At 35.1% G+C, this 144,179-nt stretch overlaps 1 protein-coding gene across 2 annotated transcripts; it reads left to right on the top strand.

Annotated features, from left to right (window-relative positions):
* The first annotated feature begins 61,579 nt into the window (after positions 1-61,579).
* On the top strand, positions 61,580-134,141 carry BCHE (butyrylcholinesterase). Of its 2 annotated transcripts, XR_013175907.1 has the most exons (5): positions 61,580-61,725; positions 67,211-68,735; positions 120,971-121,137; positions 131,272-131,354; positions 133,551-133,662. XR_013175907.1 is itself a non-coding variant. In XM_077160954.1 (4 exons), the coding sequence occupies exons 2-4, from the start codon at positions 67,219-67,221 to the stop codon at positions 133,673-133,675; spliced, it is 1,809 nt and encodes a 602-aa protein (XP_077017069.1). In that variant the 5' UTR covers positions 61,580-61,725; positions 67,211-67,218; the 3' UTR covers positions 133,676-134,141. The 2 variants fall into 2 exon arrangements, 1 of the variants encoding a protein (XP_077017069.1); XM_077160954.1 differs by lacking the exon at positions 131,272-131,354 and having other exon boundaries at positions 133,551-134,141.
* Positions 134,142-144,179: the final 10,038 nt, after the last annotated feature.

Below are 144,179 nucleotides of genomic sequence, written 5' to 3'. Positions count from 1 at the left end.
TTTTGACTGAAAGATACTGATTATGCCACTATCGGAACAGTGTCCTTATACAAATCCAGGCAACAAATAAATCCTAGAGAAGAGAAAAACTGCCCTTTATAATGGATTCAAGATAAACAGATAATCAGATATCAGCAAAAAATCACAGGCACAGGAAAACCCAAAAAGAAGGGTCTCAGTCAAAAGAACAAATTGAAAAATCAGAGGAGACACAGAATCTGAACAATTAATCAAAGATTTTCAAACAGACCTCCTGAATCAATTAAAAGAAATGAAGGAATAATGTGTATAAAAAGGTAAAGGATGTTAAGAAGGTAGTAGGAGAACATAAGGAAGAATTTGAAAGAATACACAGAAAAATCACACACATAATGTAAATAAAACGTCGTGTAGATGAAATTTAAAATATATTGGAAATCCACAATAGCAGATTTGAAAAGGCCGGAGAAAGAATCAGTGATCTAGAGGACAGAACAATCAAATCTGAACAGATAAAAGAATAAAGGGAGAGAAAAAAAATGGAAAATTTTGAACAGCATCTCAGGGAAATGATTGACAACACAAAGCTCAGAAACAGTGGATTATGGATATCGAAGGAGAAGAAAAGGTAAAAGGGCCACGAAGTCTTTTCAAAGAAATAATAACTTGAAATTTCCAAACCCTTACAAATATGCAAATCCAAGAAGCCCAACAAACTCCAAACAGAATAAATTCAAGTAGGAGAAAAATCTGAAAGCAACAAGAGAAAAGTGATTCACCACATACAAGAGAATCCAAATAAAACTAAGTGCTGATTTCTTACCATACACCATGGAGACAAGAAGTTTTATGGTATATTTAAGAAACTGAAAGAGAAAAAAATGTCATTCGAGAACACTCTATCCAGCAAAGCTCTTCTTCAAAAATGAGGGACACTTTAAAATAGTCAAGATAAACAGAAGCTGGGAGAGTTCATTAATAAGAAACTGGCCCTGCAGTAACTAATAAAGGGAGTTCTGGCAGCTAAAAAGGAAACACAGGAAAAAAGAGAGAAAAAGGATTAAAAGACTTATAAAGATAAAAAGGGAGAAAAAATATATCTGACAAATAAAAATCAAAGGATACGATGGTTAAGTAAGAACTGCCTTTACAGTAACAATTTTGCATGTTAACGGACTAAACTTCCCAATCAAAAGACACAGACTGGCAGGATGGATTAAAAAATATGATCAATCTGTATGCTATTTACAAGAGATTCTTTTAGATGCAAAGATATAAATAGGTTGGAAATGAAAAGATATTCCACATAAGCAGTAGCCAAAAAGGGCTGGGTGAAAGTATACTAATATCAGAAAAAAATAGACTTAAAATGGAAAAATGCCATGCTATAAGGAAGGGCACTACATATTAGTAAAAGGAATAATTCACCAAGAAGAAAAAACAATCATAAATGTCTATGCACCTAATCAAGGTACTCTAAAGTACATGAGGCAAACACTGGCAAAACTTAAGGGAGCCATAAACATTTCTCTATTAATAGAGGGAAACTTCAACACACCACTCCCTTCAGAAGATAGGACAAATATACAGAGGATCACCAGAAAGTAGTGAACCGAAATAATATGATAAATGAATTTGGCATAGCAGAAATATATAGATTGCTGCATCCCAAAAGAGCTGAATATACATTCTTCTCAAGTGCTCATGAAAAACTCTCCAAGATAGACCATATACTGGGGCCCAAAACAGGTCATAGTAAATTTAAACAGATTGAAATTATACAAAGTGCATTTTGGGATTATAATAGAACAAAACTGTAAATCAATAGCAAAGAACTGGGAAATATGTAAATATAAGGAGGTTAAACAGGGCACTTTTATTTTTTTTTTTAATTTTTTTATTAATCAAAAAAAAAGAAATGAAATTAACACAACATTTAGAAATCATTCCATTCTACAAATGCACTCAGTAATTCTTAGTATCATCACATAGATGTATGATCATCATTTCTTAGTACATTTGCATTGATTTAGGAAAAGAACTAGCAAAACAGCAGAAAAAGATATAGAATGTTAATATGGAGAAGAGAATTAAAATAATAATACTAATAATATATATAAATATATAAAAAGGAAAAAGAAAAAAAACAAAAACAAAAGATACAAACACACAAACAAACAAACAAAAAACCATATTTCAGGTGCAGCTTCATTCAGTGTTCCAACCTAGTTACATTACACTTAGGTATTATTGTGCTGTCCATTTTTGAGTTTTTGTATCTAGTCCTGTTGCACAGTCTGTATCCCTTCAGCTCCAATTACCCATTATCTTACCCTGTTTCTAACTCCTGCTGGTCTCTGTTACCAATGATATATTCCAAGCTGATTCTCGAATGTCGGTTCACATCAGTGGGACCTTACAGTATTTGTCCTTTAGTTTTGGCTAGACTCACTCAGCATAATGTTCTCTAGGTCCATCCATGTTATTACATGCTTCATAAGTTTAGTCTGTCTTAAAGCTGCATAATATTCCATCGTAGGTATACGCCACAGTTTGTTTAGCCACTCGTCTGTTGATGAACATTTTGGCTGTTTCCATCTCTTTGCAATTGTAGATAATGCTGCTATAAACACTGGTGTGCAAATGTCCGTCTGTGTCTTTGCCCTTAAGTCCCTTGAGTAGATACCTAGCAGTGGTATTGCTGGGTCGTAATCCATTCTGCCATTCTATGTCTTTTGATTGGGAAATTCAGTCCATTAACTTTTAGTATTATTACTGTTTGGATAATATTTTCCTCTACCATTTTGGCTTTTGTATTATATATATCATATCTGATTTTCCTTCTTTCTACACTTTACTCCATACCTCTCTCTTCTGTCTTTTTGTATCTGACTCTAGTGCTCCTTTTAGTATTTCTTGCAGAGCTGGTCTCTTGGTCACAAATTCTCTCAGTGACTTTTTGTCTATAAATGTTTTAATTTCTCCTTCATTTTTGAAGGACAATTTTGCTGGATATAGGAGTCTTGGTTGGCAGTTTTTCTCTTTTAATAATTTAAATATATCATCCCACTGTCTTCTAGCTTCCATGGTTTCTGCTGAGAAATCTACACATAGTCTTATTGGGTTTCCCTTGTATGTGACAGATTGTTTTTCTCTTGCTGCTTTCAAGATCCTCTCTTTCTCTTTGACCTCTGACATTCTAACTAGTAAGTGTCTTGGAGAACGCCTATTTGGGTCTATTCTCTTTGGGGTGCGCTGGACTTCTTGGATCTGCAAATTTAGGTCTTTCATAAGAGTTGGGAAATTTTCAGTGATAATTTCTTCCATTAGTTTTTCTCCTCCTTTTCCCTTCTCTTCTCCTTCTGGGACACCCACAACACGTATATTTGTGCGCTTCATATTGTCATTCAGTTCTCTGATCCCCTGCTCAAGTTTTTCCATTCTTTTCCCTATAGTTTCTGTTTCTTTTTGGAATTCAGATGTTCCATCCTCCAGTTCACTAATTGTAGCTTCTGTCTCTTTAGATCTACCATTGTAGGTATCCATTGTTTTTTTCCATTTTTTCTTCTTTGTCCTTCACTCCCATAAGTTCTGTGATTTGTTTTTTCAGATTTTCTATTTCTTCTTTTTGTTCAGCCCATGTCTTCTTCATGTCCTCCCTCAATTTATTGATTTCGTTTTTGAAGAGGTTTTCCATTTCTGTTCGTATATTCAGCATTAGTTGTCTCAGCTCCTGTATCTCATTTGAACTATTGGTTTGTTCCTTTGACTGGGCCATATCTTCAATTTTCCGAGCGTCATCCATTATTTTCTGCTGGTGTCTGGGCATTTGATCAGATTTCCCTGCGTGTGGGACCCAGCTGGTTGAAAGCTTTTTCTGTGAAATCTCTGGGCTCTGTTTTTCTTTTCCTGCCCAGTAGGTGGCGCTCGTGGCGCTCGTCTGTCTGCACGGCAGTTGGTCCTGGAAACCGCGCATGGAGGCAGGGGTCGTTGGCCGCCGCGGCTTGGGAAAGTGCCGGTCCTAATTGCCCAGCTGGCCCAAAACGCCAAGCGTGACGGGAGGGCCCCGCTATCCAACGTTCCCAGTCAGACCGGGGAGCCACGTGCGTGGAGGGGACCCCAGTTGCCAGCCGCCCCGGCCGGGAAAACGCGCGCCCCTCGGGTATCTCACCGCAGCAGATTCTCCCTGCCCATTCAGCTGTTCCAGAATGGGGTTCGCTGTCTTTTTGGTCTCTGTCGTGACTCCGGGAGCTGTTTCGTATTGTTTCTGTTTCTTTAGTTGCTTTTCTGGAGGAGGAACTAAGACCCGCGCATCTTACTAAGCCGCCATCTTCTCCGGGATTCAAACAGGGCACTTTTAAATGATCAGTGGGACAAAGAAAAATTGCAAGAGAAATCAGTACATCTTGAGATGAATGAAACTGAGTCCACTATAGCCATGTTTATGGGATGCAGCAAAGGCACTGCTGAGAGGGAAATTTATAGTCCTAAACACCTACATTAAAAAGGAGGAAAGAACTAAAACCAATGGCTTAATAGAAAAACTGGAGAAACTATAGAAAAAAAACCACAAACTAATCCCAAAGCAAACAGAAGAAAAGAAACTACAATATAAAACAGTAGAAAGTTTCAATAAAATCAAAAGTTGGTTCTTTGAGAAGATCAATAAAATCATTTAAACCCTTGAACAATTTTTTTAACCAAGACAAAAAGAGAGAAGTTGCAAATAAACTAAATCAGAAAAAATTGGGGGGGGGGCATTATCATGTACCCAAAGATATAACAATGATCATAGGAGATTACTATACACACTGTATGCCAACCAACTAGACAATTTAGATGAAATGGACAGCTTTCTAGAAACACATGAACAACTTACACTGATTCAAGAAGAAATAGCTGGCCTCAGCAAATCAATCACAAGTAAGAAGAATGAAGCAATCATCATAAACCCACCATAAAGAAAAGCCTGTAACTGTATGTCTTCACAGGTGAATTTTGCCACACATTTCAAGAAGCATTTACACTATTTTTGCTCAAACTCTTCCAAAAAATTGAAGAGGGAACCATATCTACCTTATTCGAGGAAGTCAACCTCACCCTAATGCCAAAGCCAGATAAAGATACCATAAGAAAAGAAAGTTTCAGACTAATCTTTCTAATAAATAGAGATGTAAAAATCCTCAACAAAATACTTGCAAATTGAGGGCAGGCCACGGTGGCTCAGCAGGCAAGAATGCTTGCCTGCCATGCCAGAGGACCCGGGTTTGATTCCCGGTGCCTGCCCATGTTAAAAAAAAAAACAAAAAAAAAAAACTTGCAAATTGAATCCAACAACATATTAAAAGAATTATACACCATCATCAAATGGGTTTTATTACAGGTATGCAAGAGTGGTTCAACACAAGAAAATCAATTACTGTAATATACCACATTATAAATGAAAAGGGAAAAACACATGATCATCTCAATTGATGCAGAAAAGATATTTGACCAAAGTCAGCTTCCTTATCTTATGAAAACACATCAAAAAAGTAGAATCAAGAAAAATTCTTCAATATGATAAAAAATATATATGAAAAACCAACAGCAAACATCATACTCAATAGTGAGAAGTTGAAAGCCTTCCCCCTAAGATCAGAAATGAGGCACAGTTGCCCACTGTTACCACTATTATTCAACATTGTATTAAAGTTCTAGTTAGAGCAAGTAAGCAAGAAAAAGAAATAAAAGACATCCAAATTGGAAAGGAAAAAGTAAAACTCTCACTATTTGCAAATGACATGATCCTATATTTTAAAAATCATGAAAAACAGCAAGAAAGCTGCTAAAGCTGTTAAATTCAGCTAAGCGGCAAGATACAAGATAAACATGTAGAAATCAGTGGCATTTCTATACACTACTAATGAACTATCTGAGAAAGTAATCAAGAAAAAAAAATCATTTACAATAGCTACTAAAAGAATCAAGTATCTAACAATAAATTATCCAAGGATGTAAGGAATTTGTATGCAGAAAACTACAAAACTTTGTTAAAAGAAATCAAAGATGACCCAAATTAATGGAAAGAACTTCCATGTTCATGGATTAGAAGGCTATGCATCATTAAGAGGTCAATTCTACGCAAATTGTTGTATTGATCCAATGCAATACTAATCAAAATTCCAACAGACTACTTTGCAGAAATGGAAAAGCTAATTATCAATTGATTTGGAAGGGTAAGAAGCCTCAAAAAGCCAGAAACAGCTTGAAAAAGAAAGAAGTGGGAGGCATCATGCTTCCTGACTTTAAAGCATAATATAAAGCCAAAGTGGTCAAAACAGCATGATCCTGGTATAAAGATAGTCATATTTGATCAATAGAATTGAATTGAGAGCTCAGAAACAGACCCACTGATCTTTGGTCAATTGACTTTTGACAAGGCTCCAAAGTCCACTCACTTCCTTGGGCAGAATAGTCTCTTCAGTAAAATGGGTTGGGAGAATGGGCTATCCATTACCAAGATAGTGAAAGAAGACCCCTATCTCACACCCTATATAGAAATTAACTCAAAGTGGATCAAAGATCTAAATATAAGAAGCAGTACCATAAAACTCCTAGAAGAAAATGTAGGGGAACATCTTCAAGATCTAGTAATAAGAGGTAGTTTCTTAGACCTTACATCCAAAGCATAACAATGAAAGAAAAATCTAGCTGAATGGGACCCCTTCAAAAGTGAATAGTTCAGTGCTTTGAGGACTTTGTCAAAAGGGTGAAAAGGCAACCAACTCAATGGAAGAAAAGATTTGGAAACCACATAGCTGATAATGTTTTGATATTCAGAATATGTAAAGAAATCCTACAACTCAACAGTAAAAACACAAACCGCCCAATTAAAAAATAAGCAAAAGACAAGAATAGACATCTTTCTAAAGAGGAAACACAGATGGCTAAAACATACATGAAAAGATGCTCAGCTTCATCAGCTATTATGGAAATGCAAACCAAAACCACAATGAGGTATCTCCACCTACTAGAATGGCTGCTATTAAATAGACAGAAACTAAAAGTATTTGAGAGGATGTGGAGAAATTGGCACACTTATTCACTGCTGATGGGAATGTAAAATGATACTGCAGCTATGGAGGATGGTTTGGCAGTTCCTAAGGAAACCAAATATAGAATTACCTTACAATCTGGCAATTTTACTGCTCAAGATACCCGGAAGCTCTGAAAGAAGGGATACAAACAGATATTTGCACATCAAAGTTTGCAGTGGCATTATTCACAATTTTCAAAAGATGGAACCAACCCAAGTGACCATCAGCAAATTATTAGATCAACAAAAGGTGGTAAATACACAAGATGGAATATTATTCAGCCAAAAAAAGGGAATGAAATCCTGAAGCATGAGACAAGGCTGAACTTTGAGAATATTATATTAAATGAATTAAGTCAGTTATATAATATATAAGCTCATAGACATAAAATATAGAACATATGTTACCAGGATATAGAATGAGGCTACAGAATGGGGAGTGGTTGCTTAACCAGTATGACATTGTGCAGAATATTTACTTATTTTAATTTAAATGTTTGGAAATGGATAGAGGTGATGGCAGCATGTCATTGTGAGAATGATTAACAGTGCTGAATGGTGTGTGATTGTGGTTGAAAGAGAAAGGTTAGAGTCACGTATGTCATGTCAGAAGGAAAGCTGAAGGTTAAAACATGGGAATGTATAACACAATGAATTGTATGGCAGACAATGCCCATGATTAACTGTACAAATATTAAAAAGTTCTTTCATGAACTAGAACAAATATATGACACTATTAAAAGAAGTTAATCATAGAGGGGTATGTGGGGAAAATGCACCTATTGCAAAAAATTAACTATAGATACCAGTAATATTTTAATATTCTTCCATCAACGTAACAAATGTACCATACCAATATTATTGGTCAATAATAAGAGAAGGTTAAGGGACATGGGAGGATTTGAGTTTTCTTTTTACTTTGTATTTCTTTTCTGGCATAATGAAAATATTCTAAAATTGATTGTGGGGAAATATTCACATCTTTGTGATGATAGTGTGAGCAAGTGATTGTACTCTCTAGATGGTTTGTATGTGTATGAATATAAATTAATACAATTGCATTAAAATTGCAATAAAATTATATGACTCACTTATTATAATAAAAAGTATTTTATTCTTTATAAAGAATAAAAAGAAAAAAATGCCTAAAAATACTAAGTTCGGGTAAAGATGTAGAGCAACTGGAACTCTTATATCCTGCTAGTGGGTATGCAAAATGGTATAGCACTTTGGCAGTTTCTTTTGTAAGTTACCACAGTCTTAACATGCAACCCACCAATCTCACTCTTAGGTTTGATCCCAGTGAAATGAAAACTTATGCTCATGCAAAATCCTGTCCATTCATCTTTTTTAATGTTTATTAAGTAATCAGCAGAAACTGGAAACAATCCACAAGTCTCTTAGTAAGACAATGGATAAAAAACTGTGGTACAACTTTACAATAGAATATTGTCATAAAAAAACTATTGTTTTATGAAACAATAACGATACATAATAATTTAATTATGCTAAGTGAAGGAAGTCACATTCAAAAGCCTGCATCCTAAAGATTCCATTTATATGGCATTCTGGAAAATATTAAATCATGTCAATGTTTGCCAAGGACTAGAAGGAGAGAAAGTTTCAACTACAAAGGTGCACATGAGCAATCTGGGGTGTGATGGAATTGTTCCATATGTAGGCTATGGTGGTTATTATACAACCTTATGCATTCTTCAATACTTGCAGAACTTTATATTAAGAGGGCAGAATTTGCTATATGCAAATTATACCTTTGTGACAAAATTAAAAATAAAATGCAAGTAAGGTTCAACTCAAAAAATTATTTTAAAGAGTTGCATCCAAAGAAACAATAGAAAATGAAATAATAAAACAATGGCAAAAATCATTAAAACAATGGAGAAGACATAGAATGTAGAATATTAAAAAAAAAGCTGGATATTTGAGAAGAAAAAGTTAGACAGACTTCTGAACCAAGAAAAATAGATAAAAGATGCACGTAGACAAAATATTGAATGAAAAGGAGGAAAAACTACTGATTCAAGGAAACAATCACATAAGTTTGAAAACCTTAATAAGCTAGCCTTCTGGTTATATCATGTCCCCAAAGATCTTATTCATCCAGATGAAGTAGCAGTACCCCTGAAATACTTGAGGGAAGATCTTCTTGATCAGTGTGCAATGCAGGCTGACATACAATGAGTACAGAATACACTGTATTCATTCTCTTCACCATCAAGTGGTGAATCTATGGCTTCTGGAATCACCTGGCCTGGGAACCTTCTTACCTTAAGCAACCTTCTCAATTCAACTTTCATCCAATACCAATGTTATTATTTCCTTTGCATTCCACAACATGAAAATGATTGGTAAGTACTGCCTTTGGGCATCCTGTCAAAATAATAAAACCCTTTGAGATGACAAAGGCATTTTTTCTTAGTCTAATCAGTAAGAAGTATTTAGTTATATCTACTCTTCAAATCCTGTGCTGAAAATGAGCAGCTTCCTCATAAATACCTCAGGGCATTCTGAATTCAGGACATATTGTGACAATGTATTAATGAATCTATTCACAGTACTATGGTCTGCCCACAGCCATATAATTCTTGATTTTTTTAATGTCCTCCTGTAATGGGGTTGCACAGTGCCTGTGAAACTCAGGAGTTGTGTAGTATATCAATGTGTTTTCTGTGTTCTTACAAATTAGTGATTTCAAAAAGTGCAGTATTTCTCTAAAGGATCAAATACCTTTCAGCCTTATTTATTTGACGTCTGAGGAAAATCTAAGATATGAAAGAAAGCTTTCCATTATTTTTCCCTTTCAAGATGTTCTGAAAATAAAACTTCTCTTGATTTACTTCAGGAAATTTCATTCTTGGAGATGAACAAGGATGGCATCATTTTCCTTTGTTCTACTTTTAATTTCTGAAAGGTTTCTACCTATAGAATGTCAGTGAGAATGACTTCTAATGGTCCAATATTCACATGCTGCCTGAAGTAGGAGCATTTTGCAATGATCTCTATCGTTTTCTATATTAGCCAGCTGTTTGGACATAACAGCAGGAACCACCTCTTCTCAGAGCTGCCACACAGTCTAGAGGAGGTCAGGCTTTCAGATGTGAGTTCATTGACTGATCCAGTCCATAACTGCCATGAAGGATGCTTTCCATAAAATAATTTGAACATGTGGTCATATGCAACTGATTATTTACCAACACTGAACTCCTTAGTGCTTCTGTGTGCATTCCCTCCTGCCATCTTGGCATCCTCAAATCCGGGGACCTAGGATCCCTGGGGCAGTTTCGCAGGTGCTTGCACAGATGGGACCCAGGATCAGTGTAGGTCTGGAACTGTTTTGACATTTTTGACTTGCCCTTGGGTCCCTCTCCACCATTCAAATATCTGCGATAGGTTCTCTCCATATTACTATGCAACATTACCAATAGATAGTTTGCATCAGATCCAGATGACAGCAATGGCAGTAGACTAAAGGACGTAAACATTTTTTTATGCTGGAGCCAAGTGCCAAAACAATAAACTTTCAGTGAGTTATAGAAGAGTACCAATATCCCCTTGGCCCATTTTATATGAAGCTTAAACTAGGCTTTCAATTTTTATTATAATTTATTTTCTACTGCTTGTCAAAGTCTTAGGAGGGGCAATTATTGCAGCTTCTTCAGTCTCTGAAGTGACCAATTACTCTTTCCTCCTTTTCCTTGTTAGAAATTTCAGAATGAGGTAGATTACAAAAAAAAAAAATTCACATTTCATAAATATTTCAAATGAACTCTTGGCTAAGAGTAAAGTCTTTTCTCAGTAGTTCTAAGAAAAAGAAAAAAAAAAGAGAGAAAACATAAATGTGATCTCAGAGAAAGCCATCCCTTTCCATACACTTCTTAATGCCTTTTGTTAGATGCTATCTGGGAACTAAAACTTCTTACACTCTTTTATCCTAGAGGCAACTTTTCAACTCCTCACATTTCTGTCTCTGTGCATCAGTGATCTCTTCTTCCATGGAGACCTCTCATTTCAGCACCTAGTAATAAAAGCGTATTAACCTGAAAAAAGCAGTGAACCCAATGTTCATTCAGGTTTTGACTATAAGCAAGCATTCAATTATCAGCTCAGAATTTACATTCTACAGCTTGGCCATAAATCTGAGAACAAGTGAAAATAAATATAAAAAACTGGTTGCCATTACATTACAACACATGATATGAACAATGACATCACATGATATGTTTGATGTATTGTCACTCATTACCAATGTTTAATGCAATGCAAAACTGCAATAAACTCAGTATATTACACCATGTTTGTTTCAATCCCTGAGTTGCCTCAGATGATTTTTGCACCTCTGATTTTTACTAAATAAACTTGTATCTTTAGCATTATGCTAAAATATTTTATATGTAGTAAGTATACATGATTTCAAAGTGCTCAGGCTCTATGGTTACACTATATTATTAATCGTTATAAACAATTTGTCAATGAAAATGTGTTCAAAGCACTGAGCAGAGTTGGGAATAATATGACAGAGAGTGATTGTCCTCATGATGCTTGTCATCTACAGAGGGACTAATTGCATGTGTGATGTTCAGAAAACATGATCATGTGAGAACATATGCGAGGATTTTCAACCTAATCTGTGGGGTGAGGGAGGACTTTCTGATGAAGTTCAAGAAGCTCAGACATTAAGGCAAAGGAGACATTTCAGAAGTGAAGCTGCAGCATCACCTAGGTTGGCATACTGTAGGCAGAATGGATGGCTTATGCTAAGCCACGGACCAGACTGACAATATGGCACATGAGGTACTGTAGGCAGTTTAGAACATATGCATGCAGAGTGAGGTAACATAGGTCTGGAAAAGAAGTTAAGGCTTGATTTGGAAAACCTTAGAAACTGTATTAAGTAACTGCTATTCTTAAGAGCAATGGGGATTGAGTGGAATATTTTAAGAGAACCGAAAGAGTGGAATTTTTATTTGAAAATAATTTATTGGAACAGGTTATCTGGATGCAGGGAAATCAATTATAAACTGTTTCAGTGGTCAGGACAGAGTTGTGCTGGCTCACAATGGTGACATATGGTTAGAAAGCAGTGTACTTTTTAAGAGGCATTTAAGAGAACCAAGCAAATGAATTTTGTGATTGTTAAATATAGTAGGAGAGGGAATAAAAACCAAAGTTATTTTCAGGGTTGAGAAACTGAGAGAAGGGGGAAATATGTGGGAAAAATGAATAATTAGGTTTTGAATATGCTGAATTTGAGATTTATCAGTTATCCTTTAAGCATATAAAGATAGGACCAATTATATCAGAGTTCCGTGATAGAGGGGTACAATAATTTTTTTTAAGTTCCTTAATTGATTCAAATATGCAAACAGGCTTAAGAACGAGTAATGTAGACCAACAATCTGACTTACGTACTTTGTTTCTCTTTCAATGTTGTTGTGTCTTTTCTTTCTTTGGTGTTGATTGAGGTTCACAAAATCATTGTATCCTGACAGACTATAAGCATTTTTTGATGCCATACATTTTTGCTAGCCGTTCCAATTTAAAATATTCTCCATAACCCAATAGATCAAAAACTGAATGTCACTCATGAACCCAACTACTCAAACAATTTGTTAACTAAGTATTGTGTTTTACCTCATGGCTTGTGCTTGCTTGTCTCTAAATTAGATTAATAAAAAAAAATTCAAGTGCTATAAAATCATCCTTGATTTTAGCACTGGAGAAATAACTAAGAGTCAGATTATTATCCCAGCTGTGTTAATATTTATAGAACATTAATAATGGAATGGACCTCAGAGAGTATACAATCCAAGTCTTTAATTTTCAGACAGGCAAGGCTCTTTAATATAAAGAGGTCGAGAAACTGGATAGTGAGGTTTAGATTTCGTTTTTGATCTAACCTACCCTCAACCATTAAATTCTAGGTGTGTGGCCATAACCATTTAACATCGTTGAATTTCAGTATCCTTGCATCAAAATCAGTCTTGCTGTGAGAATTCAATTATGTAAATTATCTTGTATATGACAGTTTATTCTTCAAAACCCCTTCCCATCAATTTTCACAATGAGTACATTATCATCTACTTTCTAATTTCAAAGACAATAGTATTTGAGATAGATGTTGTTTTCAAGTAGTCACTGTTATTCTTGTATTTCAGTTTGGTTGTCTGTCATGGTTAGGGACAGGTGTCAACTTGGCCAAGTTGTGGTACCTGTTCATCTGATTGGGCAAGCACTGGCCTGTCTGTTGCAATGAGGACATTTCATAGGATTAGGTCATGATCACGTCAGCTACATCCACAGCTGATTCCATTTGTAATCAGCCAAAGGGGAGTGTCTTCTGCAATTAGTGATGCTAAATCCAATCATGGGAAGCCTTTTAAGGAGGACTCAGAGGAGACAGGTTCCATTCCTGCTTTGGCTGGTGAGCCTCTCCTGTGGAGTTCGTCCAGGCCATCCATTGGAGTCATCGGCTTCGCAGCCTGCCCTGTGGATTTTGGACTCTGCGTTCCTACGGTCACATGAGACACTTTCATAAATTTTATATTTTCAAGTGTTCTCTGTTGATTCTGTTTCTCTAGAGAACCCTAACTAATACAGTTGTCCTTGGTTGAAATGAACTAATCACTTGTACATTGATACTATAAGAACTGCTACAAAAGGGGACTTCATAAACTAAATAGAATTCTTCATTTCTTTCTTTTTACCTTCGTGATAATATGAGACATCAATCTTGCAGCAATAGAACAAGCTCTGAATTAGGCTACATGTGTGAAGGACGAAACTATCAATACTAAGCCGAGAAGGAGAATAAATAGTGTCAAAACATAAAAGCGACATAGATTTCTTCCTTTGACTTCAGTTTTCAGCTTGAATATCATCAGTATTTACTCATGTTAATTCATTGTCATGACCCATGAAAATTATATTTATACCTACCTATAGGCATATATATAAATTATAATTAGACATAAATATATTACTTTATATTTGTTGCTGAAATTTCTCTTGAGGGTCATTTAGGTATCTGTCAACCTTTTCATCCTTGACACAACTCTTCCCTTGTAAAACAACTTGGTATAACTTGCTTTGATTTAGTATATTTAGAGTCTGCCATTGAGCTGCAGATGGTAATTTTGTTTTTACATCCAAATTTATGAAATAAACCATACCAGGCAGATATACAAGTAGATATATATGCAGATGCATCCCATCATTTAAATGTTAAATTAGTCTTTTTCAATTTGACTAAAAGCTTCAATATACTTTCCTTACCCTAGCCTATTTAGTATATATTGGGGTGAATGAGGACATCTGCAATGCAAATAATTTAAGTATTCCAAAACATGACTAAAACTAATTACCTAGGATTAACATGAGAAAACATTCTTACCTCAATTCCTTTTGATAAAAGGAAATAGCCCTGTTTTATTTTCCTAGACTATTCAAACAAACAGCATGAAATGGTTGGCTTAAACAATAGGAATATATCAGCTTATGGTTTCGAGGTTAAAAGAAAGTCAAATTCAAAGGCATCGTCTAAGTGAAGCTCTCTCACCAAAGCCTGTGGTATTCTCGTGTTGACGTCCAATGTTCCTTGGTCCTTTGTGTGTCACATGACCACACACATGGTGGCATCTTTTGGCCTCTCTATTCTCCTTGGTTTGTCATTGATTTCAGCATATTATTTCCACGGCTTTCTCTATTTTCTGTCTAATTTCATTCTCTTATTAAAAAAAAAGAAACTCCAGTAATAGAATTAAGAACTATCCTGTTTGAGGTGGGTCACACTTGAACTGAAGCAATCTAATCAAAAGGTTCTACTTACAAAGGGTTCATACGCACAATAATGGATTAAATTTAAGGACGTGTTTCTCTGTGATATGAACAGCTTCAAACCAAAAGTCCCTAATCTTTTTTTCTCTTGAAACCCTCTTGTTTGAATAGAGATACTTTTTAAATACTTATTAAACATATTTCTGAATTTTATCAAGCCACATTTCCAACTTAGTAGGTTGAATACTATAGAGAAAATTGATATTTTTATTATGGTTTAGGTGTCCCCAGTATCTTAGGTCCAATTTTTTTGAACAATTATTAAGGATTAGTATTATCTTTGCAGTTTATTGTTTAGTGAATTTGGCTGAATACAAAATGAGTTATGTAGTTTGGTTTTCAAAAACAAATAATTGCTTTATATTTTCCTTGACTAGTAAATCAATCTTCAAGATAAAGAAAGAAAAATTTACTTAATTGAAAAGTTCTAGATGCTGGGAGTTAAATTATAAAGGTTTTATTCTGAACAAAAATAATTCAAAATATAGCATTATAGAAATGCAATATCATATGATTTTATTAATAATTTACAATTAATAAAAGAATTTATGAGCTAACAGTTTTTTTCCTTCTCATGTAGGTATAATTTGAAATTTCTAACCTATAAAATATTACTGTTACTGTTTTTTAGTCTGCTTAGAGCAAATATCATGAAATGGGTTAGGATAAAACAACTGGAGTTTATTAGCTTACATTTTGAGGCTGAGAAAATATTGAAATCAAGGCAGCATCAAGATGATGGTTTCTTCCTAAAGTCCAGGTGCCAGTGATCCTTCCTCTGCAACACGGCAAAGCACATGGCAGCATCTCCTGGTCTCCCCTTTCTATTCTGTGCTTTGTTTATTTCAGCTTCTTGCTTCTGTTGTTTTCTCTACTCTTCTCTTCTCTTCTCTTCTCTTCTCTTCTCTTCTCTTCTCTCCTGTTCTCTTCTCTTCTCTTTTCTTCTCTCTCTCTCTCTCTCTATTTATCTATATCTATCCCTCTACAATTTTTCTTTTCTTTCTTAAAGGACTCCAGTAATAGAATTAAATCCCATCTGAATGAGTTTGGTTATACATTAACTGAAGTAGCTCACAGGAATGGATTAGATTTAAAAGCATGCTTTTCTGGGCTACATAGACCTTCAAACCACCACATTCCATCTTCTGGGTTCCCAAAGACATATTCTTTCCATATACAAAATATAGTCATTTCATCACAATATCCCCAAAGCCTTAAGCCATTTGAGTAACTATACTAGGTACAAGATTGGTTGATAAGTATGGTCTGTCTTGGGGCACAATTCCACTCAGTCTGTGGCCCTATGAAACCTAGAGAACAATTTATCTGCTTCCAGTATACAATGGAGGGACCATCATAGGTAAACATTCCCATTCCCATTGGGACAAGGTGGAAATAAAACAGGGGTCACAATGCTAAACAATACCAAAATCCTGCAAAGCACACTCTGTTAGATTTCAAGGTCTGAATGTCATCTATGGAATGATGTTTGATCCTCTGGACCTGATGGAGTGAGAGCTCCAATCCTTTCCAATTGCTTATGCAGAGCTCATGCTCTTAGCAAATTCTGGGGTGAAGACTCCACCATTCTTCAAGCATGAAGACAATGGTCATACTCTTCACAATCTCCAGGGTATAGGTTCAACCCTCTCAGAGCACTGAGGTGATGACTGGACTCTCCACAATTCCCAGGGAATATGCACCACTCTCTCTCTGAAGACTGGGGCAGCAGTGCTCTTCCTAAACAATGGGACTGAAGACCCATCCTCTTCAAATTCCAGGGTACTCACCATTTCCACACATATGGATGGGTCCATACTCTTGGCCTGAGAAAGCATCTTTGGTACAGACATCACTTTGCCTGTCTCTGCCATTAACATGGCTTTTCCCTTCAATCTGTCCCTTTTCAGGGACAGATTTTTAGCCCAAGCTGGTATTGTTTTATTCATACAGATCTCACAAAAAGCTTATTGGCTTTACATGTAGTACACATGAGATTCAATACATGAGACAGTAGAACTTTCCACAAATTTCTTCCTGGACAACTGCATCCCCAGTCCTGACTTGCAAGAAAATGGCTGACTGAATCTACATTCAGTTAAACCCTTACATGGAGCACTATTCTTTGGGGATTCACTTTATAGAATCTCAGAATTTTCCAAACCATCAATTACTGGTTTCTTTATTCCCAGAAGTTCTGTTCTTAGTTTATTCTGTTCCTCTCCCATTTTACTATAAGCTGTGAGGAGAAACCATGCTGTACTTTCTCCTCTGCTAAATATTCAAGCTCATTGCTTTCAAATTCTACCTTCTGTCAAACATCAGGATTCAATTTTGCTGCTATGAAACATGTATTATCTCTGCCACTTTAAACTAAGTATCACCTTTCTTCCAGTTTCCCATGACACATTCATCATTTCTAAGGCTTCAAAGTAACTTTGGTATCCATATTTCTACCAACAGTTTCTACAAAGCAATCTAAGCCTTTTCTATCAAACAGCTCACAATTCTTCCAGCCTCTCCCCATTAATCACTTCCAAAGGTATTTGACACATTTTTGGTATTTGTAACAGCGGTATCCCACTCTCTTGGTAACAAAATCTGCTTTAGTTCCCTAAGTTGTTTAAAATAAATACCATGAAATGAATCAGGTCAGTTTAAACAATGGGAAACTATTCGCTTGCAGATTTGAGGCTGAGAAAATATCCAAATCAAGACATCATGAAGGCAATGCTTTCTTCCCAAAGACTGGATGTCAGTTATTCTGGGCTCTTCCATTACACAGCAAAGCATGGCAGCGTCTACTGGTCTCCGCATTCTCTTCCAGGTTCCATTTATTTCAGTTTCCTGTTTCTGTGGTGTTTCCCTCCCTCTCTCTCTCTGTCTCTCTCTCTCTCTCTTTATTCTTTTTATAAAGGACTTTTGTAATAAGACTAAGTCCCATCTTGAATGAGATGGGTCACACCTTAACTGAGTTAGCCTCATCACAAGACTTTACTAACAATAGATTAGATTTAAGAACATGTTTTTTCAAAGTACACACAACTTCAAACCACAACACCATCATTTGGATTTATTAGCAAAGAAATAAAACTAAATTAAGGGCAAATAAAGGTATTCTCTTAATTTTGGCTATTTACATCATTTCTTGAGTCCATACCTCTTTTTGCTAACCTAGATTTTAGGATATGAATTTTTTCCTATTGTCCTAACTTTGGTCTGGAAATCTGATTCCAGCCACATGGAATCATCATCAAGGTTTGTTGATGATTGGAACATCAGATGATTGGAACAACATGGAACATCGGAAGGTTTGTTCCTTCAGCTTAACTCCTCCACATCACATAAATCCCCTACATCAACACTTCTCATCATACAATCAGCAATGCAAGTTCGTTAATAATAATAAAAAAAAGGCCATCAACTTCTGTTTGAAAATGCTAACATAGGAGAATTGACTTCTTGTTGAAATGCATTATTTGTATTTTAAAGTTAGAAAGGAATACTTTCAAACAAAGCATTTAGAAATCCACTCTATAACAAAATTGTACCAATACTCTGATGCAGCACACAGAAAAATGTCTACTGTTCCTGATTCTAATTCTTTCTCTCTTTATATTAAAACACAAATTCCTCTTCCTCATCTAAGAGCAACCTAAGGCTGAATTCTCATTACCTTGGTTCTGAGATACTGAATAATCTCTGTGAGTGCAGGGGGCATGTATATAGTTTCCTCTGCTGTTTCTTTAGTGCCTTGCATGTAGTAGATGATGAATAAGTATATTAAATGATACAATGTATTGCACAGAATAGACTTGAAAAATCAATGCATTCATATTCACATGAGAAAATGCTTTTTAAGACAAATATGCATAAATATTATAAATGGCCTAGTTCTGAGATAATGGCTTATAGAAACCACATACCCTGGCTCTCCCATGGTTTATATATGAAAATGGAAAATCTGTTTTCAAAATATCTCTGCTCAGATCGTTTAAGAGAAGAGGATAAAAACAGCAATACATTTTTATATTAAAAAAAAATTGCCACTCTCAAATCTCTATGCTATGAGACTGTAAACAAAGATAAACTATGACTCTACCTTCTAAGAGCTTATAGTTCAGCTTATAGTTTAGCATAGTTCAGTGCGCACACAAAGGGCCAAAATAAAGCAAGGATTTCAAGAGATGATGTACTGCATACAAGTTACGAAGAAAATGATGGTTTCTAACATTCCAGTGTGATGAGTCTTGCATCCCTGTGAAGATGCAGACATGGCTGCAGAGATATGTAAACAGAGTATCAATTTACAATTAAGGATAATTATTTTTACTTTTGGTAAGCAAAAAATATATGAAGTTTGATGAAAAAAGAAGCAGTGGAATAGACTTTGTAACAGCATATTCTATAGATGCATAAAATCAAGAGTTAATATGTCAATGTTACGTTCATGAACATATAAAGTTCAAGTTCCTAATAATGATTGAGGAATTATGGATTTTTAACATATGGATCATTACTAGTTTCATCTTAGTTGATATGACAATTCCCTTTACACTCTGTAGCAACATTTGGTCTTGTGGGTATTTTTCCCAGAAGGAATAACTAAAATATCTGATAGGTTAATTTGCCGATATCTGTCAGTCTAAGTTAGGGCTGATCATTCATTTTTGAGTGTCAAAACATTTAGAGCTTAGAATGATAGCATGTAAAATAATCTCTGAAATAATTTAATTATTTCTATAAATTATATATTCATGTCAAAAATAATATGCTATGCCAATACAGGCTATATATTATGATCCATTGTTTCTCATAAATATTGCCTACACAGCAAAACATGCCATGCACAATTTTAAATTGAAAACATATATAGTACCCTTCATTATATCGCAAAGTAAATATTTGACACACACTGCCCCTTTGTGAAACAAGACAAAATGGACTATCCTCCTGGCTAAAATCTGAAAGCTTTGGCTTCAATTACTATAAATTTGATTTTTGATTTGCAAAATAAGTGCTTTATGAGTATCACCAGCAGTATCTTCTATGATTTTTTCAGAAGCTTCATGATAGCACATTATTGAAATTAATAGTGGTTGACAAAATGATATCAAGGATTCTCAACTAAACTAGCAGTTATATTAAGATCTAGGGAGACTCTTATAATTATCTACGTCCCCCTACACAAACACCTGCTTTCATACATCTATTGTTCCTTTTTCCTTTTAAGTTGTTGGTTTAGTTAGCAATGTACTTACTGACAGGAGAGTATTTCATCTGTCAAGTGTGTGGAGGGATAGGCATAATACATTTTTTAAAAGTTCCTATATAGTGATAAAAATAATTTTCTCATTTTCTGTCATTTAGACAATTTTCATAGACAATGAAAGTAAACACAAATCATGTGCACCCCATTTGCAAAACTCCTTCTATAGAAGCCTTTTCATTCATTCATTGATTTTGCAGATAAAGTTGACTGTTGTGCTTTGAATTATTGTGAGCCTAGTTAATTTATTTACTAACATTGGGCATATGAATCCAAGAAACTGCCTTTTCTATTGACACTTATGTCAATGGTTTGTGGTTCATATTTGGAAAAATAGTGCCATAGGTATTGAGTTTAAGGTCTTTGGAGTCATAGTGTTTAGTTTTGAATGCTGAGACTGCCACTATTCAACTGAGCCCTTCCCCATGAGCATAGCAACCTGGTTCCCTGAGAAGAAAGAAAATAGATGCTACAACAGCAAGGGCTTGGCCCAGCTAAGCACCAATTGTGGAATTAATTAACAAATTTTGACCACTGAAAACTGGCCTCCAGCACAGATAAACCTGGAAAAAGCACTAAAGGGACTAGGAGTTTTTGCACCAGCAGAGAGGGGGCAGGATTGATCAAAAAAAAAAAAAAAAAAAAAGAGGCTTTTTTGATCAGACAGCAAAAAATACTAGAAAAGGGCTAGACCACAAGAAAAGGGGGCACATAGAGCCTGGAGATACATGGAGCCACATACCAACTCAAGCTCTTGATGACAAACACAAGGAGCCAGGGTTTGGCTCTGAAAGGGCTTTTTATTCTTCTTCTTAAAGAGATTATTAGATAGAAATGGAAGCACACTCAGGCTCCAGCACTTCCTCAGGCAGGGATGGAATTAAGCCTGTCTGAGAGACAGAGTAACTAGTCAAGTGAAAGCAGTTGTCTCTTGTATCTTCCCCAAGAGAAAGAGAGTGGGGCCCAGCTCAAGTGAAATCCCTCCTTTAATGAATTCAGTCTTCCAGACTGGAAAACAAGCAATTAAAGCCATCTTACTACTTTTCCTCTGCTCAGCCAGGCCCCTGGCAGGGAGAATCTGCTGAAATGAAAGACACCACATCATTTTAAGCTGGTGGGAAGCCACAGGCAGACAAGTGTCACATGCTGGGCAGGATAGGAAAAGCACAGAGTTTAAAGGCTTCATAGGAAAGCATAATGATATTTTGGGTCCCACCCCTAGGGAAAACTGATGCTGCTTCTCCTGAGATATGGGCCTGTCAGGTCTTGGAAAATCTGACTGGAGTCTGTAATATCTGAGAAGACCCTCTTCAAAAAAACAAACACACAAACAACAACAACAACAACAAAAAACCCTCCATATAAGCAGAGTAAGAAGCAGGAAAACAGGAACTGAAAAATTATGGTCAATTAAAAGATCCTATGCTAGAGGTATAGAATGAATTGAACTGAATGTCAAAGAACAGATAGAGAACAAAGCCATCCACCAAGAAAGTCCTAGGTTAAACAGTGAAAAAAAAATACAAAACAGAATAAACTAATTAAGTAAATCAAATGCCTAGAAGCCAGCAAACAATAATGGGTCATACTAGAAAGATCAAAGATATGACCCAGTCAAAGGTACAAATCAACACTTCAAATGAGATACAGGAGTTGAAACAACTAATTCAATATGTTTGAACAGACATGCAAAACCTCATCAAAAATGAGAGAGGATGTAAAGAACACATTGTGGGTGAACAAAAAGAAGAACTCAGAAGTTTGAAAAACAAATCACAGAACTTATAGGAATGAAGGCACAATAGAAAAGATGGAAAAAAGAAAAAAACAATGGAAACCTACAGCAAAAGATTTGAAGAAACAGAAGAAAGGATTAGTGAACTAGATGATTGGACATGTGAAATCTGACACACAAAAGAAAATATAGGGAAAAGAATGAAAAAATCTGAGCAGGGTCTCAGGGAATTGAATGACAAGATGAAGCATATGAATATATGTTTTGTAAGTGACCCAGAAGGAGAAGAGAAGGGAAAATGAGGAGAAAGACTAATGGAGGAAATAATCACTGAGTATTTCCAATCTCTTATGAAAGACAGGAAAGATTACAGATCCAAGAAATATAGCATACCCCAGAACAGATCCAAATAGACATACTCCAAGACCCTTATTAATCAGGTAGTCAAATGTCAAAGACAAAGAAAGAATTTTGAAAACAGCAAGAGAAAAGCAATCTGTCACATGCAAGGGGGCTAAATGAAACTAGGTATGGGTTTCTCAGCAGAAACCATAGAGGTAAGAAGGCAGTGGTATGTTATATTTGAGATTCTAAAAGTGAAAAAATGCCAACCAAAAATTCTATATCCAACAAAATTGTCCTTCAAAGATAAAGGTGAGAGTAAAATATTTTCAGACAAACAATCACAGAGCATTCACGATTAAGAGATCATCTCTGCAAAAGCACTAATTGGAGCAGAACAGGCAGATAGAAAAAGGTAGGAGAGGGAAGTCTGGAGAAGAGTGTAGAAATGAAGACTATCAGTAAAGGTATAAAAGAAAAAATAGATATGGCATATAAAATCTGCAAGACAAAATGAAGAAGAAACTACTACTGTTGCAGTAATAACAGTAAATGTTAACTGATTAAACTTACCAATTAAAAGACACAGATGGGCAGAATGGATGTAAAAACAGGACCCATTTTATGTGCTAGCTACAGGAGACTCATTTTAGACCCAAGGGCAAAAATAGGTTGAAAATGAAAGGTTGGCAAAAGATATTTCTTGCAAACTATAATCAGAAAAGAGCAGGCATAGCTACACTGATATCTGACATATTAGACTTCAAATGTAAAACAATTAAATGAGGCAAGGAAGGACACTACATATTAATAAGAGGAGCAATTCAACAGGAAAGCATAAAAGTCATAAATATTTATGCACTGACTCAGAGTGTTCAAAAATACACAAGGCAGTCACCGATAACATGGAAGGGAGATATTGAAACTTCTACCATATGGTTGGAAATTTCAGTTCCCTGATATCATCAATGGATAGAACATCTAGACAGAGGATCAATAAGGAAGCAGAGATTTTGAATAATATGGTAAATGAACTAGACTTAACAGATATTTACAGAACATAACACCCCACTAAATCTGGATACACAAATTTCTCAAGTGCCCATGGATCATTTTGAAGGATAGAGCATATGTTGATTCACAAGGCAAGTCTCAGCAAATTTAAAGAGATTGAAATAATAAAAAATTTTCTCGGATCATAATGGACTGAAGTTTGAAAGTTCACAAATGTGTGGATGCTAAACAACACAATTCTTAAATAACCAGAGGGTCAAAGAAGAAATTACAAGATAAATCATAAATATCTCAAGACAAATTAAGATGAGAACACAACATAAAAAACTTTTGGGATGCATCAAAGGCAGTGCTGAGAGGGAAAGTTATTGCCTTCAATGTCTATATTAAAAAAGAAAAAAAAGAACAATAATCAAGGAATTATCTGTTCACTTGGAAAAACTAGAGAAAGAACAGCAAACTAACCCCAAAGCAAACAAAAGGAAAGGAATAACAAAGATTACAGCAGAAATAAATGAAATTGAGAACATGAAAACAATCAAGAAAATTAAAAAAAACGAAGTTGGTTCTTTGAAAAAACTCAGTAAATTCAATGGACTTGTAGCTAAGCTGACAGAAAGAGAGAAAGAGAGAGAGAGAGGATGATGATGATGTTGATAATAATGATGCATGATGCAAATAAATAAAATCAGAAAATGAAGAGGAGACATAACCACTCTCCTGGCAAAAATAAACGAAGTAATGGGAGGACACCATAAGCAACTACTATATGCTAATAAACTAGACTATGTAGTTGAAATGAAGAACTTCCTAGAAAGGCATAAACAAGCCAACAGTGACTCAAGAAGATATAGACAACCTCAAGAAACCAATCGCAAGTAAAGAGATTGAATCAGTCATCAAGAAGCTCCCAGAAAAGTCCAGGACCAGATGGCTTCACATATGAATTCTACCAAGCATTTGAGAAATAATTAGTACCAGTGTTGCTCAGACTCTTCAGAAAAATCGGAGGGAAAGCTACTTAACTCATTCTATGAAGCCAAAATCATTCTAATACCAAAGCTGGGCAAAGATACTACAGGAAAAGAAAATTACAGACCAATCTCTTTAATGAATATAGATGCAAAAATCTTCAACAAAATAATTTCAAATCGAATCCAGCAGCACATTAAAAGAACTATATATCATGACCAAGTGGGATTTATTCCAATTATGCAAGACATAATTATGGTTCAGCATAAGAAAATCAATTAATGTAATACACCATATTAACAAATCAAAGCAGAAAAACTACATGATCATCTTGATTGATTCAGAAAAGGCGTCTGACAAAATTCAACATCCTTTTTTGATAAAAACACTTCAAAGTATAGGAATAGAAGAGAACTTCCTCAATGTGATAAAGGAAATACATGAAACACCACAGTGACATCATCCTCAATGGGGACAGAATGAAAGCTTTCCCTTCAAATCAGGAACAAGACAAGGATTCCCACTGCTACCACTGTTGTCCCACATTGTGCTGGAGATTCTAGATAAAGCAATTAGAAAAGAAAAGGAAATAAAAGGCACACAAAATGGAAGGGAAGAAGTAAAACTCACAGTTTACAGATGACATAATACTATATGTCAAAAATTCCAAAAAATCTACAACAAAGCAACTATAACTAATAAATTAGTACAGCAAAGTTGCAGAGTACAAGATAAACACTTACAAATCAGTAGTGTTTCTATACACTAGTGATGAGCAAACTGAGGAGGAAACAAAAAAAAAATCCATTTACAATAGCAAGCAAAATAATCAATACTATATGTAGGAATTAATTTAACTAAGGATACAAAAGATCTATGCACAAGAAAAAACAAAAGGAATTGCTAAAAGAAATCATAGAAGACCTACATAAATGAAAGGGCATGCTGTGTTCATGGACTGGAAGACTGAATATAGTTAAAATGTCAATTCTACCCAAAATATATTTATAGATTCAATGCAATACCAATTAAAATCCTCACAACTTACTTCGTAGAAATAGAAAAACTATTAACCAAATTTATTTGGAAGGGCAGGGGGCCCCAAATAGCTAAAAATATTTTGAGAAAGAAAAATGAAGTGAGAGGTCTCACACTATCTGAAACTCCAGTGGTCGAAACAGGATGGTTCTGGCATAAAGATAGATATAGTGACCAATGGAATCTAATCGAGTGTTCCAAATGGACCCTCTAACCTATGGACAATTGATTTTTGATAAGGCAGTCAAGCCAACCCACCTGGGGCAGAGCAGCCTCTTAAATAAATGCTGTTTGGAGAACTGGATATCCATATGCAAAAGAATGAAAGAGGATCCATTGCTCACACCCTATTCAAAAATTAGTTCAAAATGAATCAAACACCTAATCATTAGAGGTAAGACCATAACAGTTTTAGATGAAAATGTAGTTATTTATGAAATAACTCATAAATCTTGTAATAGGAGGCAGTTTCCTAAACCTTACATCCAAAGCAAAAGCATTGAAAAAATAAATAGATAAATGGTGTCTCCTCAAAATTAAACACTTCTCTGTATCAAAAACCTTTGTCAGGAAAGTAAAAAGGTAGTCTATGCAATGGGTAACAATATTTGGGAACCACAAGTCAGCTAAGCGTTTAGTATCCAGAATAGAAAGAGATTCTTTAACTCAACAGCAAGAAGTCAAAACAACCCAATTCAAAAATGGACAAAAAGACATGAACAAACACTTTTCAGAATAGGAAATACATATGGCTAAAAGACACATGAAAAGATGCTCATCTTCACTGTGTATTAGGGACATGCAAATCAAAACCACAATAAAGTATCATCTGACACCCACTAGATTGGCTATTATAAAAAAAAGTCAAGTGCTGGAGAGATGTGGAGATACAGGCAGACTTACACACTGTTGGTGGGAATGTAAAATGGCAAAACTGTTCTGGAAGGGAGTTTGGCAGTTCCTGAGAAATCTAATTATAGAACTACCATCTGGTACAGCAATTCCATTACTAGTTATACATTCAGAGGAACTAAGGGTAAGGACACAAACAGATACTTGTACACTGACATTTAAAGGTGCATTATTTACGATTTCCAAGAGATGGAAATAGCCCAAATGTCCAACAATGGACAAGTGGTTAAACAAGCTGTGGCATATACCTATATGGTATATTACACAGCTGTAAGAAAGAATAACATCATGAAATGTGACAATTTAGATGAACCTTGAGGACAATAGGCTGAGTGAAATAGCCAGAAGCAAAAGAACAAATACTATGTGGTCTCACTAATAGGAGCTAACATTCATGAGCGAAGTTTGAGAGTTAAAGTTAAGAACACAGGGTATCAAGAAATAGAAATAGGTGAGAGACTGGGCTTTTGGTACTGAAGGAATACAGATTGTGCAACAGGACTGATTGTAAAAATTCAGAAATGGGTAGCACGATACTACCTCATTGCAGCAGAAGTACACTGAATGAAGCTGAATGTGAGTATGATTTAGGGAGAAGGGCCAAGGCCATGTACACAACCAGAAAGAAAGATGGAAGAGAAAGACTGAAACAGTATTACTTAGGAATGCCTAGAACAACAATGATGGTGATTAAATGTACAAAAAAAAAATTTTTTTTACATAGGAAGAATAAATGAATGTCAACATTGTGAGGTGTTGAAAATGGATGGTATACAAGAAAAAGTCCAATCAATGCAAGCTAGGGTCTATAATCAACAGTAACATTGTTATATTCTTCCACTGAAAGTATCAAAGGAATTATGCCAAAACTAAATGTCAGCAGGCAGAGGGCATGGGAGAGGGGTATGGATTGTTGTGGAAGAAAAAAAGATGTCTTCATATAAATTATGATGTCAGAGGCATGTTTGTTTATTTAGGTTGGATTGTATGATATGCAAATAAAACTGTTTAAAATGAACAAAGAGAAACAAGTGCTAGAGAAAATGTGGAAAAAGAGACATACCTATTCAATAACGGTTGGGAAACTGAGAGGTGTAGCCCCTTGGAGGGCAATGTGGGGGTTCTATAGGAGGCTGGGGTGGGGTTGACATATGAATCCTGCAACCCCGTTGCTCAGTATTTACCTGGAGGAACTGAGTGCAGGGAAATGAATGGACATGTGCACATTGGTGTTTATGGTGGTTGTGTTCATGATTCACAATGGAAGGAGGTTGCCTAAGAGTACAATGACTGAGGAATGGAAGGGGAATTGTGTTATATTCTAAACAATAGAATGAGTGACCAGCAGAAGGAACAAAGTTATGAGGCATGCAACTAGATAAATGAAACTTAAGGACTGTGTGCTGAATGAAATGTCACAAACAAAAAAAGACAAATATTGTCATGCCTCACTCATATAGACTAACTATAATATAAAAACTCCATAAACTGAAACCAAGGGCATGGGTTATCTAGTTGGGGCTTATTGTAAAGGGTCCTAGACTGTAAATTCTTATCGTAGTCACATATGTTCAGGAGTTGTAACTGTTATTTCTAAATTCTGAGATATTAAGCAATGTGTAAATAACCTGGTCTTTCCTAGAAATTTTGATTATTTATGTGATACTTGAAACTCAGAATTAGAGTTCACAATCTATGAAAGTCAGCAGTACCCCATACAGGAACTGTTTAAAAAGTTGAAGAGGACTCAGACTTTCTCTAGAGACATGAGTGAAGCTGATTGGAATAGGAATGAAGCAGATCACAATACAGAGTAAAGGAGGATATTGTTCACATTTTAAAACTTTAACTTCTGTGTAAGACCAAAGGGAGAAATGTTTAGTTGATACAAAATTTATATTTTGGTTAGTGTAATACCTAATTTGACTTGTATGGTCAGTTTAGTTGAGTATCATAAGTACATGGAATCTTGAATAGGGTGTGAGATATTGTTGGTTTGTCCAAGGTTAGGTTAATGATCTAACTTATCCCTGTGTAATTTGGGCCATGATTTAAAAAGTATTTGCAAAGTCCCCTTGGGGATAAGTAGGCTGAGCCTTCAATCTTCAGGTTTGCCCCCAATAAACTTATTCCTCCAAAGAATAGGCTAAGCCTACCTAAAATTATGCCTGAGAGTCACCCCAGAGAACCTCTTTTGTTGCTCAGATGTGGCCTCTCTCTCTAAGCCAACTTGGCAAGTGAACTCGCTGCCCTCCTCCGTAAATGGGACATGACTCCCAGGAGTGTAAATTTCCCTGGTATCATGGGACAGAACTCCCAGGATGAGCTAGGACTTGGCATCATAGGATTTAGAAAGCCTTCTTGATCAAAAGAGGGAAGACAGAAATGAGAGAAAATAAAGTTTCAGTGGCTAAGAGATTTCAAACAGAGTCAAAAGGGTTTTCTGGAGGTTATTTTTATGCATTACATAAATATACCTTTATCGTTTATGGTATTTTGGAGTGCTGGAAGGAAGTACCTGAAACTGCTGAGCTGTTTTCTAGTAGCTATGATTCTTGAAGACAATTGTATAATGATACAACTTTTACAATGTGACTGTGTGATTGTGAAAACCTTGTGTCTGATGCTCTTTTTATCCTGGGTATGGACAGATGAGCAAGTAAATATGAATAAACAATAAATAAATGACAAAGGGGATAAAAGGTAAAATAAATTGGACAGATTGAAATACTAATCATCAATGAAAGGAAGGGGTAAGGAATATGGGATGTATCATTTTTTTTCTTTTTTCTTTTTATTTCTTTTTCTGGAGTGATGCAAATGTTCTAAAAATGATCATGGTGATGAATACACAACTATGTGATGATATTGTGAGTCATGATTGTATATCATGTATGGACTGTACATGTGTGAAGATTTTTCAATAAAATATTTTAAAAATCGGGAAAAGAGATTTTATAATAAAGTGATAAAAAATAAAAAAGATACTCATAAGAACATTTCCTTTATATTTGCTATTTCTTTTGAAAGGTATTTTTAAATTCCAATTAATTTATTTATCCAGCTGTATTATTTGAGTTGTATCTAGCTGGAAAATCCATCAAAAATGTTGAGGAAGAGAAGTTAATTTGAAAGACTTCAAGATCTCATTTTCATACCCTTTGTTATGATAAAATCAAACATCCCCAATGTTGGTAGAAGCTCTCCTCCAGAGGGGGTCTACATAGATAGCTCTTGTTATACCACACAAAAGACAATTGAAAATATGATGGAAAGATACCTTGATTACATAGTTCAACTTATATGCAGTGGTTTGATTTACTAACAAGATGAAAGCCACCTGAAACACTGAATTTAAGCATGGATTCCCAGAGGAAAACTTTTGTACTCAAATCAACAAAGGATGAGCTCTATGTATATTAGTGTTTCAAGAAGGAGTTATTGTTTAAGAAGCACTTAATCCTATATTGTTTCTAGGGGCTTATTTCATTAAATGTTCTAGGCATTTACTCCTTTAATCCTCATTTACAACATTCACTTGCACGATCTGACAGAGGAAGGATTTATATCTCCCCTAACCCATGAGATTTGTGAGGGTGATGGCTAGCTATACCTAATCTTGGATATCCTGGTATTTTTCTTAGTGGGATCATTCCCCAACCCCATCCTGACACCATCCCTTTGAAGATGAGTTTCTATGAAAGTTATCTGTAATTTCTTGAGATGATGGATGTGTTGTGTCTTGATGGGCTGTTGGCTTCATAAAAATGTATGTTGGTCAAAAATCATTTAATTATACAATTACAAGCTCTACACAAATTTGTTGTATATAAATTTTACCTCAATTTTAAAAAAGTAGTCTACATTGATGTTTTTGTTCACATTTCAAAATAGTTTTGTACAAGTCATTTTTTTGTTACTGCTGAGACATAAATTATGTGCTAAATTCTAGCCAATGAAAAGGATTCAGTCTCTGAAATGTGGAATATGTTGCACCATTCTTGCTCAGCAGCAATATATTACTATTGCAAGAATGGAATTATCAAGGACATACCCAGCCACAAAGCTTCAAAGAACAAATGGCTTAACAATGATAGACTCTTATCTTAGGTGCCATATGTCCAGAATTGTTTGTTATTTTGAGGCCAATATATTATTTTAATATATAATGAGTATATGTACTTTGAGCAGGCCTGCTAAATACATCTTTTCCCCACCAAAATTCCTAACAAATTCCTAACAAGAGCAAAATGTTCTGCAGTTTGAGGCCAACAGTTCAGCTTTTTATGACTCATTGAAGGATACAATTAAAGTGAGTGCCAGATCAACTTAACTGTCTTGACTTGACCCAGCCAAGGCCTTAGCACAGCTCACTTGGGGAAAGTCTGTAGAGCAAATATGTAAATCCTGTTCTTTTTCTTTCACTGGTTTGGGACAGAGAGTGAAAAAGAGACAAATCCCCCATGACTTTTATACTTTGGTAGGCTGATTCCATCAACCTGAGAAATGCATAGCAATGGTTTTGCCCAGCAACCTTATTATTACCTGTCTGAGTAAGAATAAGGTATGAAGAAAGAGGAAAGGAGTGTTTCAGGGGCATGGATATCAGAAGTGTGAAAAAGCATCATTCTCCATTTAATGAAAAATTAAAAGATACATACTGAAAATTTTGTGAAAACAGGATATGATGTGTAGGCATGATTGGCATGTGTCTTGGAACTGATATCATGTAGCTCATCATCATTGGCAGAAGTGGATTTTGATAATATGAAAATACAAAAGAGTCAACAGCAGAATTAGGCCGATTTTTAAAAAGGTTCTTATAAGGCCCAAACATCAAAGTGAAAAATAAAATTATAATGTGCATCCCCCAGGTATTTCTTGGTTAAAAGGGCATTTGTCAATTGCTGTATATTATTTCTAAAATGATGTTAAAAGAATACAAGTCCCTATCTGATGCTTGAATTATGGGCAAAGACAAGGCAGGAGATCAATCATTTAGAAATGATTGTTATTAATTTAAGGTAGGAGAGTATAGGGATGGAAGTCAATCACAGGGAAGAATGTTGCAGCCCACTGTAGCTGCAGTGTATTATTAATGAAATCTGCAGGTTGCCTGTCTAAGCCCATCAATGCTGCCCATTTCACTCTCAGTAAGAGTCAAAGTCCTATTAATGGCCTGAAAAGTTTTTTATGATGAGATATCTCACTATGTTTCTTTCCTCATCTAACATAGCCTCTCCCCTTGCTCACTGGTCTCTTAGATATTCTTTAGGCACAACGGGCATGACCCCAACTCAGGGCATAACTGTATAACTTACACCTTCTTTATTTCAAGAATTTGCTTAGTTGTCCCCTTCTCAATGAAGACTGTCTAGTAATTAACTCAACACTTCCCTGCATCCTTGTTGCATTCCATAGTTTCCGCCAGGACTTATCACTTAACATACTTATTATGTAATATACATATTTATTATGCTGGTGTCTGCTTCCCCTGACTAAAATATAACCACCACAAGAGTAGATATGTTTGCTTCTTTTATTCACTGTTATATCTGACAAACAAATGAGTAGAATGATTTAAGCAGAGGACATTCAGGATTTTCTAAGGCTGCAGGATGCAGAGCTTCCATCTGCCACAGCTGGGTGCTATTACATGCAACCAGATCACCAAGAAGCTAGAAGTCATCCTCAAGCACAGCCTGCTTCTTAGACATTTGTCCAGAATAATACTTGTAGTATTTGCTGTTTAGCCTTCTCTCTGGTACTGCCTATCTGATTCCTGGTATCATGTCTCAACTCTGTAGCTCAGTTTTTGTTCTTTCACAATTGGTTTGGGCTCCAGTCAGACTTCTTGCCCTTTCATCCAAGTCGCTGTACTACATCCTTGCTTCATCTATCCAAGATCACTTCTGCTATCCTGCCCAATGGAGAAGAAGGAGACAATAGACTATTTCACTTCACATTTTTAAAATATGCAGCCCCAATCTAGTAATTTTCTGCTTACAAGATTGTATTAATAGGAATGTCTGCAATAAAAAAAGAAAATCCTAGAAATATCATGCATAACAAAAGAAAGAGAGACTACACCTCCACCATTTCTTTCATTTTAATCATATTATATTTTTCCTCTTCAATTTTCCTTTGCTCTCTATGGACTCACTTTCTGTTTGTCTTGATATCTGTTTTCTAGAAGTCTACTATGAGCCTATGCTTTGCTTTATGCTAATTTTCAGAAGCAGGTGTGGAGTTCAGGCATATGAAACATAGCAGCTGCCAAGAAGGAGCAGTGGTGAATACTCAGTAAGTCCAGGGATAAAGCTTATTTGGGAACTGGAGCCAGGACTGAACTGGCTTATGATGCTCAGATGTGAAATAAAAGTCAAGGAGCCAAGAGGAAAAGCCAGATATGAAATTTTCATAATATCAAGATTTCAATTATGGGAATGAGATCTATTTTTAAGCCTTACTGTTATCACTTGCACTTGAGAGAAGTGTTTTTGTGGTGATGTAGAACTATATATAGCCCAGAAAAACATGTTCTTAAACTTAATCTATTCCTGTGGATGTGGACCCGTTGTAAGTAGGATCTTCTGATGAGGCTACTTCAATTAACGCATGACCAACTGCATTCAGGATGGGTCTTAATCCTCTTACTGGATTCCTTTTAAAAAGACTGAGATTCAGACAAAGAGAAAGAAAGCCATGGAAATAAGAAGCTGAAGTCAATGAAACCCAGAAGACGAGGGGGGAGATCAGGATGCACGTCCGTGTGCCTTGCCTTCTGGCAAAGGAGCCAAGGATTGCCAGCTTCTGGTCTTCAGAAAGAAAGTATCACCTCAATGATGCCTTGATGTAGACATTTTACTCAGCTGCAAAACTGTAAGCTAATAAATTCCCATTGCTAAGCCAACCCACCCCATGGTATCTGCTTTCAGCAACCTAGCTATCTAAAACAGTCTTCTTCTGCCTTTTTACACCTGATTATACTGAATGTGGCATATAGCTGCCCATCAGCTCAGTCTCCTGGAGTTCACGCCTTTGTGTAGTACTGAACTCTTGAATGTAGGTAAGGCCTGTGATTTCCTTCTAATTAATAGAATTTGTCAAAGTTGATAGGATGTCACTTCTGTGATTGCATTATGTAATTTATTATTTTATATAATATAAGACTCCCTCTTCTGAGCAGATTAACTCTAAGGACTCTCCTTGCTGGCTGCGTGCAGGAAGAGACTGATAAGAAAGCCAGCATGGCAAGGAACTGCAGTGGCCTCTGGAAACAAGGGGCAGTCTCCAAGAGCCAAAGACAGCCTGATAGAAACATTGAGAAAATGAATATGATTTGTTTTAATCTTCTAGATTAGTAGTAATCTGTTATGCAGCAACAAATAAACAATACATTGAATTTTCAAACCCTAGTAGCTTGCCCATGTAAAATAACTTTGAAGAGTGTTGTTTTAGTTTGCTAGCTGCCAGAATGCAATATACCAGAAATGAAATGGCTTCTAAAAAGGAGAATTTATTAAGTTGCAAATTTACAGTTCTAAGGCCATGAAAATGTCCCAATTAAAGCAGTCTATAGAAATGTCTAATCTGAGGCATCCAGGGAAAGATACCTGGCTTTAAGAAGGCCGATGACATTCAGGGTTTCTCTCTCAACTGTAAAGGCACATGGTGAACTTGGCATCATCTGCTAACTTTCTCTCCTGGCTTCTTGTTTCATGAAGCGCCCCCCAGAGGTGTTTTCCTTCTGCATTTCCAAAGGTCTCTGACTATGCAGGCTCTGTTGTAGCTTTTAAAAGGGACTCTCTCCAAAATGTTTCTCTTTTAAAGGATTCTAGTCAAGGTGCGACTGGAGTGGGTGGAATCACATCTCCCTCTAATCAAAAGTTAATACCCCAGGGCAGGCCGCGGTGGCTCAGCAGGCAAGAATGCTTGCCTGCCATGCAAGAGGACCCAGGTTCGCTTCCTGGTGCCTGCCCATGTCAAAAAGATGACCCAATGAGGTTGGGTCCTAATCTGAACTTTGTAGTTCTTTACAAACAGAAGAAATTCAGGCACTGTTAGAGAATGCCACAGAAAGAAGCCAGAAGTCAATGGAACCCAGAAGAGGAAGGAAAGTACATTACCACATGATGTAAGGTAGCAGTAAAAGCCAAGAAACCCCAAAGATCATCAGCAGCTAGTTCAAGCATGACTTGGCTGATACCTGAATCTCATCCTATCTTGAAAAACGTGAGCCAATAAATGGCCATTGTTTAAGTCAATCCGCTGTATGGCACCTGTGATGGTAGATGAGGACACGGAGACACTCTTTTCCTCTTTCAAAACCGATCGAGAAATATGATCATATTCAAAGTCTATAAGCAGTAAATTCTAGATTATTGTACTATCTAGTAATATGTAACTCCATAAAACTGATTATTTATCTTAAATATTTAAAACGGTTGATAAGAAAGTCATGTGCTCTTATTACATTTTTAGAAATATATTTTATTCTGGCAATTTCACACTCATTTCCTTAATAGGAGGTGGTATGCAAAAAACACTAATAGAGGAAATATGTTAATGTATATAGATTTTTTTCACTCATTTTTAACAGAACATAGAAGATATGGTTACATGACAGTTTTGTCATTCTGAGTTCTTAATCTCCCTGGAAAACAATTTCCTCATTCATAAAATAAAGGAATTGGGCTAGGTAACTTTAAAAAAATCCCTTAGAGTCAGAATTTCTATAAGCTATAAGTTAAGGTCATTTTCTCAAAGAATTTTTAATATAAGAACTTTTATGAGATACCTTCTGTTTCCACTTACAAAATTAACCTTAGTAGGTATTCAGAGACAATCATTGTAATTACATATAAATTGCCCAAGGAAGTAATAAATACAAACTAACTGACTGACTATAGTTTTATATATATATATACACACACACACAACCATTTTTCTAAGGAAATAAGTTTATATCATTATTATATCAGTATGACTGGAGATAGAAAAAAAACAATACAGGTAAATAGAGTTTCTCTCCCAGACTTACCACTTTGTCATTTTTAGTTCATATTTTTTTTTCATGAACTGACTAAAACATTTGATATTTGCTTATCATTTTGGTTAAGAATTATAGCTTTCATTGCAATTATATTCATTTTTCAATGCTTGTTTCATAATTAAATGTTATTTTGCTTTGAAAAGCTAATAATATATGCAGAATTTACATGCATATATCATTAAAAGAATTTACATAAAGGCACAAAATAATTTATTTTCCTGATAATCCATCTGTGTTGGCAACTAAGTTTTTTAAACAGATGGCATAATGATAAATTACCCAATATGTAGAAATCATGGCATGAATCTGGAAACTTTGCACAGATGCTTATAATAAGAGGTACATGATCATATACCACTTACACATTCAGAGAATGTCAAAGCCTTCTGTTGTGAAGGCATTTATATGGTAAAGTTTGTTTTGGTAATTTTAGTTGTGTCACTTTTGTTTAAGGGTGATGGATTCCTTGGTAAATATATTTATTATATTTTGTGGTTTTAATCTTTAAGGTAAAACATTTCTAAGATTAATTTCTGATGGAGAAGGTAAGCTCAAAATTTATTCATTTTAATAAAAAGTGCTGAAAACACTCTATGCTTAAAGGCATTTCCAAAACTGGCATTCAATTCTCAATACAATTTTAATTTTCAGTGGTAATGCTCTCCAGGCTATAAGGAGAAGAATCTCATTTTCTTATATGGAGAAAATATTGATGCAAATGAAAAAATGGTGATATCAAGATGTATGAATTGTGGTGCTATGCCAATTGTCTTTGGAATGCAGATTACAGAACTGGATATTTTAAAATGAGCCATTCAGAAAAAAAAAAGCTTTTATTTCAAAGGGAAAAGGTTAATCAACTTGAGTTGTAAAGGACTTTAAGATGATATTAATAGAGAGCTAGTGACTTGGAATACAGAGTAATGATTCCTAAGAAAGGCAGATAAATCAACAGGTATAATATGAATATAAATAACTGGCAGAGACATGGTTCACAAACAATATATTTCTTGGATCTTTAATATGGAAATATTTATATCTATTAATATTTGAATATCTGAGTTTTAACTCAGAACACAAACACTGAGTTCCTCTGATTTTTGTATGGAGGAAAAAAAAATTAGATACTAACATTTACTAGGCCCTTTACTTCTTTATATTCACTCTTTTTTTCTCTGTCTCTCCCCATACGGGCACCACCAGACACACACAAACACATTTTCTAAAAGTTCCATGTGAGCAGTTATGGTACCATAGGAACATACGTAAATATACGTGATCATTTTAGCTACATTTTAAGCTTAATATTTTTTAATTATGCAAAAGAAATTATCATCTAGCTATGTATTTATTATATTAACAGCCGTTATTGAACTTTAAGGTTATAAACTAGGGTAATGAATTATATGCCATGTGATTTTCATTGTTATATTTCTTAACCGAATTTTGAAAACTTTGTACTCAGGGACATTTGAAAATTGCTGGCACAGGTATCAATCTGGATTGGCGTACAATAAATTTGATATCTTTATTGTAAAAATTGTGAATACTATCAGAAATTCTGCTGCCAAATGGAAGAGCAAACACTAAATTTGAAATTTATAAATTTCAAAACATTTTGATTTTTCTCATGTGGCCAATAAATTATCATTTTCTGATTAAGAAAAAGTAGTGGTCCTCTAATGGATTAGTACAAAAAAGAAAAGAAACAATTTTTTTTTCTTTCAAGTTGTATTCAAGTTAAATATGCTCCACTTAGGGGAAAAAAAATATTCAGGAAAAGTTGAAAGGGAACAAACAAGTAGACGGACATGGAAAAAAGGAGCAGTTTTTATGTTCATTTTCTGAATCTGTTTATCTTCTCTACTTGTTTTTTCTTATTTTTCTTATTTTTCTTATGGTGAGATATTGTGTTGAGTTGCTATAAAAAAACAACAAAATTATCAAATAGTTATCAGGCCAACAGTTTTCAACTCCCGGGGTTTCCCTTTTCCGTGGTTCAATAAAGGCAAACGTATTTTCAAAATACTGAGACTTTATTTGCCTTTTTAATGCTCATCATCTTATGCATATATGATGGAGTTTTCTAGAAGCTCTATGACAAATGATATCAATACAGATTAAATGCAAAAGCAGGTATAAGAATCCAACTGACTTTAATTAAAACAGACATTAAAGGAACTTTTAAATATGTAAATGCCATTCTTCTCATTGAATATGTTTTTTGGAAAATATAGTTATTTTGCATAAATATGCAAGAAGCCCAGAGAACACCAAACAGAATGATCATGAAGCAGAATATACTTCATCATATATTGGTCATTTTTTAAAATATTTTTTCTGTCTATCCGTATTCCATTCTTCAATGGTATTTCCTGGAATTTTATTCTCTTCCTTTTGTTGGGCCATCATTTCTTGTTTCTTCGTCTTCTACCTTTTTATTGCACACTGAATATTTTATTATTTTAAAATTTTGACTGTGGGATTTATTTCCTGATATGTCTGTTTCTTGGTTTTGTAACCAACTGGTGATAGGGCAGATATTTTTTTGGAGCTTCAGCCTTCTTATCAGGAAGGTCTGATCAAAGCAAATGCAATGTGCAGGATTTTCTCTATTTTTTCCTGGGCCTCTATCTTGTCTTGGCTTTTGCTTCTTAGTTGTTTTGAAATCCCCATATTTACAGGAGTCTGTTTGTGCCGTTTGTTTTCCAGGAGACAAACTTCCCTTTCCTAGGTGTTTGAAGCCAGTAGACATTTGTCCCAGACTGACCACCTCTATTGCTTTTTTTTAAGCTCCCTTTATTGTCTCAACCTACTTTTGTCTGGAGTGAAAATCCTGGGAGCAGGGGCACTTGAGAGAGAACTCTCCCAAGTCAGTCTTTCCAAGTCAAAACAGGATCAGGGACCCACAAGGGAATTGCAAACTGGCTCCAAGGTGTCTTGGAAGGAAATAAGGAAGGGTGCTAAAAATTTTTCTGATGGCTTCCCAAAGCTGAACTTTCATGGCTTGCCCAACAAATACAGCCCTTCAGCCAACTGTCCCCTTCACCCATGAGGAAGTGTTGTGCCTTTATATCTCCACTGCCTCTGCTCCTGTCCAGGAAGGGTGGAAATAGTAGCTGCCCTCAGAGCCAGGCCCCTAGAAATTGTAACTTGTTAAGCAAAAGCTACGCTCAATGATCTGCTATGATTGCCCTTGTTTTGGGGGATGGGAATTTTTATGTTTCTTTTGTTCAACAGTGAAGACCAGACCCCATGCTGGCCTGCTGTGAGAGTGAAAGATGCCGGTGCCACTGCAGAGAGAGAGCAATGTCCTGTTCTTTACTATAGCTTTGGAATTCCAAACCAATTGTTGTAGACAGTTCCATCCTGTTTAACAGTTTGTGTGTGTATACGTGTAAAGATTGTGTCTTGGAATCTCCTACTCCACCCTCTTTCCTAGAAGTCCTACAGCATGTTTATGTTTATGATATGGAGTACTGTTTACTGATAACTACTTACTATGTTTTTCATTAATTATTATGTCTTATTTGCTTATTCTGGAATTATAGTGGTGAATCAAGGTGACTATTTCTCTTGATGGTCATGATTCCTGAGTCACACAAGGTCTGGACAATGTACATTGCATCAAGGAGTTTTAAGTTTATTAGGCAGGAATTAGGATCTGTTTGAAAGTCCAAGCTTTGATTTAAAAGAGTTGTGCTTCGTTGAGAGAATAACATATTATTTGAAAGTAGAAAGGACAATATTCAACACAGCAGGACATAAATACATGCCACAACACAAAAATAGGAAGATGTGACTTGATGCCAGGAAGATTTGACTCATCCAGTATAGAATGGAATTTAGAAGAAACTTACTATTAGAGAAGTGACATATCAAGACTATTTCTGAAGAATCAAATATGATATAAGCCTGGCCAGCATCGGTCATACCACCATCGTGGAGCTACACAAGATACACACCAATAGCTTAAGAACATCGGTTTCTGCAAGACCATGTACTGATGCACTTTACTTATCTTATCTGAGAAGCCATGTAGGCTGTGCTTCTCATCACTGTCTTCACGAGCAGTCTTCTACAGGTAGCCCATGAATTATCCCAGGGAAGTAATACTAACCTATGCTGCAAGGATTTTCTGAGGTCCATTCAAAATGGTCGCTGTGAACACTCCATTACTTACTCCCAGGGTAACAAATAAATAAGTAAAGAATTATTTACTGTTATAAATCATTTGAATAATACCAGCGGAGTTCTAAAGTTTTAGAGACATTGAAGGGAAAGATATTTAGCATATGAATTATACAGTTGTACATCCCAAACTTTTTACTTCTGGGGATTTATATCCCTATTATAGATCTAAAACCAGTCTCTAAAAAAAAAATGGAGCATCTAGTCATTTGAACCCTAGGTGATGACCTTGGGAGGAAAAAAAATCACATCAAAGAATCAACAGGATACTCAGAAAAAGTAAGAAAAGGAGAAAAGGAAGGCATGGAAAGTAATCTTGAAAGTTTCTTCCTGAACTTTCAACTTTAAAGATAAATTCTTTTCGAGTACAAAGGAATCATTTCCATAGCAGGATCTCAAGCCCTAAATGTTGGTGGTGACCTAGAGAATATCTGAAGAGGCTAGAATTTGTAGAAAAAGACTGATATGGAAAATTTTAAACTGGTCATTTGGACATTGAGTCACTTTGAGTACATCTTGAGAACCCAGAGAAGAGTGTCCCACTGAGTCTTGGGAATACTTAAGATATGAAGACACCTGTATCCCTCTCGAGTCAGATATAACTGCAACCCAAAACTGGGTAATGATGCACAAACACCCAAGGAAGGCTATGCCTGTATTGATGGCTAAGCTCCTAGTGAGGGAAATGCAAATTATTGGACCCAATTCAAGACCTGCTGAAACAAAAACTCTGGGAGTAGGGCCCAGAAATCTGTTTTAACAGGCCTTCGGGTAATTCTGACCTGCATCTATTTTGAAAAACACTGTTCTAGGGTAAGACATAGTGCTCTCTAGTGTTCTTATATGGGAATAGCAGCTAGCTCCCAGTTTTACTCAATTAAGCTTAGAGAGATGGCAAGAGGTAGCAAAATCAACTCTCACGATATTTCAAGTTCTAGGATGATATGGCATCTTTACACAAGAGTATGTGTGTGTCTTTTCTATGGAAGCAATATTTTACTGGGGGAAGATGGGGCATTAAAGCGACAGAATTTCATTTGCAATAATCACAGTTGTACCCTAGCTCCCATACCCTGGAATTAACAGTATATGTTATAGCAGAAGATGTCAAATACAACCTAAATAGTGTATTGCTCAGTTCTGAGTTTCAAACTGGACTCTCTTTTAGAGTACAGGAATATAATAGCCTGATATCATTGATTGATTTTTTTCTTCCTACAGTCTGAATTTCAAGTATCAAGAGAAAACTTAGAGGTCAGAACATAACTTTTTGCCAAAGCCTAAGTGTAGGAAGGACAGAGGATATAATGACAGCAAGACATCTTTACTGTGACTTAGAAAGGAAATAAATGTTTGAGTAGTGACGGGAATATAAACAGATGGAGTCGAAGTCTGTTTAAGATATTGCATAGGCCTCTGATAAGGGACCCAAGTTCCCACTTGAGGATGGGTATAAGATAAAATAAACCCATGATCAGGTAAAGAACAAGCTGAAAGTAGAGTAGTCTGATGGCTGAGGTACATTATAACCACAGAAAAACAGAAATTACAACTTGATATTCATACATGGAAAGAGAGCCAGAGATGGTGATTTCATGCATCTAGTGCTTGTTTGGGCTTGCAAGAGCTTCAGCGGTTCTTCATACTCTCAGGGAATGAGGCAGTTCAGAGAAGACCTGTGACCTGCAAAGTGTTCCCAGTTGAAATAAAGGGCAACAGACTCCAGTAACCTCATTATCTGAAGCACTAGAGATTTAAACAGTTATTAGCAGTGCGCATCAGCCTAACTAGGTTGAATCCAGTCAGTTCAGTAGATATCATTACTTATTGCTGGTGGCAAAGTTTGGTGAGGACAAAATACTGTGTATGGACAGTGCCATTCCAAGAAGATTAGAAAGTTTCATGTTGAATCTAAGTAACAAATTGGAAAGGCATCGCAAGCAGAAAATAGGCCCGATAATATGTTTTAAATTTATATTGACAACATATTTAAGTGAAATACTAATTTCAACCAGAAAAGATCAAATTTCAGTTCATAATCAAACGTAAGTTCCAATTCTCTGTCTCCACTACCTTCATTAAGGACATATGCTCCAGGAGACACTGATGACAGTTTTAGACAATGAAGTTAAACTTTCAGAGTTAAAATGTGCCACTCAAAACATAAGGCACCACGGTCCTGTATTTTCCAAGAACCTTCTTAGGTCTTCTGAGTAAAGATCCTCCTTGCAGAACGTGGGACACTTTGCTAACAAGTCAGATAAGTAGACCAGTTTTCTGTCCAAAATGATACTGTATTTTTACTTAAGTAAATACATACTTTTTATCAGGAAAAACAGTTAGATGAAATCCATACCTCGCAGAAAAGCAGCAATAAACTATTTCTGTAGAAGCAGAATATTTGGTATCATACATCTCTTCATGTAAATTTGAGAAAAATCTACAACAATCAACACATTTTTCAGTACTATTTTGAAAAATCAATCTGACTTATTTACCAAAGCTAAACTGAGTAACCTGACTTGTACATTTCTCCAATATTGGCATCCATTCAAGGCTATCAGACATAGCTTATTGCTAAGGTTTGGTGCAAACAATTCAAGATATGCTACATAAAATGATGCCAAAAGTGATAACAAATGGCTTCGATAAAAGCAAGACTTACTCATGAAAGACATTCTTTGTGGACAGATAATTCCTGCTGAAAGCTTATGAATCCCAGAATTCTTCAGGCACTGTTTTTCTACTGGCCATTTTCTCTGACCCAAGTTTATGTGATAACTGTTTCTCACAAAAACGTGTTTGAGAATATATTTTTAAAGAACAGCTTGAGTAATTTTAGATTTGCAATGGCAGACAACAAAAAGTTTCAATACATTTATCTTCTGTGAGGACAAGTATAGAAAAATTAAAAACTAAAGAAAAGTTTTAGCAGAAAATAGTATAATAGTTAAGTTTGTAGCTTTATCCTTAGGCAAAAGTTTTCCCAACTAGTACACGTGTTAAAAATGCAGCCATAAATCTATTTAAAGGGCATCATCATTCAGGCCTGGAACCACAGCACTGCCTTTGTCAATTTGTGTGTAGTCTGTTCTGGTAGGTGACGTTGTTCTTGAGTAGTAATCAATTGATGTCTCCGTGCCATCTGGCATTCTGCTGCTAAGCACAGCTGCAACACTGTAAGGTGAAGTGTGAGTGGCAAGAAGCAGGGTTTATGCTCGTCATGATGTAGGAGTCTGGACTACACAATCAATAAATCCTTGGTATGCCAGGCTGATACCGTGGATTGCTTTATTCTAATAGAAGATGAAATACCTTGACAATCCTTTTATTTCATGGAATAAAACATGTAAAGATAATCCCTCCAATGAGATCTTGAAGATCCTGCTTTGTTTATATAGGGTGTAGTCACAATGAAGGGCACAATTTTTTTCTTGGATTGAATATATACAGATCATTAACAGTTATATCATTACATAAGAAGATATTACTGAAAACTCTGAGTTCTCATTTCCTCTTTTGTCATTAAACTTGTGGGAGTAAAAGGCAGTGCTATGAATAATTATGCAGAGGAAACAAAGCATGTATCAGGAGTGATCCCACAAATATGAGATATGTTACAATTCTATAAAGCTAAGTTCCTGTTAAATATTTCAAAATTCAAGGGAAAATGTAAGGCCTCATCAAAATAGTTCTGAAAATTCTGCTTATGATTTCTTTCCCCAAATATCATAAATAATTAGCTGTGGTTAAGCTGTTATGTGTTAAACCTGTACACTATCCTTCCTCCAAGCCAATGACAGTAGGTATGGCTTCTAGTTATGATTACTGAATCTTATGAGCCACAATTATGATGTAACTGAATATTCCATTAAGTATCTCTTTGCCATTATCTTCCATGCCTACTGCAATCAGCATAATCCATCTTGAGAATGCGTGTGACTAGTTGAAGAACGTCTTTCTGAATTTGACCCTCCACGTCTTCTATTGCTTTCCTGAGACAAAAGGGACTTGTCTAAACTTCACATAGACTGATTCAATGAGTTTACCGAACTGGAATAAAACTGGTTCAGAAAACACCTTGGGGAAATGTACTGACAAACCCTGATAGTAGATAAGTGTCTATAACAAATGAATGGCTTCAAAATATATTTCCAACAATAAAACATTTCTTTGAAAAAATATATGTGCTTTTTCTTTCTAAGAATAAAACTTCTGAATTGGAGGCACATTTTATGTTAACAAGAGTTTTAAGTAAAATGATCATGTTTTCTACATTAATGAATGCATTCAAGCAATGACCAGATATTTACAGAATATTTACTATGTAGCAGGACATCTTCAGGTTCTATAAATACAACATGTCTCTTCTATAAGGTCAAATGCAACATTTTTTTGCAGGAACAATAACACTTAAGAAACAATATGGTACGTATTCTAAAAGCATGCCTGATTGTCTTTTTCTGACCACTTACCTTTAGCTTCAGATATATTAACTGAATTAAGCATTGAGTACAAATTCACTGAAAATCTGCCTATTTATTTGAGTGGTGCTGATCAAACGTGGGCAAAGGGGAATAATGATCAATCCCTCCAATTTTCAGATTATTTCTTCAAAAGACATTTATTTTTGTGGTATGGGCATTCTTCCTTAAAATCATTTTGGCAGGACTTGGATATGTTTATGTTTACTCTTGAGTTTTAACTTTGCGACTGTTGGAAACTGTTGGGGCTTGAATTATGTCCCCCTTGAAAGGGGGGTCAGGTCCCAACCTTAGTCCTGTGGGTGTAAAACCATTTGTAATGAGGACTTTTGAAGATGTTATTAGTTAGGATATGCCCAATGGAATGAGGTGGGCCTCAATCCAGTATGCTGAAGTCCTTATAAACAAAGCAAATTGGACACAAGAAGAAAAGCCATGGGAGATGCAAAAGCTGGAAGTCAGTATTTCCCAGGAGGGAATGGAAGAGGCACCACCATGTGCATTTCCATATCATGGGAAATCCATGGAACTCCAAAGGTGCTGACCAGCCAGAAGATACTAATGCTGGAAGAAAGCAAGCCTTCTAGCCTCTGAAAATGTGAGCCAATAAATTGCTACTTTTGAGTATCATTGCATGGCCTGTGTTTTAGCCCTTGGGAAACTAAAATAGAAATTCTCAGTTTACAGGCTATTTCACCAGAAGCAGGGCCATTTCCCTTTAGTTCAACCTCAATAAAATGTAAGAAGAGTAAGACCCTTGGCTCTATACTGTTATTTTTCTTTGGGAAACAAGTTCAGTTAACAAGAGAAATCAAAATAATTTTACAATAATTTATATTCACAAACTATTGCTATGGAGTGAAAAGTAACTTGAGGCACATAAAAAAAAACTTGCAGTACATATTATTTTAAAATATACTATTGTTCTTTGCATCATCTTTTATGAAGATACATGAAAGTAACTTGAATAAGTAAATGGAAAGATATCACATTTTATGAGATGACTCAAGCTGTAAACTTCCCTATAGGTCCTTAATTGATTATAGATTTGACAGAATTAAAAAAAAAATACTTCAATATAACCTTCCCTACCCAAGAGGGAAATTGGAAAAGCTTCAAGTCTTTGCCCCACATATAAGCTTTGTACAACCAGCAAGATGTGGCATAAAAAATCTTTCACAAAGGTCCAGAAGATAGTGAAAGAATTGAACTAGTAGGTAAGCACCAAAGAAGGACAGAGGTACACTTATAAGTAGTAGGATCTCCTGGCACCCTGGCTGGCCCAGGCTCCTAGTGTGGCTCTCTGGTCCAGATTCCAAGGAAGCAGAATACCCCCCATTCACACACTGGCAATGTGTGGCTGGCCATACGTGTCTGGTGGTAGCCTGAGGGAGTGGATGTCGCAGAACTTTTTCTCCACGTCGAAGGTGATTCACTGAGATTGCCTATAGAATGCTATGGGAGAGCATTCAAGTTGATGCCTGAGGCAAGGTATTGCTACTATAAGACATACAGTGAGTGCAGTGCCCAGGATCTTGATGAAACCGTTTCTAAGGGAAGAGCAACATTCAGACCTTTGTAAACAGGGGGATTCCAAATGCACATGCTCAAGAAAAAAAACACCTGTGTAGCAAAGCCCAGGGAGAATCTTAGGCTTTAACCTGGAGCTATTCTCTAAACTCACTGTATGGATAAGCTCTGAAGGAGAGGACTTGTACAGGCCAATATTCAAAGCCTGGGAAAGACGTTTTGTGTTTTTTTCCTCCTCCTCCTCCCCCTCCCCCTCCCCCTCCTCCTCCTCCTCCTCCTCTTCTCTCTTCTCCTTCTCCACCTTTATCTTCTTCTTCTCCCTCTTCTTTGCAAACTCCCAACATTCAAAGGAAGATCTTTCATAAAACTATCTGGATTCAAGCCTAAAGAATGGAAAACAGTCAATATTCCAGTGATAGCACATTAAAACATTAAAATGTCCAAGTTTAAATAAAAGATTATGAAATATACAAAGACACAGGAAGCAACAGCACAGGCAAAGGAGAATACTAAAGTATTAGAAACCATCATTGAGGATGTCAGACCTGAGATATTCCAGACATAGGCGTAATCCTAAATGTGTTCAAAGAGCTAAACAGAATATTTACAAAGAACTGAAGGATATCAGGGAGATGATGGAGGAATAAAAAGATAACATAAATGGAGAGGTGGAAATAATGAAAAGAAAACAAATGGAGCTGAAGACCACATTAACAGAAACCAAAACTTACTTGAGCAGCAAATTGGAGATGGCAGAAGAAAGAATCAGTGAACCTGAAGATAAGACAATTGAAATCATTGAGTCTGAGGGGTGGATAGAGAAAAAAAGAAGCAGAAAAGTGAAGAAACCTGAGGAGACTGTGAGACACCATCAAACATATCAATACATAGATTGTGGGAGTCTCAGAAGGAGAAGAAAGAAAGAAAGAGGCAGAAAGTCAAAGAAATGTTAACTGAAAACTTCTTAAATTTAACAGAAGACATGAATACCCATCTAAGAAGTTAAGCTAATTCCAAAATACCACAGCATACCTTGTTGCATTCAAACCTTTGAGTACTGAAGATTGAGAATTCTGAAAGCCATAAGAGAGAAACAACATACACATACAAGGGGGCTCATAACATTAACTTCTTATTTCTCATTGGAAAACATGGATGCAAGAGTGGGAAGTTACACTTAAAGTGCTGAAAGCAAAAATTTTCAACCCCAAATTAGTTGAATCCAATAAAACACTCTTTCAAAAATAAGGGAGGTTTTAAGACATTCCCCAAAACATGCTGAGAGACATTGTCACCACTATATTCTCCTACAAAAAATGCTAAATGGGATTCTTCATGTTGAAAGAAAAGGACAATAGGCAATTGACTGAAGACCAAAAGAAATAGAGATCCATAGTAAATTTAATGATGAAGTAAATATGAGTAACAGTACTATTGTATGTTTTATTTTTAACTCCAGTTTTTATTTCCTATGGGATCTAAAAGGCAAATACATAAAATGTAATGATAAATCAATGATTCTTGTACTCAGAATGTATAAATATGTAATTTTTGACAAGAACTGCATAAAGGGGAGAGGCGGCAGGTTATAGGAACATAATTTATATATGCTGTTAAAGTTAAGTTGGTATCAAAGCAAATGCAATTGTTACTGATTTAGGACATTAAATTTTAGCCCCATGGTAACCACAAAGAAAATATTAGAGAATATGCAAACTCGAAGAAACAAAGTAAACATGGGGTGGAAGGAATGGACCAAGTAAGTATAAGGTTTCTGTTTGAGATGAAGGGAATGTTTTTGGATGTTCAGCTTTTTGTTTCCCAAGTTTTCTGTCTGAATTTCATTCTGCTTATAAAGAACCCCAGCAATGGAATTAAGACATCCTGACTGACCCACACCTTAACTGAAGTAACTTTATCAGAAGGTACTATTTTCAATGGATTCACACCAATAGGAATGGATTAACTTTAGGAACATGTTTTTCTGGGGTACATAGCTCCAAGCCACCACACAAATGTAACTAAGGGGTAATTGCATTTCCCTCTAAAGTAAGTGTCAATTTAGAATAAAAATTGTGTGGACTTTTGATACAACCTGCAAGGGTTCAAATATCATCTCTTCCTTTATCTGACTGTGTGACCTTATGCAAAATTAACCTCCTTGTGTCTCAATATCCCCTTCTATAAATGTAGATAATCATGAAAGCAGTCATTGTTGGCCCCATAAATTTTTATGTATTATAGTATTTTCAATCTTCACAGCAACCCTTAAAATTGTACCATTATTATCCTCGTAATGATTACATTTGACTATGATCTGTTCCATAAAATAAAATTTATTCAGTTTCTCTATTGTTTTCCTGTCAATCCCTTGATATCAGTTTCTTCTCCCTAGAGTTTATGCATCAGGAATATAAATGGTTATGATGGTGAAATGGGTTTTAGTAAATTGTAGAAATCATAAAATATCTCACATATAAAACTGTGATTGGTCATAAATGATACTTATCATTTCAGTGGTAACTGCAATAAACCTATAATACATTTATTGATGACTGTCATTATTATTTCCCCACCCAGATTTAAGCACTTTATTATCCAAAGATATAAATATTTGATACTAACCTCAGCTTATTTTCAATGGCTGATTTTGATTTTCTGTTTCCTTGTAGTAGCTCTATACAAGTTTGAAATAAAATAAAAGTATATGGAATGATAAAAAACTTAATGCAAAGCTCCCATTCTTAGATGAAAAACTTAATGTATTAAATGAAAACTAGGGCACGAAATCTAGATTGACCCCCTCAGTAGTTTGAAAATTATTTATCCGTTGAGAAGTCCACTGGTTGTCTAACTGTTCTTCCTTTATAAGTAATTATGTGTTTGTGTTTTTTAGTCTGGTCTTAAGATAAGTGTGCTCCTATCAAATGAGAATCTATGTCTTTCATCAACTCAGGAAAATTCTCTTTGAAACAAGTATTCTCCTGTTCTGAAACTCCTCTGGGATATGTGTCACAACTTTGATTTATGGCCTCAATATCCCATCTCTTTCCTTTTCTGCAGTATTCTGTTCAATCTGTTTACATCTTTCAGTCCACTAATTTTTTCTTTGTTTAGCTCAATCACTTAGTATCTCATTTGCACAATATTATGCTTCTTTGTTAATAGCTACTTTGTTTCTTTAGAAAATCTTCATTTTTTTCTGCCTTCTTACTATGATTTATTTTCTTACAATTATCTCTCTATTAGTTTCAGGTATATTTGTTTTATATTCTATCAGAATCTCCTATTATCTCAAATGATTCCTTGGAATCCTGATCTGCTATATTTACTGTTTCTCCCTCATAACGTTTTCCTTGACAATTATGGATCTCATCTTTAGCAAAGTTTCTTGTTACTGTTGCTAGTGTTTTTCTTCATGTTTTTCTTGTGTACCTTAGATTAAGAGAGCATCCTAAGAGAGAATTTGCATTTGCTTCCACTGAGTGCCACCAGGATTTCATTCATTAGGGTCCAGTTTTTGCAATATTTCTTCAGTTTTAGATTGCATGTTGAAAGGTGTTCTAGTTTGCTAGCTGCTGGAATGCAACACACCAGAGATGGATTGGCTTTTAATAAAAGGGGATTTATTTTGTTGGTTCTTCAGAGGAAAGGCAGCTAACTTTCCACTGAGGTTCTTTCTTATGTGGAAGGTACAGGATGGTCTCTGCTAGCCTTCTCTCCAGGCCCCTGGGTTCCAACAACTTTCCCTGGGGTGACTTTTTTCTGCATCTTCAAAGGCCTGGGCTGAGCTGCAAGTGCTGAGATGAGGAATGCCGAGCTGCTTAGCTGTGCTATGTTGCGCTCTCTCATTTAAACATCAGCCAATTAAGTCAAATGTCACTCATTGCAGCAGACACGCCTCCTAGCTGACTGCAGATGTACTTAGCAACAGATGAGGTTCACGTACCATTGGCTTATGTCCGCAGCAACAAGACTAGGTGTGCTCACCTGGCCAAGTTGACAAATGAATCTAACACAAAAGGTTTAGGAGGGGAAAGGGTGAGAAAGAAGGAAGGTAGACCGGGAAATTTAAAGTGGGTGAGTTTATTTCTGCGTTCTCCGGTAGAGCTCACCGAACCCAAGATGGAGAGAGGTGAGTCTGCACGCGGGCTTTGGCGGGCAGCTTTTAAGGATGGAGGTCAGGTGACGACTGGAAGGGGCTGTTCATCAGGTCCAGAAGTCAGGTTGGGAGAGGCGACGCAGCCTCCGCAGCTCCAGTTGCGTGCCCTTCCCCGCTCCCCCGACCTAACACATATCTACATGAAAAATAAATGTTCAAATTTCTCTTGCATTTATAGCACACACTTGTCTTGTTTCCTCTTATGGGAGATTTATTACTCTAAACATATTTCAGGGTTCAGACAATCGTATTTGCTGTTGTATTTATGATCTATTAAGCCAAGTTTGCCTGTAAACTAGTTATAACAACTTCCTAATAACATGCATGATAATTATAAAAAAGAAAAAATGATAATGCTAAACCACTGTAAAAATAAAATATTATGCTATAATTTATAATGAACTTTTCCATGCATTACTTCATGTGAGTTTTCTTAAAATATAGCGAAATAGTAAGTCAGAAATGCATCTTTCCTCTTGGGAGTTCTTTTCTATATTTACCAATATAGTTTTATATAAGCTAATGCAGCCACAACAGATCTATTGTTTTCACAAATTCTGTATTAAAATGTTATGTTTGTGTGTCTTTTTGCAGAAGAATAGTTTGGAAAGTCTACAAATAGATTTCCCTTTCAAGTCATAGTTCTTGGAATTTGTAATGCCAACCTGTACATTTTAGATCAAGCTGATAATTTTAAAAGAGCCAGAAATCTGTGTTTGGAAGAAAACTAACAACAGAATTGCTAAAATGCCATCTCTTGGACTTAAGGAGGTAATGAAAGGTAAAGCCACCATTTGGAGGCTGCAGAACATGTTTATGTGTTTCTTCATGATCGTTTTAAAATAATCATTGATGTATTTAGGAATATAAGGTGACGAAATTCACTTGGCACGATAAAATCTTTCTGTGAATGTGATCACTAAATATGAACATACTGAAAAACAATAAGATACAGATTGTACTAAGATGCAGCAAGATTAATTATTATTTGCCTGATTATATTTAGTAACTGTAGTCATATGCTGACAATCTGGGGCTTAGCTAAATGTCAGGCTATTTGGCGTTGCATTCTTAATCCACTTACAAAGCAGAGTTTGCAAATTCTGCATTGTGGGTTTTGACTCTATTTCTCCCCCACTCTCACCCCCAGACACACAAAAAAATAGAATTTAAAATTTGGCATTTGGGAAGTCATTTGGAGTTAATAGAAATAAGGCTTCTATGAAATAACAGAAAAATAGGTATTTGGAAATATTGCAAAAAAAGGGTAAGTGGAAAGAAGACAAAGAAGGCAGAACACTATTGGGGAATAATAATGAGAGAGTGAGATGGGAGCCGTTTCCCCTGGGATTGAAAGTCTTCTCCTTGCTGCAGGAGGCGCCTCTGATTGCTTTTCTTTAACCCTTTCTCAGAAGTTGTATGATTCTTAGAATGAGCAGTTGTCTTCTTAAGATGCTTAATTTTTAACGTAATATGTTATTGCACTTTAGGATGATTTTCAAATTACAGATATGCAGGAAGAAAACAGAATGTTAAATTTCTACCTCACAAACATAATAGCTTAAGAAGTTCATTTTATACTAAATAAAATCTGCCTTTCCCCCTGTCTTAGGCCCAGTCCTGTACATTTTTGCAGGCAGTGTCTGTCTATCACACACACACACACACACACACACACACACACACACTCACTCACTAATATCCCTGCTATAGAATCATTGAAAGCAATGTTGGTCTCTACCAATGAATCTGAGAACTCTCAGGAGGGAATTACCCTTCTCCTGACATTGCATAGTTTTCTAAAAGTATTATTATTCGTCTATCTCCCTCATATTTCTACTTTTTAGGGTGGCTCCCCAAATCGCTCCCTGCTCTTTAACTTGTATCTGCTTCTCATTCTATTTCCCTTGTGGCATCCTAAAATCTTTCTTTATAGTTCCTTTAAGTCTAACTTTCTTTTATTGTGGTTAACTTGCTTTGCCACGAAATTTATGCTCTATCAGTAAGTTGAATTGAACGTCTTTGCCTCTTCCCTGTTGCCTACAACAATTGATACAAGGTAAAAATTATTTCTATAATTTTATAGAAATTATATTTCTATAATTTTGGGTAAAAATAGTTTTTCCAAATCATCTGGTGGTTAGGGGAGGGACTTTTTACTCTTATTATTTAATTTATTGAAGGTTATTTTATATTCAGATAGATGATAGGTAAATTATAAGAACAGTGCATGTGAATTACCAGAAATTGGAAAATAGAAACCAAACATTTAGAAGTAGATAAAAATATTTTATATAACCACCACATACCAGTAACCACTATTAACATCTCGATGCATGTCCTTCCAAATCTTTGTGTGTGCGTTTGTATTCACCACAATGAGATAATTATGTACGTAATGTTCTGCAACTTGTTTACTTAAAGAATTTTACCTCAGTTCTTCTCATCTAATATCTAGAAATTATCCAAATTTTCAAAATTAGCTAAAAAAAAAAGTCCTTCTATTTTCCAAACCCATTTCTGATTGTGAAACATGCATTGCATTGTTATCTCTTACATAACATTTTGTCCAATCTTACACAAAATTATTGTTCACTCTTTTGTTATAATGACCAGGCCAGGTCATTCAATAGTTGTCCGCTTGCTTCTTTGCAATATTATTTAAATTACTTATTTTCTATAAATTGTGAGTTAAATCTAAATGCTTGATGTAAAGGATGCAAGTTGAAGTCTTTTAGATAGACTAGGTTATGTTATGTGCCTAATATTCCATTGAATCCACCACTCATGCTCCTAAAATTAACCACTTGCTTAAGTTATGAAATTTGTAATATAGTACATGTGGTTTCTCAGGCACTATCAAATAGCCAGTTCTCCATCAATCATGTACCTAAAGGTTTTAAAACAAATGGCTAATTCTTGCCTGAATCATCTTTAGGAACCATGGAATTTTTGTTCTAATATATCATTCCTTCTCTATATACTAGTTGTCATTCTTCTTTCAACTATAGCGTTCCTTCAATAACTGGGCTCTTTAGTTTCATATTCTATCTACTGGATTGCTAATTGAATTCACTTATCATATCTTGTTTATAGAACAGGTGGATTTCCATGGATCTTGCATATTTATTCCAGGTCTACCAATCTTTTATCTAGTGTGGATCAGCTAGATTCATACTACTTCTTCTCCTCAAAAGACCTCACCACACATAAACATACACACATAAGCACTTCTAGGACTCACAGATATCTGTGACTATATCCACAGAATGAATTGAGTTGGCTGTTAATAATAGATAAACTAAAAATCTTAAATACCTACAGTTCTCACCAGGCATTTTTTAAATCTGTTCATGTTTCAAACACTTTACTCTGAGCTTTATCAACTTGAAGTCTCAAGGTGGCATCTCTGGTAACACTTTCCTCTCGAATATGCAGCATTTTGGAAGCCACAAAGCAGTAGTCATAAGGTAGAGAGACAAGGCCTTAGTTTTCTGGTTATTTACAGACCCTGTGTTTCCAGTGAAAGAGCAAAGCATGAGAAATCTGGTAAACAGTTTGATTACACCTTCAATGGCTTTTTTCCAACTAGAATTTTTAAACCCATACTTTGTTAAAATTCCCTTCAGATTATGGAAATAGGTCTACATTTAGCTCTAACTTTCAGTTTGTAATACACTGCTCAAGCCACTCAAACTGCAGTGCTGAGGAATTCATGGACACACCTAGAAGCCGTGTTCCAGACCTAACTTATATATGCCTCTTTTCTTTTCTACTATGTGCAGATGTCTCAATATGTTTCCATTCTACAGTCCTAGAAGATGTTCATACAGTCTAATGGAGCAGCTGGACTGTATCTTTTTAACATTTTTTTAAAAAAATATAACAACAGACAGACACAAACGTTCTTAACATATGATCATTCCATTCTACAGATATAATCTGTAATTCACAATATCATCACATAGTTGCATATTAATTATCATGATAATTTCTTAGAACAGTTGCATCAATTCAGAAAAAGACAACAGAAAAAAATTCATACATACCATATCCCTTACCCCTCCCCTTCATTGATCACTAGCATTTCAATCTACTAAATTTATTTTAACATTTGTTCGCCCTATTATTTATTTTTATGCCATATGTTTTACTTGTCTGTTGATAAGGTAGATAAAAGGAGAATCAAACACAAGGCTTTCAAAATCACACAGTCACATTGTGAAAGCTATATCATTATACAATCACCTTCAAGAAACATGGCTACTGGAATACAGCTCTACGTTTTCAGGCAGTTCCCTCTAGCCTCTACATTACATCTTGACTAACAAGGTGATATCTATTTAAGGCGTAAGAATAACCTCTTGACTCTGTTTGGAATCTCTCAGCCATTGACACTTTATTCTGTCTCATTTTACTCTCCCCCCTTTTGGTCGAGAAGGTTTTCTCAATCTCTTGATGCTGAGTCCCAGCTCATTCTAGGATTTCTGTTCCACATTGCCAGGAAGGTCCACACCCCCGGGGAGTCATGTCCCACATAGACAGGGGGAGGGTGGTGAGTTTGTTTGTTGTGTTGGCTGGAGAGAGAGGCCACATATGGACTACAAAAGAGGTTTTCTTGGGGGTGACTCTTAGGCCTAATTTTAAGTAGGCTTTACCTATCCTTTGTGGGGCTAAGTTTCATATGAACAAACCCCAAGATTGGGGGCTCAGCCTATTGCTGTGGTTGTCCCCACTACTTGTGAGAATATCAAGAATTCTTCACTTGGGGAAGTTGAATTTTCCCCCTTTTTCACCATTCCCCCAAGGGGACTTTGCTAATACTTTTTTACTCACTGTTCAAATCACTCTGGTATTTATTGGGGCATCACTCTGGACAAACCTACAAAATCTTATGCCCTACTCAAGGTTCCATGTACTTATGGTGTTCAATTAAGCTGTCCATATAAGTTATATTAAGAACTGCACTAGTCAAAATATCAATTTTGAACCAAATAAAGATATTCTGCTTTAGTCTCACACATAAGTTAAAAATTTTAAATATTAATTACCACCTATTTTCAAAACCCTGCAGTAATGCCATTACTTTGTTCTTCCTCATGCAAAAAACATTTTTAAATTTGTACATTTAGTCACTATCATTATACACTCTAGGCATTCCTAGATTATGCCATCTCAGTCTGTATCATCTTTCTTTCTGATTTCGTTTGTGCCCCCAGCCCTCCTCCCTCTATCCTTCTCACATTCAGCTTAAACCTAAATTCCAGAACAAGCAGTTCTAGGTGGTTATCAGGCCTGGAATTCTCAGTCACAGGACATCTTCACCCTGGGGTGCACAAATATCACCCTCCTCGGGCCACACATATTTGTCTCTTTGTTCCTACAGAAAGTGAAACATGCAGAGTTGCCATCCACCAATCCTGACCCATACAGTTGTCCTCCTCGGGAGACCAACCATACTTGAGTCTCTTCCCCTACTCTTTTGAACCTTTGGGTTGTGTAAACAACAAAGTGGTCATTTGCTAAAATTTTCTGTTGTGCTTGAGGCTATGTCCCCATGATGTACTATATAGCAATTTGTTGCATTAGCAAGAGTGGTCATGTTCAGAATGAAAACCAAACACATTGGACACAATAGGGAGCATCAAATTTACTTGATGTTAATAAAAAAATTCAGAACAAACCATAAAACGATGTAAGATAACTACATGATGGAGTTTGTGATTCCCAATCATGGCTTCCAGATGCCCAGACATTCTTGTTTGGAATTCATTTGGCCGCGAGCACTAAAACTAAACAGGTGCAGACAAGTTCTGTTCAAAGAAACCTCCAGTGTTAGTAACGTAACCCACTCAGGATTAAATAATTTACCTCTCTTATCTGGTACAACTGTACTCATCAACTTTGTTTATTCATTATTTAATTAACAATCTCAACATGCAAGTACAGTGGCTTAGACAAGCATATAGTAATTTGGGGTCTAACACATTTTAATAAATTCCTTGAGTAAGTATTATAAGAAGAATTTGACTAAGTGTCAGATGAAGAGAAAAGAGAAACAGGTGAAATTAATTTTAAATATATATCCGATCAAACCCAATATATCAAAAACACAAACAAAATATTATGTGAACATACAATCAACATAGTCAATATAAAATCATTAATGCGATATTTTACATTCTTTCTTTCTTGAGTGAATAACCTCAAGTTCTGCAATTCAATACAAAACATGTCAGCACTTCCAGAAGCCTTCTCCACCCCCATTCCACCATTCTACCGAACGGATGAAGTCCAACTAGATGAATGGACAAACAGAATTAGACTAAAATGGCTGAAGCCCATATTGGAGAATTGTCTATCTCTGCCTCCCAGCTGATTTAAGTTCCACTTGGGAGTCCCCAATAATTGTAAACCATGCTTTCTTTCCAGACGCCTTATGAACTGCCAGGACTGTACTTCCTGTGCGGTAGCGAGGCATTCAAATACCTCCTTCTTGTAGCAGTGACTTGCACATTAGATAGATCACAAGAGAACTTCGATTGATTACAGAAACATCAATAGATCTTGTAGTCCTCGGGCAACTGTGGACATGAAGTATTTCCTTGGTTACCTGAGGGAATTTTCCATAAATAGAAAGTGACTTGCAATTTATTATGCACACATAATGGATAGGTAGCTCTACAATGAGAGTCATCCAAATGGAAAAGTTGGTAGGACATTTAAATCTGTATTTTGCTAAACCTGTATTTGTCATTTAGCACAATGACACAAAATGAGCCCTAAACAGAGTTCAGGTCAGCATCAAGTCATTCGTTTTGGTGTTTGGGGTGATAAAACTTCCCTAAATTTTGTCTTTGTGGGCCAAGGCAAAGTCTGTGCAATCGCTAATCTAGTCTGTCTGTCTGAATTAATGTCTCAGGCCAAATATAGAGGTCAATACAGAAATATAAGTAGAAAGTCTCATATGTTTCTAAGGTAGACACAGATGGTCTATGATTTGCTTTCAGTTGGTTAGTTCAGGATAATAAGGAGCATGGTTGAGGTTGATGGTGCAGGTTGACTATACATATATATATATGTATACATATATGTATATATATTTTAAATCCTATTGCTAGTAGCCTTAAACATAGCATAGAACATATTTAGTAGATTTAGTTCTGTCAATCAGATTAATCAGAGTGGCCAACATAGTAGCATAATCATGTAAAAATTCAGCCAAAATTATGTAGAAATGAAGATAGATATTGTCAGGGCAATAGTTTCCTTGGAAATCTGTGCTTTTGTATATCATGTGAATACTGGTATAGACAATCTTTATTACACATTATCTTTACAAGGATGTTTCCATAGCAAATGATCTTGGAAGTTAAAGACGTTTCCTCATTCTGGAGAAAAGAGCAAATTTGTTTGCAGTCTTGACTGATAGAGGTCTTGTCACTTTTAAAGCAAAGGGTAGGGATGCTTACATTGTAAAACATTAAGTAACCTAAATTCAGGGTCCCTATTCTATAATGCATCACACTGTGTGCAGGTTTCACATGTCCCTCTTGGCTCACGCTACCATTCAGATTGGCAAATCTTAATTACATGGGGAAAGCCACAAGTTGGAAACTTGATGAAGGTGAAGTTGAAATCCCCAGGAGAAGCAGGCTGTATGAAGTTAGTTTTTCTTTCGGACTGCTCAAATCCTCATTTCTAGCATTAAAGACTCCAAATTGCAGAGAGCAATGATTATTGATGCATTCAGCCATAGATGTAACCAACTAGTAAATTCATCTATGAAATACCCTCACAATAACAATCCTGCTTAGTGTTTGCTTGACCAAACAACGGGAGACCATAAACTAGCCAATGTGTCAAAGGGAATTAATTACAATTGCATAATAAGAAACAGTGAAATCAATAAGGAGGGGAAACGTAAAATGGAATTTTAAGAACAGAAAAAAAAAAAATGGACCTAAGTGAATTTCAAGAAAATAATAAAACCACACTCTGAAGGGATGGAGGAAGAACTAATAAAAATAACTTTAGAATATAGCAATAGGATTATATGCTCTCAGTCTGAAAATAAACAAGAAATGGTTAGGGAGAAAGAAGCAAAATCGGACTCTAGTTAGTAGATTTGTTCTTTATAGTGATGTGGGCAAGGACATCTGAAATTACATCCTGTGTATTATACTGAGAAAGAGAGAGAGCGCAAACTCTATTCACTTAAATAACCTGGAAGCAAAGGCACCAAAGAAAAAGGAGCACAGTTAGAATCCAGTCCATTACCAATAAAAGGATTTCAGACACCTTAGATAACGAGCTGACTCTAGGATTGGAAAAAGGAGTGCCAAGATGAACCTGAAATATCATATCCATAAAGTAATGAAAATGTTTAAATAATAATGGGATCACATCAAAGGATCACTGAATCACCCAGGGGGAAAAATCAGAAATAATTTAAACATCAAAATAAGCAAATTAATGGCTTATAGCCAGTGACTAAAATAAGAATCCACAAACTCATGCTTAAATCAATTAGTTAATTACAAATACTTTCAGTTAGCAAGTATAATGGAATTAGAAAATCATCATTTAACAATCATCATAGCAATGACTGATGCAAGCAAGAATCACTTTACATCAATGTTTGCTAAAACTAGTAGGTAAAAGCTAGATAACAAAGAGCGTATTTACTTAATCCCAGAGTATTTTCCAACAATTTATTTGTGAATTACAATGGAGAGAAGAGTAATTTTGAAAGGAGGAATTCTGAAGGAAACCACCATAACCACGTGTTAGAAGTTAGCATCACAAATAATGGGACAAACTATGTAATAGACCTCTTGATATGAGGCATTTAGGAGGACACAGCATCCCTTCTATGGTATTCCTGCTGTGTTGGTTTGAAAGGGTGTATGTCCCCTAGAAAAGCTATGTTTTAATCTAAATCCCATTTCATAAAGGCAAAATAATCCCTATTCAATACTGTATGTTTGAAACTGTAATCAGATCATCTCCCTGGAGATGTGATTTAATCAAAAGTGGTTGTTAAACTGGATTAGGTGACAACATGTCTCCACCCATTTGGGTGGGTCTTGATAAGTTTCTGGAGTCCTACAAAAAAGGAAACATTTTGGAGAATGAAGGAGATTTGAGAGAGCAGCACCATGAAGCAGAGAGTCCACAAGTCAGTGACCTTTGGAGATGAAGAAGGAAAATGCCTCCTGGGGAACTTCATGAAACAGGAAGCCAGGAGAGAAAGCTAGCAGATGACGCTGCGTTCACCATGTGCCCTTCCAGCTGAGAGAGAAACCCTGACTGTGTTCGCCATGTGCCTTCTCACTTGAGAGAGAAACCCTGAACTTCATCAGCCTTCTTGAACCAAGGTATCTTTCCCTGGATGCCTTAGATTGGACATTTCTATAGACTTGTTTTAATTGGGACATTTTCTCAGCCTTAGAACTGTAAACTAGCAACTTTTGCATTCCGGCAGCTAGGAAACTAGAACACTTGCCAAAAATTTATTAACTAATTCTAAATGATAAAACATCAGTCAAACAAAAACTGAATTTCTATAAAATAACTCACCTGTAATTTTAAAAAATGCCAATATTAGAAAAGACAAAGAAAAGCTAGGGAGCTCTTTTATTATACAAGCGACTATTACAAAGACGCCACAATGGAACCCATCACATGAATGAATGACCCGGGATTTGAAGCCTAGAATGGTGAAAAACAGCTTATTCAACACTTAGTGGCATGGCTATTGCACATCAAGACTGTGAAGTAATGGAATGCAGTTTGTATGCAAATGCTGAAAAGTCTTTAGTGCATGTCTTTTACATCCACCCACTGTCCATGTATGAGAAAGTTATATCACAGAAACTAAAGAGTTGTATGTCGAGTCAAAAAGGAAGAAACCCTCAAATTGGAGAGGGAGAAGAAATGATTTTCAGGATACACTGAAATAATACGTGAAATGTGGCATAGCAGGAAAATTATGAGAGAGGATGTATTAAAGGAACAATAACTACAGTTGGTTCTCTGAAGCAAAATTATTAAGTAGGAGAAATATTGTCAGGTATTGTAAGCAGCTTAAATTGTTTACAAGCCAGTTTAAATAACATCTGTTAAGAAGAAAAATCTGCTTGCTATAGATTATTTTGTTTAGCTTCAATTTTCCAGATGAAATTGAGGTATGTGTATATATGTGATATATTTTGCATAATGGTGAGTGGATAATAGAAACCTGAAGAAACGTAGAATTCACTAACATTGAACACCATTGCTCAATGACTGTAGGATTTCAGAAAAACTAGCAACTACTTGCTAGCAGAGAAAACAATGCATTGTAGTTTTGTTTCAAAGAAGAATTTTGACATCTAGAAAAAAATAAGTCATGTATATCAAACCAATGAACTCTCTTTCGTGTGGGCCACCATAATAATTGTGTTTTTATTTTTTTTCCTTTTTTCTGCATGCTGTATGGCAGGGTCACATTTCATTCTTTTTCTCATGTGAGTATCCCTTTATTGAAGCACCATGTGTTGAATTTTTGTTTGGTTGGGTTTTTGTTTGTTTGTTTGGGAAGTGCATAGACTAGGAATCGAACCCGGGTCTCCCTCATTACAGGCAAGAATTCTACCACTGAACTACCCTCATGCCCCCCAATGATTGCATTTTAAAAAGAAATGCCATCACTTTAGAAACCAGTGTATTATTGTCAGTGTACACTTTTTTAGAAAAAGCGGCCTCTCTTTTAAAAAGACCACTATATAAGATTGTTACATAAGATCTAATGTAAATGGGTCATCATTATGAAAACTGTATTCTAAATGCATTACAAATAATTGCTAATTGTCAGATTTATTGTCTAGTTGACATCTCCTAAGTGGCAATTTTCACAGAAAAGATCGTTTTAGAAGAGCAATTTTTAAAAATGGCTATTATCTCGAAGGTAGTTGCCTTAGCTCCCTCATCTGCAAAATGTAGTTAATAATATCTAACTCGTATCTATAGAAATAAAATAAAAGAATTTACAGAAATTGCCAATTACAATCACTAGCAAAAGGTAGAATCACAACAAATGCCCATTCTTATACTAGCGTGCTTGAAATTTAATACACTATTAATTTTTTTTTAAGTGGGCTCACCTACAATCACATGGCTACTGGTTAGTCTTCTAGGGAGCCAAAAGTGAGAGACTTAAAAGTGAAAACCATCTTCAGCAAGATATTAAGAATGTAATTTCATTGAGAAGTCATACATTAAGCTGTTCATTAGAGGCCATTTACTTAATTTTAAATTTTCACCAATAGCTATTTCAAGGAAGGTAAGCCTGAAAGACATAAATACATAGAGCTGGCAACTGTCTTTTCCATATTGAGTTTGGTTCATTGTATTTTCTTGTCTTGTCCAGAAAGAAGTTATTGCATTTTATTACACTTGCCTGCCTCCAGCACCCCCTGAGTAGGAAAGTACCGATTCTGGCATTCAGATGACTTAAGTGTTGGGGAGCAGGCATTCATTCAGTTAATATGAATAATCTTTTGATTTGCATGGCTTTATTTACATGACAATTGTGATTTCTTCCCTTATTTTCTATTTCATAATCTTTATAAGGACATGATTAGCAAAGATTAAAGCTACAAAGATTTTCGCCAACATTTCTTTAGGAACCTGTGCACACCCTTAAATCTTAAAATGAGCATAAGAAAAACAAATTCTGTTAAAAAAAAAAAAAGAGTTAAACGTAGTGCTGTTTTTTTAATGCATTCTCTGTTAAATTCTAGCTTCTTTCAATTTATGAAGCTTTTACATCCGTTTTCCTTCTTAAATGAGCGCCTGCAGTCCTGAAGCATGAATCTGGTAACACTTTGGTAAATGAATCACTATTACATTCATACCCTTAGCCTCTGAACAGATGTCAGAAAGATTGGCTGCCTCCAGATCAAGTTGCTGCAACCAACTCTCGCGAGCTTTGTCAGTAACAGTTGATTGTAATGTCAGTACAGTCCAATTTACAGGCTGAGCAGCAGCTGCATCCTGCATTTCCCTGAAGTAAGAAATGATTTCAACTCCTTGAAAACTTTATCATCTTTGCTGCAGTGATTCGGGTAAGTTATTCTGAATTTACATTTTCTTTAGAGATGCAGGTTACTGTGAAGCTCAAGCTGTAGCCGGATTGTGATCCCTTCACGTGTTTATTTTTGCCTCTCCGGTGCTGGGGGGGGACGGTCACTGAAGCTTGCAGATGGGACAAATGAAGCAAGCAAGCAGGCACGTGTATCAAATCTACCTATTATTCGGGGAATGCAGATTAAGCCCATTTAACTGCTGAGGAAATAATGCATTCATTCAAGTTTGTATAAAAGACCGTAACACTTGTGGAATTTCTGCGATGTAGCTTCTTATAGAGCTCCCTAAGGGAAGAGCATTTAATGCTGCGTTTTAATCCTAAATGCATTGTTTAGTGAATCCTTCCCTAGGAGAGTAACCAAAGTTGTCTTTGACCAGTCTTGCTGTTTTATTTAAGTGGCTTGAAATGAGTAGTCATCTTATTGTCTGGTTTAACAGGATACGTTTCTTAATCAACACTTGGTCATCTGAACTTTAACACTATCGATTAGCAAATAAAAGATGTTTTTAGTCTATTTAAAAGGAAAATTTCGTAATTTAAAACTTTTGCCCCCTTTGCCCTGTTTGTCCTCTTTTCTTTTTCTATATGTGTTTAAATTTTAACAAAGTATTTTACATTTGCAATTATTTTTATTATTATAAAATACTAAGCAAATGATTTTTGCTCATCTTATCATCTCTTACGCCTACCATTACTTTGATGACATTAATTTCCATTTAACTTGGGGTTTAAGCATGAAGGGAAATGTGAACAAAATTATTGCATTGTTTATGATTTCTATTTATAATATATATATTCTTATGTTTGTCTTCCAAATTTTTATGAACATGCTTCATGATAATAAGCTTGATTAGGGATTACTATCACTAGACTTGTGTAATGCCTTAATATAAAACATCATATATTGATTAATATAAATATATTTCACTTATATAAATATTTACTTTGAGAATAAGCATGAGCTTTTAATGTTTGGCTTTATTGTTTAAATAAAAACTTAGAATTCCCTGTCTAGATATGACCTATCACAATTTCTAATTGGATTTGCAGTTATTCTCCTGGTTTTTTCCGTGATTTTTTTTTGCTACGTAAGAAATTTAATTTAATTGTAAGAAAATGTTTAGGATTTATATAATCCCTTGTTGTATTCTTATAAGAAATAAAATATAAGTCTAATACTATCTTAGATATTATATCTTATTTACAAATTTAGTAAATACAAACTTTGGTTTGAATTTTTTAACTATTTCTTAATGCATATTGAAATTAAATATTGTCTTCATACTGCTTTCATGATAAAATCAGCTAATTCTTAGCAAAAGTGGACTGCCCCAGATGTTAGAGAATTGAATAAATGTCAACCAAAGACCGAGTCAACTTTCAAGTTATTACATGTTCAAATTGTTTTAGTGATTCATACAATGAAGTTTGTAACTATTCTTCCTGATTTTGGACAGATAAAGATGCCATGCCTCTCATACCTAATACAGTGTCTTCTATCTACACACACCCTTGTTCCAGTGCCTAAAGGATCTCCAAAAGACAGTGGTGTAGTGTTTTTATGAACGGACTTCCTTAATTCACCACTTCACTCAGCCTGCAACAAAACAAGCTTTTTAAGTTTGGTATAAAGGATTAGTTGTTTTACTTTGACCGAACACGTTTTGGTGGTGACTGTTCTAGATCACACTGATATTATTTAGGTGGCTTTTATCTGATCATTTCAAGAAATTTTACTTTTTCACCTAGAAATATGTATTTTATTATAATATTTTTAAAGACAGGAAAATTGCCAAGAAAATTTATGCTAAGTGTAGAGAAAAATATAATATTTGGATGAACATTTTTTTAAGAACTCTTTAGCCAAATATTTTAAAAATTTCATACCTGTGCAATTATGGCAAATAATTGGCAAATAAATAGCGCTTTCATCAATCATTTTAGTAAACTATATCTTATGCATAACATTATATATTTATACTTAAATTTGACTGGAGAATTTTGTTATTCATTTCCAAATTGAACTAAAAATGGATAAAGAAGGACATATTTTTGTCTTGTTTTATTTTGATAGTTATATTTTTAAAAGTTTAGAGTACTTTCCAGAACTTCTGAGTAGATTTTTATTTCCTGGAGCATTTGATAAATTTCAAACACTATAGTATTCTCCTTCAGTTTTATCTCCTCTCCAATCCCATCTCCATTTTCTTTTTAGTTCCAGACAAAAGATCCCCCCCTCCTTTCATATATTGAACATTATACCAATAAGTTAATTTATCTAAATTCAGGTACTCAGTTGTAGTTGGTTTAAAAATTTGCTCAATTCTTCCTGATAAATATGTATTATTCGAGTTCAGATAGTTTATTTTTAATGACAGAAACCAATCTGTAGCAAAATTTATAGGAAGAAAAGCAATGAAATTTGGTTGTATATTTTACTTATCAATAAAAATTTAAAGATATATTTAATAACATTTATCTAGTCTCCTTTTATTTAGTTATTACTCATTCGATTCTTTAAACTTGTGAAAACATACACTAAAAATTCAAATATTATTTAATATAAAAATAAAGAGCAACATGTAAGACTAGAGAATATCAGATTATGGAAAGGATAAAATAATGCTTATTTCAATGAAGTACATGAGGTAAGTACTAACAGTGACTATGAACATTTGCACATTTTCATATTAAACGGTATCTAGCACTCTCCAACAGGTATCATGCAAGTGGATTATAATTATATTGCCATTCTTGGAAAATACAAGTTTATAATGACTATTGTGAATGTTAATAATTATTACATTATTTACAAAGTGACAACTGCTAGATGTCTTTGTTGAAAAAGCAGGGATTATTATTCATATATATAACATTATATACTATTAAGATCTATGCAGTGTAAAAATATAAATAAAAATAATAAATATTTGTGTAAATCAAAATGAAGTGATCTGAGAGTACTGCTACAACATTTTAGAAGTTACAGGACTATTTTTAAACATATACAATGAAAATCACCCTATTTATTAATTGCATATAACATTTGCGAACACTGACTGAGTGAGGCAAAGAGGTGGAATGAGAACACCCTAGGATGCTTCAGTTATTCCATTGAAAATCAGTACAAAGTAAGCCAGCTTTGTATATTAACTACTTCCTTTCTCTTTCCAAAGCAGACTTTTCAAAAGAAAAATACCTTTCATCACAGCGCTTTGTTCTTCTCCAAATGGTTGCCTTTGTTTATTTAAGAGAAAGAACTTACTAATTATCAAAAACTGTACTAGCAATGTCTTTAAAAAACCTATAACGTAGAAAAAAATTCATTAAGTGTCAAGTCTACAGATACCATTACATTCATGCTCTATTTTATTAATTTATTTTATTTGTATAGAGCAGTACAGTTAGGAATATAATATCTAAATGCCATAATAGTATTGAAATCTGCTGTTAAAATATCATATTCTTCAATTATATATTTTATTGAGATTAACACAAACCGAATTGTATCAAGAATGTAAAAGTGAAAAAAAGATAAGCTCCTGGTTTGAAGATGAGAACCCTTATTGTTATAATAACAATCATTTTTATGTAAGAATCAGGCACTGAGCAAAGTACTGTAAACCATGGATTAATTTATTCAGAAATTTGTTAAGATAGAAATTACTTATTGACCACCAGCTGTCCTATGAGGAATGGTGAATGAGTATAATAGGTATGTGAGTGTCTTAGGTCTGGGCCATAAGTACCAGGATTTTGCCTTATGTACTGTCACCTATGACATCTAAATAAATTAAAAAAACAAACAAACAAACAATAAAAACACTAATACAAGTGCTGAATGCTCACAGATTACTGGGTACATAGTTTGAATTTACAATTAGATTATCAGAAAAAAATAATAAAGGAAAGAATGTGAACATTTATGTACCTTTGTTATTATTATTATTATATGGATGAGACCAATGTTTTAATTTTTTATTTTAATCAAATTTCCTTTCAGTTGTATAAAGTGGTCAGTTCTTTAAATAGCACTTGCATTATTTTTTCTCTTGCAGGTTGTCACAGGGAGCTTTCAAGTCTGATTTAAAACATTTTTTAGTAAAAATGTTGATTTCCCCCAATAGTCTCTTTATGTTATCAAATAGTTAATTACTTTGTAGATCTGTGATTACTTTTGCTTCTCCCACTTTCCCTGGTAATTTCTCAGTTTCAGTTTAGTCATTTTGTCCACTATCAAAATCAAGTAATCCTCACTGTGCTAGCAATTTAATCTCAGTAGTTGTATATACTTTAATCAACCAGCAAATCAACAGATGTGCATTAAATAATCTCTGATTATTTAATGAATGTAAGATTCAGTCTAAACCGGTAACTTCCCCTACATCATGCATTGCCAACCCCAGATTTTCATCGTTGACCTTGTAATTCGGGTAGAGAATCCCTGTATAGTTATTAAAATCCACATAAATAATCTGATTCAAAAGGGGAAATTTATCCCAGGCATGCATTAATATGATGTAGATGATATATATCTGCAACCTTTTCAACTTTTTCCTACATAGGCCTTTGCAGTGGTATCAGATTTGTTACTTTTCATAGAACAAATAACAATTACTATATATTTGTTACTGAACATTCTGTGAATGGATTGTTCAAATTCTCTCCTGATCACAGGCTAGGATTGAATAGACGAATAAACGATTAGGCAAAAAGGGCCCTAGTAGGGACCATGGAAACAAAAAGATAATGATAGACTCTTAGAGCTATGGATCCTTAAGGATTCTTGACCTACTTCACACTTCTGCCAGGAGCCAGCTAACCATGATGACAGCTGTGTGTATTTCAGTGGATACATGAGTTAACATTTCCTCCTCTAACCAAAGTAGAGATTGCATCTGTCACTAGCAGAGTAATTAAAATCATTTTTGGTGGGTACAGATATATTATGAAATGTGCCTGAATTAACTGCCTTTATTAAATCAGACTATTTCTTGAAATTCAATATCCATGAAAATCTTCTCTACCAAGATTGCAATGCTTAGATTTTGTGTTTTAGGTTTAGTCCTTTACTTTCTGTCATAGCTTGTGTGCCTGCCAGGCATCTCAGCATTATCTTTCCTTCCCATACAGTTAGAACATTTTTCTATTGAGTGTTTTTTTTTTCGTTATGATTCAAACCCTTAAAAAACTAAATCTTCTTTAGACAGATTCAATCATGGATATTCCCAGAGTGAAATAATTTTTACTTTTCCATTCCAATTATTTTCTACATTGAAAACTGAAATGTCCCCAAGCCTTCTGCATTCTTTCCTACCTAGGCTTTTATAGTAGTTGCAGATTTATTAGCTTTCTTAATTTATGGGATTAATAAGAAATATATATTTTAGTTGCTTATCATCAATAAATTATAATACTATATTCATGAGGCTGTTAAAGCTTCCTAATTACCTCTCTTTCAGAAATCAATATGCAGAGCAAAGGCACAATTATATACATCAGATTTCTCTTGTGGTTTCTACTGCTCTATATCCTTATCAGGAAGTCACACACAGAAGAAGACATCATAATTACAACCAAGAATGGAAAAGTCAGAGGGATGAACTTGCCTGTTCTTGGTGGCACTGTAACAGCCTTTCTTGGAATTCCCTATGCACAGCCACCTCTTGGTAGACTACGATTCAAAAAACCACAATCATTGAGCAAGTGGTCCAGTGTTTTGAATGCTACAAAATATGCAAATTCTTGCTATCAGAACATAGATCAAAGTTTCCCAGGCTTCCTTGGATCAGAGATGTGGAATCCAAACACTGACCTTAGTGAAGATTGCTTATATCTGAATGTGTGGATTCCAACACCTAAACCCAAAAATACCACTGTAATGGTATGGATTTATGGTGGTGGTTTCCAAACTGGAACGTCATCCTTACCTGTTTATGATGGCAGGTTTTTGGCTCGGGTCGAAAAAGTTATTGTAGTTTCAATGAACTATAGGGTGGGTGCCCTAGGTTTCTTAGCTTTGCCAGGAAATTTTGAGGCACCAGGGAACATGGGCTTATTTGATCAACAGTTGGCACTTCAGTGGGTCCAAAAAAATATAGCAGCGTTTGGTGGAAATCCTAAAAGTGTAACTATTTTTGGAGAAAGTGCAGGAGCAGCTTCCGTTAGCCTTCATTTACTTTCTGCTAAAAGCCACCCATTTTTCACCAGGACCATTTTGCAAAGTGGATCCTCTAACGCTCCTTGGGCAGTAATGCCTATCAGTGAAGCTAGGAACAGAACATTGACCTTAGCTAAATTTCTCGGTTGCTCAAAAGAAAATGAGACAGAGATAATCAAGTGTCTTAGAAATAAAGATCCCCAGGAAATTCTTCTCAACGAAGTATTTGTTGTCCCATACGATTCTCTCTTGTCAGTGAACTTTGGCCCAACTGTGGATGGTGATTTTCTCACTGACATGCCAGACACACTACTCCAGCTTGGACAACACAAAAAAACCCAGATCTTGGTGGGTGTTAATAAAGATGAAGGGACAGCATTTTTGGTATATGGTGCTCCTGGTTTCAGCAAAGATAATAGCAGCATCATAACTAGAGAAGAATTTCAAGAAGGCTTAAAAATATTTTTTCCAGAAGTAAATGATCTTGGAAAGGAATCGATCCTTTTCCACTACATAGACTGGTTAGATGACCAGAGATCTGAGAGATTCCGTGAGGCCTTGGATGATGTTGTTGGAGATTACAATATCATATGTCCTGCCTTGGAGTTCACCAGAAAGTTCTCAGAATGGGGAAATGATGCCTTCTTCTACTACTTTGAACACCGATCCTCCAAACTCCCTTGGCCGGACTGGATGGGAGTGATGCACGGTTACGAAATTGAGTTCGTTTTTGGTTTACCTCTGGAAGGAAGAGTTAATTACACAAAAGCTGAGGAAATTTTGAGTAGATCCATAATGAAACGCTGGGCAAATTTTGCAAAGTATGGGTAAGTGCTGGTTCTTAAAATTGTTCTTGTTTGGTTTTGTTTATTTTATTTTGCTTTACTTTATTTGATCTCTAATGTAGACATCATTAAAGGCACAGGAAACATTTACTTACTTATTTTCTCTGTACCTAAGCTGGTTTGGCTTATTATTGTGTAGAGAATTTCAAGTCCTAGTGTCAGAAATGCTTATAAGTGATCATCATCGATCTTCATAAAAATATATTCTCATTTCATCTCCAAAGTTTTATAAAACTCTTTTACAATGTTAGCCAGATTTTCCATGGAAAGCTTTGTTTCTCTTGAGAAATAAAATTACTGTGACCATGCCTTTTTGCTTGCAAGTCTACAGTGTTCACATGTTTAAGCAACAGTGGGAATTTGTCTTCTCCTTGTCATCTTAAGCAGTGGACACCATACTACCTGATACATGAAGAAACAGAGCTCTACCCAGGGAAATGAAGGGGCAAGATGATGATAGAGCTGGCCCTTAGAATACCCCAAAACAGTCTTTGCCATTTTATCATTTATTTTTCCAAATGATAAGTTTATTTTATCATTTATTTTTCTGAATGATAAGTTTATTTTATCATTTATTTTTTTTGTTCAGAGCTCTCAGGTAATCTGTGTTAGTTGAGGGCTATAAGGCTGCTCATGTTTAGCTAAGCTGTTCTCCATTTGAAATTAGAAAGTTGAAGACATTATAAAACAACATGTTTTCCTCATTTGTTATAAATACTACAATATATTTTCTAAATGTGTGTGTAGAAATAAGGTTCTACTTAATGTATATCCCATTATACTTGTCACCTAGAAATGAACTTTATATATTGGAGTAATTTGTAACCATATGAATAATTAAAAAATAGAAATTTGCATTTATTCTTAAAAGGAATGCTTACAGAAGATTACAGTTTGATTGGTGATTTAATCCTATCTGTCATACTGTCTTTTTAGCCTTTTTTTTTGCATGGGCAGGCACCGAGAATCAAACCCAGGTCTCCGACAAGCTAGAACTCTGCCACTGAGCCACTGTTGCCTGCCCTTATGTCTTTTATAATTGAAAAGTATATTGACAGCTATTCTAGTTTGCTAGCTGCTAGAATGCAATATACCAGTAGTGGAATGGCTTTTTAAAAGGGGAATTTAATAAGTTGCTAGTTTACGGCTCTAAGGCTGAGAAAATGTTCCAATTAAAACAAGTCTGTAGAAATGTCCAATCTAAGGCATCCAGGGAAAGATACCTTGGTTCAAGAAGGCCAATGAAGTTCAGGGTTTCTCACTCAAGTGAGAAGGCACACGGTGAACACAGTCAAGGTTTCTTTCTCGACTGGAAGTGCACATGGCAAACACGGTGTCATCTGTTAGCTTTCTCTCCTGGCTCCCTGTTTCATGAAGCTCCCCGGGAGGTGTTTTCCTTCTTCATCTCCAAAGTTTTCTCATGAATACCAGTTTCCAAGCTTAACCACACCTCGGGGATTGTTATTGCTGTGACTCTGGGTAGAATACCTACCCTTTTACTCTTTAATGACATATGTCTTAAATTGTTTTAAGGTCCTGACCAACTGCACTATCTCATCCAGCATTTCTTTAATTCTTAAAACTGATACTGTGTCTGCCATCTGTTGCACTCCCACAGAAATTAGTAATTAAATGCTGTCTCTAGCCTATCTATCTTTCAAACTGGGTTATAAATTTCTTGAAAGAAAGATTGAGCTTTTATTGTGTACTTATTGAAAGTCCTGTGAGGGAGATAGAGCATACTTAATAAAGTATTGGATTAATGATTGAATAAGACCTGGTAAAAGGTAGTATTAGTAAAAAGAATAGTTTTATTTTTTTCATGTTATGTGGGCTATTTAATCTTTAGCTGTGAAATATATGATACCTTCTCAACATCACCCACATCTCTGCTCATCCTATATCTAGAGCTGTATTAGTATGGTTTATGTCTCATTCTATTCACTTTTTAAGGGATATATCCATATAAAATCCTTTGAATATGTTTTTAATTCTTTTTTACAATTCTAGACATTGTAAATAACTTAAGGAAAATATTTCTAAAAACTTTTGATGTCCATAATTTTTAAAGGACTTCATCTTTTGCATGTTGAAATCATCACAGAATTTACATTTTCTCATGACATAATGGAGAACACAGAATCAGAGGTGTTAAATGACTTGTCTGGCACACAGTTAAGCATAGAAGAGAATCATCAATGCTTAATGGAATCGATTGCTTCATCCTGATCTAGTACTTCTAGAATCAACATATTTTAATGAAATATTACTGAAGGTTGATATTTTGTAATTATAAATTAAATTATGTAATTATAAATTAACATAATAGATAATTTGAGCAATAAAATTCTTTATAAACAGTAAAGGGCTAAAGTAAGTTTTGTCAAGTAAACTATCATGCTATTTTCTTTACAGTACAGGTTTGCACAGTTGAACTGAGGTGATAGTAATAGGTCATACGTGTTGAAATTGACTCAGTATCAAACATTGTGTTGCTCTCCTGGTAGGCATTCTCTTTATTCAATTTGCCTGTGCATAGATATGATATAGAAATTTGGAAAGCTTAAGTGGACTTCCATCGAAACATTGTTTGTAATTCTTAGGTCTGGAATTCAACCACATATATGAAACTCTAACCCTGCGGTTATCAATCACGGGTGATTTGTCCCAAAAGATCAGTTATCAATATCTGAAATATATTTAAATATTATAACTAGGGAAAGTATGCTACTATCAGGGTAGATACTTCTGAATATCCTTTAATGCACAAGAAAGCCCTCTCCACACACACAACAAATAATTATCCATCACAATATAAGTAGTGTCACAGCAAAGAAACCCTACCCGTCTCTACTTCCTCCCAATCCAAAAATGACATATTAAAAAGATAAAAAAAAAAACAGAACATGGAGGTGAAATTAATATTTAGGGGAATTAATTTTTAAGTACATAGTTGATTAAATGTTTTAAGCCCATGTGAATTATGTATGAACTTTGTTGGAGTTTAATTTACACACAGTCAAGTGCATTCTTCTAAGCCTAAAGATCAATAAGTTTTGACAAATGCATACAAATAAAATATGCCATCACAACAATCAAGATATAATTACATTGTCTCAGGAAAGTCCCTCTCTCCTATTTGCAGACAGCCCACATTCACTCCAGAGCTCCAGTCAATGAGTAGTTATAATTTTATGATTATAGTTTACTTTTGCTCTTTCTGGACATTCCTATTATTGCAATCATGCAGTTTTTATTCTTGTATCTTGCTTCTTTTTCTCACCATGGTGTATATATATATATATATATATATATATATATATATATATATATATATATATATAGTTCAGCTATATACATGTGGTATAGTTCATCTGTATCACGGTGTCTATCACTAGTTACTTTGTTATTAACTACCGAATACTATTTCCTTTGGGAGAATATACCACACTGTGTCTATCCTTCACCTATTCATAGGCATTTTTCTATTTGGGGACATGAGTAAAGCTGCTAGGAATATTCTTGTACAAGTCATTTGTTGGTACATGTTCTCTCTTCCTTTGGATAAATAACTAGGAGAGTGATTGCTGGTTCATATGGTAAATTTATTCTTAATTTTGTAAGAAACTGTCAAACTCTTCCTTAGTACTTGGGAATTTTGCCTCTTAGTGGAATAGAGCCCCAGTTGATCCACAACCTCAGCAAGGCTAGGACATATCCGTTTTTTTGTTTGTTTGTGTGTTTTTTTAATTTTGGCCATTCTAATGATGTTGTAGTCGTCTCTCAATGTGGTGTTTACTTTGCAGTTTCTCTGATGACTAGTGATGTGTTGAAGTTTTTGTCTGTTTTTATTGGGTTTTACTTCTGAATAAATTGTAACAGCTCTTCCTATATTCAGGATCCAGGTACTATATATTGTGAATATTTTCTCCCAGTCTGGTTCCTGGCTTTTTATTTTCTTTACGATTTTCTCATTTTTTTTTTCATATTTTAAATGGAATATTTTTTTTATTTCGATGAAGTCCAATGTATTTTTTCCTTTTATGGCTATTACTTACTAAGAAATCTTTGTGTGTACAAAATTGTGAAGAGATTTTTCTATGTTTTTTTCCTAGAAGTTTTATATTTCTAGCTTTTACAATTTGGTCCGTATTCATAATTAATTTATTTTTGTGAACTTTGTTAAGTAGGGGTTGAACTTCAATTATTTTTCCAGTAAATATACAGATGTTTCAACACCATTTGTTGAGGAGGGCTCTACTGTACTCACTGGCAATTTTATCGAGAATCAGTTGACCTTAAATGTATGGATCTATTGAAGATGATGTGTTCTGTTCCACTGATTGATATCTAACATCTATTCTTTTACCAATATCATTGTATCTTTAATCGTGGGTTTTTTTTAATCAAATAGCTTAAAGAAAAATACTTAACTATTCTTTTCAAAATTAGCAATCTATTTTAGGTTTAAACTTCCAAATAACGTTTAGAATCAGCTTCTCAGTTTTTTCAAAGTAAGGTGTTAAAATTATTGATTAATTTGGAGAGAATGACTATCTTCCCATTATTGGTTTTCAAACCCATGAATGTGGTATATCCTTTCCTATTATTTTGTTGTTCTTCAATTGCTAAAAAATGTGTTCAAAAACTTTACGTGTAAAGACTAGTATATATTTCATACAGATTATTGCTAAGATTTTTGTGCATTTTTAAGTTGCTTTTTGCAATTGTATATAAAATGCAATTGATGCTTACATTGACTTCGTACCATGAAAGCTTGCTAGTTTCACATTAGTTTTTGTCACTTTTTCTAGAGTTATTAAAACAAATATAAAACAAACTAACTATTGTCTCTGAAGAATTGTGGCAGCATGCTTGCTTATTTTCCAATTTTTATGGTTATTGGTGTGATTTTGTGTGTGTGTGTGTGTCTGTTTCTGTAGGTTTTGTTATTGTAGTCTCTAGGACTTTTAACACAGTATTTGTGAAGAAGTGAGAGTTTATATTTTTATTCTGTTTCAGATCTTAGGGGAATGTGTTCATTATTCCACTATTCTGAGTGATGTTATCTATAGGTTTGGCCTCTATCAAAATTAGGAAGTTACCCTCTCTTCCTGGTTTACTGAGAGTCTTTATATTATAAATAAATGTTAAATTGAGGCAAATGTTCTTTCTCCTTTTATGGAGAGGATCATATATTTTGAGGTTTTTTTTTTTCACATTAGTTCTATTAATGAAGTGAATTAATTGATTCATTTTTTGAGTTGAAACAATACTGCATTCATAAGATAAAACCCACTTTGGCCTATTATAGTATCATTTTTATATATTTTCTGGATTTTGCTTGCTAATGTTTGGTCGATAATTTTTTCTCTTGCTCATGAGGAATGTCAGTAATTAATTCTCTTTCCTTCTGATGTTTCAGTATCAGAATATTAGTGGCATGAAAACTCCTTTGGAAATGTTACTTTCTCTTTAATCTCTTAACTGAGTTTATATACCATTGGAATGATTTAGTCTTTAAATATTCCTTAGCAGTGAAACCATCTTCTTGATTCATTTCTGATAGATTGTGTTTCTCAAAGATTATTTTTTCCCAATTCATCCAAGTTGTCAAGCTAATTGGCATATAATTGTGAATCAGATTCCCTTATTTTCCTTAATACTTGTAGGATCCATGTATAATAGGAATAATAAGAATAATATCTGCATTTCTGCTTCTGGTATTATTAATTTAATTGTCTCTTTTTTGTCTTGATTATTCTTGCTTGGATTTTATCCATTTTATTAATCTTTTCACAGCATCTTTTGCCTTTGCTAATATTTTCTCTGTCTTCTCTAACATCATTGATTTTTCTTTATTAGTTTTTAAAATATTATTTCTAACTACTTGGATCTATTTTGTTTCTCTTCTAACTTTTTAACGTGAAAATATAGATAATTATTTTTAACTTTATCTTTCAATTTTAATATAGGCAGTTTGATTTTCTTTCACTGTAAGCACTGCTTTAGTTTTATCTTACAAATAATTTTGAATTTTTATTTGTAACTTCTTATTTTATTTATGGGCTGTTTGGTAGTCTATTTCACTTTCAAATACTTGAGGATTTTGTAAATATTTTTGTTGTTGTTGATTTCTAATTTGATTTAGCTCTAGAAAGAGAACATACTGAGATTTTCACTTTTGAAATGTATTGAAAATATTTTATGACTGAGTAAAGAAATCTCTCTGGATGAGTATTCATTCATAAGAATGGTGTTCTTTACTTGTTTGGTAGTGTGTTCAGTAAATTGATTAGTTTATTGTCGTTTAGGTTTTCTAATATTCTTCCCGGTATTTTTGTCTACTGTTGTTTCAAATAATGAGAGAGGGGTGTTAAAATTTCCAACTCTGCTTGTTTCTTTTTGGCCACATTGTAGTAATCTTTGCAGAATATGTTTTGTTCCATCCTTTTACTTTTAAACCCTTTTATATATTTAAAAACACTGATCTTTAAAAGAATGAAAGGATGAGCTACAGATTCTGAGAAAAGATCTGCAACACACATATCTGATAATTTGTTTCTAAAATGTACAAAGAATGCTTAACACCCAACAATAAGAAAACAAACAACATAAATAAAAAATGGATAAAAGACCTGAACAAGCACCTCGCTGAAGAAGATATACAATATACACTGAAGAAGAAGGCAAATGTGCATATGAAGAGATGCTCAACACCATATTTCATTAGGGAATTGCCAATTAGAACAACAAGATACCACCATGCACCTGTGAGAATGGCTAAAATCTAAAACATTGACATTCAATGCTAGCAAGTAGGTGGAATAAGAACTCTTATTCATTGCTAAGGGGAATGCAAAATGGTAAAGCCACTTTAAAAAAAAAAGAAAGAATCTGGTGGTATTGTCTTAACAAAGGTAAATATAGTCTTACAATAAGAACCAGGGATCAAATTCCTAGGCTTTTACCCATATTAGTTGAAAACTGACATCAACTCAAGAAGCTACATACAAATATCCGTAATTGCCAAAAATTGACTTAACTAAGATGGCCTTCCATGGGTGAATGAAAAAACAATTTATGATACACACATAAAATGCAGTATTAATTAATGATAAAAAGAAATGTGTTGTGAAGCCACAACAAGACATGCAGAAACTTAAATACATATCACTAAGTGAAAGACGGCAGCCTGAAAGGGCTATGTACTGTGTGATTCCAACTATGTCAAAACTATAGACACAGTAAAAAGATCAATGCTTGTCCGGGATCCAAGGGAGAGAGTGAAGAATAAGTAGCACTCAGGGCATTTTTAGGACAGTGATAGAACTATTCTTTATCATATGGTGATGGTATACACATGATATTATGCAATTGTCAAAAAACCGTAAAATTGTACAACACATAGAGTGGACTCTAATGTAAACTATAGACATTAGTTAATAATAACAATATATCACTATCTGGTCATTGATTGTAGCAAATGTACCATACTAATGCAAACCATCAATACAAAGAGGAACCGTGAATTTTTTTTCAATACCTGCTCTAGGGGTAACAATATGCTTCCTTACCTTATAAAATGTACTTAGAGTAACTATTTGAACCATTTCACACCTGACACTTCCCAATTTGTTCTTTATACTCCATGCTTCCTATTTTTTACATCAAAAATGTAAGAAACAACAATACAATTTCACACCTCCCTCATAGTTTATTTTATATTTTCAATGTATGTTTGAATCATGATATAATATAAAATCTGCCTTAAATGTTATTTGTTTAAAGGGCAGTTATAGTTTGAGGGAATTTAGAAAGAACAAGAAAACATTCTTTAATATTTACTTTCCAGGGTGCTTTATCCTTTTCTGCAGATTCTATTACCATTTCATATCATTTTCCTCTGTGCTGAAGAATAACCTTTAGGATTTCTCATTGTTTAGGTCAGCAAACTATAAAATCTTGCAGCTTGCTTTTTTTCTTAAGTTGCCTTTATTTTTAACCAGTTTTGAAGAAAATTTTTATTAGATATAGAATTCTGAGGTGACATTTCTCTTCCATCTGAGTAGAGGTGTGTTTCATAATCTTATCTCTACTATTCTGATGTGAATTCAACCTTTATTTGTAAGATTGCTCTCCTGTAGGCAACGCCTTTTGTTTGTTTCTGTTTTTTTTATTTCCCATTGGCTGATTTCAAGATTTTTTTCTTTATGGCTTTCAGTAGTTTGTCTGTGATGTTCCGAAATATGATTTATTTGTATCTTTCTTGTTTGGGGTTTCACTGAGATTCTTACCTTTTGTAATTTGATGGTTTTTGCCAACTTTGGGAAATTTGGGGGCAGTGTGACTTAAGAATTTTTTATCACCGTCTCACTCTGATCTCCTAGAAATCCGATTATACAGTTTTACATATTTGAGGGATTGAATTTTGTTTATATTTATTTCTCAGATATGACACTCATTATTGATTTATTTTCAAGCTCACTGACTCTTCTTCCTTTTACAATCCATGATTAAACCACTTAATGAATTTTTTATTTCAATTACTTTTATGTTTTCAGATCTAAAATTTCCATTTTTTAATGTTTCCATTATCTGCTAGGAGTCTCTCTATATTGCTACTTAGGACTTTAAGTTTTTAAAGATATTTTAAACAGTTGCTTTAAGATTTTTATACACTTTTCCAATGTTTGGTCATCATGGGGCTAATTTCTATTTTCCTGTTTCTTTTCGTGCCAAGTAATTTTCAATATCTATAGATGTAAGAAACTTACAACAATATAATTTCAATATCATATATGTAAGAAACTTACAGCAATATAATTTCCCATCTCCCTCATTGAAAATTCATATCATAGATAATAGAATTTATGGAGGATATATGGTAGAGATTCTGGATTCTCTTATCTTCCTCTGAAGAATGCATGTTTTATCTGGAGAATGTTTATTTTTATTCTACCAGGAAGGGCAATTATAGGATGATCACCTTAATTGTGAATGGACTTGGTTTTATGTTTTGCTAGAGCAGATTCATGGAAGATCAAGGTATTTTGGTCTCTCAGCTGGATAGGACAACTCAAATATCTGTCTCCCCTGAGAATATTGCAGATGCTTTGTTTAAGGGTGTTAGGGTGGGGATAAAGTTGATTTCATTATACTCTTTACTCCTAAAGTCTGGCCCTTCCGCTTTAGCTGGGTGGCGAGTGTTAATGTAAGCAAAGTGTTCACAATGTAAATATCACTTATTTATCCTCCAACTTTTGCCAGCACTGCTTGTTATCACTTTTCTGCTCTGAGTCTTGCAGAATCCTCTCTCTGTTCAACCTTTCATAATCTCACCCTGTATAAGTGCAGTCCAGCCCTCAGCCAAAGACCTGAAGGGAACCTCTGCAGAAAATTCTTTCCCAGATCCTCTTGAGTCTTTCCCTGCAAATTCTAGCTTCTTCGGCAGTCCAGTACTCTGATTTCTGTCCTTTAAGCAAAGCGAGGCTAGTGTTTTCTACTTAGACTCAAGTGTCCTGCACCTTAGAGAAGAAATTACACCCAAATTAGAAGCACAGTAAACATGAGACTCACCTTGCAGTTTGCCTTGCCTAAAAGATCATAAGCTTGTTCTGCCTGTTTTAAAATGTCTGAAATTCATTGCTTTGTTTGTTTCGCCTAGTATTATAGTTGTTTATGGTGGGAGAGTTAATCCAATATCAATCCTTCATCATGGATGGACGTGTAAATTCTCTTGCCCCCAATTTGTATTTTAAATTAATCTTAATCCTTACATTTCTCATTTAGTTATATAAAACTAATTTATCTTTTGCTTATCAATTCACAAGATCTATCAAAGTTTAATTACATGGATTTTTTGGCCAACAAAAAGATAAAGAATTTATTCTTTACCATATTTTATGGTATTCAAGTTTGGAATCTCAAGTTTTGAGGTTCTTGCAAAGTACAGACCACAATATAGTCTTGTCCATTGCTGATGGGAATTACTTCCTGTGTTAATGTCATAGGGCTGCCATAGCAAACAACCACAAGCTGTGTAGCTTCACAAAACAGAAACTTATTGTCTCACAATTCTAAAACGTAGAAGTCTGAAATCAAAGTGTCAGAAGGCCATGCTCCCTCTGAAGTCTGTAGAGAAGGATCTTTCTTTGCTTCTTTCAGCCTCTAGTGGTCCCACATGTTCTTGGCTTGTGGCAACAAAACTCCAATATTACTTCTATTTACCCACGACTTTCTTCTCTCTGTGTCTATTTCCCTGTGTTCAAATTTCTCTCTTTTTATAAGGATACTAGTTATATTGGATTAGGACCAACCTTAATTCATCTTCATTTGACTTCATCTTAACTTGAGTGCATCTGCAAGACCTTATTTCAAAACAAGCTCACCTTCGTAGGTACAGGGGTAAGAACTTCAGCCTATTTTTTTTTAAGGCAGCAATTCAACCCACATACTACCTGTATCTGCTTAACTTATTTTTGCTCTGACCCCAATCCCATCTTTAAAAATGAACTTCACAACATCCTAGAATGAGTTGGGACTCAGCATCACGGGGGAAAAAAAAGAACTTAGCAACAAACTCAGATAACACATAGGTGCCTGTGGGCATCGCATCCAATGTCCTATAATAAAATATGTTGAAATATCAGTGCAATGTATACATCCACCAACCACTCATCAGAAGCAAGAATTGATGACTAACATATTAAATTAAGTAGCACTTAAGATGGGCAGCATTATCCCAGTGATTTGGGGAAATTCAAACCTAGGAGGTTTATCAGAGCGATCCGACCTGCTATAAAAGAAAATAATCCAAAATGTGTCATACCAAAATGTAAAATAGAGGACAGTCATTATTCTGTGACTCCTCAAGTAGCATCTTATTGTTTCAGAGCATTTTTTGTTTATTATGTTCTTTCTGGGTTCTATAATTAGAGTTTATTCAGCATGCAACTTCAGGGGAAACTATTCACAGTACGGTTACCTAGTATTTCAGATCACGTGGGATAAGCCTGGTTGTACTCAGTGTTAATCTTTTTATATGTTCTTTGTATATATAGAACCTCAGTCAAGCTACTTAAATGTTCCTCTTTGTTTTTTCTAGTCAGTAAAATAGGAAATATAAAATACCTACCTAACAGGACTTCTGTGAGGACTAAAGTTATAATCCATGTAAATTGCTGAGAACATATCTAGAATGTAACCTGCTGTGAATGTTAGCTATAGTTATTATTATATTTTTCATCAACTGGCTCCCAAATGATTTAATTAACGAGGCATTGCATCTTTTCCTTCATTAAAAACAATCAGTTTTTCCCTTATCAGACGTAACCCACCTCAATTTATCCTCACCTAAGATTAGACTTGGCTTCACCCAAAATTGTACACTCGTTTAATTTCCTGACTCAAAATTAATTAATCAATTCAGTTGTCAAACAATTGAGAACAAGCTTTAAAATTGAGGCAATTAACTTGCTGCTGTCTGCTTGGTGATATTTCATTTATTCACTGCCCTTCCAGAATGGGGACTGTTTTCTAATGCTTTTTTGCTGGAGATAAGTATTATGAGACGGGTCACTTTTATTTTGTCCCTATGTTGATACCATCAAGCCAAAACATTATTTACCAAAGTATTTATATAGTAAACTCAAAGCATACCTCCCCTAGTTCTCATGTATTTTAAGTATTTACTGTTGATTTCTTTCACTTTAAGGAAATCTATCAGAAAAAAGAACAAAATATATATTTCCAAAATTTCAGTCACATGGTTCACTGACCTATAAAATATAAATAGGAACAGTTCTTGACTTTAGGAGGAGCAGGTAAGATTAAGGTATTAAATGCTAAACCATATTTTCTTAGTGAGCAAGATACATATGCCTTTGCCTGCTCAAGTGTAATTATAATATTCAGAAATTAAAGATTTCTAAAAGGATGAGCATTGTGCTCTAATTTGGAATATTCTGTATGTGTGTGTGTGGGAGAGAGAGAGAGCACACATGTGTATGTATAAGAATGAATGCTTTATTTAGATAGCCAAAACTTCATTTTTTTCATAGTAGTAGGAATATGCTCAATAATAATGTATTCCCTAACATTTATAATGTGAACATTGATTTTATAATATTTAATAGATATATCTCTATCTTGTTTTCTAATATATGATGCAAAAATAAAGTGATTTGAATTATAATATTCCAAATCCCACAACTTTTTCAGATGGGTATGTTTTCTTTGTGTGCCTTTTTATTTCTCCTGGAAAATTTCTGTTTTTAAAAGGCAATGGGGGGGAGGCCATGGTGGCTCAGCAGGCAGAGTTCTTGCCTGCCATGCTGGAGACCTGGGTTTGTTTCCTGTTGCCTGGCCATGTGAAAAAAAAAAGACAATGGGAGGTGGTGGTGCAAGGGTAGTTTAGTGGTAGAATTCTGGCCTGACATATGGGAAACCAGAATTCAATTCCTGGCCCATGCACTTCTCCCCCACCCCCAAAAAAGGAGAAAAAAAAAAGGCGAAGAGAGGCTGGAGGTAAAGTCAAAGAACCATGAGTAAAAACCAGTACACTTCATTCTGAATCTCTGCGTTTGTACTCAGTATATAGCATTTGTGCATGTACTTTCACCAAAAAATTAATTTTCAAATTATACTTGAATTTAATTTTATTATGTTTTTCAACTTAAAAAAAATAAATATTCTAGAATTTCACTATTGCTCTCTACTAATTAAGACATATCCTAAAATACCGAAAAGATATTAGTGTAAGACAGCGTTAATCTGAAGGGTACTATTCCAATGACAGGGTATGGAGTCTATGGATTCTATTGTTAGAATGAATAAAATGAATAAAATGCTGACATGATGACATGCTATAACATTTTCAGATGAGAAAATTGTGGTCCGTAGGAGAAAAATGAATTGCTGCTAATAGGTGATAGAGTAAAGATTAACTATGACTCAAGACTATTAACTTTCATTTCCATTCTGTATTCCATTCACCAGGCAGCCTTCACTATGAATTATTAAAAGTGGCCATTAAGTATGCTTAAGATATGCATTTGGTTGTGAATTTGTAATTTTAACATGTTAGCATGCTGATATCTGCCTGGTTAATGTTGCAGAGGTAAGGGCAAAAACAGACTAAAATTAGACATCACGAGATACAGAGACAGGTTTAAGTCTGTGAAAGACTGTCATCTGGCTATCCATTCCAATTATTATCAGACTTATAATTAGATACTCTGACAGATAATAGTTCATGTGGTTTCCAAAGTGAAGGAAAACTCCTTACCCTCTGACTCTATAATTATTTGTGGTACATTATTATAATTAACCCAACTGGAATATTTTGATGACTTTGCAGAAGGGTCAGAATCCAAATCCCCTTGGATTTATTTTATTGCTATCACAACAGTATCAATGTTCTATCACTTCAAATCCTTTTCTATGCTTAGGAAGTGGGTGAGGGATTTCTCAGCAATATATAAGGCAATAAGTGCCTAGCTGCAGTGTTCCTATAACTTATGTCAAGGTTAACAAATAGAATATAAACATAAATTTTAAAAACTTATATGTGTACTAGTATAGTTTATTTAAAAAGGATTACCTTATTGGACAATTCAGAATGTACATAAGATCACTTGGAAATCTATTTCAGAGTGCAGCTGTATTTTACCATCTCAGGCAGTAAATGAGATAGAAAGATTAGATCCCAAAGGACTAATTCTGTGAAGACAGTTATAAAACTGAAAAAAAAGAAAAACTCTGCCCAAATATTTCAGAAAGCTCTCACAATTTAGTAGGAGAACATTAATGCTTTTGTAGTAAAAGAGGGCTTATTAAAACATGAAAAATCATATTTATAGGGTGCATTTGCTTGGAGATAATTTGATGTGATTTGTTCTCTTTACAATTTTCCAAATATTTTCTGGATTTTGATAAAAATAAAGCATTCATTTTCACTTGTGCATTTAAAATTTAGACCAAATGTAGGATTAATCAATATTTTTTTTAAAAAATTCATTTTTAAAATAATAATTTCAGGAATACACATTATACATGTGATGCTTCAAAATGCAAAATGATGTCTTCAAATATCACAAAGTAACAAAATATAGTAACGAAATGTGATTTTGAGTATTTCACCGTATACAATATGTTTTTCTGACTGTGCCACAACTATGTATGACTAAAATGTGTTTGGTCAGATTGATGATAATTTCAGGCAATTATTCTTGTTCCAATTTTCCTTTCTAGTCAAGACCACTTAAGAACAGAGAATTCAAAAACATATTTCCACCCCTTTCATTTCTGCATATTATCATTTTGCTTGGGCTCCTTTATGTCAACATGATAGGTATTCTTAACCTAATGGGATGATCTAAAAATTTATTGTAAGGGAGATGTTAATATTCATTTGTCCATAGACCTGTGTTGTGTAAAAATAAGAGATTCTTTATCTTATACAAATTAACTTTAATTAGCTTTGGCTGTTTTAATTTTTTACTTAGACAGTCAATCTCTAAGGATTGATATCAAAATAATAATTTTTACTACTAAAGTTAAAATTATTCCTTGGTAGAATATATTTTATGTAATAAACCATTATAGAGAAAAATAGCCCAATGATGTCACACGTGCTAGAATTTCAGGTTGTTGCTCAGAAACCATAATAGCAATCATTCTTTTACTGATTTGATGAGGTTCCTTGAAGCATGAAATTTATACATTTTATCAAACTCTTCTAGAAATCTAATTTTTTTACAGAACTCTCACTGAACAAAAGATACAAATGTTCGCGTGGCTATGTCTGTATTACGCTGTTTGTTTACTGATTTATTCACTCAATACATATTTTTGAAACTCAGTATCACCACGCATTACCTAGGTGGTGGGAATATTGGAGTGAAGAAAAAAAGAAACAGGGTAAGGGAGAAAAAAGAAGTAAAAAAATCAGAAATAGGAAAAATATGTAGAAAAATCTGTATTGTAATTGAAGGAAAAGGACAATAGACAATTATAGATACAATATGAGCAGTAGTAACAAAATATCAAGAAAAGTTAGCAGCATGATGCGTGTTATAAATGGAGTGTGCTGTCACTTGTGGAGTAATCAGGTAAAGCGTCTGGCAATGTTATATAAGAGCAGAGTAGCAGAGCACATCATGTGGATGTCTGGGGTAAAGTTTTCTCAGAAAAGTAGCAAGGACAAAAGCCCTGAGACTGGGATAGTTAACATGTTAAGGGAACAGCAGGTAAGCTAGTGTGACTGTAAGAGTGTATGAGGGCAAAGTGGTAGGAAGATCAGAAAAGTCAGAGGGCCAAGGTTTATAGGATTTGAAGCCTGATAAGACTTTGAAATCTACTCTGAGAGAGATGGTGAGCCATAAAAGGTGGGACAGTTAGTGGCATGATTTGACTTACAAGACTCGAGCTGACATGTGGTGTATAAAGTTGAAGGCAGAGAGAAGAGCTGGCAGGTGATTGCAGCAATGCGCATGAGGAATGGATGGTGCATGGATTAGGTGTAAAATGAAAGAATGGTTGTGGGATATACTTTGAAGGAAGAACTGGCAGGATTTGCTGATAGATTAGATGTGATACCTGAGGGAATAAATTGAGACAAGGATGTTCCTGGGTTTTTGACCTGAGCCACCAGAAAAACATGTCATTTTCTGGGATAGAAACAACTATGGAAAGGCATGGTTAGGATAGTGTATTCAAAAGTACTCATTTAGACATCTAAATTTTAAGGTGCTTATTTTGCAACTTTGTGGAGAAGTAAAATAACAATTCAGATGCAGAAGTCTGGAATCCAAGGGAGAGACAGGGGCTGGAGATATAAATTTGTATCAAACAACTTGAAGATGACATTGAAAACCATAAGACAGGGCCGTATCACTTATGGAGGTTGTGGATAGAACAGATGTCTGAACACTCCAAAGTTAGAGGAAGGAGAGGAACTAGTAAAAGACAGTGAGTAGCCAAGGGGCTGGAAGAACAAAGTACTAGAACAAGGACTCTCCCAAGGAAAAATGAAGAAAGTATTTCAAGGAGAAAGTGAATATCTATAGAAAACATAGAATGACTAAAGTGAAAACTGTAGGAAACTGTATGTAGTTATCTGCGGGTTTGAAAATGTAGATGTTATTGGCGATGATGACATGTGATGTTGTTGATGGAATGGTGAGAATTAAAACTTTAATGGAGAGCGTTCTAGTTTGCTAGCTGCTGGAGTGCACACACCAGAGATGGATTGGCTTTTAATAAAAGGGAATTTATTTCATCAGTTCTTCAGAGGAAAGGCAGCTAACTTTCAACTGAGGTTTTTTCTTACGTGGGAAGGCACAGGATGGTCTCTGCTGGTCTTCTCTCCAGGCCTCTGGGTTCTAACAGCTTTCCCCACGGTGTTTTCTTTCTGCATTTCCAAAGGCCTGGGCTAAACTGCGAGTGCTGAGATGAGGTATGCTAAGCTGCTTGGACTGTGCTATGTTGAGTCTCTCATTTAAGCACCAGCCAATTAAATCAAACGTTATTGATTGCAGCAGGCACGCCTCCTAGCCAGCTGTAGATGTAATCAGCAACAGATGAGGTTCACGTACCATTGGCTCATGTCCACAGCAACAGAACTAGGTACCTTTACCCGGCCAAGTTGACACCTGAATGTAACTACCTCAGAGAGTCAAAAGTGAATGGGAGGAGAGGAAATAGAAATTGCAATTCCAGACCATTTTATCAAGGAACTTTAAAGGGGAGCAGAGAAATCAATTTGGGGATGTGGGGATAGGGGAGGAAAAGAAGGAGGATTTTCCATTTGTTTTTTGTTATGGGAGATATTGCAACATGTTTGTATGCTGATGGGCATGGTACAATGATTAATAGTCATAAATTTGGTATTGGTTTGGCATTATAATTATCTAACTTGTTTATTTGTGCTCGTATTTATTTATACATTTTTTTCTTTTTAGGAAACAAGCTTTCTAAATACAATACAACCACAAGGTTAGAAGTTAGTCTTTCAGTGATTTAGTTTATAATTAGGAGAACCAGGAGCTGGAAGTAAAGGGAAAATCAACAAAACAACCACCCAACTGAACATCAGAAAAAAAACTATAGCAGAAATATTAATTGAATTTTTTTCCACAGAAAAAGGTCATATTTCATCATTTGGAACCTATTGATTTTAATGTGCCTAAATTCTAAAAGAATTACTCCTTTGTTTCTTAAGATGACAGACAGATCAGAAGCAGCAGTTTTCTATGAAGCGTAAAGCAGGAGGCAATCAATTTTATGATAGAACTGAAAGACTATAAGAAGCTGGGAGAAAAATAACCTCTGATATGCAAACTAGTATAAGTAGTGACAAAATATTGGCCTGAAGACCACAATATATATTATGCAGTGCCCTCTATGTGTCCTTCAATAATCAGGGAAGTATTACATAATGTTGGTTGGGAAAACTGATTTATTAAAATAAAATGAACATTTTTGTGATAAAAGTAATCCAAGCCTTTAAGGAATACTTATCATTTAATATGTAAACAAGAATTTAGCTGATTGCATGATCAAATATTCTTCAGAAAGTATAGTGGCCAAATAACCTTTGGATTATTAATTTTAAACCTATTTTATTGTTTGTTTTAGTAATAGAATCAATTAAATTTGTTAACTGCTAGTAGGCGCTACCGCTCCATTAATGACTTTACTTTCATTATCATAACACCTAAAGAAATATTGTTGTCACATCTTGTGATAAAGATACCAAGGTTTAAAGAAATTAACCTGCTCAGAATTGCACAGCTGTAGTCATATAAAGCTCTAAATTTGAATCCGTGTGCAACTTCCCTAAAATTAGCTCCCTCTCTGTTTGGATTTTGGGGTACCAGTGAAGAAGGGACAGGACAAGTAGTTGACCCTCGTTTGCCCTGTTTCCTTATCTTTAAAATGGGAATTCTCATACCCATATCCAGGATTGCCCTGGACATTTGAGAAATTGCATGTGAAATTCCAGATACATACTCCAAGCTAGAATTACCAGATAAACCACAGGATATGCAATTCAATTGGAATTTCAGCTAATTGATAACTACATTTTAGTATAGATATGTTCCATGCATACGCATGGGGCATACTTATACTAAACATTTGTTCGTTATTTAACTGAAATTCAAATTTATTTGGGTACTTTTTTTGATAAATCTAGCTAACCTAACTACGATTCAAATGGGCTCCAGATAACAAGCTTTTTGGTCAAAGCCCTTGGAAGGAAGGGTTTGACAAAAACAGAAAAGTATCAGAATGAGTTTCAGTGAAAGGCTAACACAAGCCAAAATCAGGAAACTGAAGTGGAAGCCAGTTCTTATAACTGGTCAGGCCAACAGGAAAGTGAATGGGGGTGTTTAAGGGATATGCTGTATTTCTAATGCACTTTCTTGCTCAGTATTGGCTCTGGATTTAAGCAGGGCTCAATTTACCTGTTTCAAGTTTCTATTAAGTAATTGAGGAAGGCAAAGATTAATATCATAAGAACAAAAGTTGAAGTAAACTGTTCTCATTATTATGGAAACAAGATTTCCTTATCTCTCAGCCTGAATCTCTAAATCTCTGAATATGTATTTGAATTTATTTTATTGTTTATTTTTGGACTTTTGCGTTTTTTACTTTTCTACTGAAAAAATGAAACCCTCAGGCAAGTGATTGTGTCAGAATCATACTGATGAATCCAAAAATAAAGAATGAGGAAAATATAAAAACCACAAAAGTTTGTAGAAACTTCAAACAAATTCTGTTTGTAACACTGCACTTTGCAATCTTGAATTTGATTTTCAAATTGTCTGTTACTAAAACTCGAGGATGTGAAAATCCTTCTTTTGCCTCTCATATCTAAAACATTGTTAACAGATATTCTGCTAGTTACTGGGCCTACAGTAAATTATGTATATTAAGAGAAATTTGTTTTGCTATACATAAAACCATTATATAGTTTGCTGATAAAGAAAGCAAAGATGCCAAACAGTTAAAGAATTGTAGCTATCCTTTGATACTATTTAGGTCATCATAAATATTTCTAGTGGTTTGAGATGCTAAACAAAAGAAATGGGGGTCTAGGGAAAAAAGCAAAACAGGAAAACTAAAGTCGATGTACAATGTTTGGCAATTCATTTCCTTAATGACTAGACTATACTTCCATATTTAAGAAGCCACTTCTCCCATGCCTTCACACTGAATATTAAATGTAAATATATATTTATATATAAAATGCAAATATAAATATATATTTATGTTTTTACCCTTATTTCTATACCATACTGGTTAAACATTTTTTTTATCATGAGAAAATATTATATTAAAGAACATCTCACATCAGTAACAATATAATACAAACAACAATGTGCAGAAACTTATGGAAAACTTTGATGCAAAGCTTTTCATTTCTTTTATTTCTCTATGTTCTATAATAGCTGAATTCTAAATCTAATACAAGAAATGGAATTTCAAATGAAATAGATGTCATAATCCACAAAATTGAAAATTCCTATCTAATTCTATTTTAAATATTGAATAGGCCATTTATTTAGAAAGCATATTACAATAGATTTATAATTTCTGTATATCTAGCATGTGAAATAAATGGTTAGAATATCAGATAATGCCTTAATCTTCGAATACACATGGTAATAAACACTTTTCTAGATCATGTAGTTGGCTGACAGAGTGGTAGGGAGAAGCAAAAGATTTTGATATCCAACTTTTAACACATTTTCTAATGCAAATAGGAATTTTTGGTCAAGTCTATTACAGGAATGTTTATCCTTCTAAACTATTCAACTATTAGTTAAATTGCACATCTCAGAGTTGGTACCAAAATGCTGAGAATAGATAAAGTGTGTATTTATTTTTATAAGCTTCTGTTTTTTTCCAGATAAACAAGCTGAGGTGGCCATTTACCTATTCCTGAAAGTCAGTATTTTCAGAGTCTTTAAGATGCAGCCCACAAATATTCTAAACTCTTGAACTGACCCAGTGTATAAGGAATCTCTAGAAACTGAAGAATAAGGAGAGGAAGAAAGAAAAGGAGAGGTGTGAGAGGAAAGTTTTATTTAACTTACAAAATATAAGGTGCTGGACTAAATGCCTTCATAATATGTTGAACCCATTTAGTTTTCACATTACTTAATGAAAATTGCTCATACTGCTAAACATTTTACTAAATAGATGAAGAAACTGGGCAATGTGAAATGATTGGATCCTGATGCAAGAAATAGGATTCTGATCCAAGTCTTTTTAACTGCAAAGCTACCGTCTTTCCACTAAATCATTCAGGCACCTTTTCACTCGAGATTTCACTTTTTTTTTTTACTACTTTTTAACCCCTATTTCCCCAGTTATGTACACAATTTTTAAAGACCAAATCAAATTAATTTCTTCAGTTAACTGAGTTTTGAGTTTTTTGGTTGATGCAGAGAATTCAGTTAATCTTACTGAATTCACAGTATATAACCATGGTCTGTTCATGATAAACCTCTTTCATGTTTAAAATTTTGCTATTATGTATCTCCCAATTATTGCATTCCCACATACATATCTACCTCTTGTAGACATATTTGCATACAGATGGGACTTTGTTCCATGAATACATAGGTAGGTAAGCTTTTGCTTCTATCTCAGACTGATGTCCTTTGTATTAACAGACATTTAGTTAGAAGAATTTAGACTCCTATCTGCATATACAGAATCACCCCCTTCCTCTCTTTTTTCAGGATTGTACTGCTCATGGCCTATATTTTGTACTATGTAGTACTATAGATTGAACTATATGGTCTAAATCCCTTTACGTTAAAACAAATACATTTGCAATTTGAGCCTTCCATTTTAAACAAGGTTGTTTCCGTTCTTGTGTTGTTATATTCTTTCAATGAAAATAACAATGCTACTGTTTTTATAGTAGAGGGAAACAATGAAGATTTACTCATCTATTATAAATATCAATTGGATACTTTTCACAATCACATTTCAGTTAAAGTTTTAGTGCATTAATCCTGAGATACATGCTTCTGTTCTTTCAGAAGTTTCTCCCCAATCTTACCCTCTCATATTGTCACAGTTTATCATTTGAGGTGAAAGCAGCACACTTCATTTAAAGGAATACTAATGAGCAAAAATTTTTTAAAGGAATAACACTTTGTCTGACACTGGTTTCCTTAGCAGTAGTTGAGGCAATTTATTTTGAAATGGAGGAACTTTGAATCACCACCAAAGCAGAGCTGATGCACACAATGCATCCTTACTCCCAGGGACAATTTTATTACTTGTGTTTGCATTCCTATTTTATTGGACCTTGAGAGCATAATTTGGGTGTCCCAAATTCCTTGCCTAGGCTAAAATATTAGAGCTAAAATTTAAAGTGATGATGCTATGCACAGTGCTTAGGAAATCCCTTAAAATGCCATTATCAGTACACAAATTAAGGAAATGTACATATAGGTAATTTGCACTCATCCACAACACTACGTATTGTGTATATAAGGATATTTTGCATTATCTTCCAAGTAGGGGCAATATGGAAAACTTTGATGGACATCATTTTCTCTGTGAATTTGAATATGCTGCTAGAAAATAACAGTTTGAACAGAAAATCTTTTTCATATTGAGTATAACTATAGGTAATAAAATGAATTCTTATTGTCAGATATCTGTTTTTAAAAACTCAGTGGGTAAAAACATAACCTACCTGAAACTTAACATTTTTGTCTCTGAAATAAATTTCAACTCATATAATTTGTGTGAAAATAGATAGTACTTAAAAATCCCTTTAGGAATTACTTGTGTTTCTTAAAGAGCCTATACTGAAATATACATTCATCAACTTTTCGTCTTTTCCAAACTTCCAACTCCCTTCTCCTGTTTCTTGGAATTCCCAGACTGGCAATAAAATTCACTCCAGTTTCAACCTATGAGCATTCTTTTGACTTTTGGCTTTAACTACTTTCTGGCTGGACTTGAAGATACTATTTCATCTTCAGTCCTCATTTAAAAGGATTTAAGTTGACTGTGTTTATTCCACTGCATGCACCATACAGTTGTATGTTGTACATATAATTGCCTGAGTCTTATTACCATTTCCAAAACAATCTTCTTTCTTCTCTCCTCCCTCAAAATAATTCACCTCTTTTGAATCAGATTATGTCAAACTATACCATCCATTCCCCTCCTTGCTGCAGTCACCTCCTGAAATCTTAGGGATTGATTGATTCATTGGCGATTTTTCCCATGAGTAATTTTCCTTTTCTCTATCATAATTCAGCATTTTTTATTTCAGTATTAATACCAATAATCTACCCAATGCCTTAGCCTCTTTCTTTCAATCTTTCTCACCTAAAAAAATCAAAACCTATATGCAACCAAATAATTTAACGTGCGTGGAAACACACACACACACAAACCATGCTCACATAATTTTACATTTAAGATCTCCCAAACCCAAGAGGGTCTTTAATGTTGTCTAGCATTAAATATTGCTAGCCAATTCATTCCTCCAATTTTTACAAAGAAAATATATCTCTTCTTCTCTCTCCTGAAAGCTCACAATATCCAACTTAAGTCACATCCTCAGATATAAACTTGCTTTTTTTCTCATGAAAATTAAAAAAAAAATCAATCAGCTCACCAAATCAACCAACCTCTCAAAATCCAAGTCTAAATACCCTGCATACCTCCTGATGCAATGTATATGCTGTCTTCGTTTTTCATCTCTCCCTGACAGTGGCATTCTGTAAAGCCAATCCACTCATATCTATGCAAGAACTTAGATTCTGATTATTTTCCCTCCCTCTTTCATCATCAATTTTCCCTCTCCACTGAAATATTTGCAACTACAAATATACAATATCTCCAGTATTATATGAAGCCTCCCTCATCATTCAACAGCAAATTCCCCCCATTTTATTTTCCTATTGACAGCAAAACATTCTAAGTGAGTTATCTTCAGCCATTGTTTACTATTCTGCTTTCATTCTATAGTTAAACGTTTTCACCAATCCCAGTCACTTCTTGGTAATTATTCTCATCATGGTCACCAATCACCTCTATGGTGCCAAAGTATATGATCATTTCTTAAGTCATTTTACATGACCTTCTATCAGTATTTAATACAATCATATCCTTAGATTGGGCCATGAGAACCTAGCACTCACTGCACATTGTCTTGTCTTTATGGACCTGCGTTTTTAATCTCCTTTACCCTTCTTCCTCATCTCCTCATCCCTGTGTCATAGTGTTCCATAGCTTAGTCCCTTGACCTCTCTTTTCCATACATACTTATTATATAGATGATTTCACAGTTCTAAATGCCATCTGCATCTCGATTGGCCCAGATTTCTTCTTGAGCTTTTGAGGCTTATAGACATAGACATGTAAATATCTAATAGGTATACCCACAATTCACTTTCAGTTTTTTTTTTTTCTCACAAACTTCCCCATATCAGTTAAAAGCAGCTCCATTTTTCTACTTGCTTATGCCAAAAAACATTAAGGTCAATTTTGCCACCTCTTTTTTACCATTCCCTACATCCAGTCTGTAAGTTCTATCAATTTGACCTTTAAAAAATAACCAAAGCAGAATTCTTGCAATGGGCACACATTGTTTAAACATTTGCCCATAACATGTCTTCACAATAGTCATAAATATAGTCTGATCATTAGGCGATATTAAGAAATCATTAAATGTATTAAGTATGAAAGTGTTGTTTTTGTTAAGTAGGAATATGTCCTTAGCGGTGAATACTGAAATACTTAAATGTAGAATATTGTGGGGTCTGTATTGCAGCATAAAACAAACAATAGAGTGAGTTAGAACATTTCCAGAATTAACTATGTCTGGCCACTTTCACTGCAACTACTTTGGTGCAAGCCACCATCCTCTTCCATTGTATTTCTGCACTAGTTACCTCCCTTGTATAGCTAGTTTTCTGTGTTTGCTCATTGTGATCATTAGGCCAGATGAGGTTCCCAGTTGTCTGGTTAGGAAAGCATGGACCTATCCATTACTGCAAGGATATTTCATGGATGGTTGATAAACCAGAAGGTTGATCTATTAAATTATCAGTCAGTTGATTGCAACTGTAGCTGATTACATCTGTGATCAACTAAGGGTGGGTCTTCAGCAAAGCGAGAATGCAATCAGTTGTATTGAATCCAATCAGAGAAGACTTTTTTAAGGGAGAGGAGAAAATTTTCACTTCTTATTCAGCCAACCAACCTCTGCTATAGAATTCATTGAGGAACTTCATCAGCGTTGCCAGCCTCACAGCCTGCCCTAGGATTTTGAACTTTGCAATCCCATGGTTGATTGAGACACTTATAAATTTCATATTTACAGATATCTCCTATTGGTTCTTTTCTCTAGAGAATCCTAACAAATACAATAAACTTCAGTCTCTTCTCAACACAACAACCAAAAAGAGCTATTAAAGCAGGTCAGGTCCTGTTATTTCTTGTTTCAAAGTCCTTCAATTGCTTCTATCCCACTCAGTAAAATAAAACTTTTTACAATGGCTCACAGGCCACATTAAGCCATCTGCACCACCTCTCTGACTTCCCATCTCTGCACTTCACTTCTCTATTCCACTTCAGCCACAGTGGTTTCTTGGCACTTTTCATACTAAGCACACTCTCATACCAGGCATGGGTAGGGCTTTTGTATGAACTGGGTCTTTGCTACATTCTCCAGATATTTGTGTGAATATATTCTAATTTTCTTCAAAAGTTATCTTCTCAGTGAAGCCTTCCCTGACACCCTGAACAACACTTTCTACCATCTCCTCACTTAAAATTTACCCTCCCTACTTTTATTTGCCCTCCTCAGCATTGACTATTTACATGCTTTATCTAATCTGCCATCTCTCTGCTACAATATAAGATCCATAAGAACAAGGATTTTTTTTCCACAGCCTAATCACCAGTTCCTAAAACACTACATAGTACTTAATTAATTGTCAATGAATAGTTGTTGAGTGAATGAGTGAATGAATGATTGAGTGATTATTCTCATCTTCCTCAACTCTAAAGCTACTCAGAGCTCAATTTTTAGATCTTTCTCTTTTCCAATATTTTCCCCTAGATGAGCTCATTTAGTTCTACAGCATTAAACATGATGCATATGTTCATGTATTCCATTTAAATTTCTATAAATGTCTCTTTTATTTTAAGTTGCTCAAAACCTAAACCTTATAGATCTTTGATTCTGAAATTTCTCCATCCCACATCAGCAGATTCTGTCAGCTTGACTTTCAAAATATATCCCCAAATAACCTAGATTCCACTATCTCTAGAGTTAAATATAGAATCTAAGAAGCTGTTATGGATTGAGCCATGTCCCTGACAAAGACATGTTCAGGTCCTCGCACCTTGTCCTGTGAATGTGAACTCATTTTTAAATAGGATTTTTGAAGATCCTAGTAGTTAAGCTGAAGCCAAGCTGAATTAGGGTGGGCCTTAATCTAATGTGACTGGAGGGCTTATAAACAGTGAAAATTTGACACAATCAGGGATGAGACAAAAGGACATGGGTGAGCACATGCCTGAGGTAGAGCCGAATTTGTGGAATTCCATCAAGAAACCTCCAGAATGCTAGAGACTTCAGAGAGAGCATGACCCTGCTGGCACCTTGATTTTGTACTTCTAGCCTCCCAAACTGTGAGAAATAGGTTCCTATGATTATGCAAAAAACAGTCTGTAGTATTTATTATTTATTATAGCAGCCCTGACAAACTAAAACAGTAGCTAAAATATCTTTTCTGAATTATGCAGTTTCTTTTCTTCTATGCAGTTTCTTTTTTACACTGTGGTTGAAATGATCTTTTCCAAGTATAAATCATACTTATCCCTGTAGTTATAATAATTCCAGTGATTTCTCATTATACCTAGAATAAAAGTCAACTTTCTTATCATTATCTACATGTATCTACATAGCATGTCCTTTGTCTATCTCTGCTAACCTTCTGTCTGTTTTCCAATCAATCAGATTTTCTTCATGCCACTTATCAAAAATATGTGGGTAAACCAATCGAATAAGTTTATGCAAGTTTAAACAATTTTAGGTAGTAAAGTCTAGTTGCAAAGCCTCCGATTCCAAAAGATGTATCAAGTAGTCTCCTAGGATGTAGTGTGATGCTGGGAAGAGGATGGCCACATTAATTGAAATGGGAATCATAAAAGGTATATGCTTTTGTGGGATGTGCAAGGAGAATTGAGCAAGTTAAATATAGTTGTGGCCCCATAAAATTGAAGGGGAAAGCAGAATCCTAAATATAGGTATAAAAGCAGTGGCTAGAATTTCCTGGCCAGAGTCCAGGAAATTACAATTACTTTTAAAAGATGCAACCTGTTGTGTTTTAAGTATTTTTCATCCTAAAAGTATTGAAAAAATCACATTAGAATTTGGAAATCTCAACACTCGACACCCGACTATGGATTTCTTGATTTTTCTTTCACCTCCACAAATAAAAGGCCTTGCTCTTTTATCCATACATGTATTTTTGTATTACTCATATACCAATACACTGGATAAATGGAATGCCAGTACAAGGATTTAACAGTCATACAGTCACAAAATAAAAGCTACATAGTTATACAATCATTATCAAGATGAAGGCTATTGGATTATAATTCAATAATTTCAGGTATTTCCTTTGGCTATTCTAATACACTAGAAACGAAAAAGATTTATCTATGTAATGAGTCAGTAGTAATAATCATTTATTAAATCCTAACTTCTCTGTTGCAACTCTTCCCTCTCATTTGATCATTGCCTCAATCTTTGGGGATATCTTGCAAATGACCAATCTAACTTCATGCCAAAAAGGGGTGTTGACATTTTGGGGTAAAAGTACAAAACTGGTTAATGTTCTTGGAGAGACTGGTGCCTTGAAATTCAAGGTTTATCTGGCATAGAAACAATCTGGGAGCTGTAAGTTTCTGAAAAAATAAACTTAATACATTAATCTTTATAATTATAGAATCTTAGATAGAGCCGAGGGTATTCTTTAGGGTTTTCAGGAACACTGTTGGTTGGAGCTTGGCAGACTGTGGCAGTTTACAGTATCTGGCTGAAGCTTGCTTAATGGTAACCTCTAGAATGACCTCTCAACACTGTGTGTATTTTCTTAGCCACTGAAGTTTTATTTTGTTCTATTTTTTTTCCCCCTTTTGGTCAATAAGGCATTGTCAATCCCATAATGCCAAGGCCAGGCTCATCCTTGGAAGTCATGTCCCACACTGCCAGGGAGACTTACACCCCTGGAAGTCATGTCCTAGGTAGTGTATTTGCAGAGTTAGCTTATAAAGAGGAGAGAGAAGTCCTGCTTTTTTAATGCAATTTTATTGAGATATACTCACATACAATATAAACTTCCAAAGTATACACTCAATGATTTACAGAATCATCATATAGTTGTGCATTCATCATCACAGTTTTTAAACATATTCATTAGTCCATAAATAATAAAAATAAGAATAAAAAAGTCAAAGAACACCCAAAACATCCCATACTCCAACCTCCACTATTTATTTATTTTGTCTTTATTTTCTTACTCAACTGTCCAAATACTGGATAAAGGGAGTATCATTTATAAGGTTTACAATCATATAGCCACACCATAAAAGCTGTACAATTATGTAATTACTTCAAGAATCAAGGCTACTGGTTACATTTCAACAATTTTAGGCATTTTCCTCTAGCTTTTCCAATACACCAAAAACTGAAAAGGGATATCTATATCATGAATAAGAATAACTTGCAGAATGACCTCTTGATTCTATTTGAAATCTCTCATCCACTGAAATTGTATTTTGTTTCTTTCCCTCCCTCTTTGATCAAAAAGTCCTTCTCAATCTCACGATGTTGGGTTGAGTTTCATACCTGGGAGTCATGTCCCATGTTGCCAGGGAAATTTATACCCCGGGAGTCATTTCCCACATGGGGGGAGGAGGGTAGTGAATTTAATTGCTGACTTTGCTTAAAGAGAGGCCACATCTGAGCAAGAAAAGAGTTTCTTGGGAGGTGACTCATAGGCATAATTATAAGTGGGCTTAGCTTCTCCTTTTCAGGAACAATTTTCATAAGGACAAGCGCCAAGATTAAGGGCTTGGCTTATTAAATTGGTAGTCCCCAATGCTTGTGAGAATATCAAATCTTCCTCAGGTGGGAAAGTTTAATATTTCCTCATTTTTCTTGACCCTCAAGGGGACTTTGCAAATAATTTTTAATCTTCTGCCCATATTACACTGGGGTGATTCGAGGCATCAAACTATCTTAGACAAACCAACAAGATCCCACTCCCTGTTCAAGTTTCCATGTAATGATGGTGTTTCAATAAACTGACCAGATAAGTTAAATTAGATAGTGTTGCAGAAAATGTAAATTTTGCACCAAATAAACCTCTCTCCCCTTGGCCTTACACAGAAGTTGAAGTTTTAAAATACAGTCAATATCATCTTTTACCCTTTAGTGTGATTTACTTAAATCCTAACAAGATTAGCTTCATTCATATCTCTAACTGAAGACTGATCTCTTTTTCAACTTTTTAAACAGTTATTGTATGGAATAATGCTGACTTTTTTGCCTGCAGAACTCTAGTCCTGAGTCTCAGGTGTCACACAGTTACCTGAAGTTCCAGGGAGCAACCAGGTTATAAATAAGAGCTCGGCAGCTCAGTATTTAGAAATAACAGAACTCAGGAAGAGATGTATCTACTGTAAGAGCTTATAATCTAAGAAATTTTATAATAAACCTTCCCCAGACAATCTATGGCTCATTCAATTCTCAAGTTTGTACGTTGTAGTTAGTCCATATTAATGAGGCATTATAATATCTGTCTTTTCGTAGCTAGCTTATTTCACTCAACATATTGTCATTAAGGCTCCCTGACTTAGATACCTCACAACTCCTTTCCTTCTTGCAACCACTCAGTATTCGATTGTGTGTATACATCACAGTTTGCCCTTCCTTTCATCAGTCGATGTACCCTAAGGTCACCTCCATCCATTGCAAATTGTGAATGCTGGCACCATAATCACCAGTGTGGAAATGTCCATTCATGTCCCTGCTTTCAGTTCTTCCAAGTATATAACTAATAATGTGGTTGCAGGATCATATGCAACCCAATACTTAGCCTTCTGTGAAGTGATCACACTGTCCTCCAGAGGGGGCTGTACCGTTCTCTTCCTAGCTAACAGGGAATAGGTGTATCCCTCTCCCCACATCTTCTCCAACACTTGTATCTTTCTGTTTATTTTATCTTTTTTTTATGCTGTATGGCAGTGTCACAATTCATTATTTTCCCATGTGAGTATCCTGTTATTGCAGCACCATTTGTTGACATTTTTGTTTGTTTGTTTGTTTCTTTTGCTTGTTTGTTTATTTTTTAGGAAGTGCATGGACCAGGAATTAAACCTGGGTCTCCTGCATGGCAGGCGAGAATTCTACCTCTGAACTACCCTTGCACCCCCTCTTTCTGTTTATTTCTAAATAGTTTTATGCATGCATCATGCAACCAATCATAAGTAAACAATCAGTGGTCCCCAATATAATTACGTAATTATTGCATTCACCAGCACAATCTGCATGAGGACCCTTCCTTTACTTTCACAAAGAAAGATGAAAAAAATGAAGAATAAAATACAAAAGGAGAAACAACCACACAAAGCATCCCAACCTCCTCCTTACAACCCCTCTTATTGACATTAACTTTGGTTTATTGCCTTTCTAAAACTAAACGGGAGCATATTACAATGTAACAGTTATCTATAGATACTGATTTTCATTGATTGTGTTTTTTCCATATACCATCCCATTTTCAACCCTTTTAATGTTGACATTAATTTGTTCTCCCTCATGTAAAACATTCTTATATTTGTGCATTTAATCACCATCATTGTTCACCCTATGTTTTGCTAAGTTATACAATCCCATCTTATCTTCTATATTTTCTCCAGTGCTCTTAGCCTTCCTCTTTCAGCCATATTCACCCTCAGCTTTGTTCAGTGCACTTACAAAATTGTGCTACTGTCAAATAGCTTGTAATATCCATTTCTGGAATTTTACAATCAATCCTGTTGAACATTCTGCACCCCTTCAGCGTCAAATGCCCTACCCTCTTTCTGTCTCCTAATAACCTGTATTCTCAGCTTTAACCCTCAAAGTTCACTCATTAATGTTAGTTCATGTTAGTGAGACCATACAGTATTTCTTCTTTTGTTTCTGGCTAACGTCACTCAATATAATATCCTCAAGTTTCAACCATATTTTTTGCATGTGTCATAACTTTATTCTGCTATATCGTATCATATTTTTCCCTCTTTTTACCCTCACTGATAGTCTTCATTTCTGCACTTTTCTCCAGACATCTTTCTCCTGTCTATTCTTATCTACCAGTACTGCTCCTTTTAATATTTCTGGTAGAACGGACCTTTTGTTCATAAACCCTCTCAGTGCCTGTTTGTATGAATATGTTTTTTAACCTTCCTGAACAGTTTTGCCAAATATAGAATTCTCGTTTGGCAGTTTTTCTCTTTCATTATCTTCAATATATCATACCACTGCTTTTTCACTGCATGATTTCTGCTGAGAAATCCAAGCTTTCCTTGTAAGTGATGGATCATTTTTCTCTTGCTGCTTTCAGAATTCCCTCTTTGTTTTTTTGACATTTGACAATCTTATTAGTAAAGTTTTTGGAGTAGACCTATTCAGAACTGTACTGTTTAGTGTACACTGCACTTCTTGGATCTATAATCTTATGTCTTTCATAAGGGTTGGGAGATTTTCAATGGCTATTTCCTTCATTATTATTTCTGCCCCTTTTCTCTTCTCTTCTCCTTCTGGACACTCATAACACATATATTCATGTGCTTCATGTTGTCATTCCATTCTCTGAGACCCTGGTCATATTTTCCATTCTTTTCACTATCTGTTCTTTTGTGTGTAGGATTTCAGATGTCCTGTCCTCTCCTTCACTACTCCTTTCTTCTCCCTCTTCAGATCTGCTGCTGTAAGTCTCTATCTTGTTTTTCATCTCTTTTATTGTGCCTTTCATTTCCATAAATTCTGCCATTTGTTTTTTCAAGCTTTTGAGTTCTTCTTTATGGTCACCCAGTGTCTTCTTTATACCCTTTATTTCTTTTGCCATATCTTCCCTCAACTCAATTGTTTGATTTTTGAATTTATTTAGCATGCTTGTTTGAAAATCTTTGATCAGTTGGTTCAACTACTTTATCTCATTTAAAATGTTAGTTTGTCCCTTTGACTGGGGCATATCTTCATTTTTCCTGGTATGACTTATAATTTTTTGCTGGTGTCCTTGATTAGTTTATTCTGGAGGTCTTTTTCATTCTTTTACCTAGAGTTTTCTTGCTGTTTGACTTTGTTCTCTATCTGTTCTTTGGCATTCAGTTCAACCTATTCTAGAGCCCTTGCATAGGTTCTGTGTATACAGTTCTTGCCCTGCCTATATGGAATATTTTTCTGAGGACGGTCTCCCAGATAGGATCGACTGCAATCATATTTTCCAAGACAAACATGCCCAGGTCTCAGGAGCCAGGTGTAATCTACACCAAGTGTTCCTGAAGGTGAGATACAGAAGACAGTCTGACTTTCCTATGGAACCTCTAGACTCTGTGACTTTCCTATCCTGCCCAGCAGGTGGTGATTGTCCTGGGTTTGATTCCTGGGGCCTGTCCATGCACATAAATAAATAGATAAAAATAAAATCCCTTTTCAGAGCCAGTCTCCCCAGCACCCAAGGTTCACCAGTAAAGAGCTGGCGTTGGTGCCCATCTCTATATGCATCTTCTTGGGGCACAGCCCTATTCTGGTATTCTGAGCTCAATTGATGCCAAAAGTCAAAGGCTTCCTTTTCTTTCTTCATTAGACACATCTCATCTCTGCTGAGAGAGACCTCAGGGTTAATTTCCTGTTTTCTCTGGGTTTATCTGTGCCTGAAATTTGTATTTAGCAGTCCAAATTTGTTCATTAAAGCTATAGTTGGAGTTTGGATGAGCTACCTTCCCTTGCTCCTGTTAGAAACTGTTTCTTTTTCCAACAGGGAAGTGTCTCCAATAGGGCCTGTCATGTCACTGGGGGAGAGGCACCAACCTCTGCTGTTTGGGAACTTTACTTATATTTCTGTCCTGTGATCTTGGACCTTCACCCATTCCAGACTGATGTATGATGTGTGTCTGGTCGCAGTTGTCCCCCAAACACTTGTTCAATAAATGGTTCCTGCATATTTACTAGCTGATCTAGAGGACTAACTAAATTCCACTCCTCCCTATGCCACAATTTGCCTCACGCCTTGCTTTTAATTGAGGTCCAAACATACTATGAAAGAGGATGATTTTCAGAGGAAGACATACTTGATTTGAATTGTGTATTAACCTCATACTTGCCAAGTTAATAAATACTTCTGTATTTCTATTTCTCTAATAAAACATGCCTCACATATTTGTTTGTAAAACTTATCCAGTGAGTAATCTGTCTCCTATTGTGAAGAGTGTGTAAGCAGGAGCTAGAATGGTTGTGATTGTTATATGACAAGTATTCTCTTCAATCATCATCATCTTCTTCATCCTCTTCTTCGTCATCATATTACTTTTCATTTATTAAATATTTTACTATGGCCCAGTCACAGTTCTAACATTCTGAATAGATATTCCATATTCTCTTTATAGTCACACTACACAAAATGTATCAATACCCTGTGTTATAAGCAAAGAAAACAATGACAGCAAAGTTTAATTAAATTGTCCAAAGTCATACAACTAATAAGATTTTTAATACATACCTTGTTTGCCTCAGTTTCTTTATTTTGAAATTGGTTTTCAATTATGGTACCTGAAATAGAACTTTAGAGGTCCTCGTATCAGAAAAGCTTTAAAAAGTAAAATGTACATATTGTTGGCAGAAATACTCCTCATCATTTATAAAGCTACCAATCCTTAAGTGATAGATAAGCTCTTTTCCTACCCCTCAGGTTTGGGACATTTTAAGATTCCTAATTCCTAAGAAAATAAACATGTATTTAGGTTCCTAACTGCGATTTACATGGATGTGGAAGTTATATCTGATCCTAACAATATAAATATTTCTGTAGCTGTAATCATAAAACTGAATATAAAATTTAAAATTAAGGATTCTTAAGCATTTCCTCTGAGAGAGATTTTTTCTTAAAATTCAGTGGGACATTGGCTAATGAAACACCACTTTCAATATACAAGTTCTTAAAGGATGCTTCTCAGTGTAACATAATTGTCTTTGTTGATTTTATTATGGCCCACCTGCTTGGACATAAGAAGTAAAAGAGTGTGACTTTCTTATCTGAAATTAACAAGTCATTCAGAAATCACATGCATCACTGTCACTAGAGAAGAGTCTGAAGGAATAGCCTGAGCTATATTTAGCGATTTTGAGAACTATAAAGGCCAGACAGTTCATCCATCTCAAGTTTCTTTTTCTGCATAGAAGCCAAAAAGCTTTAGCCAAGAAGCAAAGCAGGCAGGAAGGTTTGCTTTCAGTATCCTTTTTAACTTTATCTATTCTTTATCATCATCAAATAGTGTGTTTTGAATTCCTACATTTTGTTTGTTTTTTGTTTTTTGCATGGACAGGCAACAGGAATCAAACCTTAGTCTCTGACATGGCAAGTGAGAATCCTGCCACTAGCCCACAGTCTCACTGCCTTCCCACATGTTCTTTAAAAATGTTCGACTATCCTCCTTTCCTTTCCTCATAGACAATAGTAAAACCTGCATGTGTAGTATCTTTTAATTTGTTTATTTATTGTCTAGCTTCACCTACTTAATTGATAGATTCCTAAGACCAGGTTCCTTATCTGTTCACCATAGAAGGTGCTTGGCAAGCGATAGGTAGTGAATGTCAAAGAATGAATAACAAAGAACTTCCTGAAACAAAACAAAAAACTTGTTTTAAAAACAAGTCATAACTGGCCACCATGCAATATATACATCTCCAGATAAATGTAAACTCATTGCTTCATGAGTAAATAGGTGATCCTTATTTGGAAGGAAAAAAACGGCCATGGTTTCAAGCATAACTAAAATTATGTTATAGAAAGAGCTTAATTATGGGGTAACAAAGCAGAGAACCTCTGGGCAAAATTCATGAAGATAGTTTTTTTTTTTTTTTTTAAAGGAAAGACAGAGAGAAGGAAGGAAGGATAGAAGGAAGGAAGGAAGGAAGAAAGGGAAACATTTTTTCTTGTTTTATTGTATTTTGTTTTTCCGTTTTTTTTTTTTGTTACATGGGCTGGGGCCGGGAATCGAACCGAGGTCCTCCGGCATAGCAGGCAAGCACTTTGCCCGCTGAGCCACCGCGGCCCGCCCGATAGTTTTTAGTTTAGTGTAAAAAAGTCATATTTTTCTTTGAGAAAATAAAAAAAAAAAAAAACTTAGCCTCAGTACCTGTAGTGTACTAGTTAGGAACAGGAGTTTTATCAATGAAGAGTTAGTAATTAATTTAGTTTCAATAATTTGAATTGTCCTGAAAATAATATATATCGATTGTGGAAAGTAAGCAACAGAGGCTAGAGTAAGTCTATGCCAATCTCCTGACAGCCAATGAAACAGTGAACTAGTCATCGAACAATATTGCTTCAAGGAAACTTCAACTTTATTTAAGGGACTTATCTTTCATTGAGTAAAAAAAATAAATGAATAAGTAATTTAAGCAATAGAAAAGCTAGGGAAAAACGCAGAATGGAGTCAACTGAAACAATTTAAGAGTAGAAAATCTTCGATTATAATATATTTCTACTTAGATGCTAATAAAATAGGAAACTCCAGTGAAGAATAATTGAAGGCTGGAATAGGACATTAGAAAACTTTTCAAATAATGGAAATTATGGCTAAGATAATTTTTAATTTATTAATTCGTTAATAAATGCCAGAACAGAAGATTTTTTGAAAAATAACCTGACATTTTATATGGTAGATAGCAAACATATATTTGCCACTAACTCCAGTATTGATATAAATTTAATATTTGAGTCAAATTTTTCACAAATTATTAATTTTTTTTTTTTTTTTTTTTTTTTTTTAAAGGAAAGACAGAGAGAAGGAAGGAAGGATAGAAGGAAGGAAGAGAGGAAGAAAGGGAAACATCTTTTAAACATTTTCTTGTTTTATTGTATTTTGTTTCTCCGTTTTCGTTACATGGGCTGGGGCCGGGAATCGAACCGAGGTCCTCCGGCATAGCAGGCAAGCACTTTGCCCGCTGAGCCACCGCGGCCCGCCCACAAATTATTAATTTTATTTGCCAGCACGGATCATGAAAATAAAGTAAGATTATTTCATACATATCACCATTTTAATGGTTATAAATTCAGTTTGCTTGGCTACTCACTTTGGAAAATGCATTTAGCATGATTTGAGCTCTAGTCTATGCATATGTTTATTGCAATAAAACTTACTTAAAAGTTTTATGGTGCTAAAAGTGTTCTTCAAAAATAGTTTCTTTGCTATCTATGCACTTTAATATGGCAAATTAGTTCCTTTCACCTTGCTTTCCCTAAAAGCACTGTCTTTCTATGTAGATATATTTAAAAACAAATATACCTAGATACTAGATATTTTTAAAAATTGTAGTTTCTAATATATTCATCATATTACCTAAATCCTTTCTTTACACATTGGCTACTGTACATACTGTACAGTATAAATTCATGCTGGTTTCAGCACACTAAAATTTATAACCTAAATTCATTTTATGATTTATCAGTACTAGGCAGGTAGTATTGGCTTAAGAAAAGGAGCTCAACTGGGATAGAAAATGCCTTCTCTAGAAGCATGAAGAATATATAGGGCAGTTATATTCTCATGATTCCATAGTGGGAGCTGTACCATTTAAAAGTTATCACAACACATAACACTACATACAGAGAAAGGCTTTCCAAATTGATTTTGATCTTTATAAAGACTTCCAATAAAATAGGAAAAGAAAAGATACATGTCAGCCTAGAGTGAAGATATTTTGTTTACTCATCAAAGCTTATGAAGAATTCTGTAAGATAGCAAGGGTATGTCCTCTGAATAGGAAGTAGAGTAATAAGATGAAATATTCATCCATGACACAGATATTATGCCAAGTATATTATTTCTGATTCTGTGATTTAAGTGGAATGTTATACCTCATTCGTATCGCAGTATATGATGATCTAATCTAGTTTTCAAAGAGCTGTATATCAAGAATGCTTTACATTAGAAAATGATATGAACTTTGTAATGTTGATATTGAGGTGATTGTTTGAAACCGTGAAAACACAGATTTATGCTTTTGGAATTGTGGGCATTAAGGCCACTGAATTCACTCTTCCTGATTTTGAAACTCGACTTGGACATGTAGTTGTGCAATCTGGAACAAGTTCCTCAACCTCTTTGACTTCAGTTTCCTCATCAATAAAATCAGAATAATGTTACTTCTTCAGAGAACTACTCTGAAGGTTAATTGAGTTATTATAGTAAAACGTATTTAAACCAGTGTCTCATACAGATCAGGTTTCCAATAAAATATTTGATAAAATGTATATTTTTATTTATTCAGTATCTCTAAACAGGTCTCAGCTTTAAAATATCATTAGCCAGCATCCCTTGCAGTTGTTTAGGAGAGAAGAAAGACAGGTTTCAATTTATAATTGTATGCAGTATAAGCATAGGCATTTTTAAAGATTGGCTCTAATAAAACCAGCCTAGTGGTTTACTTGTATAATCAAGCCCTCTGCCAAGTAAAAGCTTTACCCAAACTTTTTTTTAATTTTATCGCGCACTGGTACAGTCTACAGGGTTGAGCAAAGTAGAAATGCCTCTCCTCTCATGGAGCTTATACTCTAAGGGGTGTGTTACTCAAATAGAAGACCTTCTAGCCAACAGTGATAAAAAAAATATATATATATATACTTGAATTCAAGAAGTGTTATTTCAAATGCTCAAACTACCCATTAAATAAAAGAAAATCACATAATTGTTTTATGCAGTGTTCTTAGAGCATTTGATTTCCCAAGTCCTTTTTCAATGTTTAAGTGTTCCTTTAATATCAAGCTATTTTAAGACCTGTATATTTTGCTACAAAACCAAATCAGTAGGACTTTTTCTTGGCATTTGGTACTCATTCCTGAAACAGTGGGCTTGCTGCCAGTAACTTCATGGCACAGACTATAGCAAACTGACATGAAGAAGAGTAAAACTAATAGAATTTGGGAAACTCAATTTTTTTCAAGTTTGTGATAATTTTCTTTTCTATGATTAATGTTAAATCTGCCCATTATCAAAATAAATGCTCTAGTACCATTAAGTGCAAGTGCATTTAAACTTTCTACAGACCACTAGGCGCCCGCTGGGATTCACATGATTGTGTCCAAATGAGAGCAGTTACCCTTCTATCACCGGAAAAGAAAAGTAAGTGTAATTATAATGCATCTTCGCACTTAGAAGTTAGGCAAGACATCTGTATGTATTTGCTAGGCTATTGTAATAAAAGAAGGAAGGGAGGAAACAAAGGAAGGAAGGGGAGGGAGTGAGAGAGAGCGCGAGCGCACAAAGCTTCTGCTTCTCTCTAAATTGATCTAATTATTCAGCCCTGTTCATTTTCTGGAGAACTGGAGTAGACTGAATATTGCTTGGTGTTCCTCTTTAACTCTCCAGCTAATTAAGCAAATTCTTCTGTACAAACAGTGCAGAGGAAAGAAGGAAGAGTAATCTTTCAGATCATGAAAGCCTTGTTCATCCATCACACCAACAGTGTAGTAAAGATCTTAGAGATCTTTTGTCTGGCAAGCCTTTGCCTTTTCAGTTGATGAAAAGTGAAGATGTGCTATGCAACCTAATTGCTAAATGAGTACTGTGCTCTGGTAATCAATTTGTTTTCATGATTCTGTCCAGCTACTTTAGTGAAGTATTTGGGAGAGTGGCTTAACTCTAAAAACATTTTAAAATACCAATTAAGATTTAAATGTTCTCATAAAAAATAGAAAATGTGCTTTACGAGGGGGACCTGATTCCCAGTTTTATATTTAGAAAAAAAAAATACATACAAGCAAAGGTGGAAATATGTTGGAAATTTTTGCTTTTTGTTATAAAGAGAAGCACATGTTTGTGTTTAAGACATTTTGTAACTCCATGTTTTTAGGTATGATTGAATTCAACAAACATTGATTGACAACCTATGCCAGGCTTTATTTGATGATAGTAATAAAAATATGATCAGAGTAAGACAAGGTTCCTGATACTTGGGAACATACAAGAAGTTTCACCTTGTATGCTTTGTTCAGCTTTATTTGTTTCATTATCTCTTATATTGGGTGTTTCTTTCTTACGTACAAGGCATCCACTTTCACAGTACATTCCCTAGCAATATTATATCATAATTGTCCTTTGTTTAATGGTAGACCCTCATTCCATACTCTTCATGCCTAGTTACTACCATAGCTAATTATTATTAAGGTTAGAAGATGATGTAAAGCTAAATATAAAATCTTTTTTGTCATATCTTACCGAAAATAATCTTATTAACTGAAATGTAATCTGTTTATTGCTAGTAATGTTGAGCGAAAATAAATCATCTCTTTTTTTTCTCCTTCCCTATCAGGTTTAGTCCATTCATGTGTTTGTCTTTTGACTAAATTAGATAACAGGATAATACATGTTATGCATTTTCTTTAGGAATTTCCCTTTTCTCACTTCTTTCCTCTTCTTTCTCTTCTCTTAAGAAAGTTTATATTCTTTATTCCCATTTCCTAGTGAAGTGGAGAATATATCCACTCTACTAGTTAAAATTATGAAATAATAAAATGTAATAACCCACTTGACCATGGACTCTAATCACACGATTTATTTAGTTCCAGGAGGTCATCATTAGTGGATTTCTGCATGATTGAAAATTTCTAAGGTGTCTGATTACAAACTTGCCCCTAAGAGTACCTGGATTTCTTCCTGGAAGTACAAACCTTGTTGAAAAAGGAAGAGAACTTAACAAACTAAGGAATCTAGGGAACTGTTCTTCAATAATTACTTCCCCTATTTACTGTTTGCAATAGAAATGGGAAGTGGGAGGAAGCAAGTAACTAAAATGAACTGTATTTAGATATCTGCACTGAATATAATCTAAATTGCAAATAACCCATCTACTTGAAATTCTCTATGCAGAACTACATTATTATACACCCCATATTGCTTCAGTAACTAATTTTATTGCCTTTATTATATCTGGAGGGAAACAGTCACAAAAATTTTCCTAACAAAATAAAATGAGTCTTGATGAAGGACGTCTTGGAAAATAGCTGTGTTTCAGTTTGTAAGCAGGGTTAAAAGAAATATGTGCATATTGTGACTCCTCATTAGTCAATGTGGAACATGGAGGTCAATTCATTACCACTTCAGAGCACTTGAAGAACCACCTTGACTTTCAAGTCCTTGCTATTGGGAAAGTAATATGTATGAGACATTTATAAGAATAAAGTGAATTTCTCTCTTCTAATATTGGGAAATTTGTATTTCATAATTCTACTGAATTAATCCAAAAGCTAACCAAAGTTAAAGACTATAACACATTTTTCATTTCCACAAGCATTTCTTTCTTTTTTTTAATTAATTAAAAAAAATTAACTAACACAACATTTAGAAATCATTCCATTCTACATATGCAATCAGTAATTCTTAATATCATCACATAGATGTATGATCATCATTTCTTAGTACATTTGCATCTATTTAGTAAAAGAAATAGCAAGACAACAGAAAAAGAAATAAAATGATAATATAGAGAAAAAAATAAAAATAATAATAATAGTAAAAAAAAAAGAAAAGGAAAAAGAAAAAAAAAGACACATACAAACAGACAAACAAAAAAAAACCCTATAGCTCAGATGCAGCTTCATTCAGTGTTTTAACATGATTACTTTACAATTAGGTATTATTGTGCTGTCCATTTTTGAGTTTTTGTACCTAGTCCTGTTGCACAGTCTGTATCCCTTCAGCTCTAATTACTCATTATCTTACCCTGTTTCTAACTCCTGATGATCTCTGTTACCAATGACATATTCCAAGTTTATTCTCGAATGTCGGTTCACATCACTGGGACCATGAGTATTTGTCCTTTAATTTTTGGCTAGACTCACTCAGCATAATGTTCTCTAGGTCCATCCATGTTATTACATGCTTCATAAGTTTATTCTGTCTTAAAGCTGCATAATATTCCATCGTATGTATATACCACAGTTTGTTTAGCCACTCGTCTGTTGATGGACATTTTGGCTGTTTCCATCTCTTTGCAATTGTAAATAACGCTGCTATAAACATTGGTGTGCAAATGTCCGTTTGTGTCTTTGCCCTTAAGTCCTTTGAGTAGATGCCTAGCAATGGTATTGCTGGGCCGTATGGCAATTCTATATTCAGTTTTTTGAGGAACCGCCAAACTGCCTTCCACAGTGGTTGCACCATTTGACATTCCCACCAACAGTAGATAAGTATGCCTCTTTCTGCGCATCCTCTCCAGCACTTGTCATTTTTTGTTTTGTTGATAATGGCCATTCTGGTGGGTGGGAGATGATATCTCATTGTGGTTTTGATTTGCATTTCTCTAATGGCCAGGGATATTGAGCATCTCTTTATGTGCCTTTTGGCCATTTGTATTTCCTCTTCTGAGAGGTGTCTGTTCAAGTCTTTTTCCCATTTTGTAATTGGGTTGGCTGTCTTTTTGTTGTTGATTTGAACAATCTCTTTATAAATTCTGGATACTAGACATTTATCTGATATGTCATTTCCAAATATTGTCTCCCATTGTGTAGGCTGTCTTTCTACTTTCTTGATGAAGTTCTTTGATGCACAAAAGTGTTTAATTTTGAGGAGCTCCCATTTATTTATTTATTTATTTATTTCTTCAGTGCTCTTGCTTTAGGTTTAAGGTCCATAAAACCGCCTCCAATTGTAACTTTCATAAGATATCTCCCTACATTTTCCTCTAACTGTTTTATGGTCTTAGACCTAATGTTCAGATCTTTGATCCATTTTTTAGTTAACTATTGTATAGGGTGTGAGATATGGGTCCTCTTTCATTCTTTTGCATATGGATATCCAGTTCTCTAGGCACCATTTATTGAAGAGACTGTTCTGTCCCAGGTGAATTGGCTTGACTGCCTTATCAAAGATCAAATGTCCATAGATGAGAGGGTCTATATCTGAGCACTCTATTTGATTCCATTGGTCGATATATCTATCTTTATGCCAATACCATGCTGTTTTGACCACTGTGGCTTCATAATATGCTTTAAAGTCCGGCAGCTTGAGACCTCCAGCTTCATTTTTTTTCCTCAAGATACTTTTAGCAATTCGGGGCACCCTGCCCTTCCAGATAAATTTGCTTATTGGTTTTTCTATTTCTCAAAAATAAGTTGTTGGGATTTTGATTGGTATTACATTGAATCTGTAAATCAATTTAGGTAGGATTGACATCTTAACTATATTTAGTCTTCCAATCCATGAACATGGTATGCCCTTCCATCTATTTAGGTCTTCTGTGATTTCTTTTAACAGTTTTTTGTAGTTTTCTTTGTATAGGTCTTTTGTCTCTTTAGTTAAATTTATTCCTAAGTACTTTATTCTTTTAGTTGCAATTGTAAATGGGATTCGTATCTTGATTTCCCCCTCAGCTTGTTCATTGCTAGTGTATAGAAACACTACAGATTTTTGAATGTTGATCTTGTAACCTGCTACTTTGCTGTACTCATTTATTAGCTCTAGTAGTTTTGTTGTGAATTTTTCCAGGTTTTCAATGTATAGCATCATATCGTCTGCAAACAGTGATAGTTTTACTTCTTCCTTTCCAATTTTGATGCCTTGTATTTCTTTTTCTTGTCTAATTGCTCTGGCTAGAACCTCCAACACGATGTTGAATAATAGTGGTGATAATGGACATCCTTGTCTTGTGCTGATCTTAGGGGGAAAGTTTTCAATTTTTCCCCATTGAGGATGATATTAGCTGTGGGTTTTTCATATATTCCCTCTATCATTTTAAGGAAGTTCCCTTGTATTCCTATCTTTTGAAGTGTTTTCAGCAGGAAAGGATGTTGAATCTTGTCAAATGCCTTCTCTGCATCAATTGAGATGATCATGTGATTTTTCTGCTTTGATTTGTTGATATGGTGTATTACATTAATTGATTTTCTTGTGTTGAACCATCCTTGCATACCTGGGATGAATCCTACTTGGTCATGATGTATAATTCTTTTAATGTGTTGCTGGATTCGATTTGCTAGAATTTTGTTGAGGATTTTTGCATCTATATTCATTACAGAGATTGGTCTGTAGTTTTCTTGTTTTGTAATACCTTTGCCTGGTTTGGGTATGAGGGTGATGTTGACTTCATAGAATGAATTAGGTAGCTTTCCCTCCACTTTGATTTTTTTGAAGAGTTTGAGCAGAGTTGGTACTAATTCTTTTGGGAATGTTTGATAGAATTCACATGTGAAGCCCTCTGGTCCTGGACTTTTCTTTTTGGGAAGCTTTTGAATGACTGATTCAATTTCTTTACTTGTGATTGGTTTGTTGAGGTCATCTATTTCTTCTTGAGTCAAAGTTGGTTGTTCATGCCTTTCTAGGAACTTGTCCATTTCATCTACATTGTTGTATTTATTAGCGTAAAGTGGTTCATAGTATCCTGTTATTACCTCCTTTATATCTGTGGGGTCAGTGATTACGTCTCCTCTTCCATTTCTGATCTTATTTATTTGCATCCTCTCTCTTCTTCTTTTTGTCAATCTTGCTAAGGGCCCATCAATCTTATTGATTTTCTCATAGAACCAACTTCTGGTCTTATTGATTTTCTCTTTTGTTTTCATGTTCTCAATTTCATTTATTTCTGCTCTAATCTTTGTTATTTCTTTCCTTTTGCTTGTTTTGGGGTTAGTTTGCTGTTCTTTCTCCAGTTCTTCCAAGTGGACAGTTAATTCCTGAATTTTTGCCTTTTCTTCTTTTCTGATATAGGCATTTAGGGCAATAAATATCCCTCTTAGCACTGCCTTTGCTGCGTCCCATAGGTTTTGATATGTTGTGTTTTCATTTTCATTCAACTCTAGGTATTTACTAATTTCTCTTGCAATTTCTTCTTTGACCCACTCGTTGTTTAAGAGTGTGTTGTTGAGCCTCCACGTATTTGTGAATTTTCTGGCACTCTGCCTATTATTGATTTCCAACTTCACTCCTTTATGATCAGAGAAAGTGTTGTGTATGATTTCAATCTTTTTAAATTTGTTGAGACTTGCTTTGTGACCCAGGATATGGTCTATCTTTGAGAATGATCCATGAGCACTTGAGAAAAAGGTGTATCCTGCTGTTGTGGGGTGTAATGTCCTATAAATGTCTGTTAAATCTAGCTCATTTATTGTAATATTCAAATTCTCTGTTTCTTTATTGATCCTCTGTCTAGATGTTCTGTCCATTGATGAGAGTGGTGAATTGAAGTCTCCAACTATTATGGTATATGTGTCTATTTCCCTTTTCAGTGATTGCATGTATTCCACACGTATTTTGGGGCATTCTGATTCAGTGCATAAATATTTATGATTGTTTTGTCTTCTTGTTTAATTGTTCCTTTTACTAGTAGATAGTATCCTTCTTTGTCTCTTTTAACTGTTTTGTATTTGAAGTCTAATTTGTTGGATATTAGTATAGCTACTCCTGCTCTTTTCTGGTTGTTATTTGCATGAAATATCTTTTCCCAACCTTTCACTTTCAACCTATGTTTATCTTTGGGTCTAAGATGTGTTTCCTGTAGACAGCATATACAAGGATCCTGTTTTTTAATCCATTCTGCCAGTCTATGCCTTTTGATTGGGAAATTCAGTCCATTAACCTTTAGTGTTATTACTGTTTGGGTAATACTTTCCTCTACCATTTTGCCTTTTGTATTATATATATCATATCTGATTTTCCTTCTTTCTACACTCTTCTCCATACCTCTCTCTTCTGTCTTTTCGGTTCTGACTCTAGTGCTCCCTTTAGTATTTCTTGCAGAGCTGGTCTCTTGGTCACAAATTCTCTCAGTGACTTTTTGTCTTGAAATGTTTTAATTTCTCCCTCATTTTTGAAGGACAATTTTGCTGAATATAGAAGTCTTGGTTGGCAGTTTTTCTCTTTTAGTAATTTAAACATATCATCCCTCTGTCTTCTAGCTTCCATGGTTTCTGCTGAGAAATTTACACATAGTCTTATTGGATTTCCCTTGTATGTGATGGATTGTTTTTCTCTTGCTGCTTTCAAGATCCTCTCTTTCTCTTTGACCTCTGACATTCTAACTAGTAAGTGTCTTGGAGAATGCCTATTTGGGTTTATTCTCTTTGGAGTGCGCTGCACTTCTCGGATCTGTAATTTTAGGTCTTTTATAAGAGTTGGGAAATTTTCAGTGATAATTTCTTCCATTAGTTTTTCTCCTCCTTTTCCCTTCTCTTCTCCTTCTGGGACACCCATAACACGTATATTTGTGTGCTTCATATTATCATTCAATTCACTGAGCCCCTGCTCAAATTTTTCCATTCTTTTCCCTATAGTTTCTGTTTCTTTTTGGATTTCAGATGTTCCGTCCTCCAATTCACTAATTCTAGCCTCTGTCTCTTTAAATCTACCATTGTAGGTTTCCATTGTTTTTTTCATCTCTTCTACTGTGTCTTTCAATCCCATAAGTTCTGTGATTTGTTTTTTCAGACTTTCCATTTCTTCTTTTTGTTGATCCCATGCCTTCTTCATGTCCTCCCTCAATTTATTGATTTGGTTTTTGAAGAGGTTTTCCATTTCTGTTCGTATATTCAGAATTAGTTGTCTCAGTTCCTGTATCTCATTTGAGCTATTGGTTTTTTCCTTTGACTGGGCCATATCTTCAATTTTCCTGGTGTGATTCATTATTTTTTGCTGGCTTCTGGGCATTTAATCAGATTTCCCTGAGTGTGGGACCCATCAGGTTGAAAGGCTTTCCTGTGAAGTCTCTGGGCTCTGTTTTTCTTATCCTGCCCAGTATGTGGTCCTTGTCTGTCTGCGGATCCCACCAGAAAAAGATGCTGTGGCTCCTTTAGCTTTGGAAGACTCTCGCTGCTGGGTGTGTTGTGGAGACAGAGGAAAGGTTGTAGGTTTGTTTGAATGGTTTCATATTGTGAAGTCCTGGGATCTGAATTCCTTGAGAGAGGGATTCCATCTGAGTTGTGTTTCACCCTTCCCGCAAGGAAGGTTCAGGTGGTAGAGAGCCCTGAAAGCAGCCTGTTTCTGCGTTCAGGGCAGTTGTAACCTATGTAATCCCAGCGCTGAGTCCAGAGGCAATGAAACCTCCATAGAAACAGCCACAGAAGGCTCAGTTTCACCGCCTTTCCTCTTTTTCACTTAGCCCAATCGGCGATTTCCACCTTGGTCAGTTTCACCTGAGCTGAGGGCCTATTTTTAGTAGTCAGAAGTTGTTCGTTAATGCCACTATTGGTGTTAGGTTGGGCTCAGTCTCTACTACTGTTGGAGACTCTTTCCTTTCCCTCCAGGAATTCGCCTGTGGGGGAGGGGTGCCGGCCGCCACAGCTTGGGGAACCTGATCCATAGCTTCCAGCCAGCCCGGAAAGGAGGGAGGGAGGGGCTCTGGCTGCCAGCCGCCATGGCCCAGGAAAGTGTGCGCCTCTCGGGGACCTCACCACAGCGGAGTCTCTTAGCCAGTCCAGAATGGGGTGCACTGTGTTTCTGGTCTCTGTCGTGGCTCCAGGAGCTGTTCTATACTGTTTCTAGTTCTTTAGTAGTTGTTCTGGAGGAGGGACTAAGACCCGCGTGCCTTACTAAGCCGCCATCTCCTCCGGAAGTCCACAAGCATTTCTTAAGCACCTACTTTCTGCCCTGCCCATGCTTACAATATGTGCCAAGTGCATACAAAATGAATAAGATGGTATTTGCTCTAACCTCACAATATAATTGTTATTAATATAATTTGGTACATTTATAGTGGGTTACAGCCGTGCAATCTTGTCATAAAAATTAGATTTTTATGTCCATTATGCTCAATATTTTTGATATCCTAAATAAGTTGCAAAATACATATCTACATTTTATGAGTTAGATGAGTCTGTGTGTGTGTGCATGTGCAAAGACATGTTATGTTATTTGTATGATTCCATTTGTTTTTATAGATTCATGTTGGAGGCTTGTAGGAAATAGTGAAATTCAGTATAATAAGTTTCTTAAAAAATAATCAAGTAGCCTAAGACGTGCTGTAGATTAAAATGAAGCTAGTGTGATCGAATTATTGGCAATACATTCATAAATTAATACTAAGTTGATTTAATTGAATTCAGTGGGTATTAAACTCATTTAATTGGTTATATAATTAGGGATAAACATGAAAATTAATTTATTAATTTAACAAATCTATCTTTGGATCAGTAATTAAGATCGCACAGATTTTAGAACTCAATTAAATGAAATCAACAATGAAACTTGGTCAAAATTATTAACATATTACAGTCATAGAAAATCCCTCTAGAAGGACTCACTTCTTTGAAATGTATTTAATACCTGAATTTAGGCTAAGAGTTTGCTGTATGTGAAATGAAGCAGAGAATATGATCATGGTAGAAACACAATTCTCTTTTCTCTCTATTCAGGGTCACTGTTGTGTCTGTGTTTCTATATATTTTCATGAAACAGATTATGCTGTGAATTCATGTTTTTCATCATATCTTTAAATATGAAAAGTAAATTTTTTTACTATATGAAAATTACTTTGTCCTTTACTCAAATATATTAAAATAATTGAAGCAACTTGTGAAAATATTGTTTTTACAAACACCTCTACAAATCATATTTACTGAATGTCTCCTCTTTATTTTCATTTTGCTCAAGATCCATATAAAAGTTAGTTCCTAAATATCTTAAGGGTCATTGATCTTCACACCTCTTATTGTTGCATCTCTTTAAGTTTACATGCAGATTATATGCTATTTTTTATGATTCTTTATACCCACCATCTACTTATAATAGTCATTTTTATTTTAATGTCAAAGTATTATGGTTAGTTTACATGCAAGCACAGGTCAAAATATTTCCACAGTAAGTAATATAGGTCCAAAAATACTTATTTGAAGAAGAATTTCACAGCATTTAGCTCAGAGTACTGATTTTTCCAGGAAATAGAGAAATTATCATCTGCAAAGTTTAATTTTCTATTTTATGATAGTTTTGCAATATGTATATTTATTATAGTTAAAAGTAAGAGAGAAAATATTAATTGTGATGATTCTTATCTGTTTCTAGCTATATTTCTTGCTTGCATTCTCTCAACCAGGCACCATTCAGATTTGTAAACAAGACAATCAAATAATCGCTTGCATGATGCTTGCCCTATAGTGAGAGAAGAGGGAAAATGGGCAAGGTAAATAAAGGGATATGCAGAGATAGTGAAAAGCTGCTTCAATGGGGTCATCAAGCAATGCCTGTTTGAAAGGTAGGACAAGAGAACGATAGGAAGGACCTAAGACATGGAAAGAGAGGAATACTGTATATATTATCAATTAATGTATTGCAATGTGTATTTTTAACATATCTTAGCCATATTGATGCTTATAAATTGTGTCACATTTTCTGTGCTCCTTGGAGAATACTATACTAAGGGGCTCATGAATCCATTTGGAATGTAAAAATTCCTTCAATGAGATCAAGATTACTCACTAAATTCCATCTGCCTGCTTACCATCTCCACGTGGACCTGAGATTTAGCAGGTACAGAGTTGAACTCTTGATACTGCCCTGCAAGTGTGTTCCTCTTGCAGCCTTTCCCATCTCAGTAATAGTGACTCTGTTCAGCCTCCCATTTTCTCAGGCCAGAATTATAGGAGTCATCCTTGACTACTCACATCCTCTCTATAGCTGATGTATTGAATCAATCACGAGGGCTCTACTTTCAATATATATGTAGGATCTGATCATTTCTTTCTATCTCTACCATTAATTTCCTGGTCCAGGCTATTACCATTTCTCATCTAAATTATTCAAGTTGCCTTTTAACTTGTCTCTCTGCTTTAGGCCTTTCTCCCCCTAATCCCCTTCACCCTCCCCACCCGCCCAATCTATTCCCAACACTATCGCCAGAATTCTTTTTTAAAAAAAATAGGTAAGATCTTGTCCCTTGTTTGGGCAAACCCTCCAATTACTTCCTGTCTCTTGCAGAGTAAAAGCAAAAAGCTTATAAAGGCCTAAGGGGCCCTAAATAATGTGGTACTTCTGTCTCTCCTGAAACCCCATCCCATGCTACTTCCTCTTTGGCTGGCTCCACTCCAGCCACACCACTGTACTTGATCTTCTTGGAAAACTCCAGGCACATGTCTGTCTTTCAGCTTTTGCTTTCCATTCCCCCTGTTGACATGTTGTTTCCTGCGAAGTTTCCCTTACCCCTTGACACAGGCATGCACATGTTTTCTCACTTGCCATCTCCTGTCATCCCCACACCTTGTTCCTTGTCTCCTTACTATCCATAGCACCTATTACTATTTGACAGATCATGCTTTTTCCTTGTTTATCTTGTTTTTTATCTTTCTCCCCCAAAGAATGTAACCTCAAGAGGCAGAAATTTCTGTCTATTTTGCTATTGCCAAACCTCGGGTGACACAAATATTTCCTGACATATAGCAAGGCATTTAATAAATAGTTGTTGAGTTAATGAATGAATTTGTCTTCTAAATTCATATTCTGTATTAGTCCTTCTATTTATTAAAGTTAGATAGATTTGTATTTAAGTTTGCATGATATGGAATATGAATACCCATATTCTTGGAAATTTAGGAAATATTCAATATACACTGTACCACTCAACTCTCTTAACACACTAGATTGTTTCAGCTGATCTGCCTGTTCACAACTAGTAACTACACTTTCATTTTACTAGATTTTAAAGCCCACTAAAATATTATTTACCTTTTAAACCATTATATAGCTTACTTAGACATAACTGTCTGAATTTTTAATAACAGAGACTCCTAATTCCTGTGTTGGAATTGGACAGGCAATTTGGGACGCTACAACCACAAGAAAACATGATATGTGAAGGTTTAACACATAACTATGTCAGTCTTATTTTTTTGTTTATATCTGTTCATAACATGAGTTAGTTCTGTACTCGAATATCAGTGACAAGCAGGGAATTTTCTGTAACATGGATGAAGGAAAACGCTACTTCCTGTTTTTGGTTAAACAAATTATATCTTGAAAAATTTCAAACCTACACATCAGAACAGATATAATGTATAAAATTGAAAAGACCTTGGTATACCACAAAGCAGAAAAAACACTGCCAGTAAATATAAAGTATAGACATATATATTGTTTGGAAAGCTGTACATATTACTATTTTGAAGTTTTGAAAATATTTTTTTTTGAGATATGGTAAAATCAGGATGTTTAAATTTATCTTGTAATTTGGAGATTAGAATTATGTAGTGCTTCAGAATTGTGGATCTGGGAAATAGGCTGTATTTTACTGAGATTTTAATTGATACAGATAAGAAAATTATATTTCTTAACAAGTTTCAATGTGTTTAGAGATTTCTTCAAATTATGGAGCAAAATGTTTAATCACTCCAATAGCTGTTTCAATCTTTTTTTAAAACTATATTTGCATCTCTAGGCAAAGGAATTTTATCTCTGAAATGCAATCTGGAATGTCATGAGTTATTTCTTGGGACGAAGTTTGTTAAATGAAGGCTGGTGGTGCCATTAGTGCTTCTCTCTTGAACTCAGGTACAAGTCAGCTCTGTTTAAGTCACCGTTTTCAGAAGCCAGAAGTGAATGAGCAGTTAAAATGGTGCCATAAGTTAATTAGAGTGGAATTAGAAGGAAAATGGGCAATTTAGTAACATAAGAATTGCTGTACCAAATCAGACCAGTGGTTCTACTGGTTTAATATTCAGCCCCAGCAACTGTACTTGTTAGTTTCTAAACCTTTAAAGAAAAGGAAAAGACTACATAATTCACCTAGACAAGTGTGCCATCTGCAATCTGGAGACATTTTCTTCATGAGCTTTCTCAAATAGTACCCTAACACAGGATATTTCAATCCTGTTATGATACTGGTTTAGCTTGGTTGTTATATAAATTCGAATTAAGTCATCCAATTCCTAAATAAAATCAAGTATTCCATCAGGAAGCTCGTTAAATCTAAATCATGAATTCATAGGTGAATATGTGTGCTTCTATGATAAAACATAAACTTATGATGCTTATTAGGTACAAGTTTTGATGGCAAACTCTACCTCTAGGTAACATGGGGTGAGTGCTTGCTTCTCTTTACAAACTCTTCTAGGTTCACAGGCTTCTGGCAAAAATGTCTTGTATCTTCTAACAATAGCCCCAAACATTTATTCATTAATAATCTACAAAAGCTATTTGAATTATTAAGAATAATTTCTGCTGAACTTTTAGGAAAGATCCACCAGAGTTTTTTATATGTGATTTTGCTTAATGTAGAATTAAACTAAAGAAAAGAGAATGAATTCCTTATCATATTTGTCTTTTGTTTATGATAGGAGTACCTGTGGCCACTTTGTAGGTTTCTTGGTTATTCTAAATACCATCTCAAGGTGAATATTTCTAAAACATTATGCTCACAATAAGGTCTTTAATCAAAATTCCTTCCAGAATAGTAAATGCCTACAAGCTAAATTCTCAACCATTTTCCTGGGTTGTCAGGTCCTAATGAAATAACACTAATGTCCTAAAACTATAACTTGAACAGTATCTCTTTCTGTTTTAAAATCAAAGAAAATTTGTTTTTTCATGGTTATTTGAGTTAAGAAGCACACTCATTTTTACAGCCTATGTTAATTCAGTTCCCTTTCTCTAGATTTCCCAACTTTCTTTTCTGGTTCAATTCCTTGTCTTTTTACAAGGACTTTTTCTTTTTACTTTACTTCTTCTAGAATCCATGCCTTCTGGTAGTTTCCTTTCAGACATATACTGATTCCCTTATTTGTTAGTTCTCTGTTTTCATGTAGTTCTTGCTTATAAATTCCCTGAGGGAAGTTGTATTTCCTATATGTATTTATTCTTCTAGAACCTAGCACAATATCTAACTCAGTAATATAAAAATATATTAAAGACACATTTATAGAAATGCCAGTGACTGACCATTGGGAATCCCCTTTCAAAAGGTTTGCTATTTGAGTGTCTGTTTGTGTGATGGATAATTATGGCTATGTAACATATTGTAGGTAATAGATTATCATGTTCTGACTATAAATACTTATATTATGGAATGTGCAAGGGTAAAAATGAATGCAAAACTAAATTTCTTGAAAAAAATTTCAACTGTTATTGATCAAAAATAGCAATTAAATATGTGGCAAATAGCAAAAATAAATAAATACAATAAGAGAGAGAGAGAAAGAATGTGAAGGTTTTGAGTAAGTTTGGTCCCACAAAGTTGAGAAATGAAGGAATCCCAAGAGAAGTAATAGTTGAAGCAATGGCAAGGAAGTAAGAATGAGTAGAATTACTAGGGAACTGTCACTAATTCCTGTTGACTGACTCATGAAGGAGAATATTTGAAAATAAACATGGAAATATGGATGGCACCATGTTGTTCATCAATCTTAATCTGAACTCAATGAGGAATTAGTGAAGGAGTTTGCAGCAGTGAACAGACAAGAATGTGCAATGAACTTAAAAGTGAGATCAAAGGCAATTCCTAGAGTAATGAAGTTATTAAAATAATGAGATATGTAATTAATCTCCAACTCAGTAATGATAAGAACAATATGAGGAAACAGATTCAGGGAACATAGAGTAAGATGCTCTTAATGTTCATTGTGAATAGTTTTGGCACAGGTTGAGGGAAGAGTTGGCACAGCCACACTGCTCTTTTGAACATGTATAAATATGAAGAAAAAAATCAGCATTTTTTAAATAGAAAATATTTTTTCTCCTTCTGTGTTGAACAGATATGCACCTAGTAAATTCTTCTTTGAATTTTAATTCCTACATTTTTTAACTAACATAATGCTTTAAGTTACCAAAACACTCAACCCATTATCAAAACAAGCCAACTCTTTTTTCTGATATTTAGAAAGCCCTTGTTAACAGTTTTAGAGATCAGTACTCTTTTTTATATCACAATGATTTCAGCAGAGTTGCAATGCCTCTTATTTATTATTATTTAGAAATCCAGATGGAACCCAGGGCAATGGCACAAGATGGCCAGTCTTCAAAAGCACTGAGCAAAGATATTTAACCTTTAATACAGAGTCACCAAGAATATCTGCTAAACTACGTGCTCAACAATGCAGATTCTGGACACTGTTTTTTCCCAAAGTCTTGGAACTGACAGGTAAGTGGAGTTTTTTGAATGGGTAATTAATCGATGTGGATTATGTGAAGGGGAAGAAGGTAAACCATCCATGGCTTGGTAACAATGATAATGTATGCATGTGTGACATTTACAATGAGTATGTTATTTTTAAAAACTTTCTTCCAGTGAGTTTAGACATAGCTTGAGGGTCTACTATATGAGCAGCACTTTAACAGTTAAATAAAGAAAATTAAAATATAAATTTTCCCATGGGGAAGTATAAAATCTACTAGGAGAATTAAAATAAGTCTCTACTTGCTATCCAGCCAATCTTTGTAAAATTAATTAATGGATAATATATTAATAAATATATAAAATAAACATAATTCATAAAACTAAAGCATAAGTATGCAAAAGGAGATATCTATAAATGCATTGATAAATAGTAGAACTCTTGATTTCTAAGGGCAAAAACCCTCCTAAATTTCTGAGCTTTGACATATATATATCTAAAACATCTATTCATATAATATAATATGATATAAAATAATATAATATATAGTAATTTGGTTGAATAATCCTTAAGAGAGTGATTACTTAGAAATGTATAAGGAATTACTATAAAAATTGGTTCAGATTATCTAGTTAGTAAAATAATTCATTACTAAGAAAATATTTTAATCTGCTAGAGTGGTCAAACCATGTATAACCTTACTGTTGTCTTCTCTGAGATAAATGACATAAGTATCTAAATCACTGGCTGGTTTTAAAATATTTAAATTCATACTTATTTATAACCTGCTATTTATTACCTATGTGGTTCCTTGATTCTTTGTTTCTCATTTTACTTTTCAAATAAAAACAACTGACTTTCAACCATCAGACACTGCTAGTCGGCTCCTTTAGACTCTGTCATTCTGTTCATTATAGCACTCTAATTTTCTGGCTCTGCATCAGACGTCCCAACATAGTGGAGGTTTTTAGTTTGGAGACTGGGGGTTAGTTTCAGGCAAATATGGACATTCCAGAGCTATATATGATTGTTTAATATGCCTTTTGATTATCAGACATTACTCACCAAAATTATAATTGTGCACCCCATCTGTTTTGGAGATGTTTCTGATATACCAGTGCTCTGCATATTACCAAATGTTCTGTGACATAATATATATCCAGCGATGAGCCTCTGCGTCCCTTGGCAGAGCAACAGTGCTGCCCTTGTCTTCGCCCTGGTTGAATAACAATGAGGGAACACACTTCATCCACCAAGAGGCCCGAGCAGATACTATTTAAAATATCACAGACTGCACATTCTTCAAATCTATTTAAACTTTTTTTATTTTTTTTTTAATGAGAGACTCATAATCTTAGGGAAAAGAAAGCAGGTGGGGGATTTTAAATGACTCATGTATTACAAACCACACTGACAGTGGCTCTGGTTACTGCCCATGTGGTCTATTTCAATTCATTTGTTGCTAAAATAGAATGTGAATATGAGCAATTTGTGAAGATATACATCAAAAAGTTTCCTCTCTCAACACTCAAAACAGGTTGAGTAAACAAACCCCTAGGTGCCTGGCCAGCTGCTGCCCCTTGCGCGATGGTGCTGCGCAGCTTCTCAGTTTGAACACTTAACTGTATGGAAATACCGTATCATGCTCTGGGTTTTTTCCAATGTGTCTTGAAGGCAAAAGTTTATAACTGAGCACTATTTTTCCAGGTATTTTCCTAAGACAGATTATGATATTAAGTATATTTTTATACATTTTAAAGTCAGTAGATAACATGATTGTTTTAACGTTAACAGTGTTAATGTTAATAATCAGAAATGATGTTACATTTAAGTGAACAAAATGCTTGAAACTTTATTAGGTTTTATAAACAAGGAAGGCAGGGGGACAAAAAAGACTGAAAACACATGTCCTTCCCATACTTTATGTTCTAATTTGCTAGCTGCCAGAATGCAATACCCCAGAAGCAGAGTGGCTTTTAAAAAAGGGAATTTAATAAGTTGATAGTTTACACTTCTATGGCCAAGATAATGTCCAATCAAAGGTATCCAGGGAAAGATACCTTGGTTCAAGAAGGCCGACGTAGTTCAGGGTTTCTGTTTCAAGTGAGAAGGCACATGGCGAACACAGTCACGGTTTCTCTCTCAGCTGGAAAGGCACATGGCGAACACGGCATCATCTGCTACCTTCTTCTCCTGGCTTCCTATTTCATGAAATTTCCCGGGAGGCATTTTCCTTCTTCATCTCTAAAGGTCACTGGCTTGTGGGATCTCTGCTTCTTGTGGCTATGTTGTTCTCTGCTGTCTCTGACTCTCCCATTCTTCAAAATGTTTCCTCTTTTATAGGACTCCAGTAAACCAATCAAGACCCACCCAAATGCGTGGAGACATGGCAAAACCTAATCCAGTTTAACAACCACTCTTGACTAAATCACAACATCCAAGGAGATGATCGGATTACAGTTTCAAACATACAGTATTGAATAGGGGTTATTCTACTTTTATGAAATGGAATTTTGATTAAAACATGGCTTTTCTAGGGTCCATACATCCTTTCAAACCAACACACTTTACATTTTTTATGTCTCAAAACTTCAAATATTTCCACCTTTAATGTTTGAAAATTGGAATTATTCACATGACCTGCATTGAAGATGTTACGGTAACATTATTTTTAAGTGTCAGCTCTACAGGTATAGGAACTTTTCAAAAGAGATCTACTAGCTGGCTTTCTAAACAGAATAAAAGTTTAACTGACTCAAGATAGAGGCCCAATAAGCTTTACAAGTACCACCTCAGAAGTACTTTATATTTGAGTAATGCATGTTCTCAAATAAAATTCTTCTTAAAACTTGCTTAAAAAGATGAATTCTTGTACTTAACTTTTAGATGATACATTAATCCATGCCTGTGCTGTTACTGCAAGAAATGAAACCTACAGTATTTATTTCAAATGTTAGCAAATTTGGATTTTCACTAAGACTATAACTGCATAGTATTTCATAAACATTTGAAAAAAAGAAGAGGGAAGGCGGAAGTAACCCACTTGATGTCAAGGATAAGATATAAATATTTTTTCACTAAAAATGGACGAATAGTTTTATTTAAAAAAATAAAACCAACCCTCTCATCATCCAATAAAAACCATGAGATCTAGTGGTTTCTCCTCTAGCATTTGAATAAATCACAGAAAACTATTGGTTGCCAGAACTAAAGAAGACAGCACATAAATTTAAGAGCTGAGATACCATTTGGGCTGGTCATTTGCTGCTGTTTGTTAATCAGTTAGCAGGACTGGAAACCAAAGATGAAGTAGATGATGGTTGGGAGAAAAGATGGAACTTGTTTTGCTGTCTTAATGTATCTGAACTTTCCTTTCATAGTTACAAATGAAACAAAACAAACAAACAAAAGGCTTTGGGTATCTTGATAATCAAATCAATTTAACTATATGTTTCACTTCAAAATAATTCAACACATGAATCCTTCACAAAGCCTAGCGTGGGTTTATAGTAGCTCCCTACCATCTTGCCTACCCCTCAAAATGAAAGATGGATGACTAATAAGTTTGTGATCCACTTCTTAAAGAATTATGAATTTCCTTATAATTTTAATAGCTGGTCAATAGAGAAATAAGCAAGTGATGAGAAACAAGAGATTTTTAATGAGCTCTCAAAGTATATGAAATATGTTGTTCTAATTACCATGTATAGCACATTTCAATACTGATTTAATCTCTTCTAATTTTACTCCATTAAAAATTTAATATTTCCTTAACTCATCTTATAAAGCTATAATCTAAAACATTTGGGACATTTTGCCCTATTCATCCTTAACCCTTATAATTCTGGCATATGCATTTTTCAATTGTGAGTTCATTGTGCTACATTAATATGTCCTAAAACTCAACACAGAAAGGTGAAGAATACATTCTTGACTTCAAGATAGTGTAAAATAAACATTCTTTGAACATGTGTAATAAATTTTTGAGCAGGGGGAAAAGTCTTTTCTCTCCCACTTTTTGTGTGTTTGCAGGAACTGATTTGGGATTTGTTTTTTGTTTGTTTTAAGTGTAAATTGATAATCTTTTGTAAGAATTAAATAGAAGCATTATTGGGTGTCTTTCTAAACCAAAAAGTAATAAAAGAAACCCTATAAAAAAGCAGGGGGATGGTTGCTTTCTCTCCTAACTCCTCATACTTGAACGGACTCAGTATGAATAGACTCATTTTTCTAGTGAAAAAAAGTGCACTCCTTTTAATTGACAGGGAAAAAAAAATAACTATTACTATTTATTCTTATGCTAGGGAAAAGTACTTTGTTTTTAAATGAGACAATTAGGTAGATAAAACAAAGATCAAAACATCCTGAAAAATTATTTTAATATGTTTAAGAACTACTAGTATTGATCCAAATACACATGGAGTCTATAAAGTGCAAAACTGAATATAAATATTTGTAATAGGAATGATGAATTCATTTCTTGAGCATTCAATAGGAGCCCAGCACTTGTTTTCATAGTGTGCCCACAATCATATATGTTCCTCATAATGACACTGCAAAATAGGAATTTCCAATCCCATTTACAGCTGAAAACCTAAATATTGAGAAGTTAAGAATTGTCTCTATTTACTGATAGAATAAGTGGTCAACTTGTAATTTCAACTCAAGTCGTTATAAAGCCTACGCCATATTGAAGCTCTTTGCTGTATTTCATGCAGCCATACTTTGTTAATTACAGAGCAAATATATTTACATCTCTTAAAAGGTAAATCTAGAGACACTTGTAGAGTATTCCAATTTTAGAGAGCAGCAGAGTTGAAGAAAGTGTCAGAAGTTGTCTTATTTTTCAACTCTAGCAAGCTCCACATGGATGCCATTTTTTTCTAAATGCAAATTAGAATCATGTGACTAGCAGATGCTGAATACTCTAAGCAAGGGCTGGACAGGGTGTGGAGTTGGTGAAGGTCTGCGCCCTGCCAGTCTTCTTACCAGTTAGAAGCTTCTAAAATACGGCCAGGGGCTTACCCTACAAGTCGGGCTTGATGCCATAAAAGTGCTGGCTGTCTCTTAGCCCCATCCTGGAGAATAAACTTGGTTCTTATTTTTGTCAGATTTTCAGGGTGTTTTTTGTCAAGTTTTAAATTATATCACTTTTTTTTTTTTTGCTAGTACTATTCCTATGTAGGCATTTGTCTTTTTTTATGATCAACCCTTTGATTATTTTTGAGTGCTCATCAGATCCCCATCATTTTCATCTCATGCTCACAATTCAAATCCTCATTCCTCTCCTCTTTACCTCTAAGTTTCCCATTAGCTGAAAACACTGAAATAATTACCAATTATTTCTACTTTGAATTCTCAAAATAAAGCAAGACTGTAAAGGGGAAGAGATTTTACCAACTCTGACATGATATTCAAGCCGAAGGTGAATGAGCTGTTAATACGCATGCTGCAGAAGGGAGCCTGCATTGGGTGACTATTCAGTTCCTTTCAGTCTAGATTTTAGATCTAAGTGGCAACAAAGATCTTTAAAAAAGTAATGCTACTCATTGGTTTGAAATTCTCCATTGCTTCCCGCATATCTGAATAAAAGCCCAAGTTCCCACAAACTCCTGCAAAGTCCTGAGCATCTTCCTACGACTACCCCATACCCACTCCTCTCATCCTCAGTTTTTGTTTTGTTTTTTTACTTCTCTATCCGTCGCTCAATCTGCTCCACTCACTGTTGCTAGAATTTATGTAGCATGTTGCTGTCTCAGGATCTCTGCAGATCTAGTTCCTTCCTGTATCCTATGGTAAACCCAGTGCCTACTTAGTCTTTCTCAACCACCTCTCTTCTGCTGGACTTCTTATTTCCATCATGCCTACCTCCTGTGGCAATTCCCTTCTCTGTCTTTGCCCTCTTAATCATCACACAAAAAATTAATCCCATTTTTTTTATATTTCCCCGGGCCTATAGACACAAAGCAGGTTTCCTTTGTTTTATATTCAGAAAAAGACTTTCTGCCACTTGAAATAATTTTAAAGTGGTTTTCACTCATATAACACTTTTTATATTTTTTATATGTTTTTATATATATTTCTTAGTCAATTAATCAAGTTGACTGAAAAATTTAATCTTGATTTAATACATGGCATAAATACTGAAAATAACAAATTAGACATGTAACCTATTAAATTTATACATACATTCATAATCTTTAACATATGTTCATAATTTTTAACCTCTTATTAAGTAAATGCCTTATAAATGTGACCTAAAAATCTATACTAAAATTTGGTAGATCTAAGAACTAACCTTTTCCCAAGGAGTAATCAGCTCAATAATATGTGCTAAGTTAAATTTATTATACATTTCTATAATAAATATTTGTGTTTTCTATGCAAGGCATGTGACATATGATATTTGTCAGCCTTTCAGTAGCCAATAATTTTTAGAAAATAAAAACTTTATTACTATTTATCATATCACACAATAACAGTTTTTAATCTACCAAAATTTAACTTTATCCATGCATACCTAGCCATTGATTGTTTATAGGGATTTTAAGCCTTTTTCTCTTCGTTAGAGTACAAATGTTGCTTGTATCCATAGCATGAGATTAATATATTACTAATTACACATAAGTATTAGTAATTCAGGTATAATCCCTCTTTTCGCACACTGTCACTTGCCACTTTTAATTAAAACCAAAATGTGATTTGGGGACAGGAGGTTACTTTTAAAACTGGTACTTTTAAAAATATATCAACCAAAACAAAGTATAAAATGTGTATAAATAAATTGTGGTGCACTCAATTACTTAGGAAAAAATAATTTTAAATAGCAATTATCCCCTGAAAATATTTTGAAATTTTCTCTAAATAATGAAGAAAATAACTTCGAAATAACTAGATATTTACAGTGGTTTTCCTTTGAGGAGATTATTTTTCCTAAGGTAGTGTTCTAATTTGCAAGCTGTTGGAATGCAATATACCAGAAATGGAATGGTTTTTAAAAAGGGGAATTTATTAAGTTGCTAGTTTACAGTTCCAAGGCAGAAAATGTCCAAATTAAGGCCTGGCCTGGAAATGTCTAATCTAAGGCATCCAAGGAGAAAGACCTCGGCTCAAGAAGGCTTTCTTGGACTTTCTCTCTGAACTGGAAAGGCACATGGTGAACATGGCGAGGTCTGCTAGCTTTCTCTCCAGGCTTCTTGTGTCTTGAAGCTCCCCGGGGGCGTTGTGCTTCTTCATTTGAGTAGGTCTCTGACTGCAAAGGATCTTGTGGTCCTCTTTGTCATGGCTCTCAAGCTTTTGTCCAAAAATATTTTGTCTTTTAAAGAATTCCAGTAAACTAATAAAGACCCACCTGGAATGGGTGAAGTCACATCTTCATCTAATCAAAGGTTAATACCCAGAATTGTGTTGAGTCACATCTCCATGGAGATAATCTAATCAAATTTCCAGCCTACAGTACTGAATTAGGATTAAAAGAAAAGACTGCCTCCACATGATGGAGTAGGATTAAAACATGGCTTTTCTAGGGTACATAATCTGTTCAAGCTGGCACAGGTAGTTAAGAATTAACTAATTTCTGAAAGAATTTTAGGGCATATTAACATATGTATAACCAGATACCTAGTGGAGATATGATCTCTCTCTCTCTCTTTTTTTTCATTTTTGCATCAGTTGACCCATTAAACATCTACAAGCCATAGCCATACTCTGCTACTGTGTCCTGGGAAATGCACATGAAGCTAGAAGTACACAGTGGAATGATAGGGTCTGCTCACTCACATGAAGTAGTCAGGTCAAAAGCTAGTGCCTTTAAAAAATTTAAGGAAGAAAAGATGCCTGCCTTGAGTCTTAAAGTGAAAGTAAATTGGAGAGAAGACAGATATACAGGGACCAATGATGAACTGTCTTTGCTGAGGAACTTAAATTCAATTTTAAACAAAGCCATTTCATCATTTTAAATGGGAGAATGACATTCTCTTATCATTGATGCAAAATTTATTAGCTTTCATTCCATAAAAAAGATTTTCTACCTGTTGTCCAGAGTTGCTTCCAGGGCATCAAAATAATAATTTTCACTTCTGAGATAGTGCCGTTTATCCTAAGAGCTGTTTGTGTTTGCTGGTTTATTTGTAACAGGATATACTACCTTCTCATTTTTATTTTACTATTCTTTAAAAATTATTCTAAAAAGTACTTTTCTTATTTCAGTAATGTGCTGGTTTGAAAGGATGTATGCCCCCAAAAAGCCATATTTTAGTCTAAATCCCATTTCATAAAGGTAGAATAATCCCTATTCAATACTATATGTTTGAAACTCTAATCAGATCATCTCCCTGGAGGTGTGATTTAATCAAGAGTGGTTGTTAAACTGGATTAGGTTTTGACATGTCTCCCCCCATTTGGGTGGTCTCTTGATTGGTTTACTGGAGTCCTATAAAAGAGGAAACATTTTGGAGAATGATAGATTTGGAGAGAGCAGAGAATGCTGCAGCACCATGTAGCAGAGAGTCCACCAGCCAGTGACCTTTAGAGATGAAGAAGAAAAATGCCTCCTGGCGAGTTTCATGAAACAGGAAGCCAGGAGAGAAAAATAGCAGATGATGCTATGTGCCCTTGTGCTGAGGGAGAAACCATGTGCCCTTCCAGCTGAGGGAGAAACCGTGACTGTGTTCACCATGTGCCTTCTCAGATAAGTGAGAAACCCTGAGCTTCATCGGCCTTCTTGAACCAAGGTATCTTTCCCTGGATGCCTTTGATTGGACATTTCTATAGACTCATTTTAACTGGGACATTTTCTCGGCCTTAGAACTGTAAACTAGCAACTCATTAAATTCCTCTTTTTAAAAGCCATTCCATATCTGGTATATTGCATTCTGGCAGCTAGCAAACTAGAACAAGTATGAAAATACTAAACACTAATTTTGCCTCATAATGCAAATTTACCAATATCTTATGTGTTTATTGTACTTTATCTTCTAAAATATCTGTTGTTGCAAGTTTGCTTTTCCCTTGCACACAGAGATTCCTTTGCTTTGGAGATATTTATTATCTCTATCTCTATGCACACTATAAATTTTCATTTTATAAAAATAGACTACCAGTTTCCTATTTTAAAAAATCAAATTTAATGACTTTTTTCTGGAGAGGTACAGTTACTTTAACAGCAGTTTTTGAAACATGTAATATTTTTTCTGAAAAAGGCGAATTACCTGTGCCCAAGATTAAATAACTTTTAAACTGACTAAATTCTTCCTAGTTACATTAATGTCCTTTCTTAATAAACTTCATTTATTCCTTACCTATTTTTATTCAAGAAATAATTGAGATGAGTGAGATATTCCAATAACAAGTACATTCCTGTTAATATATCTCTATATTTTGAATAGTTTGTTGCTTCCTGTATTTCAATACAGTGCTAGTATACAGTTTATTAGAATTGCAAGTTTTCTCAATTTTGAAGTTTTTGCCTTATCTATGTCATTACTTATTTATATAATTTTGGCCTTGATTTTTACCATGCCGGCTATTCATGTTATTATTTATTTTTCTTCTTCTATTTGTATGTATGTACCATATTTACCCTTGCCCTTTTACTTCTAACTTTACTGTATTACTTTATTTTACATGAATTATTTAAATGACCTAAAGTTGAATATTTAACCAGGGGACAATTAATAAATAGTTTGTGCTTCATACATTTGATTATATAGTAGGACAATTATGTAGTATGAATAGAAATGACTTTATATAGGACTCTACATAAGAACTAGGGAAGGTTAATCAATTGATTCACGTATGTTCTCCACACAAAATTAATTAAATCATAATGTATTGTGTTAAATGCTCAATAATATTCATCATGAGAAAAACATAAAATCTAGGCACTGGAAATAATAATATAGAGAAGTATATGAATTTACTTTGTGGGAAGATTTAAATCCTCCTAGAAATTCAAGCTCTTTCCTCTATCACAAATTCAAAGAGAATGTTAAAGGTTAACCTATTTGATGAAAATATCGATCCAATTTTGGGGGGATTGATGAATGTTGGATATTTGAATTGAATGCCAACCTTCCATTTTGTTTCTCTTTTTTCCCCACATTTTCCTATTTTCTCATAGGCATTCAGAATTTTACTCTTTCTTTTTCCCTATCTTGCAGGTGATATTTACACTGTGGGAATGATACACTGATGATTAATGTTGCTACCATCAGAGCACTTATGAGCTTTCAGATACCACCAGGCACGTGCAGAGACATTTTAAGGCAGGCATATACTTCCTCGGGGTTCCCAATTCATGCAAAATATATGTTGATGGCCTCAGCAATTATCCCATTCTGTTAAATTACGGCATTTTGGTTAAGATTACAAGCTTGTAAACTATCACATTGTTTAAACAGCAAGAATCTGTTCTAAGATAAAATATTGTTTAATTCATCAAATATAAACATGTTGCTGACTGCAAAAGTCTTTCTTCCCTCAAATTTTAGAAAACTGAAAGTTTAATCCTCTTTTTGTGGTGATATGCCTTCCCATTTAAGTCACATGGTTTCAATACTAAATTAACACTAAGGGAAAATACTGACTTGGAACAGGAGGTATTGGGAAAGAAGAGGAGGAAGAGGAGGGGGAGAAAGAAGAGGAGAGAGAGAAGGGGGAGAAGAAAACTTTTAACTTTAGTTATGGCTTATTTCATGGGGTTCAACATTTTTTATCTTTTTATTGCAGTAGTTTCTGGGTTCCGCTGGAAATTAATTAAATGTTTCGTATTTTCAATGCTAAGTGCTTCTAAAGGAAAAAAAAAAGTATTCAGGTTTACAGAGTACCTGCACTAAAAAGTAAAGTATTCAACGGACAAATTATACACACTTTTTGATTAAGACATGTAAAGAAAAAAATTTATATTTATCCAGAATCAATGGATTTTGTACCATTGCATACACAAAAAAAGATAAACGACATCTAGGAACTTTTCTCTAAATATTTAAAGCTCTGGTTCAAAAGCTAAATTAACAATCAGTAATATCAAAATATTGTTCTTTCCGAACTTCAGAGTTCTTTGTGTAAATAGCATTTAAGACAGCATTTAATTATCATAAAAATAGCTTAAAAAGTGATCATTTGTTGTGATATTTAACATCATTCTTCCACCTCTACAATTTTGACCATTTAGATTATTCACGCAAAAAATTATAGACACTGACATTTTAAAAGCCATTACCATATAGAATTGTAAACTTTTAAAATAAATTCTCAAATATCTGTCGAACATTCAAGCATTGTTAACATTTAAACATCTAAATGTATCTTAAATTATAGGAAGTATTTTAATGTATGTCTGAGTGTTTTAAATATTTTTGAATTACATGTAAACTTAAAATGAATCACTGAACTGTCTTCTCTAAATTAATGTCATATACCATAATATTCATTTCAAAGATTGCTAAATGAAAAGTATAAGCTTTTTTTTTAAAAAGTCAGTCCCTATTTTCTGGATAGTTGAAATAACTTTAAATGTTTTTAATTTAATAACTGTGGCTCAGAATCCTAAAAGTTTTAAACCTAAAAGAACCCCAAATGTATGAAATACTTATAGGCATCAATAATTTAAGCCATCTTATAGCCCTATCATATCTATCTATTTAACAACATAAATATCAGCTTTAAAATTTTATAATTTAAGAGTTCTATTGTTCATAAGCTTTCAGACTTTAATATAATGCACTTTCAAAAAAATCAGGATTTCAGGGTGTTTGTAGTACGTAAGTCCTCATTTGGTTCATTGTTTTGCATTATTTTGGGCATGAACACTCCTCTTCCCTGGCACACTAATACATTTTGCAAATCCTTTGCAAGTGGAGACCATTTTAGTTTCTTTCTATTCTGCAATAAACTGCTTTCATTTAGTAGGTGGCTGAAACAAGGACTAGATATTGTTTGGGATTAAAATATATTGGAGTGAGTATAAAATCTATATAGAATACCAATTGTGAAGCTATTATTATGCATTAATAAATATTCATATATAAGTATTTTAATCAGAAATAATATTCTGCTGTGTAATTATAAATGCTAATTGGATGCATTAAATGAAAACTTGGTTATGTGAAGGCAGTCAAGAGGAGAGACTAATATCTCTAAGTATCTTTGGCAATTAAAGCTAATATAATGTAATATAATCTGACATAATATAATATACAAACTCATTTTTGCATTTTATATATTTATAGATATATATAGTACACTTTTTATATAATGCATAAAATTTTTGTTGCAAATTTTTCAGTTAGAGGGAGTAGCTTATAAGAAATAAAAAAGAATAAAAATTTGATGCTTGGAGTATACTTGGAGAAAGTGACATCTGTAATCAAAATTATTTTTCAATGAATACAAACAGCGATTAAAATTTAGATTAATACAGCTTTTCCATGTTTTACAGGAAATATTGATGAAGCAGAAAGAGAATGGAAAGCAGGATTCCATCGCTGGAACAATTACATGATGGACTGGAAAAATCAATTTAACGATTATACTAGCAAGAAAGAAAGCTGTGTGGGTCTCTAATTAATGGATTTACCCTTTATAGAATGCTCATTTTCTTGTAGATCGAAGCAAAAATATAAGTAGCTCTCTTACACACCTGGTAAGAAAGCTATTATAGAGCTGAAACAAAAATGCCAAGAGGATAATATCGATTTCTCATATCTTAACTTAGTATTTTTCCTAGCATTTCAAAACCCAAATGGCTAGAACATGTTTGATTAAATTTCACAATATAAAGTTTGACAATTAATTTTATGCATAATAAAACAATTTGCTGCTTCCAACTCTCTTTCCAGAATAATTTTGCTGTTTTTTTCTAAAAAGTATCTGTGTTCCATTATTATTCACATTTGTATTTGTATTAACATTCATACAAAAGTATCTTTTTTAAATGAGTTAAATCTTGAAATATTGAAGATTGTAATATATAATACTATTCCCTCTAATTAATTTATTAATTTAACGTGAATATGAGATATTAAAACAAACACCATAAACAATTTGCTTCCTTTGCTTTATGTTTGTTTGTTTGTTTTTATATAAGGACAGAGAGAATCTTCAGATAAAAGTTTCAGTCACTTGGAAGTACCTAATGATAGAAACAAAATGTTGTTACCAACAGACAAAATGCAAAAGAATATGATTATCTCTATTATGCAGTTTTAAAAACCCATATGCTCAGAGCTCCCAGTTATAGTGCCTCTTCTTCCAACTCTTGCTCTTGTGCACTTCCCCTGTCTGGCCGTATCGTTCCCTAAGCATGCACATATAGGAATTACCCTTCCTGTAATAGGGAGGGCATATATACAAATACGGCTGATCAAAAGTCTGAAGTCAAAAATCATAGACAAGCTGGAATGGGGAAATCCTTGGCTGGGCCCAGAAATATTAGGATTTTAATAGGGAATTGTTCAACTCCAGAAGAGAAATGGTTATGGTTTTTTTTGCAAACAAACTATATTACTTTTACATTTAAAAAGGTACAAAGCTGTATTTATTGACTTGACAGATAAAGGAACACGTACCAGTGAATAGATTCACTGAATAGCACTAACGTGGAGCAGTGAGAGGAGTTTAAGTTGTAGGTAAGGGGAGTGCATGGTGGTCATGCTAATTAAGCACGGCAAATAGGCACTCAGGATAGATCCATTGTCTCTGGCGAGGAAGAGAAAGAAATTTTTCCCAAACTTGCTGCTGGTGGGTGTTCTGCCACACCAGCATTATCCCACATCGTTCAGTTGGCAGTAACCACAGTCCACGGGGGGCTGGTGGGGCTAGATGACAGCAACTCAGTACATATCCAACACTGAGACCTATTGTGTGCATAGGTTACAGCAGAAGCCCACTGCAGAAATGTATTTCCTATAGTACTGTGGGCAAAATGAAAGATGTTTGTGGGGAGCTGTCAGTTAGCTGATGGCTGGGGGTAAGTGGCTATTCTCAGTCAGTCACACAGCACACAGCACACAGTCACGAAGAAACGACTCAGGAGAAAACCCTCAGGGATGAGTGGAAGGCTTATATAGGCTGGGAGCATGCAGGGACACGTGTCGGGCTGGGATTGGTCACCTTTGTTGCTAGGGCAGATGGCAGGTTTCAGGTTAGCGCTTTTGGTGTGAGGTTTAGCACTTTTGGCGTGAGCCACCGCTAGTTCTGGGAAGAAATCCGGTCACAGGCTAGGCCATTTTGTGCTGCCCTGCATCAACCACAGCAGCCATGTTGGCAAGAAATTATGACATCTCCATCAGGGAGCAATATGTGTCAGGTCTTGGCGGTCTATTAATATACATGCTAAATCCCCATTAATGTATAAAATGGCCCCTGGAGAAGGTGCGTTATGGGTGGGTGGGGGGCTTCAGGTACTATATTTTCCCCAACATGGCGATACATGGTACTAATAGTTGTGTATACAGTTAGCTTGGGCATAATAAGAGTCCATAGTGTCGGACATGCAGTGCCTTGTGGTATGGAAGGTCCAGGGTTAACAGAGTTTTGGGCATTCTATGAAGGAATAGTGGCCTGATGCTTCGATTCTGAGCAATCTCAATACCCCATGGACTTAGGAAAGCATTATCAAGTTCTAACACAAAATGATATTGGCCTAAATGAGTACTTATGTCTTGTGACAGAGTGGCAATGTTTGACACAACTGCAAAGAAAGGAGTTACTTTACTTAGCATTCTTCAATATTTCTTTAGATCCCTCCAGCCAGTCTGCATTCACATTCATGTGGGGAGGACAATCATAGACACTTACCATGCTACCCCAGGGGTATCTTCACAGTCCCACTATTTGCCATGGGTATTTAGGCACAAGACCTAAAAGTGTGGAACTCCCCCCAAAATGTGACTGTTTCATTACATTGATGATGCCATGCTAACCAGTAATTCTCTTGAAAGTAATTCACCTTGAAAGCTGTGGATGGGTAGTAAATTGAGACAAATCGCAGGGACCTCTTTGTTCTGTCAAATTTTGGGATGTGTCTGGTCAGATAAGACTAAAACTATTCCCTCTGCTATTGTTGACAAAGTACAAAATTATCCCATCTCCTTGTACTCCCAGACAACTAATGGCATTCCTAGGTTTGTTAGGATATTGGAGACTGTTCATACTGCACTTAGCACAAATCCTAAAGCCTTTGTACACATTAGTTCAAAAGGAGAAGAACACTTGGGTATGGGAGATTTCCTAGCAGGCTGCTTTTAAAAAGTCCAAAGGGAATATAGCACAGGCATGCCTAACGGGGTTGGATCTGGAAATGCCTTGTGAATTGCACATGGCCAGTATGATCTTGGCTCTGGGTGGGACGTGTGGCAATGGCAACAGGCAAAATGTGTAACTATTGGATTCTGGTTTTAATTGTGAAGAGGAGCAAGCTTGAGACACAGTCTACTTTAGTTTATTAAAGCTGCCAAAATGCAATATATCTGGAGTGGAATTACTGGTTAACACATTGGCTGGGAGCAAGTCCCATTCACCCAGTTGTAAGTAGACTATACAGAACCTTTCCTTCTGTCTTCCTGATGGCCTCCAGGTAGTTTGTACTGACATACTGCCACTGTGCATCTAGGAGAGGGTACATTCACTGGTGACCACTTAGCGTGGCCTCTAATGATGGCCTTAGCCACCTGGCAGCACTGGAGACAGAATTTACCTATAATAGTTTGCAAAATAGTGTTTTGTAATATATCAATGCCTAATAAATATTCTTGGATAGGAAATATATACCGTAAAAGTTTGGGGAGGGGAGAAACCGACCAATCCGCATAAAGGGCTGATTTGCATGGCTTTAATTCCCTGGCCCCCATATCCTGCTAAAGTCAATGTGGAACCTCCAGTCTGTGACTGTTTCCCATATATCAAGGTACATTCAGCTCAGTGTCCACTAATGCTCAGACCCTATGTTCAGTGGTTGGGGACTAAAAGATGATTAGTTCTTGACATGACTTCTGATCTCCATGTCCCTCAAAACTACTTTTACTTGGGCATCTCAACCTGCTCCCTGTTACAGGAAAGGAGACTTTCCAGATCTCAGCTGGTGGAGTGGAGACCTCCTTCCAGGACATTGGCCGAGCCTTCTGGCCACCATCATCATCTTCCTCTAGTGCCCTGGTCTGAAGCCTAGTAAACCTTTTGTTCTTTGAGCAGCTTACTCTGAAGTTGGACTAACACTACATTTGGCTGCCCGTCAATATCTTCAGTCTTGGTTCCTGCAGCTATTAGATCTGCCCACATCTGCAGGCATGATACCTGGATTGACCCATTATGTCCTTTTGGCCCACAGCCCATGGCCCTAACTCTGCCTGGGTGTGCCACAGGTGGTCTATCTTTCCCACATGAGCTATCATCTGAGCAACCTCTGAGATGGGTTCCTAACCATCTGACTAAGAGCTGGAATTAAAGCTCCATACCACTGGCTAGGAGCAGTATGCAGGATTGTTTCACATATTCATGCAGTAAAATTCATTGTTATCAGGTCCAGTAAATTTGGGTGCATAAATTGTCTGTTTCATGCCTAGTCCTCATAGCATACCTTGGAGCTTGTCAATAGTGCTCCACTGGGGGTCTGGGTGCAGTAAATCTTCCTCACTGGGCCATATTTCCTTATATATGAGTACACGCCAATCAGGTAAGGAGCATGTTTCTTGGTTGGGGTCCAACACAATGCATGTGCTGATGCAGCAAAGGGTGACTAGTGAGAGAAGCCAGTTTGCTCAGCTCATACGCTGAAAGCAATATGTCATCAACACCTGTGTCTCATCACTGCAGCAACTAATTCACCAGGTTTCTTTGGGCTTTTGCCATTACTGAAGGCCCATTTCTTGTAATTCAGAGATGGGGAAATCAAGCAGTAATGTATAACATGTTTGGCATGGGGATCTTCACTGACTCCCCTTCTGGGGTTGCAACTGCAACAGTTTCAGATTTGATCTTCTTTTGTACCAGAGGGGGAAATAATTTGTGTGTCCTCATTTCTTCTTCCCAGTATGATTGTGGATTTTCCTTATCTGAGGAAAAGTACACAGGGTTCTGTGTTCTGGGATCCCACTTGGGGGAAGTTAGAGACACTTTATTGGAACCTTATGCGATTTTCACCCCTTGTTCTAGTATAAAGACACGCCAAGTTCTCTAAGTTTTCATCCACTTTCTTTAACTTCACATTTAAGCCATCCTTTAAATCTGCTTGCACTATCTGCATATCCTTTTCCATACTTTCCTTTCCCAAGTATATGTTGCCAGCAACGGGGGTTTCTTTGGCTTTCTGGCTGGCTTACCAACTGTCCTGGCCCACAGGGCCTTTCCATTTGAGAGACCAAAGAAAACACCAGCATGGACTGAGACCTGAACTTTATTATAGGAATTTACTTGCAGGACTGAAGAACTCAATTAAGGAAGAATGCTGCTCCAAAGGCTTGGGTGAAAGCACTCTGCACTTAGGCAGGAATCAACAGGTCTAGTTATAGGTTCCTGAGACAAAGACATTTTATTGAGTATGAGAACATAGACACAGCAGAAGGCTTTCATGACACAAGGGTAAGATTGATTATAGTTTGTGTGTGCAGGGGAAAGGGTATAGGTTGCTTTGTAGATTACAGTAAAGATGATAGCATCTCAAGGATTCCAGGAAGGAGGTCAGGTATAGATTAACATCCTATGCAGAGAAGATCTAGTTCCTTACATGCATTGACCATCTGCACATTTCTCCTTCCACAGGGAGGTTAGCTTAAACATAGCCAACCCAGGTCTGCAGGCAGCTGCATGCTTTTAAGTTTTATGAAGACTTAGGGAATGGCTCAGCTCCTGGATTCCTACACTATGATAATGCTGTTTGTCTTAACTAATCTTTAAGGAGAATTCCTTCTCTAGAGAAGACATTATGTCTCCTAGATCAGCAGTTTCCAAATTTTGTTACACATTAGAATCACCTGGGAAGCTATTAAAAATCTCAATGTCCACATTGCACCCTGTGCCAGTGTGAATCTGTGGTGGACCCAAGAAAAGCCATGTCCTTTAATCCTAATCCAATATTTCTGGCTGGGAGCTTTTTGACTGTTTCCATGGAGCTATGACTCACCTGATTGTGGACATTAACTTTTGATTAGAGGGAGATATGACTCCATCCATTCCATGTGGGCCTTGTTTGGAATCCCTTAAAAGAGGAAACATTTGGGAGAGACTTCCTTTTAGAGCCATGACAACTGCAGAGTCCACCAGCCAACTACCTTTGGAGAAGGAGAATGCCTCATTGGGAACTTCATGAAATAAGTAGCCTGGAGAGAAAACTAGCAGAGGTTGCCATGTTTACCATGTGCCTTTCCAGTCAAGAGAGAAACCCTGAACTTCATTGGCCTTTCTTGAGTGAAGGTAACCTCTTTTGGGGGCCTTAATTTGGACATTTTAATAGACTTGCTTTAATTGGGAAATTTTCATGGCCTTAGAACTGTAAACTAGCAACTTAATAAATTCCCCTTTTTAAAAGCCATTCTGTTGCTAGTATATCACATTCTGGCAGCTGGCAAACTACAACACAACCCATACCAATTAAATCACAATGTGAAGGTAGGAGACAAGCATCTGTATTTTTTAATGATCTCCAGTTTCATTATGCAGCAGAGATTGGGAACCAGTGACTGATCTGTGCCAGTATGAATCTTTTATAGACTCCAGAAAAGCCATGTCTTCTAATGCTCATTCAATACTGCTGGGTGGGAGCTTTTTAATTGTTCCCATGGAGATATGACCCACTCAATTGTGGATGGTAGCTTTTGATTAGATGGGTTCCACGGAGATGCCTCTACCCAGTCAAGGCGGGGTAGCTTACTAGAGCCCTTTAAGAGGAAACAGTTTTAGAAATAGCAGGAAAGCCACACAGCCAGTAACCTTTGTAGATGAAGAAAGAAAATGCCCGTGAGGGTGCTTCCTGAAACAAGAAGCCTGGAGAGAAAGCTAGCAGACTTCACCATGCACCCTTCCAGCTGAGAGAGAAACGCTGAATATCACTGGCTTTCTTGAACCAAGATATCTCTCCCTGGATGCCTTAGAGTGAACATTTCTATAGCCTTGCTTTAACTTGGAAATTTTCATGGCCCTAGAACATGTAAACTTGTCACATAATAAATTCCTCTTTTTAAAAGCTATTCCATTTCTGGTGTATCACATTCCAGCAGCTAGCAAACTAGAACACTATCCTTGATAGCTATTTTTAAGAACTGGGGAAATATTCATATTAATTTTAGAATCACAAGCAGGTGAGTATAAAACCTGTAATTTTATATGAGAAAGAAACATTCTTACCACTGATATCTGAGAAACAAATTGTTTTTCTCTAAAGAAGTTACAGTAACAGAGATTACAGAATGCTTAGAATAAATTTGGTTGCACACTTTTTTCTGAGACCTAAATGCAAGTAAGTTATCCTTTGAAGTTATCATTTTTACTATACATATATATGGTTTGTTAAGTGCCAAGTTTGAAAAATAAGAAAGAGCAAATATTTGTAATATATTTACAGTAACATATAATAGAGGTTATTACAGAAGATTATTGTTTGCTTTGAGCTAACCTGGAATTTCCTCACTTGCCAACAATAGTAATAATTCAGATTCAAGATAAGCAATCAGAATTTAAATTCTTGTTTTCCAAGGCACTTATCATGTAAAGAGTATCAACTGTTTTGTGAACTTTCAAGAATGTTAGTAACTATTCTTGTCAGGCTCACAAAGAGATGGTGTTGGGATTAACTACTTCATAACTATAAAACCAGCTAGATGAGTTTTAAGAATTGTTATTCATCTCAGAAGAATTAGTAGAATACTTTTGCTTGAGGCAATTACTTACTGTATTATTTGTTTACCTGAAGTGATGTTTTTGATTTTCCTTTCATTATTTTTTTTTATTTCCTTCAACTGTTAGAAGGGGAGGCATGTCAAAGGAGTCTGTGCAAAGTAAACAATGCCCCTGTACTTAAGAATTTTAAACATTGGAAAATTCTTGAAAATTTATGTGCAAATAAATGACTGTATTATGTCATTTCTGCTGGTTAGTTAATTAGGATAGCCAGTGTCAGTTTTACTCAAACAGAGAAAACCAAAAGAATGTTACTTCTATATCTAAGCCTGTTTGAAAATAAATTGAAGGTAACTGGCTTAAATTATAATCCACTACTTCTTCAAGTGTATAGGGCACACTCACATTTCCCTTTCTTCTTTTACCCTTCTTGTCTCACCAAATCGGAAAAATATACACATTTGCTTGCAGCAGATTTCTTTCTGAAACACTTTCCCTTGAGGACCTAATGGAAGGAGAACAGAACTTGAGTTTGTGAAATATGCAGAATAACTGAATTTTTGGTGATCTTTTTGTAATATCTTTTAGACCCTAGAGAGATAATAATTTGCATAATTCCTTGAATTTTTAATTGGCATTTTTTTCTTATCTGCATTTTTAAAACACTTTCTGGGTAGTTTTTTCCTCCCTTTCTGCACTAAAATTTTTCATGTTTATTCTGTTGGTTATACTGTTTTTCTGATCAAACAGTTCTAAACAATTAGATTCTCTGATTTTGCCTACAAGATTTGTTTTGTTCGGTTTGTTTTGCCATTAACATTAAAGGAATAACTAGAGAGCTATTGTGTGGTCTAGAATCCTCTGGTGATTCAAATGATTTCGTTTACATTTGTAATGCAAATTTTCATTATATTGTTGGGCCAATGGGAGCAAGCCCTAGAACATAACATTCTCCCAGATAAAGATTTTTCATGAAGCGAATTTAATTTAAGCTTCAGAGCTCCACACTTGTAAGAACCACTTTCAAGGCCCTTTGTATAAAGTTTGTATTTTATATATAGATTTTTAAAAAGAACTCCAAGAAGGGTAGAAGTTTCAGGATCCATAAAACCTGGTTCTGGGAAAAATAAATAAATAAATACCAAAAAAAATTAAAAACCTGGTTTGGCTCCTTTTTTTCACCATATCAGTGTGAATGACCTTTGATCTATAGGACCACGGCCTTGGACACAAAACACAAGGATTTTGTCCTAAAGGACTCTTCCTCTCCTGTTCTATCAAAGAGGTCTTCTTGGTTTTCTTTACTTGAAATGCCATATCCGTTTTACAACAATAAGATATGCTAATTTTGAAGTTAGTATCTTTTGCAAAATAATAAGTGAATGAAAAACTCAAATGCTGACATCGGCTGTGGCATTTCAACTCTAAATCAAATGTACAGGTGATATTCTCTTTGGTAAGTGAATTAACATTTTCACATAACCAAGTAAGATAAAGTTTTAATAATCTCGTTTGGAAATCATGTGGGAAACATGAAGTGTGAATTCTAAAAAAAACACTATTTCTTCTTTCTTTCAAGATTTTTGAGGTTTTCAAAAGGCATAGTGATTATCATACCCTCATCTCAGTTCACCTCTTACTATATCCAATTACAGAGGCAAATATTAACTTTTCTTAGAGTGGATTGAAAGTCACCAAAGGTGGCCCCAAATCCCAAAGTATCTAAATTCTTGATCATTGGTTGGTATCGCTATGTGGATTTCCACCATTTCACATGCTTTTTTCTGTGGATAAAGCAATTGTCAAACTACCACTATCTCTTAGAATATCAAAGCATTTAAACTCTTAAATGCTCAGTTCCTAATGGAAATTATTTTATTTTCTTACCTGTATTATTATTCTACTACATGGGGTGTCAGTTTTAGTAAGTGCATCTGGCTTGGATCCTGTCTGCAGAAATCAAAGACAGACTGATTTGGTGCATTTTCTCATTTAAAATACTTTTACTAAACAGATCTTAAAGGCAGACTTAGATGAGTACTTCTTTGCACGATATAAGTGTAGTAGTAGCATTTTAAATGTAACCTTAAAACACAGGGGAAATTATACTTGTTAGGGTTTTTGACCAGGAAGAAGGAGAAACTTCTTTCCAAAACTCAAGTAAAGGAGCTTTTTTGTAACACTATATACAGGAGGGCTGATTTTAAAATGGTGACAGCACCAAGCAGGGGAAGGGGTATAGCTTATATAGGATGGTAAGGGAGAAATGGGAAAAGGGACGCAGTAGGTTTTCTTTCTATAGCTTGGGAGCAGGGGAGTTGGCAAGTTTCCAGTAGATGATTTAGAAGCTGGAGTCCTTGGGGAGGTGGCTAAGTGGGGAGTTATCACAAGCTTGTAGCAGCTGGGGCTGTAACTGCCTACTAAAGGGGGGATGTCAGATAAGAGGAGTTATAGCAGGAATGTGGCTGCCAGACAGGGATGTAAGGACATTCTCATGTGACGGCCACGTGGGCTGGGGCATGTTTGGTTTTGCAGGGGCCTCCTGGAAGTTAAGAGTGGGGGAAGTTTCCTGGAATGCCTGCTAAGCGTTGGTTACCTCAAGGAGGAAGGGGTCCTGCCTAACAGTAGTAGTAGCCTTTCAAATGTAACCTTAAAACTGTAGGCAAGCTGTGCACATGAGCCCCTAGAGTCACAGAGGAGCCATATGTAAATGGAAAGTCTGTACCCAGATAAGATCAAACTTTCATCTATCCCCCGAGACCACTCACATACGAATAAGCTCCCAAGTCTTTCGCCCCATACTTGGAAGTACCATGCCAGGTGTCACAGAGGATGAAAATTCAAAAGGAAGTAGTGAATAACGGAAATAAGGAACTAATGAAGTTATCCAGACCCCTGTTACATGTTATAACACCATAGCCGTATCACAAATAATTATCCTCTCTTTCCCTTATCTGCAAAAGCTTTATAGTATAGGTCCTCAGTTAAAAATATGTATCTGTTATGAAATCTTAGAAAATAAAAACAAAATATAATCATACTGACCAGAGAAAGCTTTCATTTCTTTTGTTGATATATGTATAAATTTTTATCCACATACTTCTTGGAATATGCTTTCTTAGATACCTTTTCATTGGCATTATTTTATTTGCTATAGGTGTTTATTGAAAGACATTAACTAGGCAGCTTTTACTACTATTTGTCATGTACAGATTTAGGCACTGAGGGTGCAGCAATG

This window comes from Tamandua tetradactyla, chromosome 5 (genome assembly GCF_023851605.1).
Source record: "Tamandua tetradactyla isolate mTamTet1 chromosome 5, mTamTet1.pri, whole genome shotgun sequence".
Taxonomy (NCBI): domain Eukaryota; kingdom Metazoa; phylum Chordata; class Mammalia; order Pilosa; family Myrmecophagidae; genus Tamandua; species Tamandua tetradactyla.
This window is presented reverse-complemented; position numbering and strand designations above follow the sequence as displayed.

Bases quoted from the DNA above. Each gene is read 5' to 3' on its own strand.
- BCHE (XM_077160954.1), top strand. From the start codon at position 67,219: ATGCAGAGCAAAGGCACAATTATATACATCAGATTTCTCTTGTGGTTT. The intron at 68,736-120,970 runs GTAAGTGCTGGT...ATTATTATTTAG, and splicing joins GCAAATTTTGCAAAGTATGG to AAATCCAGATGGAACCCAGG. The intron at 121,138-133,550 runs GTAAGTGGAGTT...CATGTTTTACAG, and splicing joins CAAAGTCTTGGAACTGACAG to GAAATATTGATGAAGCAGAA.